Source organism: Gadus morhua, chromosome 20, assembly GCF_902167405.1.
Source record: "Gadus morhua chromosome 20, gadMor3.0, whole genome shotgun sequence".
Classification (NCBI taxonomy): Eukaryota; Metazoa; Chordata; class Actinopteri; order Gadiformes; family Gadidae; genus Gadus; species Gadus morhua.
This window is the reverse complement of record NC_044067.1, coordinates 5,261,619-5,402,455: the sequence shown is the minus strand read 5'-3', so window position 1 is coordinate 5,402,455 and position 140,837 is coordinate 5,261,619. Positions and strand designations below refer to the sequence as shown.

At 44.5% G+C, this 140,837-nt stretch overlaps 10 protein-coding genes and 1 long non-coding RNA gene across 23 annotated transcripts in view; 9 read left to right on the top strand and 2 right to left on the bottom strand.

Moving 5' to 3' along the window:
* Positions 1-3,549, top strand: part of LOC115533340 (histamine N-methyltransferase) — a 3,895-nt gene extending 346 nt beyond the window's left edge. The window contains exons 2-7 of the mRNA XM_030343826.1: positions 46-183; positions 669-721; positions 1,301-1,408; positions 1,580-1,710; positions 2,172-2,265; positions 2,697-3,549. Of these exons, the coding sequence (XP_030199686.1) occupies positions 47-183; positions 669-721; positions 1,301-1,408; positions 1,580-1,710; positions 2,172-2,265; positions 2,697-3,049 (876 nt within the window). The 5' untranslated portion in view covers position 46 and the 3' untranslated portion in view covers positions 3,050-3,549. The remainder of the gene's footprint in view (positions 1-45; positions 184-668; positions 722-1,300; positions 1,409-1,579; positions 1,711-2,171; positions 2,266-2,696) is intronic.
* A 27,132-nt stretch (positions 3,550-30,681) lies between these two features.
* Positions 30,682-44,558, top strand: spopla (speckle type BTB/POZ protein like a). 3 transcript variants are annotated; one of them, XM_030343720.1, is made up of 12 exons: positions 30,682-30,881; positions 32,052-32,133; positions 33,320-33,447; positions 35,400-35,521; positions 35,733-35,884; positions 36,022-36,149; positions 38,576-38,753; positions 40,230-40,285; positions 40,516-40,638; positions 41,176-41,318; positions 41,515-41,568; positions 42,450-44,558. In XM_030343720.1, the coding sequence occupies exons 3-12, from the start codon at positions 33,370-33,372 to the stop codon at positions 42,592-42,594; spliced, it is 1,179 nt and encodes a 392-aa protein (XP_030199580.1). In that variant the 5' UTR covers positions 30,682-30,881; positions 32,052-32,133; positions 33,320-33,369; the 3' UTR covers positions 42,595-44,558. The 3 variants fall into 3 exon arrangements, with proteins under 3 accessions (XP_030199580.1, XP_030199579.1, XP_030199581.1); XM_030343721.1 differs by lacking the exon at positions 30,682-30,881 and adding an exon at positions 31,004-31,127; XM_030343719.1 differs by lacking the exon at positions 32,052-32,133 and having other exon boundaries at positions 30,687-30,881.
* A 1,587-nt stretch (positions 44,559-46,145) lies between these two features.
* nxph2a (neurexophilin 2a) lies at positions 46,146-60,783 on the bottom strand. The gene is made up of 3 exons (XM_030344003.1): positions 60,311-60,783; positions 60,034-60,168; positions 46,146-48,522 (listed from the first exon to the last, which is right to left on the bottom strand). The coding sequence occupies exons 2-3, from the start codon at positions 60,076-60,078 to the stop codon at positions 47,776-47,778; spliced, it is 792 nt and encodes a 263-aa protein (XP_030199863.1). The 5' UTR covers positions 60,079-60,168; positions 60,311-60,783; the 3' UTR covers positions 46,146-47,775.
* Positions 60,784-63,078: 2,295 nt separating this feature from the next.
* On the top strand, positions 63,079-68,009 carry LOC115532976 (granzyme B). Its single transcript, XM_030343107.1, has 6 exons — positions 63,079-63,259; positions 63,762-63,906; positions 64,004-64,151; positions 64,794-65,054; positions 65,220-67,063; positions 67,536-68,009. Exons 1-5 carry the CDS (start codon positions 63,124-63,126, stop codon positions 65,376-65,378), a joined length of 849 nt encoding a protein of 282 aa, XP_030198967.1. The 5' UTR covers positions 63,079-63,123; the 3' UTR covers positions 65,379-67,063; positions 67,536-68,009.
* Positions 68,010-68,269: 260 nt separating this feature from the next.
* On the top strand, positions 68,270-73,657 carry LOC115532978 (mast cell protease 1A-like). The gene is made up of 5 exons (XM_030343110.1): positions 68,270-68,427; positions 70,495-70,642; positions 70,746-70,887; positions 71,530-71,790; positions 71,956-73,657. The coding sequence occupies exons 1-5, from the start codon at positions 68,382-68,384 to the stop codon at positions 72,112-72,114; spliced, it is 756 nt and encodes a 251-aa protein (XP_030198970.1). The 5' UTR covers positions 68,270-68,381; the 3' UTR covers positions 72,115-73,657.
* A 1,379-nt stretch (positions 73,658-75,036) lies between these two features.
* Positions 75,037-79,354, top strand: LOC115532977 (granzyme B(G,H)). 2 transcript variants are annotated; one of them, XM_030343109.1, is made up of 5 exons: positions 75,037-75,199; positions 77,267-77,411; positions 77,515-77,656; positions 78,291-78,551; positions 78,717-79,354. In XM_030343109.1, the coding sequence occupies exons 1-5, from the start codon at positions 75,154-75,156 to the stop codon at positions 78,873-78,875; spliced, it is 753 nt and encodes a 250-aa protein (XP_030198969.1). In that variant the 5' UTR covers positions 75,037-75,153; the 3' UTR covers positions 78,876-79,354. The 2 variants fall into 2 exon arrangements, with proteins under 2 accessions (XP_030198969.1, XP_030198968.1); XM_030343108.1 differs by having other exon boundaries at positions 75,044-75,199; positions 77,509-77,656.
* Positions 79,355-83,544: 4,190 nt separating this feature from the next.
* On the top strand, positions 83,545-88,698 carry LOC115532929 (UDP-glucuronosyltransferase). The gene is made up of 5 exons (XM_030343019.1): positions 83,545-84,566; positions 85,825-85,956; positions 86,265-86,352; positions 86,718-86,937; positions 87,601-88,698. The coding sequence occupies exons 1-5, from the start codon at positions 83,706-83,708 to the stop codon at positions 87,881-87,883; spliced, it is 1,584 nt and encodes a 527-aa protein (XP_030198879.1). The 5' UTR covers positions 83,545-83,705; the 3' UTR covers positions 87,884-88,698.
* A 513-nt stretch (positions 88,699-89,211) lies between these two features.
* Positions 89,212-99,513, top strand: LOC115532930 (UDP-glucuronosyltransferase-like). The gene is made up of 5 exons (XM_030343020.1): positions 89,212-90,293; positions 96,605-96,736; positions 97,047-97,134; positions 97,516-97,735; positions 98,411-99,513. The coding sequence occupies exons 1-5, from the start codon at positions 89,433-89,435 to the stop codon at positions 98,691-98,693; spliced, it is 1,584 nt and encodes a 527-aa protein (XP_030198880.1). The 5' UTR covers positions 89,212-89,432; the 3' UTR covers positions 98,694-99,513.
* A 2,649-nt stretch (positions 99,514-102,162) lies between these two features.
* Positions 102,163-104,239, top strand: LOC115533246 (uncharacterized). The gene is made up of 3 exons (XR_003974161.1): positions 102,163-102,345; positions 103,855-104,010; positions 104,117-104,239. It is a non-coding gene; the product is annotated as an uncharacterized LOC115533246 (long non-coding RNA).
* rabl3 (RAB, member of RAS oncogene family-like 3) lies at positions 102,682-105,821 on the bottom strand. 5 transcript variants are annotated; one of them, XR_003974160.1, is made up of 9 exons: positions 105,692-105,821; positions 105,373-105,464; positions 104,964-105,093; positions 104,673-104,802; positions 104,387-104,540; positions 104,085-104,237; positions 103,885-103,956; positions 103,583-103,621; positions 103,186-103,480 (listed from the first exon to the last, which is right to left on the bottom strand). XR_003974160.1 is itself a non-coding variant. In XM_030343649.1 (8 exons), the coding sequence occupies exons 1-8, from the start codon at positions 105,735-105,737 to the stop codon at positions 103,424-103,426; spliced, it is 720 nt and encodes a 239-aa protein (XP_030199509.1). In that variant the 5' UTR covers positions 105,738-105,821; the 3' UTR covers positions 102,682-103,423. The 5 variants fall into 5 exon arrangements, 4 of the variants coding, with proteins under 4 accessions (XP_030199509.1, XP_030199510.1, XP_030199511.1 ...); XM_030343649.1 differs by lacking the exon at positions 104,085-104,237 and having other exon boundaries at positions 102,682-103,480; XM_030343650.1 differs by lacking the exon at positions 104,085-104,237 and having other exon boundaries at positions 102,682-103,480; positions 104,387-104,537.
* gtf2e1 (general transcription factor IIE, polypeptide 1, alpha) lies at positions 105,794-123,716 on the top strand. Of its 6 annotated transcripts, none has more exons than XM_030343648.1 (6): positions 105,794-106,022; positions 106,430-106,816; positions 107,359-107,516; positions 118,291-118,492; positions 120,374-120,606; positions 122,759-123,716. In XM_030343648.1, the coding sequence occupies exons 2-6, from the start codon at positions 106,527-106,529 to the stop codon at positions 123,274-123,276; spliced, it is 1,401 nt and encodes a 466-aa protein (XP_030199508.1). In that variant the 5' UTR covers positions 105,794-106,022; positions 106,430-106,526; the 3' UTR covers positions 123,277-123,716. The 6 variants fall into 6 exon arrangements, with proteins under 6 accessions (XP_030199508.1, XP_030199503.1, XP_030199506.1 ...); XM_030343643.1 differs by having other exon boundaries at positions 106,288-106,816; XM_030343646.1 differs by having other exon boundaries at positions 105,794-106,117.
* The last annotated feature ends 17,121 nt before the right edge of the window (positions 123,717-140,837 follow it).

Here is a 140,837-nt window from a genome sequence, read left to right as displayed (position 1 = left end):
ACGTGTGTGTTGTGTGTTTTGACCAACTTGGCGGGCCGGCATCAGGATGAGCTCCACAGAAACCTCGGAGGCCGGCTATGCAGGGAGCTACCTGCAGCGCTTCCAGAACTACCTGAAGGTCTCTGGAGAGCAGGCGGCCGTGTGCAGCTGTGTGACCAAAGTGCTGCCGGAGGAATCCAAAAGGTACGCCCAAATCCAAATCTGTTTCCCTTTGGAGTTCTTTTTTGATTTTTTCCCCCCCCTTGTTTTTACATACATGGAGTTCTGCAAGTAAAGATCGGATTGCTGCGGTTCATTTCAATTCTACATTGAAAGAAGATAAGATATTATATAATAACAAAAATACATGAGGAAAATGAATCGACATGAGGTATTGCTTAGAGGTGTTGCATTTCATTTCAATATGAAATAACAAGAAAAGCAAAACATTGCAGACTATAAATAATACAAGGTATGTGTTCCTTGTCTTTCAACATAATCAGTGTTAGCACTATAGTCATTCTGTGGATGGAACTGCGTTGTAGGACTGCTCGGCATATAAGCCTAGTGCAACCTCTCCAAAGCAATGCGATTTACACAATACGTTTGGGTTAATCATTCCTGACTTCCATCTGTCTGTCCTCACTGAAGGACTAAACTAAAGCCTCTCTTCTCTTTGTTGTACTCAGAATCGGCTCTGGTAAAAGTCAGCTGGAAGTCCTTGGGCTTGGCAGCGGGGGAGGTGAGTGGCATCGTTTATTACACTCTCACACAGTGGCTCTGGATGTATGGACCTTTCATGGATGTAAAGTGATGTCTTAAGCTCTACACAAACAAAATGCATTATTACTCTAACTTGGTTTATAATATTAAGAGGCCCATGTTTTACCACCGGGTGTGTTTGTGCTTTACCATTACAAGCCCGGTACAAGTTGCCACAGTCAACTGGGTAGGCTGGTAGGCGGATCTATCGAGTACACATCTGGAAGGACACTCCTGCTGGCCGCAGGGCAGATTCGGAAACGCCTTGTAATGGTTAATCACGTTCACAAACTCGCTAGTGAGGACCATGAAAGATAACATTCTGGAACAAGCCCCATGTTTTTAGTTTATAGTAAGGATTCAACACATTGGATAAAAAACATGTGGGAGGAGGATACAATAGTGTGGTGTGTGTGTGTGTGTGCGTGCATGCGTGCGTGCGTGCGTGCGTGCGTGCGTGCGTGCGTGCGTACGTGGGTGCATTTGTTGATATAGAATTTTTAGGATGCTCGTAGCAACAATTTCGCCAGACGAAAACGTACTGAGCGCTGTGTTTCAGGGGAGATCGATGTCCACATCCTGAAGACACTACAGTCGGTGCTCCCCTCTCTTCCCATCAGCGCTGAGGTGGTTGAACCCAGTGCTGATCTCACCAAGAACTTCCAAGGTGCAGCCAACGAAACCAGTTTTACATTCAAATTGTTTTGCATCATTCATGGATTTTAACGAGATGTTCAATAATTGCTATTTAGCTAACTTATACCGTGATATGAAACGCACGTGTGCTATTTATTTGACGTACTATATTTTGGTTATTTACTATTTTTATGTCTTCTAGATCTATTGGCGAAGACTCCAAGTCTCACGGACGTCCCTTTTGAGTGGCATACCATGACCACTGTAGCGTACGAGAAGAAAGTCACCGCGAAGAAGGACAACAAGAAATTTGACCTCATACACATGATTCAGGTATGAACACTTTGTGGCACTCGACCCTGACCCAACCACACACACCACCAGGTACCCCCAATTCGCCTTCAGCGGGCTCCACAGACCACCGGGACACGTTGTTAATATCTGTTTGTTCCGAAGATGGAAGAAGTTTCCTGACATGTCAGGTCTCTCTCTGAGTCTGTCTGGTGATGGCTGGTTTATCCTGCGGGCATTGATGGCCCAATGCCCACAGGGGTGCAGCCCCACACAGAGTAGTACCTAGTAGTAGAATTAGGTCTATTTATTTCTATTAATGTGTAATTTTAAAATTACACATTAATCAGGAATATTGTTGATAACATTTTCAATTACTTTTACATTATCTATATTGTATATCGATTTTTTTTTTCAGTATTATTATTATTGCATATTCACAGCCAGCCAAACGAGTAAACCGATGGGGTTTGAGTGTTACATTTAAATCAAACCCTTTTCAGATGCTGTATTATGTGGACGACTACGCCGCCACCCTGAAGTTCTTCCACAGCCTGCTGAAGACCAACGGCAGGATTCTGATTATTCACGAAGCAGGTCAGTGACCTGCATATGAAACAAACCAATCATTGCAGACATCACTTCTTGAAAATGAATTCCTCTCCCCTTTCTCCCCCTGCCAAATTTGATTTGAGAGAAACAAGATCATCGGATTAACAATCTTGCTGTGGACGGGTATTAATATTCTTTTAGAAACTTAGTAGTCTCATGGTTTCAAAGCAATTTCCCCCAAAAGTTATGACTGCGGTGAAAAAGTTACCACGTAGGCCTATAGGCTTAATATTAATATGGATTACCGAAAAATGAATATTCAAATTGTTTTGCATCAGCAGGTCAGATAGGCGATAAAGTATTTCTTCCAGGTATCTGATGAAGAGTTTACAGCTCCCGAACCTTACCTACAGCACCTTCTACGTAATGACCAATGGTTATCCCAAGCTTGACAGTGGAACCCTTTGTTTCTCCAGCCAACGGTGGGTGGGACATCCTGTGGAAGACCTACCGGAAGACCCTCTGCACCAATAGCATCTCCGACTACCTCTCCGCCGGGGACGTCAAAGTGCACCTCGACAACTTGGGCCTCAAGTATGAAGAGTTTGTCGTGCCCCACGCCTATGACATCACAGACTGTTTCGACCTGAATAGTCAGCCGGGGGAACTCATGCTAGACTTCATGACGGAGCAAGAGCATTTTCACCGGTCCCTCACCCCGGAGATACGGAAAGGCATTCTGGACCTGCTCAGGAGCAAGTGCAGCACTGAGAAGGAGGGCAAGGTGATGTTTAACAGCAACTTGAGCTGCCTACTAGTGCACGCCTGAAGGCTGTTAGTTCAAACAAATACGAAATATAACCTTTGCCATGTTTGTTTGCATGAAGTTACCTAAATTGATTATCCCTGGAAAGTGGTTTCCGAAGTGGTTGGGATAACTTGCTGAATTTGCAGAGGCTATTTTGATGCACATTGAATTAGAGATTTCACTCTAGTATCTTACTTCCGTTTATCTAAAATAAACCTTTTTATCTGACTGATAAATCAACTGCCTTATCTGATATGTTTCCTTTGATGTCCAGTCTTCAGTTGCTTGGGTCTTAATAAGATGTATTTCCTTCACTAAGTAGCCTAGTAAATGCTTTGTTTGTCAATTCCACATCAGAATGTCTTCATGCTTATTTTGAATACTATGCGATGAGATGCTGTTGTTCTGTATATTCAATTCCATCACATCTCCCTCGCTGTTGTGTGCCTACCGTAAACCTGGCGGAGTATGATCAGGGACCATCAAACAAGTGCGCACCAATAAATACAATTCAACAGAAACATATTATTTTTAATGGCTCTCGTTAAATGTGGCCTACATAGCAGTAAAACTGGGCTTCTTTTAGAGATAATTTCCTGAGAGCAACGCTACGCTACTCCTTGTGGCGGCGAGAGCCTGTGTAATGTTACATAGTTCAGGTTCAGTTTCAATTTGATGTATAGTTATATACAAACGTTACTGTAATACAATCTGATTTCTTTCTATCAAATTGTCCTCGGTAGCCACAACACAGACATGATGGTGATGTTGTTGGTGTGTGTGTGTGTGTGTGTGTGTGTGTGTGTGTGTGTGTGTGTGTGTGTGTGTGTGTGTGTGTGTGTGTGTGTGTGTGTGTGTGTGAAAATAATTGTAATTGCTGTAGATCGCTATTAGACAATTATTTTTCCATAGTGGTTTTAGAAATCCTATGTTCTCAGAATAAGAAAAAACATTTGGGTGAAATAGTAGGCCTACAAATCATATTACTTAGTCTCGACCAAATTCTATAATGCCGACAAGACTTTATCTAACAAAATCTTCAGATGATTCTCTTAGCTTGTTCTTTTCATGGCCCCTTTTTTCATGTTTTGTTTATGCATGTGCGAGTTGAGCTGCACTCTTCTGGAAGCCTGGCCTCAATAGATTGGAGGGTTACTAAAAATGGTAAATTAAATTCGATAAAAAAAGTTGTCCCCATCCCCACAAGCCTACATAAAGCACTCATTCTAGTGCGCAATGATACAGCTCCATCTAGTGGCTTTATACCTAACTACAATTACCACTCTTGGAAGTAGGAGGTCGTTGCTTTGACGCGCTAAAGTTCAACACACTCAAAAATCCCTAGGTTCGACGGAAGCAGACCTAAACCCATTATATACTTTTAAATAAGTATCTACGTCTATAATATTCCATTCAGAGCAATATGCAATTTAAACATTAACCATTGAATCAGTGATTATATCTCGATCTGTAGTCCACTGTATATCTAATTTGTGTTAGAGTTGTGGTGAATACATAGCGCTGTCTTTCCTTTTATTGACCTTTTTCAACAGAGGCTTCATCCTAGGAAAAACACAGGTGTCCCTCGTAACACTAATTATGGGTCTTGTAGCTTTAGGTACCAAAATGAGAATTAGAATCAGCTCTATTGTCGTTGCAAGTTTTGGACGTATACGTGATCTCTGCATTCAACCCATCCCCAGGATGAGAAGGCCGTCCCAGTACAGTGCTACCCGGGGAACCACGCCAGGTAACGGGCACTGGCAGTGGTGTTAACCTAACGAGGTAACCTAACCACTCCAGGTAAAGGGCAGTGGTGTTAACCTAACCACTCCAGGTAAAGGTGGTGGTTAACCTTACCACTCCAGGTAAAGTTGGTGTGAACCTAACCACTCCAGGTGAAGGTGGTGTTAACCTAACCACCACAGGTAAAGGTGGTGTCAACCTAACCACCACAGGTAAAGGTGGTGTTAACCTAACCACTCCAGGTAAAGGGCAGTAGTGTTTAACTAACAGTTTTTCTTTTGGATGCGTGGTCCAACTTGGTGATGTCGGGGTGTAAATCTGACCCATACAGGATACAGTTAAAATAGGACCTTGATGGCATGGCCTGTGGCGTGTTCCTGAGGTCCGCATGATAGAGGAACATTGAGGGGCACGGTTTACCCTCCACTACTGCTCTGTGAACGAGACAAGGCTTATGGTGAGAGGAACGAAAAGAGGACATGGATTTCGGACGCAACTTTTATGGCAAATGTTTTCAGTCTGAAAAAAAGGAATTAAAACAGGCTGATCTCTATTATTGATCTATTTATTTAAAGTATACATTTAAAGTATACATGATATCTCTATTTTCAAATGTCTTTCTGCTGCTGTCGAGAGTTGAGAAAACATTGCCATAAAGTAGATTTAACCAGCATGTTTGGATTTCAACCTTGCTACAGTTTTTCTCAATCGTTTAAACACGTTTTATGAAACTATAGCTCAATTTTTCAAAACTCTAAACACAAACCTGAGAAGAGTCAATCATTTTGTCAAAACTACACAAATTCTTCTCAAAACTGTTTTTTTCCACCAAACAGTGAAAACAGCTATCAAAGGAATATCTCTTGGAGACCATTAATTAAAAACCGGTGTGATCAATTCAAAACACTTCCATCAAAATACTATTTACATATGTTTTGGGTTTATAAGGCCATGTTACATATTCCAATGTATAAAATTGTTTAGAAATAGCTTTCTCTTTAAAAGCCGCAATTAGGTGGTACGTATAGTTTAAAGACTGTTGCCATATTGTAATACAATACTGTGTATGTATCATAAATATTGCATTGAAACAATGGTATCACAATAGGATACAATGCATATTTGTCTATCCAATGAGCTCCAATGGGCTAAACTCACAATCCCAGCTTCCCAGAGTCATAATGTACACCTATAGTTGATGCTGCAACATTGTTCTGACAATACACCAATGTTACCTATTTTGGTAAATTACAGTACAGTAATTGCACTGATAAGTAAAATGAAAAACACTACAGTGAGACTGTCTTTCGGGGATGCACTGATTTCATCATTACAAGTACAAAAAGGTATAGCACATGTTTATATTTTTACTGTAATACAGTAAAATGTTCATCTGCACTGGATGAATAAAAAGCTTTTCGTAGGCCAACAAAAAATAAGATTATAAATGAGGTGAAAGAGATCTACATGTAAATCAGTATGTATCCCACCTCCAATCCTGATCAGGCCAAAGGACCATATCTACAACACAGTAGAGCTCACCGAATCCTCTTTAATGCTTTGACACAAGATTGAAGTGTTTTGCCAGTTGAGAAATTAGTTAGACTTATTGGTAATTAGTTGGTGTGTTTTGAAGGCCAGTGTGAGCCAGTGTGATCCAGGTGAACCAAGTGCGCTAAATGATGAGATTTGTGTTTAGAGATTAGCAATCTGGAGTCTTGTAGTTGATACATGAGCTTCAAGTTTTCAGAATTGTGTGCAAAGTTAAATTTTTTGTGTGTAGGCCTATACAATCGAGAAAAACTGTAAAAAGAAGTATACCACCCTTTAGTATCAGAGACTCCATGCAGATAATGGGGAAATGTGAAAGAACTAAATGTCCTCCGTTCTGAACTTTCATGTGATCGTTCACATGTAAAGTGGAACATTACAGTTTTGGGTCACATGGGCTTTGCAAGCCAATCATTTTACTTGTAGAATTTAATTGGTTAGGTTTTAATGCATGTTTGTCGAAGCACAAGTGTTGTCAATGTGTTTTAATCCTCCCTTGTTAATACCCATGGCACTCATATGGCCAGCCGTTAATTAGTGTTATGGGCGACACTTGTGTCTGTCTGTCCTATGACGAGGCCTTTGTGAGAAGGGTATGCTCCGTTTATAGTCAGCAGGGGGTGCTAAATGCTCGGGAGTTGAAAGGGTGTTCAGTCTGTAATAAAGCCACTCTCTCCGTTAGATGGAGCAGTGGTTTTATCAAAGCAAGCAAAACATTGCGTAAAACAGCAGCAAGGCAAGCAATGAGTTCTGCAACTTTGTAGTCTACTGAAACGGTAGGCAAATGTACCACTCTAAATCTTCGATCAATATTCTCAATCTTCCATCAACCGTTCTCAATCTACTCTCGATCTCCAATTTCTTTCTATGGAAATATATAAACAGCCCAAAAGGAGCACCCGGCAGCAGCCCACCAAACAACACAGGCATAAACGGCTTGTTTGCTGCTAAAGTGCTCTGGTCGCGCATGTACTAAATCATGTCCCAACCTATCTTGCCAATGTATTTCGGCTGCTAATTTACCTCATTAGCCTTAATAGATCAGTAATTGAAATTCATCAGAAATTCTTGTCAGTGTCCCCCCCACCCCCCCCCCCCCCACCCGCGCGCATCGGTTGGGGGGGGGGGGGGTTGCAGGTGCTCACTTGCTCAGTCTCCATATTCTTGTCAGTGCCCCCGCCCCGCCCCTGTTCAGCTCCCCCCCACCCACCTGCTCACTTGCTCAGCCTCCATTTACTAGTTGTGTTTGCAGACGCTCCGCCTCGCACCGCCAACTGACAGGCGCATTTGTCACCAAGATAATCAACTTTAGTTTCGAGAAGCAGTCCGCTGCCGAGATGCGCTCTTCAAGAATGATCAACTCCTGGTTCGGTCTGAAGGCCTATACCTCGTGGCTGAAGATGTATCCAATATCCAGCCTGCTCTTGAGATTAACTGAAGGAGTCGTCTTGTGTTTTTAAACCCTGACGTTAAAGGCTGACGTTCTTTTGGAAGGCCTGGAAATAGGTTGATTTATGTAGAGAATTAAATGAAATGGGTTGCTTCGATCTAATAAACCGGCAAGGGTTAATGTCTATCAAACGTCCAGTTTCCAGCAGTCCAATAGGGGGGATATTCGAAACGTTTGTTAAACCATTTGACCTTTATGATCATAACGTTGCTTACTTAAGCCCTTACACCTCACACTTTTCTACTTATTCCTACTTTCCTACTTGGTCTTTGGATTTCCTTTCTTGGTTAACAGTTAAGTTTGCTTTTTCAGGCCTATTGTGGTCACTGTTCTCGGAGTAGCATACAACTCAAAAAACTATCTGTATAAGAGCTTTTGTTTAATATTCAGAATAGCTATTAACCTCGATTTCATATAGAAAATAAAAAATAACCTATCAGCTAATTACAAGTGTGTTGCAGTTAATCACATGACCCATCCATCCACATTATCTCATTTCTATAATGCCCAGTTCTAGTGGATATATCCATAGCATATACAGGATACAGGAAGACCTCTCCTCCCTTCACAATCAGTCCCTGCGTTCACATCCCGGGCTTCTGTTACCCTTTAATCCTCTGAGTCGGGAGAGCTCCTGTCTGCAGCACCTATCACATCAGGCCGTATGGACCTATAGCCAAGACCCGAGCAGCACATAAACCAACCCTTTAAATACATAAGGCACGCTCGAATAGACAGAGCGGGCCTCAAGGCGATGAAATACGGCTCTGATAACCGGGCCGTAAATGCCTGGCCTGCGACCGGCCTGTTTTATTCGGGAGAATTAGCGCTCCGCACCTGCTGTTATATAGAGCCCCCGGCCCGGCCTGACACCGGCTTCATCTTGTTGACGGTGTCAATTAAAGGCAATAGAAGAAAACAAGATGGTGGAACGCTGCTGTGTCCAGATTCAAGGGTGGGTCATTCGTTCTGGCGTATATTAAATCTCTTGCTCTCGCTCTCTGTCTTGCCTCTCTGTCCCTCTTGCTCTCTCCAGCTGTACCCCACCCCTATCCCCAACCCCCAAATCCCTGTCTGCTTGAGTTTAGCTGGAGGCAAGGTCCAGGAGGTATCGTGGCTGGAAACGTAGAATAGAATCTATCTGGGGTGATTAGACTCCAATCAGAGAAGGGATGGATTTGGGCCCACCACTGTAATTAAGTGACGCTTTTGACCAGTGGCGTAACTATCGGTAAGCAGGGTATGCGGGTGCGTACGGGCCCGGGGCCAATCAGGCCCCCCCCCCCCCCCCCCCCCCCGTCAACAATCGTAACGGGGGGGGGGGCCCGCCTTGAACATCTGCATACGGGCCCGTCGTTGCCTTGTTACGCCACTGCTTTTGACCCTTGTCTTTTAAATGGAGTTTGACTTAAGTGAACCGCGAGCTTCTATTCTCCACCTGGGTAATTTCAATTGGTCAGTATTTTGAAGGAGGGGGGGATGCAATTCTTCAACCCCTCTTATGATGCGAGAGGTTCCTCACATATCTAAAATGTCCTTAACCTAAATACCCCCCTGCCCCTCTTTCAAACGATTCCTCTACAGCTGACGGCAAAACATTTTTTTGCTATTCAAACATTGTTTATAATTGACCTTATATCTACTTTTTATTGTCCTTTGGAGATCGAAAGTTGTGCATGGAAAAATGTGATAATATTGTGGAGGAGTGCCTTTATGCTAGCCCTTAGCCTTTCTCTTTCTAGCATATATAAGCCATCGCCGTCTGCCAGCAGAAAGGGACCAAGGGTAGGAACTAATGGCACTCAGTGATGTTTGGTGCCCGGGGACAACCACAGTTGTCTCCCAGAAATGTTTTCTTGCATGTTTATAGCTTTTGCTGTTTGCCGGTTTGGGATAGCCCTCGCCTCTTGTGCAAATGAAGGGTGAAACGGAAATGGATGCCTTCCGCCAAATAAATCAAATTAGGACGGTGTCAAAAGTCTCTCTTTAAATGTCCCCCAACAAATAGCTTTGCTAATACAACAACAAACTTGGAGGCGTTTCATTAAGAGGATGAGTGCCCAAATGTCAGATTTTGCCCTCCTGCGTCGCGGTGGCCACAGCCTGCTTTGAGAGGCATTCTAACAGCAGAGTACAGCGAAAAAGAGCTGCGATGATGACAGAGCAATTCCAGCCAAAGGTTATTACAATGGCAGGGTTTTTGTTGTTGGCATCTAATCCGCAGCTCGACCAAATGGAAGAAAAAAGACTGCACACCCAAATCTGCTTTTATTATTGTTCCATGGATTTATGAACTTGTATCAGGGCTTTTAGCTTTCATTAAAGTGTGTTTTATTCCTCGCGCGTGGGCATATGTCGAGTCTTAAACACACCACTCCCGTGGGGACGCCGCTCTTTATTGTGCGTTGGAAATGAAGTGGGGAACTTTGGTGCAGTATTTGAAGAGTGGATCCCCAGAGAGGAGGCTGTGTCTTAACGACCGTTGATAAGGATCCCCCCCCGCCCCCCTCCGCCCCCTGTATTTCATTTAGCCCCGAGTTCTGGGCTAAGGACGCTCTAATGAAATCCTGGGCGAAATTGTCCAATACAACTTGTTCTTTTTTTGTTTTACTGATACAAGGAGAAGCCCCCAAATACACATTATAATGGAATGTGCTGACACCTGTTTACTGCCCCAATGAGTTTGCAAAGGAAGACGTCTCGAGAAATCTTAGTAGTTGTGTCTTCTCATTTGAGAAATTTGTAAGAGAGATGGAGAATGGTGATATTGATTTTTGTGTGTGTGTGTGTGTGTGTGTGTGTGTGTGTGTGTGTGTGTGTGTGTGTGTGTGTGTGTGTGTGTGTGTGTGTGTGTGTGTGTGTGTGTGTGTGTGTGTGTGTGTGTGTGTGGAACACAGAGAGAGAGGCTTATATAAATGGGAACTCCAAATGTCTGTGGATGTTGCGGCCTCCCTGTGCAACAGTTAACGGAGCCTCGGTCTTCATTAAACATTCAAATCAATGGTCTTCCCTGCCCGTGAAAAAAAGAACTAATGATAAACAACTTCCTCTGCCCTCAGTACAACGTTTCTCCTGTTGGTGATCAGATATTTTAGCATGTAGCATTTTTCAGCTGGGTGCTCCCAACGTTCGATCTCGCCCGCGGATCAATATGGGTATTGATGAGGGTCAGACTTGAACCATTATGGCGACCAGGCCTAATTCGTCAGCAGAATGGATTTTCATTTGAAATGATTCATGTACAATCCGGAGGAGCAAGTCGCCCATTGTGAGTGTGTTTCACTCTGACACTCGTCCGCAGAGAGCGTATTCATCAGGGGGGGGGGGGCGCGGGCGCGTCGCGTCTTCACCCCCCGATACAACGCAGAGTAATGAAGCTCCTGTGCCAGGCTGTCACCCCAACACTGCTTTATAAAGGATGACACAATTATATTTTACCAGCTCCCCCAAAAAATGCTGACGAGTAGCGGTTCAATAAAATGCAATCTGGACCGAGTGGAGAAGAGGCCTGTTTGGCTTTAGAGACACAGAGTCATAGCTCACGCACAAGCGACCACGCCGCTGCCGCACATGGCCCCCAATTATACTAATGTCCTCCCCGACCCCCGTCCTTTCCTTCTCTTCGCTGCGACGATTGCCAACAAAACAGGAGGCCTTGACTGACATATTATCGGTTTCCGCTCCAATGTGACTTGTCTTTTGTGTTTTCCTTCTGTCTCCCCCCCCCCCCCCCCCCATCCCCAACATGCAAAAAGGCGTTCGTGATAATAAATAGTCGTTGGGGGTGTCTGTGAGTTTGATGCAAAAGAAATACTCTGTTTTACATTCCCCGCGCCATGGCTTTTCAGGAGGGCGTAAACAGACGTGACAGTTGACGCTGTGAACAAACAGGCAGGCTAATGCTGCATTAGGGCGCTAAACGCCGGCCCAAAGCATGACGGACGACGTGTCAGCCGACATTAGACGGAAGAGACGGCTCCCGGAAGCTGCAGATCTTTAGCCGGACGCGCGCCGGGGGGAGACGGGGGGAGACTTCACAGACGGGAACGCAGAATGGCCCCCGTCGCCGTTTGGCGCCTCCCCCGTCAAAAGATTTGTTCCCAGCAGCAGGACGCCGCACACAGACCTCCCCCCCCCCCTCCTCCCTATACGCACACGCACACGCACAAACATACACAAACACCCCGGCATACACGCATGCAAACACACAGACACCCCCCCGTACACACACACACATACACACGCACAAACACACACAGACAGCCCCCGTACACACGCATACACACGCACACAAGCACACGGACACCCCAACGTGCACACATACGCACACAGACACCCCCCTACTATAAACACATGCACACAAACGCACTAAACCGCCACCCCCCGAGAGAGAGACACATCTGGCTCTGGATAATCTCTCCTTAGTCTTCCTCTGTGTAACACACGCAAACGCTCAGCACCGTGTAATTCTCTGACTGCTCTTTCTCCCCCCTCTCCCTCTCCCTTTCTCTCGCTCTCCCTCCCTCTCTCCCCTGCATCCTCTGACATGGATAACTCCGTAATGGGAATAATGTCTTGCTCCCCCCCCCCACCCCCGATGTAGACCCCACTGTGGTCAGACTATTGGTCCGTACCGGGGAGAGAATCAAAGCGCTGAGATGGAGCAGTGTGGATAACAATTACAGTGCGTATAACTGTAATTAAAATAGTGGGGGGTGTCCGAACATGACCTTGTTGAAAGCCTTGAGTCAAACTAAACGCTGATGGTGTTCATCTTTAGTTTAGTCTTTATGGGCTCTCTGAATACACAGTCTTTGGATCATTTCTTTCCCTACCAAGCCAAGAAAATTGAAAATACTCTAACAAGTAAAGAAAAAGAAAAAATAAGCAATAAATTAAATAAAATTATGAAACGAGTAGACAGTTACAATTCAGTAATATATTGACAAACAATGAAACAACAAATGAAAAGAAGCGGTTTAACACTTTACCCGTTCGAAAAGGGTAAGGCATATCTGAATGGATTATTTAAAAATAGCCTATAGATATAGATCGATATATCTAGATCTATAGAAATTGATGTATTGATATGGATCTATGTAATCCGTCATGTGTGCGTTGAGAACGGGGTGAAACGGTGCTAAAGCGTGAAGCGCGGCGGAGGACGCCCCCCCCCGGAGTAGGGGCTCCGGCGGCGTGCAGCGCTTGCTATATGCTTCCCGAGCCGCTTATTTATTAACACGGGGATTGTCCGCCTCACTTGCTATCACTGAAGCCTGACAGCTGCAGCGCCCAGGTGATGCATGAGCCAATATGTGGGCCGACGTATCACATCAATATGAAAATCAGCTCGTGGCAGAAATAGCTGGCGGCCGTACATCCAGGGCTCCTAAAAGTGACTAATCTCAGGGTCATAGCCCCGCACGCTCACGACGCCTGGGGCTCCACAGCCAAGAGAGACTATTCAGAAATACTATCATGTTCAATTCCCAAAGCGAATGAATATGTTTCCTGTATCAGCAGGTGTGTAGTCGTCGGGAGGGTGTGTGTGTGTGTGTGTGTGTGTGTGTGTGTGTGTGTGTGTGTGTGTGTGTGTGTGTGTGTGTGTGTGTGTGTGTGTGTGTGTGTGTGTGTGTGTGTGTGTGTGTGTGTGTGGCGGATGACGATGTTGCCCAGAACCAAGCCAAGGCCAAATAGGATGGAGCGAGAATGAATCAGGGGAGAGAGAGATAGAGGGAGTGGGAGAGGGAGTGAAAGTGAGAGAGAGGATGTGATAGACAAAGAAAGCGACAGAGAGTGTAAGGTGACCTCAGTCTCAAAAGAGGCAGATTAAAAACCAACAAATGCAACGCTAGCGGCTCATATCGGAACTACAGAAACAAAAGGAGCATTGGACACAAAGTTGCATCACTTGAAGGTGGCGAAGGAAGGCGATTATGCGTTGAAGAAAGCAACAATAGTCCCATGGGACAACACGGCCCCTCACTCATTTGAATGACTTATTGAGTCAGAGTGCTGTGTTTCTCTCTTGGCATGCAGCATACCGATTGTTGTGTTGAGCACATGACATGCGTCAGAGAAACATAATTGCCTCCGCGGTTTTGTCCCAGGGGAATTCATGGCTTAATTATGTATTATGTTATGTATTCATGTTAAGCCATGACCTAAGTGACACACCAAAGCAATGCTCCACGACTCAACCTATCCATTCATTTAAAATGTAATTTCATATTTCATAGCACAATGACAATTTTATAGCACAATGACAATTGTTATCATGTTCATTTTTATATTCTGCTTATTTTTTGCTTATTTCTTTCAAATATGATTGCGTAATGCCCGGATTTTAACATAAATCTTTTCCAGACAGAATGACTTCAGTTATTCAAACTTGTCTTTCTGACTCCTACAGCCCTAATTGTTTTCTTGATCATGCAGCACTTTGTATAAAAAAATAAAAGGAACATAAAACCTTTTATTGTTATGTAATTATGAAGGACTCTGCAAATGCATACTTCCCAGTGGCTGCTATAATGGCCTCTCCATTCAGCTGCTGTCGTTGGTTCAAATTAGTTGACAATTTACACTGTGTAATAGGTGAACTGGCAGCTCCTCCCTGCTCCCTCAAGTGGCTTGATAATAACCAGGCTGCCTTAATTACAGACTTGGCTTCCAATTGCTGAAAAAGAAAAAAAGGAATGGCAGGAAAATGATTTTACTCATGAGGAAAGAGAAACAATGGGCTCTCCAAATCCTGAAACGGATTTATATCTCAAGGCTTGTGTGGTGAAGCTGCGGCCGTCTGAAACCAAGCATCGCTGAGTACTTTAATTAGCGCTCAATGACTTTACCGGAGTCCTTGACCTAGTTACCGCTCCTTATCAAAAACATGCCATGCTCCCAGTTAAAGATTACTTTTTAAACTTTGGCAAAAGGGAGGGGCGTTTTCGAAGTGTGGGGGGTTGGGAGCGGGGGAAAAAAACAAGCTAATGCTATTGCAGAAATACATGGAGGGACGCTCAGCCCAGGGCCATTTGGAAAGCAATAGCCCATTCCAAGATGTGGCATTGGGGCCGGCTTCCATGCCACGCTCACAACCCCATCTCTAGCCAGATGGCTCTGGAAGCACACATTTTTAATCTAAAAGCATGAACCTCTCTAGGCTGGAGGAAATCTTCTGCTCGGGATAGCCATTTTGGATTTATTTGCAGGGGAGTAGAGTCTGTTGCCAGGGGCCCACATTTGTTGGTAAGTATGAATGTTGACACTGAATGTCCACCAGGTAGTATCCCACCATCGTCCTGTGCTGCAATGTCTCCTGTTGTTGCCACCCCTTGTTTCAGCCGTGCTCGTAAAAATAAAATGAATCTAAAATGAAATTGAACATGGCAACATGAGATTTTTTTTAATGGCTTTGTAATTAGGAAGGAAAAATCAGATTTTTCTCTTTTTTTGCTCAAAACAAAAAAGCTTTCTGCTATTTGCTAGCTCGGCATGATCTCTGTCATGCCCCTGGAAATGTCCCACCATTATCGTTGTATAGAAGACGGTTGCCATAACAACACTGCACTCCAGGCAGGCCCGCCGAACAACATGTTCTCGTAGATGTAACGATATGACCTACAGCTTCTAATGCGAGTGAGACCCATAACCTACGAGGAGCAGTCGTGAACATGTTTTGGTTCTGCGTCGGGTTTTAGTGAGCGGACCAATCACAGCCCTTGCTGCTGCGTCGCCTCGACGCAAGGTTAAGGGCTGTTTATGGTTCCATGTTCAAGCAACGCAATGACCACGCAGACGCTTCAACGCAGTCGTGAACTTTTATGGTTCTGCATCGGGTTTTAGTAAGTGGACCAATCACAGCCCTTGCGGCTGCGTCACCTCGACGTTTAAAAAGTGAAAAAAAGGCGCAAATCAGGCCCTTGTGGAGGGTAGGGTCCGCAAGGACGTAAGGGGTCCATAACCCCCTTGCGTTGCGTGAACATGGGACCATAATCAGCCTTTTACAATATTTGGGAGGCGCATGTCAGGCCCTTGTGGTGGACGCAAGGACGGTCCGCAAGGACGTAATGGTTCCTTAGACCCCCTTGCGTTGCGTCGAGGTGGAACCATAATCAGATCAGATCATCAGACCATAATCAACCATAATCAGATGATGTGACGCCGAGCGGGGAAACAAACGCCGGCGCTGCGTCCCCCTGCAGGCCTACATGTTAATGATCTGTGGCAGGTCTCCCCGCCCGCTCCACCTGCACGGGTCCGTCTGCGGCGCTCTCTGGTGACGGTCCCCGCGGGGGCCCCGGGCCCGGTTCCGGTCCGCGGAGCCGCTGTGACTGGGTTACTAATGAATACAAAGGAGCGCAGGAAGTCTGAAGCTCCGACGGAACGGGCGGAGGAGAAGGAGGAGGCTCCCGCTCGCCATCCGCCTATCCCGCTGGTCGTGGCGTCAAATGAAGCGTGAACGTGGCGGCGACCCCCTCATGGCTAGGGGATGAGCGCGGGGATGGAACGCCAGTCGGGCCAGACGGACAATGATTGCTGTGATGTTTGAGAGTCATTCAGTGGAGCTCGTAAAGCCCACGGCTAGAGATTAGGTGAGGTCTGGGATCCTACCGTTTATGACGGACTCGGTGCGAACCGCTTATTTGTGCGTAGGTGTTTGTGTGTGTGTGGAAAACCTTAAAGAATGCAAAGATTCGAGAAAAAAACAGTCAGGTTACTGGGAGAAATCTAATACCGTCATGGTGATGTTATCTTCTTCCAAAGAGTAACAATCTCCTCCCTACGATAACTAATTTTTCACCATAGGCCTCCTCATAATGACCACATCATGTTTGAGGGCTTTGGCACCAATGTAAAGAAGATATTAACCAATATTTGGTCAACAGCCGGTCTGCATATCAGTTTATTTAAAAGACGTGCCTGTCTAGGGCGGCTGTTTGGTTATGAACCTAATGTGTTGAACCCAATCACATTCACGGATAGACAAATGATAGCGGCCTTGTGAGATTGCCATGTGCTTGCTCCTTCGTTAGCAGCTAAGTAACGCCCTTTAGTAAACGCCTTGTTTTAGTGATTTACAAGGGAAGGAAACTGAAACTCTGGGTCACCTCGATACATGATAATATATTGTCCGATAGCCTTGATGTTTTCACTCTAAATGCGCCCTATGTATCTTGGGCAGCTAGCTCTCATCGTATCCTCATGCTAGGCTTATCGACAGCAAACTGAGCTAAACCTATCCATGTCTGACCTTATACCAAAACCTTTAACCATGCTTACACAAATCAATGGTCATGATGGAACTTGCAGACCAAAGCAAGAGGAGGGTGCGACGATGTAAGTAAGTTATTGCTTTTGGTTTGTTTCACTGAGGGGTGTCGACAGTGGGAAAACCGCAACACAATGCTAGCTTTGACCCATAACATATCATATAGCTCTATCCCCAAGTGTATTTACATTACGAAACATTCCAATTCTCAAATCTTTTGTTAAATGGGGAAATTCCAAAAATCGCTGCACCATCGCAGCATTATTTTTTTTCCTTTTTCCTTTTAATAGCCGGACGGCGACATCCTGCAGCCAACGAAGCGCTGGCTCTGAGCGACGGCCCCACGTTTAGCCTCCTCTCCTTTTACTCGTTCCACATTATCCCCGCATGGCATCACTTTACGAAGAAACACCGGCCAGCCTCCCAGTCTTGACAAGGGGAATATGGATGAAAATAACGTCCCCTTGTCCATATCGCCCCGCCGCTGCATCATGAACGACGGAGCCCAGAGAGTTACGATCAGTCAAGTCGCGGCTCGTAATAAATAGCGAGCTTTGCACTTTTATCAGCCATACCGTGACCCTCAACACTGTGACCTCATCATTAATATCGGAAGGCCGGATGATAGATCAGGGCACGGTTCAGTAGAGCATCCCCGGGGCTAAAGCTGGCCTTGAATCGTTTATCACGCCGTCCATGCGGCGGCTTTATGGGGGTCCGGATGGGGAAGAGGACACTGCCTGGGCTGTCGCATGTGTTTAGAGCGTGAGAATAACGCCCACAGCCCACCACGTTCACGCTCTGGGAGATGTTACATAGGGGTTATTGGCTTGTTAACACGCAGCCTGGACGGTGTTGTGAAGGAAGCGGTGAAGGGACACTCCGTGTCTTTAAGCGTCAAGCTGATCAGAAGCTTTACAGACTGGCTTTGGTAATAAGGGTCAAGCTAATGTTCTGGATGCTTTTTCCTCCTTTATACTATTGAATATATAACATTAGGTTGTGTGCCCCTCAATATTGTTAAGATATCTTTTTCGTGTATGCCTTTTTGGACGCAGTCCATTAATGCAGACCAAACACAGCCATACCCGTTTCCGCTTCAAAGAGTGCATCCTGCAAAAAAACTGAATACAAAGAAATACAAAGAAAGTGTTGTCCAAGTAAGCCTCATCTCTCAGAGTTTGTTTTCCACTTCTTCTTTCAGCCGGGTGAGTCTCCCTCTCTCTCGCTCTCGCTCTCTCTCTCTCTCGCCCTATCTCTAGCTCTCTCGCTCGCGCGCACACGGACACGGACAGACATAGCTCAACTCCTACAGGTAGCAGCTGACATGACTATTAGTCTTTCTTTTGGTACTTGCAGGTGTCAGGCCTGCCGCTGCTCAGTTGTCAGGGCTGCTCGGCACGCTGTCTGAGGTGATTCATCTTGTTGCCAGGATCATTAACTTCTTTGTGAAAAGGACTGGCAGGAAGGAGAGTCAAAGCAGGTATCCGAGGGGTTTTATGTGCCCTGTCAGTAGCTATATACCTCCAGCTCTCCTCCTCTTCCTCCTCTTCATAATCTGATTGAAACTTCTCCCGTTTGGCTTTTTATTTTCCTTTAATTGTTGTGTTGCGTCTTGTCTTCTCACACCGGATGGAATTCAGCTATCAGATTATTAGTTTTTTAAGTTTAATTTGCGTCCTCTTTGAAAAGCGCGTCAATGGAAGACTTTGTTATCTCAATTGTTTTTGAACGGCTCTGTGAGTTAAATGGGAGTGGCACACTATTCATGGCCGCCTAACTGTTGTTATTGTGATTATAGGAGGGACTTTGTGGCCCTTATCAGTGATGCATCTACAGTTTCAAAAAACACTAAGTCAGGGAAATAATTGCTTCTGTTGAGAAGGATTTAGCAAGTGGGGGAGGGGTTTGTTCGTTGAACAAAAAATTCACCTAAAGCACAATTCTATTTAGTAATTTCCCATTAAACTAATGACTTTCACCATTCATTGCTTCATTTCCGTTATGATAGCAGTGTTATGTTCTGCAGTGGCGTGTGTGCTGATGTCTTTCTTTATTTAGCCTCAGCGAGGAACACAATCAATTTGCGGTGCAGCCCGCTAAATGAACCCTTTTCTGGTGCATTAGCATGATCAGCAAGCTGTTTGTTATAGGTGATGCTTGTGAAATCCTCGAAGGCACTGCCCAGCGTTATGTTGGATGTATCGTGACACCATGCACATCGATATCTATTGATATCTCTGGTGTGCCGTAGCACCGCTGTCACGTTAAAATTGTACCGGGGGCGAAAATTGTACCGGCCTACGTCATCAGTTGTTTACATCTTGACAACCTGCCGACAACATTCGGCTCATGTTTCCAAAAGACGAAATAACATAATACAGATAACGGATCGCTAGATAACACTATATTTGTATTGTATTTAATTGTTTAATCGAGGCGATCGCGTCAAATGACGTAGGAATGTACCAGAACCTTCCTACGTCATTTGACGCGATCGCCCGTTTCCCGGCAACAGACGATCGCGTCGTCTGTTGCTATTCGATTAAACAATTAAATACAATACAAATATAAAGTAAAAACAAGTTTTATCTAGCGATCCGTTATCTGTATTATGTTACTTCGTCTTTTGGAAACATGAGCTGAATGTTTTTTGCAACCTGCCCGGCAACAGACGATCGCGTCGTCTGTTGCCAGGCAGGTTGTCAAGATGTAAACAACTGATGACGTAGGCCGGTACAATTTTCGCCCCCGGTACAATTTTAACGTGACACCGCCCGTGTTCCCTAGCACGGATCATCCCAGAAACACGTTTATCCACGTGTTCCAGCCGTAAAGCCCTATTTTAACGCCGTCTTCTAAAAGGTAGGCCTACTGCTTCATGCTGAGAAAAACAACAAACTCCATCAAACTTTTCCGTAATAGCCAGTGAGTTGTGTTAACATTGTTTTTTCTTCTGGGAGAAAATGAAAGGCAGCTCACCTCGTGACCTTTTCTCCAAAGTCTACCTCCATGTGGTTGCCAGGTAACAACTTATTATCCAATATGGCACCCTTTTTTTAGATACATAGAAAGGAGAATGAGGTTCTTAATTGCAGCATTATTAAGTCACAGCAGGGATGTTTGAGAAACACTTGTCTGTGCTTTGGCCGTCAAGTCAAACAATATTATATTATAATATCTTTGAGACCACTCTTGTAACAACAATAATGTCCCTGAAGCATGAGTCATTTCAATACATATTGTGAGTAACGAACTTGATCCAACTAAAATCTAAGGTAAATAGGTAGAGACTGCATCTAATTTGAGCCTCACCTCTTCAAAGATTCTTAAAAAAAAGATATTGTTGTTAATCTTAATGGTTAGCTGCTCTTGGAAGCATGCAAGAACACTGCTTCCATTTATTTCTTCATTGCCTTTGCCGGAAATAATGCCCGTTGTCCCTGGAGGTAAACCGTCGTCAATCAAGGCGATTGCTTCTGAAATTGCTTGAGATAGGACTTGGTGAAGTGCATAGAATATGTGCATAGTACAGGATGTCAGCAATAGGTCAACCCTAACATGTCGTAATATCGAAATATATTACCTGAAAATGGAAATGAGATCTGCATATTATCAATATTTCCAGAACATTTATTGTTACATTATATAATTTATAAGTGCATAGTTAAATTTAACATAGACTTTTTTACTTCCTTCAATATCAAACTACATCTTCTTTAGGGAACGCTTTTCAGGTCGGAGTCTTTTACAAAGGGAACTTCTCAGAGCGTCTTGTTGAATAACTCGGCTCATAAACGGTACACGCCCATTTGTTTAGGATCATTGTTTACTCCGGTAGACGTCGCAGGCGATTGAGCGCGCTGCCAACCACTTCCCTGGAATGTACAGCTTTCCGCTAATGGGGAGGAGGGAGGAGAGAGAGAGAGAGAGAGAGAGAGAGAGAGAGAGAGAGAGAGAGAGAGAGCGGAGCGGGAGTGAGGTTGTGGAGGGCAGGGCGAGAGAGGGAACGAGGAAAAAGGGAAAAATCTGCTAATAGGAAAAGCGCTGAATACACAGGGAGTTTCATCTCCTTTGTCTCCACTTGATTAGTTTAACAGCTCCTTTGATCTTTTGCCGTGATTGAAGTGTTTTAGTGGAACACGGGAGGAGGGGGGAGGAGGTAGAGCTGCCACGGAGCCTCCGTCGTACAATCTGCCACCGAATGCCTAAGAGGCACAACGTCTTAATGTCAGGGCGAAATTAAAACACTTTTCCATTACTGGGCCCCTTGAATCTTAATTCATTCAGTCCACAGACTTTACAAAGTAGGTGACAAGGTCAGTAAATACTTATTGAATAAAGGGTATGTGTTGACCTTTTGAGAGCAGGTTAGATATTAATATCATTCCAGAAGATGTGTTTCTGGAGCGGGCGGGGATCGTGTTATTTCAGTACGTCGGAATGGAGTGAGGCGCTTTGCACAGTGGGGGTGCCAGACAGTGATTATCAATATTTCCTGGTAAGAACGATTTTTATACTGGAAAATGGAAAGAAAGAACTACTGCACACTGCGCTTCGGACTACGTAAAACAAAAACATCCAAACATGAACGAAGGCATACACACATGATTTGCAAACATACATACAAACACATATTTTTTCTACCAGCGACCAAAGTGAAGATACTTAGAATTAAGGGAACCACACACACTCTCGGACTTGCTCACTCACTCTCACACAACAACATACACAACTTTGCACCCACGCATCAACATGCACACAAAGGAACACTAATGACATGAATGCATGTCCAGACCGATACATCCACCAAACAAACGAAAGGTCCACAGTGACATATCTTCTACTTCTCATAACCCACAACAGAAGACGTCATTCCCAGGATGAACCTCTAGCCCGACAAGCCATCATTCATTCGTCTCGGCGTTGACCGTCAACTTCAACCTTCTCTTGGATCTTCAACACTGTTGTGAGGTCAAGGAACCCTTGAGGACAATCACACACTCTCACACACACAAGGAGCGCACCACACAAACAATTTGCTACCTGTAATGTTGTGTCAATACGTCCAGACACAAGACAGATGCTGTTGTTATTCGGTCATTTCAACGTTCTCGCAGACTCTCACACTAGTTGGGCAACCTCACAGATCCCTTTGCCCCCCTCGCCAGACTGGCGACTAATGGCCGCTGGAGCGTTCAGAGAAGACCAGCAGCAGATTTGTTACCGCCGCTGACATGTGGCCATGATGGATTCCCAGCAAACGGCAGATAGACCGTCTTAGAGGCTACCGATGTAGCTTACAGTTGTAAACACCTTGTGGTGCCTTTGTCTGTGAGTCAGTGGCTTTGTTGTGGTAGCATTAAAGTAATGAGAGAACACCAATGAAAGACACCATCTAATTTGTTTACTAAACCAATTGATAATCAGGAAGCCAAAAGCAAATTATCTAAGGGTATTAATTGATATATGTATATACACATACATTCCTACGCATTATCTTTGTGATCCATATTTGACCACATATACTGTGTGTATGTCTATTTCACAAGTTATTTGTGTTTTTTGAAGGTGTGTGTGCCCTTGAAACAGCATGTACACCGTGGAGGCAATGACATTACCGCCACCTTTGGACTATTTATCCTGTGCCCTGGGAGACAGGAAAGCCACTGTGTACCACCTTGACACAGACCAGACCGCTGGTTTAATAGGAGGTGTCATCACAACCTCGCTGTGTATATATATTTTTTTTCAATATCGATATCAGCATTCTCTCGGTCTCCTGTGGTTTACTGCAAATCCTCTGTGTTGCAGCCCCAGACAAGACCCCTCTTCAAAGGTGTTGGTGGAGGTGGTGGTGGTGGTGTTGGAGGTGGAGGTGGTGGTGGTGGTGGTAGGAGAGATGGATGAGTTTAGCATCAGGAGACTTTATCCTCTGATTCTCCTTAGACCCCCGTTCACTCCAATTACATGCGCTCCAAAGTGACTTTTCCCCGTCATCCGTCTGGGGATTTCCTTAGCCGTCAATTAACAGACGTCGCTTCCAATCTGCGCCGGCGTCCCAGACACTGGTCATTTCCCATTAGAGTCATTTCCCCAGGATGCTCTGGAGCGATAGACATCTCCACGGCTCAATAGGGGAGACGTGCGGGAGAGGAGACCCTGTAATTAAATAGGTGGCATTTACTCCCAGTCGGACCCCCTCTCACCAGATCTGAATCTGCAATTACTTTTCAGAGAGCAGCGGTGTCAGTGTGGTCTCTCCGGTCAGAATGACCAATCCCGGCTCCCCTTCCCTTCCTGCCGTCCCGCTGGCAGCTCGGACAAAGAATGCAATCGTTTTATCGTCCTTTTTTTTTTCCACTGAAGCAACACTTTGTTTGTTTAATCGCCTTATCCGGGATCTGGGCCGCCCCGAGTGGCTCCTACTGTAGGGGACGTAGGGGCACAGCGTGGATGGGGGTCAGGTCCACTTTGACCTCATTGTGGTGTTTCCACTGCGTAGGGGCTGTTGCTCGCTGTATCGAGGGGACACCGGGTGGCGATGGCCACCCTCGCTGGGGCTGTTCACCAACCACCTGCATGCTGCGCACTCCACTGCGTGCGGCATTTGCTGTGATGCACTCACACACGCATGCGAGCCAAATGGACATGCTCTGCAAGCGCTCGCGCACACACGCACACATTGCATACACACGTATTAACGCATACACAAATACACACACATATAGTAAACACAAACACACACACGCAGACATAAACACACAGACGCACACTTACACACACATACACACTCACACACACATCGACACACTTACACACACATATACAAATACATACACACATACACACACACACATAAAGACACAAATACACACACACACACACACACACACACACACACACACACACACACACACACACACACACACACCCATACACAGGAAAGCACACACACACCACTGACAAACACACAGACTCGCCCCTGAGCCTGGACCAGCCCATGCCTGACTTTGGAGATACTTCATCAAGTGCGTGAGGACCATTTGCACAGACGGCAATTAAAAGCTTTAGTGGTTCCTGCAGGCTGAGGGGTAGTTTGGGGGCCCCCAGTCGACCCAGGAGCCAGCACCTTATTGGACAGGGCTGGCTTTGTGCTGCAAAATGGCCTCGGTAATTTATACCAAATAGACTCTAGGTAGGGCTGGAGAGCCAAGAGGAACGCATCTGCATTAATCAATATGAAATTATCCTGGATGTAATTTGTGGAGGGTAGCCATGCACCTGCTTTAGGGCTGCGATGGGGGCGGGCTCGTGGGGGAGGTGGGGCAGGGAGGTGGGGCTGCTGGTGGGAGACAGTGGATAAATAAGTGACTGACTATTCCTGAAAATCGCACCGCCGGAACGAGACGCGATCGGCAATCAGATCTGATTGTCTGTCAGACCACGAGAAGAAGTGGGATGACGAAGGCTCGCAAACGCTAAGAGTAATGAACGATGAGACGCCTTTCTGAAAAGAATACACCGTGGACGATGTGGTGGTGGTGGTGGTGGTGGAGGTGGTGGTGGAGGTGGTGGAGGTGTCTGTGTTTCAGCGGTGGCTGATCCCGTCTTACAAATGGTCTTGTTTGGAGTGTTGTTGTTGGATTTAAATGGGCTCATCAAACAACCTTGAATCCACATTGATGGGGAAATCACAATGTATTCATTACACTCGTGGGTTTCAAAAGAGCATTGCTCAGAAGAATGCACATGTTTTACAGCGGGTTTCAGGGGGAGAATAAATCTATACGGATGGCGGTACCCGAGATAAGCTTGTCCTTTAAATGACCATATGTAAAGTTGCGAGATAGTGAAGATGTCCACGGGATTATCATGTTTGCATATCTGAAAATCAATCCACTTGTTCATTCACATGCACGGGCGAACAACGGTTATCCTTCCTAATCGGTTTTGCAATGTGTGTGTGTGTGTGTGTGTGTGTGTGTGTGTGTGTGTGTGTGTGTGTGTGTGTGTGTGTGTGTGTGTGTGTGTGTGTGTGTGTGTGTGTGTGTGTGTGTGTATACGTGTTTGCTTGTGAGACATAAAATGTATATACATTATGAGAGAGAGAGAAAAAAAGAAAAGAAGGTAAGGCACTTTGCAACTCTTCATGTGCAAAACAGTCTGGTTTTCTCTGTTCCTTTCCCCACCTCATCCTTCTTCCTGAACTCCTCAATCCCTCCCTCCCCCCCCCCCCCCCCCCCCCAAACCCCACCATATCCCCCCACACCACCCTATCTCCCACCCCCTAAACCCCCCTCCCAGTGTCCTTAGTGTCAGGTAAATAAAGAGCAAGGAGAGAAGAGGACATTCTCCAGTATGTGTCTGCCGCTGCTTTGGCAGCCGATGACCTTGCTGGTGCTCTATGGGCTGCTTTGCTCTCCATAGACCCCCCCAGCCCCCCAATTCCCCAACCCCCTTCTCTCTCTCCACATTTCAGACAGCCGCGCACTCTCTTTATCACTTCCCAGGATCAGCAATTGCTCACTGACCAGTCTGTTCAGTAATGCATCCACACCAGGCGCCTCTCCAGCGCGCCTGCTCTCCAGATACAATGGACGCGGGCTGAATACGCGATGCAGGGGGCTGCGATGTGTGCAGAGATTGGGCTTCGGAGTAGGTTTGTTTGGGCCGCTATTCAACAGAGATAGTTGTGTTTTTTTTCGTGGTGTTATTATTTTTTTTTTTCCAGATTTCTCCAAACCTGCAACTCCGGCATTTCCATTCATTACACAAATAGGTTATGTTCAAGATTCAAGATTCAAGATTCAAAAAGCTTTATTGTCTGTTGCCATACTAGAAAATTGTCTTTTGACTGAAGGCTTGGAGGTGTGTGTGTGTGTGTGTTTGTGTGTGTGTGTGTGTGTGTGTGTGTGTGTGTGTGTGTGTGTGTGTGTGTGTGTGTGTGTGTGTGTGTGTGTGTGTGTGTGTGTGTGTGTGTGTTATTTGTGTGAGTTCTTTGAGGAATGAGTGTTCCTCAAATGTATGTTTGAGTTTTATCTTTTTTTTCTTTTTTCGTGTGTGTGTGTGTTTCAGGCGACTCATACAGCGGTGTTGCCAATTATGACAGTTGAGTTCACTTCAGGATCAGCACCGGCGCGGTGGTGCGGGAATCGTGCTACACTCAAAGCACTGTCTTGAAGTGCAACTGTGTGGCTTAATTGGAATCCCCCCTCTTCTCTGGTAGTGAAGGGGAAAGAAAGTGTGGCCCGAGGCTCCGATGAAAAGACTTCCAAAACTCCCCTTTTTGTCGTGCCTGGAGAGGAAAGGGCTGGGGGGAGGGAGACACTGTCAGGGAGAGAGAGGGAGAGAGAGTGAGAGAGTGAGTGCGGTTGTTCTGGTAGTCTGTGTGCAGCGGGTGGGAGCGTTCAAAAGTCCCTCGAAGACAGACGGGTTATCTCCATCCTCCCACTCGTGTGAGGGTTTAGGATGCACACCTGCACGTCTCCCCCCCCCCCCCCCCCCCCTTCTTCCTTCCCATTGTAGCTAATCATTCCCCGTTCTGACATGACAGAGGGAATATTCACTGCTTACTTTTGACTGGGTAGTCGTATGCCTATATAAGGGGGGGGGGGGGGGACTGTTATTGTAATTGGTTGGAATATGGCTTGAGTGTCAGCGACTCCTCTCGTTCTTTCTGGCGGCAGCGTTCCTTTGTTGTTGTGACTAAACAGACAATCGCGACAGGCACGTGCGACGCACTATTGAAGTGTTGAAAGAGATTATATGATGTGATTTTATGATATGATCATTCCTCAGTCTATCATCATGATCAAATGGATATAGAGTGATCAAGTGCCTCTTTACTCAATCAATGCAATATCTAAGTGACTGATGGGGCATAATCTGGTGGAAATCTACCAGTCTCCTTGTGAACTGAAAAGCAATCTGTCAAGAAAGCCAGAGTTCATTTGACAGTTGTGTCATGAAACGTTTTTTTCTTCTCTGTATTTCCAGAGATGTGGCTCTATTAAAAACAATGACTGTTCGAATTCTCTCTTTACTCTATTGGAAATGAGCTTCGGAGAATTGTTGGAATAGTCTACTGAACACTCAGCTAATGGAGCATCTGCTCAGATTCTCCATGCTAAGTAATCAGTCTTGTCATTCTCCTGAAAGGGCTCTGAGATTGTTGGGATGGTGAGAATGGAAGCATTTCATTAGAATGATATAAACAAAGGGTGATTCGCTCTTGTTTGCATATAAACTCCACAGGCTTCCCTGCTGTCTCGTCAATAGCTGTTATGTATTTTAGTGTGATGAGAAAAGGTGCCATGCTGAAGCAGGAAAAAGGTGCAGCAGTATATTCATCACATGCAGAAATATGTATGAAAACAATACACTTGTTTATCTGAATGATAAAGTGTTTTAAAATGAATTTGGTACTGCAACTCAAGTTGTCAATAATTAAGATAGTAATATGACCGTAGTGCAGCACAGTATTTATTTTTTTATTTTTCATCTAAAGATGAGTACTTTTGCACCTTTTCAGGTTTTTTGCAAATTTTTTGGGGGATTCCAGGACTGGATGGCTGGGCAAAGATTTGGCTGAAGACCCTGTGAAAAGAAACATTCTTGGCCATCTTAGCTCATTTCCACAGCCATGTAACTCACCTATTCAACAGAGGGTGCCAGAATGATTTTACATCCAAATCGAATCAATGTAACTTCCTCCACAGCTGATGTATTTGCTACGTGTTTTATGGCAACTTTTCCAGCATAGCAGACTCATCTCAAGATTCTATAATATGAATATGTTTCCACTACCACCTGTTTTTCTATTACTGAAACTAGATTTTATTATTAATAACTTGGCACTCTGGTATCCAAATGATACTCTGGGACTTAATTCAAATAACAAGATGATGCTTTGACAACTAAACGTTGCCCATTTCAATAACACATGAATTTTATTAATAGTCATAATAATAAATGTAACCATTTGGTTATCATGGCACGCAAATGGAAAAGCTACTCTACCACATGATTCAACAATGGGTTTTCGGATGACATTTCTACCATACAGTCAACATAAAGGTTGAAACGATTCAAAGGATGGTTGGCATGGTTGATGGGAAATAATGGGTTCAGTTGGATGGCGCTCATTATACATGCAGCGCCGCATCAAAACCCTGTCAGTGGATTACGTGCATGTCGCCTCAAGTCTGGCAGCTCCTGTGTGCAACGTTCTGTCGAGGTTGGTGTACCCCTACTGATACACAGCCCTATCTTCCCGGTACAGAACCTACTGCCTCATTGCCGTACTGCTAGTTGACTCGAGGTAGTCTGTCCTGAGGCCACTGACGTTTGAGCTAGTATGTATGAGTTATTTGAAGAAAATTGTTTTTGAGAAAGACTCATACCTAACAATAAAGTGGGTCAGAAATACGCATTGGGTTGGTTGGAAAGCGTTGGAATTGTTAGAAACCGCTCCTTTCTGGGGGAGCTCTGAGGCAGATTGAATCGAGGTAGGGGACACACATGGGATTGCACACAGATTGAAACCCTGTTCTCAGAGAGAAGAGAAACAAATTTTCAATTTTGCATTTTAATTCATGACTCCGTGATTTAATACGTCCCCTCGTCTGCTGATTTGTCTCCTCCTACGACGTCCGTCCTTTAAGAATGATGATGGAGGACGCAGAGCAGTGATTTGGAGGGCTCTGGTCGATCACGAGGAATACGTTGATAGGAAGACTCAAGGATACATACAGAGTTAATGGAAGGGACTGTATAACATGAAACCTTAAAGAGATGTTCAGGAACCTTAGGTTTGCCTCATTGGATTCCTGCTGGCAATATATGAGGTGGAATAATCCTGAATGCACAATAGGCCCTGTTATGAGATTTGCAGACTACTTATCTTTTATTGAAGTGAGGCTTTGACAGGGTATTCACCAGAAGTATTGATTATTCAACTAACAAATGGGTCTCTTACTTCGTGCGAAGAGTTGCTCTATTACCATATATTTCATTAGTTCAAATCAAATTAGATACAATTGGAATTGGAGCCACTTTAAAGACATCCTTTGTTACATTTTATGAATTCTTACCCAACCAAGACAGTGAGCGGAGCGGTTGAGCACATGGGGAAGAAAAAAAGTAAATATAGTGTGTGACAGCGGTTTTTGCAGAGTTTCCCCATTGACATCTGTATGATTACAGTCTGATAAGGTCACTGGGGGATCAGCCAGCAACAGCAGCCTTATTCCCTCCAGTCATGGCGTATGTCTCCATCGTTCTTCATCACTCTTCATTATGCTTCGTGTTGGATAAAAGTCTGGCATCATACCCCACTCTGTCACTTCTGTCTTCTGAGAACTTCTATACCAGTATAAAGCAGCAGCAGACGAAGAAAGGCTGTCACAGCCATTGTTTTTACTTGATATTCATGCAGATAGACAATGGTATGCCATAAATTATAAAGAAGCTGGTATTAAGCATAAAAGCATCCATTCTCATTAGGGTACGTACGGTGCCACTCTTGGTGAAACTGAACAAGGGGGCTCCAAATTAATAGCAGTGATTATAATCATGTGAAATTGAACTGTGAGCGCTGTGTGTCTCGGCGCTGATTGGTGCAGTGAGGATGTCATTGTACATGCGCTACTGCGTCAACGAGTTTTAGACCGCTGAGAAGAATAGCAGATAAATGCAATTAATTGACTATTCTTGGGTGATGTTTTTTTTTTTTGTTGGTATGATTGACCATGGTTTGAGCTTGTTCATTTTGTGTCTTTTGTAGCCTACCTGTTAATGTGGCAGACCAAGATAAAAACTGTTATCAAAAGAGCTAAAAATACAACAAAAAAACACAGGCCGTTAAGTGAATGTAGACTGATTGCTGCATGTATTGCTCAAACTGCGGACAAGTGACCATTCATCTTCGACAGTAATTATATGTTATCAAAGATCTAGAGTTTCATTATAGAGTATTGTTTTTAAGCCTCCTGTTATGTTGCTGGTCAAATTGCGCAATTTAAAGTTTGAAAATCTAGGAAAAATATTTAAAATATCTTCTACAGAATAAAAAACTGCTGGCCATAATTAGTGTAAGGCCAGCGATTAGTGTATACAGGCCAGTGATCGGAACATGCCTATGCATCTTCCGATCACAGAGATAGTGCAATCGAAAGCAAAAGAAGGGTTAAGAGAATGGTTTACAAAAATAGTTCTCGGAGATTCCACATAAGAAACATCAGAGGTATCTGGCGTAGATTTATCTGTGGAGTAATATAGGCTATATATTTAGTTGCTCAGATGTTCATGAATTGTAACTGGACATATTAAGATCGCAGTAGACGCCTGTAAACGTAGAATACATTGAGGCTAAAAATAACTCAGAGACAGATATACAACTTCCAATACATGCAAGGTGTGAACCATCGGAATATTTCGTTGATCACGTTGTGGTTCCGTTATTTATTTATTTTTATTCCGAACTGGTCTAAACTGAATGAAGAATCAACATCGGTTAAAATAATAATTTTAAAAAAAAATATTCGCGGTAAAAAAAAGTAGCGACACATTATTATGTTTGGCAGAATCAGCTGATCGGTTGATAACAAAGCAGGAAGTTTATGTTAGCGCGCATGCGCTGAGTGTAAGGGCATTTTTTTTTGTGTGTGAGATCTCCAGCAGCCAGCTAGCTAGACTTAGCCCCTTTACTAAGACAAAGAAGGCTTGTGGCGAGACTGAGTGGAAACAGTTCAAAACAACGGACGATGACACAAGCCGCTGTGATGTGAAGCCACACGCTTTAGCTCACACATAAGGATGCATGATAATAAAAGGTGTGTTGTTAAAACGTCTTTTTTAAACTTTTCGCAATTGCTTTGGATACATTAGCTCCAGCTAGCCGCTAGTTAGCCGCCGCTAGCCTTGTTTTTCCACCTGTAAGCGGTGGCGTTTCGCTCCTCTCTGAGTGCTAATGTAAGCTAGCTGCCCATACCAGCTCGGGATGGAGAGCCCCCCATTTCTTCTCGATCGTGGTGTTCGCCTACATTCTCGTTTCGTCGTGTACACCAGGATCCATTAAGGTGTATTTTGTGTATTTGTATTTGAGGGCTGTGATTTCCCACGGAGCTGAAGGCTTTAACGTTCAGATGATCTGCGTTGATGGGGCTAGCATCTAGCTAGTACAAACGTTAGCTGCTTACCAGCTGGCAACGTTCTTTTAATTTAATAGAGTTGTTGTATGTAGACGTTTGACGTCTGCACTTGTCTTTGAAATGGCATACTTTTCGATAAAACGATATAAAGCAAAACTTGTCCGCACCTGGCTACTAGCGCTAGCATGCTAGCTAACGTCAGCTAGTCAACTTTGACTTTTCATTACATGTTTTCGTCCAGGCCTGTCAGGGTGTCACTACATGGACCAAACACGAGCCTATGAAGCCAATTACAAGCCTAGGCTGTAATGATCATTTGTTTTTTTTCTTTATTCGGTCGTTCACCAGTCATATCATAGCTGTCTTATATCATACCCACGACTGCATCTCCCAAGACATATCTAAAGCTAATGTCGCTATTAACATGCATAGCATAATAACGTGGGATTAGGATGGCCATATGTTTGACATGGGACTCCACCTGCAATCGGATTTGTTTTGTAATGTTTTGGAACGCAAGTGTCTGCTATGGTGATGATAGTAGCACTTGCTTGTGAACGTGGCAGGGAGAGATGCTAACCCAAATGGACATTTTGTAAGCGTTCATTAAGATTTCATTCTGGTCATCTGAGGTAACATCATTGTAAACCACAATTTACGAATGTCACAGCCTTATGGTAGTTGCTACGTTTAAAAGTATACTACTGTAAACAAGTAGGCCATACACAACATGGTATTTCCATAAGATGTTGACACTATTTATGAAGGACATCATCACATGTGTGGTTTGGAACTATGTTAAAATGTTTATGTAACGTTAAAGGTTTATTAAATATGTATTTTTTATTATAGAGTGGGATCTGGAGACAAGACCATGAAGCATCCAGCGATACCTTAGTTAAATCCAATCTTTGTACATTTCAAACACTCAGAGGTATGTTTCCAAATGTATTTGAATATACCAAAAGTAAATGGAAGTTTTCATAAAAGGCAAATATTTTTCTTGTAGAAACTAGAATCCACCTTTAACACGACTCTGACTACACACTGCAAATGTTAAATGCCTTGGGATCTGTTTACTTTTTGCCAATTGTTCTTCTCTACTTTTGGACGGTGCTGCTTTTGAAATTACTTGGCGGGCACTGTCCGTTGATTCCATCAACAGTGCTCATTTCCTTTCCCCATGACAGTGTCGATTTGGAAGTCTTGTATAGTGAACACAAGGCCCGGTTATGCACTTCCTCTCTTTTGTAAAAGGCCAAACTATACTCGTTTGGTTCATCTCCGTTTCACACATTTTCTGGGTCAACACATTCAAACGTGTCCCCAATAGTTTGTCACGTTTGCTAATTTTACGGTTTCAAACAGGGAAAGACACAATTTTACTTTACTCTGCTCTAGTGAGTGAAAGGATGGGTTGGTGTCTTTTGGTGAGTTTATAGGCAATTCATGTTTATAACTAGATGAGCCTTTTGGTCATTGCTCCTAGCTTATGATATTACCTTGAACATGTACAATAGGTTAATATTGTCCTGATAAAAACGGTGTACTACTGATTTTGTTCTGTAATCTGTAGACTGCAGTGCATGTCACTGCAGTACATGTCACATTTCAGTATCTGACAATACAGTTATACAGAAGTTATGTAGGCATTGCTTGTGAACCAGTTTAGCTCTGTGGGCATAGCTCATTGTGATAATCCCATTAACTCAAGAACAGTGTCATATTTAGAAGAGTTACCATGTAGAGCGCATCGTGACTCGTTTGAAACCATTCAAAGATCAATGGTGTGGGTGACTCCATTCTGCTGATAACAGATGCATCTCTTTAGTGTTTTGACTAGCTGTCAGGGGCTGTTCACTGATTGTCAAAGGACCTCTTAAACAGTTAACAATCGGCAAAGTGTGATCATGTGGACAGCATCAAAATACTTTTCAGTCAAATGAATCACATCCTGTTGCCGTAATGTACCTCTGGGAGCAAAGTGTGCCTTTGGAGCTCTGGCTTTGCTTTGAGAGTAAACCACTGTTGTTGAAACGGCCCTGTGCGTGTTAATTTACTTTGTTTGTGTGCGTTTGTTTGTGTAAATCAATAATGTCCAGGGTGTCTCTCCCTGCCAGGTAACGTGGCACAGGTCTTAAGGACGTCAGCAGCCTCCTCTAAGCTGGTGATGTCACGGGTTCCCACCCCCCCTCCGCCCGGGGAGATGTCCAGTGGCCCAGTGGCGGAGAGCTGGTGCTACACCCAGGTAAGCAACACTCCTCCACCGGGCTCACAAAACCTCATCACACGCCCCCGACGCCAGGCCCGCGCCTGGTCCTTGACATCTCTTCAAGCCTTTGAAACGAGATTGCGATACTAGAGAAGCTAAAGACTATAAAGGGCTGAGGGAGAATGGGTGACGGTGTTTAGTTGGCCGAGTAAATGTTTCCTGTCATTGTTAGGCAGCTGTCCTGATTCTTCTTCATGGGGATCAATTTCTGTATGGGCTTGGCTTTGTTTTGTTTTTAAACTAATTGAATTTGATGATGGTTCTATTTTTATTCTTGTTTCTTATGCAATTTTTCAGGGAACATTTGTTGTAATATACATACACATTACTTTACTTTCACTCCTACTTGCGATGGTGCTTCTGGTGTAGGCGTTTTCACAGGAAGCATCAAGTTTTCAACTGTTGTGAAGATTGTTGATGCTGATGCTAAGGGCTTATACACAAGTGTATTTGAAGCCTTTTTTTTGTAATTATATACAAACAGGAAGTGGGATTCAAACTTACGGTTTGAATCAGGGAGTAGTTATTTAAAGCGGTAGGTATTATCTATAAAGTGATGGTATTTTAAGATTTCTCTCAATTTTTTTTTCAATTGTTTCCAGCACAGTGAGTGGACTGTCGCAAGAGAATTCAAAATACAAGACTCGATCAAACCAACCCTGGGTACTGAGTAAACAGAAGTTTACTACTCAGAATTCACAGCTTATCTCATCTCTGTGAAACTACATATTTACTTTAGGCTTTAACCGGGACAATACATGAGGAATCTTATTTGGTGCTGCAGGATTCAATTTGATCATGCAAAAGTTACTAAACCTGATGTCAAGCTGTGTGTTGTAGCTTTAAATGTTAGGTTGCATTGATTTGGAAGAATCACGTTTGGTTAAAACTTATTTTTGCGGTTAGGCTAGTCTTCAATTCATGGTCTCCTAGCGTGACACACAGAAGACTTGGCGTGATTCAGACTGAATCCTCTGGAGACCTATCAAAGACTGGTTGAGTGATCACTCTGTTTACGTGTTACCATATGGGACCACGGTATAAACATCTGTTTGGCCAGAGCGTTTCCCCCCACAGAGCTCGCCAAGTGCACAAACCCACAGTAGTAGTCGTTCTCAGCCCCAGTCACGCCCCGCTCACCCTAACCAAAAGTATTTGTTCCTCAACACAACATTCACCACTTTTCCGTGACCACGCCTTAGTTGTCTGAGCATCTCCCCAAAGTCACAAGTATCAATAATATTACATCTGGCAGAGCAGGTTAGCATAGCAGGTTGTAACAGTAGAGCCTGAGGTTCGTCTGAATGAAGAATGCAGGGTTACTGGATCATCAGCACAAACGTAGTCTAGACTTGTGTTTTATCACTTTTTAAAGTTGGTGGCCTGGCCAAACCTGCATATTTCTTCCATTAAACGCACCACAGTTGGGTCTCTGCTGTACAAAAGACAAACAGATGTGGACAAAGCTTGTACTGTGTTTACATTTTAGTGCCTAGCTTGTTGATTGCTCTTCTCAAAACGGTTTATCACAATGTGATGAGGACTTAATTTGGCCCTGTTCAGCTGCCTGCTCAGTTAGCGCTCTTGTTTTAGCTCTCTGCTCGGTTTGGTCTTATAGCCCTCTGTTTAGTTAGCTCTTAAGTTAAGCCCCTGGCTCAGTTAGCTCCATTATTTAGCCCCCTCCTCAGTTAGCTCTAATGTTTCGCCTTCTGCTCAGTTAGCTGTCATGGTTAGCCCTTTGCGGCATGATACTTTATGTGTTGGCTCTGCTCGGTAAGCTCAGGTTTAGCCTTCTGCTCTGTTTGCTATCATGTGTAGCCCTCTTCTCAGTTAGAGCGCATGGTTAGCCCTCTGCTCAGCTAGCTCTCATATTTAGCCCTCTGTTCAGCTAACCTGGCTCTCAGTGATTCCCCTTCTTTCCTCCCCAGGTAAAAGTAGTGAAGTTTTCCTACATGTGGACCATCAACAACTTCAGCTTTTGCCGAGAAGAGATGGGCGAAGTGTTGAAGAGCTCAACGTTCTCCTCCGGCCCTAACGACAAGATGAAATGGTTGGTATCCCGGCTAAAGCAGCTCTCTGGAATCCATTCGGTTATCAGCCTCAATAATGATTCAGACTTAAGTCCCTCAAGGCTCCGCCGCAGCACTGGCTCTCACCCCATGCAGGCTTATCGTACCTGTGATTTGAAGCATTTATTCCTTTTTGTTGTTTGTTTTGGTCCGTAACCCTAAAAAAATACTTTTATCTCTTCTCTTCGACAGGTGTTTGCGAGTCAATCCCAAGGGACTGGACGACGAAAGCAAGGATTACCTGTCGTTGTATTTACTACTCGTGAGCTGTCCGAAAAGCGAAGTCAGGGCCAAGTTCAAGTTCTCCCTGCTCAACGCCAAGCGGGAGGAGACGAAGGCGATGGGTGAGCAGCGCCGCACGGTTCCATTGTTGCCCCCCCCGTTTTGGGTTTTTGTTTTTCTGCGTTTGACTCGCGGGGGAAATGCGCCTGCCCTCGGCGTGTGTGTGATTGGTGTTTTTTTTCCTTTGTCGCCGCCGCAGAAAGCCAAAGAGCGTACCGCTTTGTCCAGGGCAAGGACTGGGGCTTCAAGAAGTTCATTAGGAGGGACTTCCTGCTAGACGAGGCCAACGGACTCCTGCCGGATGACAAGCTCACATTGTTCTGCGAGGTAATTGTCGGGTTTCTACGTAGGATTTCCTTTATTCGGCCCGAGCTGAATGAGAATAATGGAGCCTATCTCCGCTTGATAATTGTTGCAGCCTTTTCTTGTTGCGAAGCACAAAACAAAAGTACTCATTTTAAAAAATTTGATTTTCCTCCACCTCCTGAACAAAATGTTCTGCTTTCTCCCCCCCTCCGCCAAATTGATGACTGTGAGGTAGAACATGGCTGTTAAGGCTTTGGTCGCGTTTCATGTGTAATTTGTCATGCACTACTAATGCTGCTTGGCTGTGTGATGTTTGTCTGTTTTGGTCTAGTACATTTTTATTAGCACTGAAATCGTGCGAATACTCCTGCAACAACCTTTTTTGTTGGAAAGGCAAACTCATCTTATTCATTTTCAAAGTGTCAATGTTATGGCCACATTCAATCATAGACACAGACAGACAGCTGTTGCTGTTTTTTTAAGTCATCAAAAAAGAATCCACTAAGAAACGCTGCAGTCGTTCGCTTCAGGGCAGAGAACCAATATGCTGAGGATATCTTAAATTCTTTCTTTTACTCTGAAGTTGCACAAACGGGAAGGTCAGTGTTCTTGCCGTGCCGACCTTCCCCACCGTGTCGGCTCCGAGGCGTCCGCAGCACTGCGCTCTCCCTGGGAGTGCAGAAAGTTCTCCCTGCTTGGCAGCACCGGTCCATTCGTAGCTCGTTGATCAGAGCTCATAACAAGAAAGGGAAAGCTACGAATTCCTCGGCTGCGCGGGTGACGTACATGTGACTGCGGTTAGCTTCCAGACGTTAATTGTCTGTTTTGTTAAAAGGAAGCGCATCAGTCTGAAACGTGGCTGGCTTTATATGAATAGATGATCTATCCTAGTCTTTTTTGATTTTGTTTCAAGTTTTACATTTGTCCAACGGTTGTCAGAACTTTCCCTGTGAGACGTTGCCACATGCAAAGCACTCCGAGCGATTTTTGTTATTCAAACTCCTCCGACGTGGCTCCACTTGCCAACTCTTCTCTATTATGACAAAACATTTCCACAGACTTCCCCGCGTCTGACCCACACCGCGGTGTGTCGGATGGTACGTTGACCTTACCACTTGTGCAAAGGACTGTAAAAAGCAGAGGAAAAATATTTGCTCAGCATTATTAGGAGCCTGACATTTCTATCAGTGGTGAAGGCTCTGCTTGAGACGGCAGTCGAATAGATTCTGTGTCTTTTGTGTTGTTAGTCTAGACACCAGCCTTGTTTGTTCTGTCTCTTAAGCAGACTACGGTTTAGAGGACCATTTGATCTGGGTTTAGTTGCGTTGGATAAATATATACTTGTTTAATATCAGCAATGTGACACCATTTACTGAATGTTTCTTCTGTTTTAATTGGGAAGTGCTCTAGGCATAACATGTTTCTGTTTAGATAGAGGTTACATTCTGTTATTTAGCCCGACTTGTTGTCTGAAAACACATTGGCATTACATTTCCAGTGTCGGCAGGATCCGATGTTGAGACGGAAGGCCTTTTAAATATCATTGTGTTGTAGCTTTTTGCTTCAGTGGAAATCTTTTGCTGAGCAAAGTTCACGCCACCCCCCCTCCCCCCGACATAATTTACCTTGCCACTAATAGCACTTATAACAAATAATTGGATCCAATGTGTCAAGAAGAATAACTGGTTGCTGAAATGTATCTTTTCAAGGGGCAGGATAAACGAGGTGCCCCCCTCATTAAGATTGAAATGACATTAATGCCCCGTAATGCCAGGACTTACTGACAGCCAACCTGAACACGGCTGTTGTAGGTTCCACATTTCCGGAGAAATAGGCAATTTCATAAACCAATTAGGTTGAAATTGGAGATCGATTGTCTCCTCAATGTTAATTGGGTATTTCAGCTAAAATGAATTAATCTGGGTTACAATTGGTTTTCACAATTAAGATCTGTTACATCCTGGTGTTCCCACCTAACCGATTGCCGTTTCGTAAAATTGAAAATTTGGACAATCTAGTACTCTACGCTCCCAGCGGGATAAAAACCGTCAGTTTTCCAATGACCTTTCTAACGCCTCGTGCCCACTGCACCGTCAATCAAAGGACGTCAGAAGGCGTGGCTAACGGATGGGGGAGCTTGCCAGGGTCGTCAGAGCCCGAGTAGCGTCACAGTGCTTAAATTTGCATACGCGATCTGATTGGATGACGGATCCGTCGCTGCCGAAAAAGTTGGAACATTTTTCAACTTTTTGACGGAGCCGAAGCCTCCAACGGAGTGCACGGATCCACAATGCATTGCGCGTCCGTCCCCATTCATAGTGAATGGGGATCAGTCAACGGATGGAGGCAGTGGGCGCGAGGCGCAACACAATTTCCTCACCTTATCTTGATTCTTTAGACAATAGTTTGACGTGTGCGTGTTGCCCTCCCTCCCCCCCCCCCCACAGGTGAGCGTGGTTCAGGACTCGGTCAACATCTCGGGCCAGTCCAACATGAACATGCTGAAGGTACCCGAGTGCCAGCTGTCTGACGACCTGGGCAACCTGTGGGAGTGCTCGCGCTTCACCGACTGCAGCCTCTACGTGGGGGGGCAGGAGTTCAAGGCCCACAAATCCATCCTGGCAGGCAAGACCCTCATCGATTCTCCTCCTCCTCACGCACCACCTCCTCCTCCACCTCCGTCTCATACTCCTCCTCCTCACACCCCATCTCCATCTTCTCCTCCGCCTCCATCTCACACTCCTCCTCCTGCTCACACCCCATCTCCATCTCCTCCTCCGCCTCCTCCTCCACCTCCGTCTCACACTCCTCCTCACACCCCACCTCCCTCACCAGCCCTCACGGCGAGCAGGGAAGGCGCAGGTGTTCCACGGACACCGATGTCAGATCTGCTGACACCACTTTATGTATATCTCTTTTTTCCACACATGCTGTTGATTTTGTGTTTGCAGACAGACAGATTAGTAATCAAGACGGCTTCCTTAGTATGGTGTTGAAGTTTAAATATTTGGTGCAGCGAATTACTGAAGTGCCATGCTGATTGAGTTGAAGAGCCATTGAGCCCAAAACGCTACGGGTCCGTTTCGGTTTGATCGGACGCAGATCGGACACCAAGCTTCCTGAAGTATACCCTTCGTCACGACGAATGAGCGAGGTGTTTGTGCGAGGTTGGATAGGACTAAGCCTCTCCGATAATTAGAGTATAAGGCTACGGAATGGTTTTGGAGGTGCGTTTTATTTGGATGTCTGCGCCGGAGTGGGGGTTAAGCTTCTCAGCATAACACCTATAGCGCATTCCATATACAACTTCGCTAATTTTACAAAAATTCAAATTCCAGCTGAAACGGTGAGTTCTCCGGCTCTTTGAGAAAACTTGCTATTCCAAAGGTCTTAAATAAAAGATGAAATCAATATCCGGCAAAAAAAAAAACATCTCCTTCATGGGATTGTATGATTTAAAGTCTAGGCAGACAATTCAAACCCAGACCCTTGGTGTTGGTGACGTAGAGAGGGAGATAAAGGGAAGACAAACGGTTGCATGACTCTGCGTAACGCGCGTCGTCCCAGCGGGGCCCGTGCTGTCCCCCTGTGGCAGCGTCCCGCCTCTCTGTCGGAGCGTGTTCAGCCCCTGATAAGCCCCCCCGCGGGGAGCCTCCCTGTCCCTGGGCGGGGGGGCAGCAGCAGAGGCCTCTGCCGCAGGCTTTAATCCCAGCTCCCGGGCCCTCTTCAGGGGCCCGAGCCCGGTTGGAGACCCCTCCATCAGGGGCCCTCCGTGTTAGACACGGTGGCAGCTGTTCGGGCCAGCAGGGCCCCAGGCGGATGGCAGATTAAGAGACAAATTAGGGACAGATTTGGAGGATTTAAGGAGCGTTTAATTAGAATTTGTCCTATTTCTCGGTGTTTGACATGAGGACATTTGATGTCACGAACGTGGGTTGTCGTTGGCGATGCCCTGATTGGTCTTTGCAGAGTACACGCTGTTTCAGGCATGGTCAACTCCTCATTCATTCATTTTCGGTATTGATCGATTGATTAATGTCCAAATTCCCTTTTTGATTGTTAATGGAAACGTACTTACTGTCGTTCATGTTTTCCTTACAGCGCGATCCCCGGTTTTCAATGCAATGTTTGAACATGAAATGGAAGAGAGTAAAAAGGTGAGGTGACATTAACTATTTTATATTTCTCTCGTGTTGCTTTCCTCGATTTATTGCAATTCACTATAACCGCTCGGCTGAGGCTGAATTTATTGTGCCGAAATCATATCGATTAGTACACTCTGAGCTTGTGCCTTTCCTCCCTCCCCCCCCCCCCCTACCTTCTTTTGGATTGGAACATTTCTTTGAGTTTTTTTTTTTCTAATCTAGTATTGACTGCTTCTCCCCAGAACCGTGTTGACATCAGCGACGTGGACCCTGACGTCTTCAAAGAGATGATGGGCTTCATCTACACTGGCAAAGCGCCCAACCTCGAGAAAATGGCCGATAACCTGCTCGCGGCGGCCGATAAAGTAAGCATGGCTCCCAGGCGCGATGCGGACCAGACCTTGATCGTGCACGTAGCTTATCGGACGTAGATGCTGCTTGTTTTATTCATTAAATCCCGGGCCGATTTCTTTGTTTTATATTCAGCAGGTGGCTTCTCTTGGTACCTCGTCATCCGGGCTAATGTTTTGCCGTCAAATAGCGCTTGATTTTGCGTGCGCATGACTCGGACTCGACACACTTAGCTGTTCACAGACGCTTAGCCGAAGGTGTTGCTTCTCAGGCCTTTGTTTCCATACATTACAGCACCACCACCACCCAAATAAACACTGCCTGATACGAAACAGAACAGCAGACTTCAAACATGCGGCACCCGCTGCATAGTTTTCCCCCCAAGTGGAGTTGTTTGCTTTGACTTTGTTATTTTTTTACTTCTTTAAAAGGAAACTCTGTCGCTGCAGTGTGGGTTTAAAATGTCAAACTGTACGGCACTCCGGTTCCTTGGCCCAGCCCTGACCTCAGAAATGTCCCCCTCTCCCCCCCCCCTCCACTCCTCTTCCCAGTACGCTCTGGAGCGTTTAAAGGTCATGTGCGAGGAGGCCCTGTGCAACAGCCTCTCGGTGGAGAACGTGGCGGACACCCTCATCCTGGCAGACCTGCACAGCGCTGAGCAGCTCAAAGCACAAGCCATAGATTTTATCAACAGGCAAGTGTCTCCTCCTCCTCTCCCCTTCCCCCTCCTCCCAAACCCCCCCCCCCCCCCCCCCCCCCCGCCCGCCCGCCCCCCCCCCCCTCCCCCCCAAAAAAAAGGAGGGGGCCAAAAAAAACTCCCTGTGATAAATTTCTGCTGCCATTTCTGTTTACCAGTCTTGAATGCTTACCTTTTTATCTCGCCGCCATAGGTGCAGTGTCCTGAGACAGCTGGGCTGTAAAGATGGGAAGAACTGGAATAGCAAGTATGTAATTAGCTGATAGAAGTGACACAAGATTAATAACGGGCCTCTTATCTCGGTTCCCCCAACCCGAATGCATTAGAATTCTCTCCCCTTTTCTCCCTGCGAGCTCCGGCACACTCTAGCGCGCCGCGCGCCGTCCACCCTATCTCCTGGATCGTCGCTTTATTAATAGACTCATACCTGGGGGAGGGGGGGCGGAGGGAGGGGGTAAACGGGGAATATTTTGAGAGCTATTCTGCCAGGAACGCGCTGTTTTAAATGAAAGTTTGATCTAGCATGTTGTGGCGGTAGGACACCTTGAGGTGGGCCCTCTCAGTGGGAGCTTAGCGGACGTGGTTCCTCATGCGACACACCAGTGAGCTGTTCATTTCATCAGATTTTGACGTCTGTGGTCATTGAGTGTCGGGGGGCCCGGTTCCTCGCGGGTGGGGGCCCGGTTCCTCGCGGGTGGGGGCCCGGTTCCTCGCGGGTGGGGGCCCGGTTCCTCGCGGGTGGGGGCCCGGTTCCTCGCGGGTGGGGGCCCGGTTCCTCGCGGGTGGGGGCCCGGTTCCTCGTCTTTGGGCCCGGTTCCTCGAACGGGAGTGCCCGGTTCCTCGTCGGTGGGGGCCCGGTTCCTCGTCGGTGGGGGCCCGGTTCCTCGTCGGTGGGGGCCCGGTTCCTCGTCGGTGGGGGCCCGGTTCCTCGTCGGTGGGGGCCCGGTTCCTCGTCGGGGAGTGCCCGGTTCCTCGTCTTTGGGGGCCCGGTTCCTCGTCTTTGGGGGCCCGGGTTCCTCATCGGGGGGGCCCGGTTCCTCGTCGGGGGCCCCGCGACGAGAACCGGGCCTCAGCCTAGCCCCCCAGCCCTGTTCTCCTCGCTGACGTCCTGCCGTCTGTCCCCTGCAGCCACGCCACGGACATCATGGAGACGGCGGGCTGGAAGTCCATGATCCAGTCCCACCCGCACCTCGTGGCAGAGGCCTTCCGCGCCCTGGCGTCCGCACAATGCCCCCCCTTCGGTCTGCCCCGGAAGCGCCTAAAACAGTCATGACCGACCCCGGCTCCCCCGGCAGCAGCACCACCACCACCACCCCCCCCCACCACCACACCCAGCCCCAGCCTGTGGCCCTGTAGGACTTTTTTTACTGGAGGAGTGACGCGCCGAGGACATGGCCGGGGACGGACTTGAGGTCAGAGCTCTGTTCCACCACACAACACCACAGTGGGGGGGCGGCGGCGGCGGCGGGGGGGCCACCCCCCCCACCCCGGCAACAAGAGTACAGTACGAGTGAAGTATCGGTTCGGCCGTGCGGACGGACGGACGGACGGTTGGACGGACGCGCACGTGACACGGAGGTGAGGGCGAGAGAGGGATGGGATTCGATCCGCAGCGGCGTTCCGTTGTCTCGTTCCGGCCGTTCCCGGCGGGAACCTCTCCGGTCCGGGAAAGAGAGGCGTGTTCTTCTGCTGTTATTTTTTTTTTTTTTTCTTCCTTTGTTTTTTTTTTTGATTTCCACTTACTTTCAAAATGGCCTTAATATATATCTGCCATTGCTCTGGAGCGCGTCTAGAGACCCTTTGTCTATTTTTCTCTGTGCCTGCCTTGTCCCCGTGACCAGGCCTCCTCCAGATTGCACTAGTTCCCATGGATATAGTCTTTTTTTCATATGAAGTTCTATACGCATCAAAGGGTTTGATGAAAATGGGAAGATATTATATATTTCTAATGTTTAGCCCGTTTTGAGACTAGACATTATCCACAAACAAAAGAAAACAACAACAACAAATGAAACGTCGTGAGCGAACGCTTTTCAGTGCAAGGTCAACTCTTTACACTTTTTAAAAAGATGAGTATGCCCCATATTGATGGCACCATTTCTATGTAAATGACAATTTGAACCATCTTCAGAAGACCAGTGTAAAAGACAGTATGTTCAGATGTGTATTTTTTTGGGGTGGGGGGGGGGGGGGGGGAGGGAGACCACAATAACAACCCAGTGTCCTAAAGACCCTGTGTTGACGTTTAATTTCTACGTATGGCAGTGATGTCAATACTCGGGGCCCCTGGTCTAATTTTTGTTTTTTCATTTTATTTAAAGAGTCAACACTCAAATCAAACCCCAGGACTCGCAACGAAGCTAGTGCGACGGTGGATTCTGATTGGCTCAAAGTGGTGCCGTGTGGTGTCACTTAACTTAAGGGACATCCCCCCCCCCGGGAGCAGTTTCAGCCAATCAGAGCAATGCTTTTGCTTGCAGTGAGCAGCAGGAGCAAGCTGGTTTTCACCTGTAGGTCTGAGGTTTGGTTTCCGGTGTTCTCTTTAAAACCATTGGACGAATATGGGGACTATTTACCCGTTCTATTTGACATATAATCCAGAAACATAGGTCTGTGAACTGCTATAGATAAAATTTTCCAGAGAATTTAGCTTTCCATAGTATTACCAACTTGCGAATATTATATACTCGATATATTGTGGTTAACAAAAAAAAATGGAGAGTCTAATGCATGGTCATGTGCTGTTGAAAAAAAAAAGGTGTTCTCGTACCGATTTATGGTTTTTGTTCCGTTTTTCTTAAAGCCAACATTTCTCTGCAACGATCGGAATAACTTGTGCAGAACGAAGAGGAGAATGGATAATGTGTGGGGGGGGGGGGGCAGGGTTGGGGGGGGAACCGTTGACTCCAACCTGCTTGGGTTTGTATAGGATGCTGAGCATCACTACTCTTGGAGCCTTGTACTTATGTGTGTGGACGGGAGGTGGGAGGGGGGGGGGGGGGGTGTTTATCTGGTTACCTGTTAATCCACCTTGTTTCCTTACAAAGTATGGTATGAACGGCGCTTTGGAAGATGTTGTAAATTAACAGAGTAGCATCCGTTTATGAATGGCGTTACTCACGGTCCAGTGTCACGATGTTGTTGGAACTTTTTTTTTTTTTTTGGAAGAGGAAAAAAACGTGAAGTTGTCTGCAAGAATGCCTGCATTAACCCATTAAAACTTTTTTTCCAGCAGTATGGATTGGCCCGTTTTCTTTTTAAATGTATATCCGGAACAACGGTTTTCAAATCCGGTTGTGTCATGTTCAGAGATGATGACGTCAGGCTTTATTTAGCCTTTCAGAGACCGCCGTGTCTTCACTGCAGTCGTTCACAAATGTCACAATGAGGATTAAATCATGACCCCCTTTTAATTTTTTGCGCTGTAGGTTCCGGTAAGAAAGCCAGAAAACGCCCTTTTCTAACCAAACTAGGTTAAGTTTCATGACATTTCATTCACATTGCATAATAAAGGACATTTACGCATGTGTTTTTTATTACAAGCGCATGATTAGCTGCGATTGTTTTTTAAATGTAGCTGAACATACCAACCTTTCAAAAAAGGTATGAAAAATGAAATCTACTTTAGTGAAATGTGATAGTGTTGACTCGCGCCTCTAAACAGACAGAGGTTTTAAACGGCATTACCGCTAATTGGGGCATTAGCAGAACTATTAAAAAACGCACACAGTGAGGTTTGTATTATTTCATGAATAGACTAATCAGAGAACGACCATGGCGCTCTCCTCGGAACAGAGACGTCTTCTGAAGGAGCTGCTTGGAGACGCCCATCTCGCACTCTCGCTCCACAGACCCACGGAATAACGCCCAGATATCATCTGCACTTAAGCACACCCCCTCCCTGACTGCGCCATTTATCTCTGCCTCCCCCCCCCCCCCCCCCCCCCCCGCTCCCTCTCCATGCTACCTACACACGAGCCCCGCGGTATCCAGCTATTTAGAGGCTCTACCGCTCAGAGCTCCATAGACGCACTCCTATCAGCCTCACTCTGGTCTCCATGGCTGGAGACCAGAGTAAGGCTGATATGGGTGCGTCTGTGGCTCTCCGACTGGTAGACCCACCTCCATCCCGCAAAGGCCATCCACGGTAGGAGGCTGGTTAACAAGGAATCGCAAAGCGATTAAACCCTAGCTTCTTCTTTCTGCAGTACACGTTTAAACCATTGGAGGGAATTGTTTGTTTTGAGTTGGTCTTTCATTGATGCTTGTTTGAAGAGATCCAACAAGACTATTCATTTCGTTTTTTTTCCTCCGCCAGAGCATCCGAATCCAAAATCTTTTCTGCTAGGTTTTGATCTACAAATTACAATAAGCATAGACCCTTTTAAAAGGGCCTATGCTTAATTACCATACACCATATTTTCATAATTCTTTCATTTAAAACAATGAAAAATATTTTATCTCAATCCACTAAAAAAAACAGACAAATTGACCATGCACATTAGAGCTTCTCCACCTATACCTGTAACAATATGTCCCCACTTCCCCTGTGTGTGTGTCCGTGTGTGTCTCTGAGGCGCCCTGCCTCTTCAGAGTGGATGCTTCACCCCTGATCAGATAAGAGTAATGGAAGGGACTGAAAGACCCCTGTCCCTGATGGTCACGGGGAAATTGATGTGCTCCCCGAGGTGCAGCTCCCGCATCATGCTTGTCTGAAGACACAGATTTATAGCCCATTAAAAAGCTCCACTGATATGTGGCTCCAGCGGCGTGCTTATCCTGTGGTGTGGAGAGGGTGTGTACCAGATATATGACATGGTGCCGTTGAAAGTTTAAATAAGGTTTTTAATGCCTTTAAAAACCTAAACTGATCTTTTACAAACAACTTCGATTTTTTACCAAAAGAAATGCCCTATTAAATATTCCAAAGTGACCATTTTTACTTACACTATACACACAGCAGTGGGTTACGCGTATTTTACAGAAGGAAAATAACTTTCAACAAATCACAAGTGGATAAATCTGCAAAGAAACTGTGTAGTCCCAAGGTTTACATAAAAACTCAATAAAGCACTCACTAAAAATATCAATGGACGACTTAAACTATCGCTTAACAAACACCAGAATTAAAGTAAACAGTTTTACAGATCGATATTATTTTCTCTGGGACAAATAAAACTAACATCTTTTAACTCTAATGTCATTTTTCAACACGCTTAGGATTTAGAGGGATCAAGATTGCATACGTCAAGGTAACATACGGCATTTTCACAAAAAGGGGGGGATAGAATTAAAACACCAACATAGATAAACAGAGATTCAGGTATTTCATCATACAGCTTTATGTGTATAATCTGACGGTAGCATTTACAGATGTAAGAACATACAACTTATAGGGCAAAAAGGTAAATTTCTTTACATCAATTATTGACGTGATTGATTGCAACCCATGGATACGGAAGGAAAAATTCGAAACCCAATATAACCAGTTTACATATTTTACGTTTCGTTCACAAGTATTGGCTGGTGCTGACGCGATACCTGTCCTATTTATGCAAGGTCCATAAATCATTCTGATTCTACTTTCTGAATGCATTATTTTTTTTCCTGCTTTCGCCTTTGCTCGCTTTTGGCATTGAGTAAATGAGAATGTGCGCTCTAATTAAAACCTATTAAAGACAAGTGATGTCAGGGCTGGTAGAAGGACCATGACAAAGTGCTGTTAATTATCTGCCAGTCTCACTAAATCCACCTGTCCTGCAATTATCGCTTTCATACACCTCTCCCGACACATTAATCCGCTGTTGGCTTTCCAAAAGGAGACGCACGTGCCTCAACACTGCATCCCTCAAATGCCAACGCTGCAATGTACGATTAGTTTTAGGGTACGCGTAATCTTTGGACGACTTTAGTAGCAAGCCAATCCAATTAGTCAAAAAAACAATGCAGTGTTCTAGATGATGTATTCTAATAGGCAATAATGTGTCTTATGTTGTTTTTAATTACCCAGTTCTCGGAATACTTTTGGTTTTATTTTATTTTTTTATTAGCACTGGAACCCAGTGAGAAATAGAAATTTGAAGTTAAACTGTACAAGGGAGAAAATGTGCTCTGATGAGTTAAAGACAATCGGATGCATTTGTTTATTTTTTTACTCCTCCAAAGTAAAAGCGGCGCTAATATCCGGGAGTCGGGCTCTGTTCTCTGAATCGGGGCCGTGCTTGCCTACGGCCTTCCCCAGTCGTAAACATCTGGACGGTATACTCATTACCAGTAGCCTTTTTTTAATATACAGAAAACGCATACGTGTGCTAGTGATGAAAAGCGGTTTCAGAATAAGTGGGTCATAGCGTGGTTGAGTGGCTCACACAGAATCCCAGATCAACCACAGGGAGGAGGGGAGGATGAACAGCTATTCGAATTCGACATTTAAATCTTCTCTTTTTAGGGCGGGTCACCCGGTGGAGGAGTAGGGCATGTCACTGTGGTAGTTGTAGTCGGGGCACACCTTCTGCACCAGTTTGTAGTCGACGCTGTAGAAGGCGATGTAGATGCAGATGACCTTGAAGGGCTTGGAGCAGAGCCAGGACACGTGGCTCTGCGTGTGCTCCTGGTAGCACACCTTGGACGAGTCGAAAGCGCACAGCGCAGTCTTCTTGTTTCGGTCCGTCTTCTCGTACTCGATGCGGCAGTTGAAGGACTTGGCGTCTTTGCCCTCGGTGGTGGACTGCCGGGCCACCTCGAACTCCACCACCTTGGAGGGCGGCACCAGGCTGACGGAGACGTTGCCCAGGCCCGTGGAGTTGTGGCGGAAGTACACGCTGAAGGTGCCGTTGCCGTGGTCCACGATCTTGCCGGTGATGAGCAGGTTGAGCTGCACCGTCTTGATGTTGGAGTGGAAGTCGCCCCAGCCAAACATCTTCTTGAACTTGCCCGTTTTCACCATGGGTCTACGCTTAGTTCTGGCCTGTGCCCCTGCCCCATCTGTCTGGTTAGATAACCAGTCCCAGAAGTCCTCCACGTTCTCCAGGTACGTCACCTCCCGGGTGTTGCTGCGGAGCCCCGGGAGCCCCTTGGCGAAGAGCCGCAGGGGGTTCAGGACCCGGGGGCTGGCCCCGCTGGGAGAGAACTTCTGTCCGTGGTCGCTCTCGTCCCATTCGATGAGCTCGGTCGCCGCCCCGCTCGCTTTCTCGCACGCAGCCTTTGCACAACAAACACAAACATAAAGTCAAGTTAGGACACGGGACATGTTCTGAGGTGAACATTTGTTGTTTAACCATATCCCTAATATCATTGCTGTAATGTTACACACACTTAACAACCATCATGAGCAAAATGTATGCAAATCCATATCATTATTTGGAATGTCCTGATGGATTCAGGGTAGATCCTCTAACGCTTTATGATTATAATTATTACACGCATTTGCCGCGACTTGTCGGGTCAAACGGGTGGTTATAAATCCTCGTGACTCCCCGGCCCCAACCGGTCTCCGAAGGGAAGGCCTATTCTTCACACTACTGTACTCCTCTGAACTCTGGCTTCCGAGGGGACGGCGACAAAAAGACCATGGCTCCCAAAGTGGTTGAGTTGTGAACTACTGCCAGGGCTAATCCAGACATGCCAATGAACCGCCATCCCTCCATGCACCTCAAAGCTCGTTTTAGCTTAAGGAGTAATTCCTGGTCCACTTCAGATAAAGCTTCAATAATTCATGGCAATGGGCTTAGCGAGTTTCATTAGTAATTAGTTGTGCTGGCTTTCCCCCGGGCCTAGTTTTAGGGATCACTGCAAGAAGCAGATGTGAGTGCGCTGAGCTGCGGCTGTTGGAAATCTCGCAGAGCTGCTGCACACTTCTTCCACACTAATTAGAATTTCGCTGTGAGCTTCACTCGGTGCAGCCCATATGCGCAGAGCTAACAAACTAGGTCTGTCGAGCACCATTTTCTCGGCGGCCCCCGTTGCATCACCTCCTGTGTTTTGTAAACTCTGCTTTTATTCTTGGGCCGAGCGAGAGCAATACCCTCCCCTGTTTGAGAACGGGACGATTCATGCAGCACATGAGTCTGTGCTTGATCCGTCGGAACGGATGGAGTTTTGCTGCAGTCGACGCGCTGCTACGCACAACGGCCCAGACACTAGCAGCAACATCTTGGTAAACTCTATCTAATGGCTGTGGCTCCCCGAGGGCCCCGGACATGTAATGTAAATATCGATGCTTCTTTCCCCACGGGCCGCGATCCGAGTCCATCTATCAGCGGCTGATGACTCGTAATTAAGACGAGGTCTGGCCGCTGAGCGAGGGAGCGCGCTAACAAGGCGCCGCTACTTAAGCTCGTCAAATCGTCGGCCGTTTACTCCACCAGCTCCAGCGCTGCCCTTTCCCCCTCGGACCCGACGCCGCTTGAGGCCGCCGTGTCCCGCCTGAGCCCGGACGCTAATTCGACGGGATGCTCTCGCCGTGTCAAATAACGGGGCACTGGGAATGGAGACAGTTTAGATGGACACACTCACTTGCTCACTCGCTTCCTCACTCACTCACTCACTCACTCACTCACTCACTCACTCACTCACTCCCACTGATTCATGCCACAATGCGGCATGAATTCAGAGAGGGGTGGCATGTTTGTATCTGCATCTAAACGATGTGTGGTTTGAGTCATGTAATGAGTTTTGGGGAGAATGGGTACCTATTATGTGAAACTTAGGAGATTGCTGTGAAAACAGCAGAGGATTCCCAGTGGTAATGCTACATCCATAAATAATAGAGAGTGATGACACCGGGAACTTAAATGCTTTTACACAGACACAGACAGACAGAGACACAGTCACAGTCTTCTAAGTCTAAACCAGTAGTTTACTTTCTCTCTCCACATACACATCACAACATTGTGTCTATTGGTTTCCGCTTGTGTCTGTGCGTTTGTGCTTGTGTGTGTGCGTGTCTGTCTGCATGCAAGTGTGTGCGGGTGTGTGTCAGTGAACGCAGGCAAGGTCTGCTGAAGGAGACGACACAGAAGCTTCATTAAGATTTCCTAATCAGAGCTTCCAGGCTAGAGGCGTTCCAGGGAAACTTGAAACGAGGCATTAGGAGAATAATAACCTGCGTCTTATGGAACTCAATGTTTTTCTCTGCGGTAGCAACCAACGCCGGCAAAACTCAGCCAACACAACAAGGGAACTTCACGCTATAGGATGCGCTCAGCGGCGGACATTTTTGCAAGTTCTGAACGCTCCTTACGGCTGCATGAGGGCAACGCCCTGACGAGGCAGCCTTGAAACTGGCAATTTGGCAAAGCTACAGGAGGGAACAATGCCAACCTACTTAGATGGGGATGGAGATGGAGCAGGTCATGGAGGGACATCTCCTTTCCATAGGATGTGTTCTCCGTTTGTCTGCAGCACTAGAAACGGGCGTAGTGGATCTGTGGTCGAGGGAACACGATAACCTCTTATCTACATACGATGGCGTTTCAGGTCCCGCCACGGTGACCGTACCACAGCGCTGCACAGCGTCTCAGCGGCAGGGCGGCGGCCGCGAGACACCGTCTTGATCTCCCATGTTCACATTTTGTTTATTTTTAAAAAACGGTTGGTCCAATCAGAGATCATGGGCGTGGGTTTCAGTAAAGCAGGCACCAGGGGCACTACAGTCTGAACAAAAACATTCGCGGCACCCAGGGAAAGTGCAGCAATCTACTTCAAAATCTATTTTCTTCAAAATGGACTGAATAAGTATGTCGAGCGATGAACATTAAGGGCAAAAAGCACTTCACTGAGAAGAATGTTTTGGCTTTACCTCGATGCACGCCGAAGAGATATAAAGAGTCACTTGAAAGTTACTTAATCTTATTGGCTTGGATTCTTCCAGCGTCGTTAGGCCGGTTTCATATTTGGAAATCAATCGCTGCCAAGCCAAGGCCAGACGGATATTAATCGCCAAGCAACAAACTCTGAAATCTCTGGCTCGTGGCGTGAGGCTAGCACGTCGGTGCTATGGTTTGTAGACCAGGTGCCTCCTCCAAAAGGCAGATCCAATAGCCCGTCCATCAGTTAGTGGTTGATAGCGGCACTCTCGCACGCTCTCTCTCGCTCTCTCTCGCTCTCTCTCGCTCTCTCTCTCCTGACAGTTGATCTGATTGGGCACAGACCGGCCCGGCCCGTTATCGGTAATGAGCATTATAGAGCTGACTGCCTGCTCGCCCCGTGGGTAGACATATCTTATAGAGGTCTGACGTAAAAGGTAATTGCCACAGTTGACCAGGACTAGCCTCTAGAAAGTTATTAAGCAGCCTCTGTGACATCTGGCGGCTGGATCATCTAGCAGAGATGCAGCCGATGAAGGAGGCAAACACATGCACACCCAAAACGAATGAGAGAACCACCATTTGCGATGACCGTCCGGGCGACACCGAGCCCGTCTGTGATGCGTTCCGGCCCCACGGGCAGAACCGCCAAACCCGGGATTAAATGGACTGTCTCCCTGCTTCTCTAAACTTGCAGCCGTCTCCGGCACCAAACCTCCGCCCTCCACAGCTTTATTTGGGTTTCTTCGCCCCCTGGCCTTTATCTTTTCTACATTAAAGGCGAGGCTTTCGTTGAGGTCGACATCAAAGCTGCACTATTAGTATGTATATTTGTTTTGTTTGTGTGCATGTTTGTACGCTGTCCGGCACTTAAGGTGGGGCTTTGGAGCGTTTAGACGACCGGTTTGAGACATCTTCCTCTCAATGCACAACACGGACAATTAAGTGGCTCAGCAGTGCATGCGGAGGTGCTCCCGGTACCCGGCCCCTCCCTGTAGATGTCTCTGTGGGAATGGACCTCACTGTGGGACCACCATTTATTTCTCCGCTAATTTTCTGCGTCCAAAGCCTCATTAACTTGATGCTTAAATCTGTAGTAAAAGATCTTGATGACCTGCTGTGTGTGTGTGTGTGTGTGTGTGTGTGTGTGTGTGTGTGTGTGTGTGTGTGTGTGTGTGTGTGTGTGTGTGTGTGTGTGTGTGTGTGTGTACACAGAATGCATGACCACTGACTGATTTAATCATTGACCATTAACAAATTCTCGGTCGTAACATTGCTATAATTGGATTGTGTACTTTTTTGGTTATTTAACAGCACACAATAGTCCAGTCTGTGGCTCGGTCTTGTTTTAGAAGCATCAAAACACACGCATACACTGTAGCGCGCGCGCGCACACACACGCGCGCACACTAACACACACACACACACACACACACATACTACACGCACACACACTCTTACACACTAACACACACTCGCTCACGCACACATTCTTACACTCTTAATAACACACACGCACATTATTTCACACTCCTACACACACACACACACACACACAGACACACATTCTTACACACTCTAACACACACTCTCTCACACGCACACGCACACAAACACACTAATTGGACCAGTATAATTTGTAATGATTGACAGAGGCGTGGTGTCTGGAGTGAGAGTGTGGGTCCCAGCCCCGTCCGTTCTCGTGGAAACAGATTGCTACTCTGATCGCCGTAGCAACCGCCCGCGCTCCGAGGCCATCACTCCTAATAAGAGGCCATAAGTGGCCTAGGGACAGTTGTTTGCAGCACACTGGATGAGCATGGGGGGGTTTAAGTGATGATGGCAACTATGCGGTAGTCTACCACTCTGGGGGGGGGCAATATATATTTTTCAAAGAACACATTTGTTCTACGACATAAGGCCGTCCTTATAACATGTATTGTAGACACTAATGCCCGTCCCTGGGGCTAATGGATGAGCACCAAAACCCCTTTTTATATATTTATTTGAAACTTTATATCGAAGCCTACGTGTAAAAATTGACAACAGCAGCGGGGTCCCTACAAAACAAGCAGCTCAACGTAATCGCAACTTAGCACCGCCCTCCACCCCCCCCCCCCCCCCCACACCACCACCACCAACACACCTCAGCCCCCCCAGGGGAAGGGGAGGGGGGCCTGGGAGCTGTGGCGGTGAGTCTTCAGGTAATCTGGGATACTTGTGTTATCTCAGCACCTGTCACGTTTGACAGCAGCAAAGCCCCCTCGAACACTTCACTTTTTTTGGGGGGGGCAGGTGTGGGCTTTCAACACATCATCACTTTCATAATCCCCTTACGATCCCGCCCCCATCGACACACACACACACACGCACACGCACACACACACACACACACACACACACACACACACACACACCGGATTGAAAATCGATGCGAAGCTTTGGACTTTGTGTAAATCGGGTTTCTACTGGACCAGAGTCAGACATAAGACAAGTCTCCCGCACAGTCACATCTCCATGCTTGTAATGGAATGGAAGTAAGCCGTTTTAATCCCAAGATGAACTTGATGATAATACAGTATCAGAATTAGGTTAAGACTTCTGTAATGTGTCACTGAAATTCTGATAGTGAACTTGACCTTTTGAATAATCACCCAAATCATAAAATTAGAGATGTTGTTAATGCACAATGCACGTGCACATGCATTGTCTTGTGCATGCCATGTCTGCTGCCTACTACACAATGCCATACTATACTAAGTGTGTGTACACACGAAGCAGGATTCGGGCTCCAGGGATACCCTATGTCTTGGACTCATCCACAAGTTGTTTCCGTGGCTGCAGTTATCACTTGGTTCCCATGGGCCACCAGCTTTTAACGTCGCTTTCAAACTAACATGAGTCATCCTAACACGGGGCATTAAATAAAAATGAAAGCCTTCATCGCCAAGCACCTGTCGCTTGTTTGACAAAAACCCCGCGTCTCTCGGCTAAATAGTTCCGCTGAATGAGCCGCCGCAAGCGTTGCCTCTTTGCAGATTTGAACCTGCAATGATTTCAGAGAAAGGGCTGTCTTTGAAAAAGTAACAAGTCAAAGGACAATTCATTGTGGACTTTTTTTCCTTTATATTCTTTCTCTTTCGCCCCCGTTCTATGGCGTCTGAAGGCTGGTACTTCAGAGGAACTATGCAGGGACAGAGGGGAGCTGAACGCATGGCGTTCAGGCTGCAAATGACAGGCTTAGAGAGAGAAGGGCTTCAAAGGCCAGGCTTGAGAAACAAAAAGACCGCAACACCAGGAAGCGTCATAAAGGTGATTGCCATGTGCATTCTTCAGCTGTCCCATCTCGCTGTATACATGAAAAAAAAAGAAGGTCAGTCCTATGAAGCCCTACACCGCCTGCGCAATGATGGACTTTTTAGGTCTGTTTTCTAGAACACGCCGTGGTAATTATTTCACGGTGTGCAGGAGAATATGAACTTGTTCAACGCGCCATTAAGTACCTTGATTATGTGCAATGGCTTCAGACGCAGTACTATCAATAATTTTGCATGTGTTGTCGTACGTGCGCACGCACACACGCGCAAACCATTGAGTTTTACGGCGGAGGGCTATCATAATGGATGGCTCAGAAACAAACAGACGAATGAAACTATGTTAACACAGCAGCAGTGAGGTGCCACTGGCTGTTAGGGATTCTCCTATCAGATGACACAGGGAGAAGCTGCGATATCAAAGAAACTCTCTAAAGAGGGTGTTACTCGGCCGTTACGATTCGACTGGAGAAAACAAAAAAAACAGAACAAAGGTTCTCCTTTTGCTCTTTTCTGCAGACCGGTGGGTGAGGTTGATGCCGGGGCCACAGAAAGGAGAAAGCAGGCTATAAAAGAGCTGCTACAAACGGCCCATGCAGCTCGGAGGCAGCGCACGCAGAGCGTATCCGATCCTGCTTTACCCCGTAATGACAAGGCTATAAGGTATAGCCCCCCACCACCACCACAACCGCCGCGGATCCGACGAGCCTGCCTCAGGCTCTTTGTAGTCCATAAAAATTCATAGCTGTGGATGTCGGGCGGGCGGGTGGATTTAAAACCCTATTGAACCGACCTAATGTTACCCGCAGCCGGCGTGGCGGACACGGTCGGCGATTGCAAGGTTGTACTCTCCCAGGGCTCCTCGGCACCGACCGTAAGTTACCCCGACGCTGGAGGAACAACGGCGCCCTGAACGGGGTATCGACAGACCGTCCGTTGTACAGACGACCGGGGTTACTGTCGTTGCTGCCCGTAGCTAAATACCCATTCATCCATCGGAGGCCTCTTTTCTCTTCATTTCTACCACTGAGGAGCATCGATGGATTTAATGCCAACGCGCATTACACACACACACACACGCACACACACTCCCCAACCACATTATGATTGATGATTGACACTGTGATTGGCTGGCAGCGATAACTCCTTAATAATGAGGAGTGGGGCGCACGCGGCCCCTCAAAGCCGCGTTCAAGGGGGCTTCTCCCGGGGAAACGCCGACCTTCGGTTGGGGGAGGCAGGTGTTCCAGCGGAGGACTGCAAATGTCACGGACGGTATTGTTTGTGAGGGATTACCCCCAGTCAAGCCTCGGGTGCCGGGGGGGACTGTGACCCTAATATGAAGCATGTATGTAAGCGCCGACCAAGTCATTCCCGAGCGCTGCTCCTCCATTCACAGGTCCGTAGACCTGTTCGCTCCAGCAAGTCACTTCTCATTGGTCGGCTGGGACTGGTATTCAAGGCATTTTCTTCTTACAATTTCTGCTCTCCACTTAAACTCTCGAGTGAACCCCCCCTTTTGAATGTATTTTTTTGTGGGGGTGTTTTGTACCCGTTTCTTTACAAGGCAAATCCGAGGGGAGGTTAATTTGAAGAGCAGGCTACGGCGTGTAGCCTGAATATAAACAGTTTGTGTATTTTTGTCACTCGTTTTGGTCTGAAGTCGAGAAGAAGAAAAAGGGGGGGTGAAGAGGGGGAGGGGGAGCGGGGGGGGGGCGACTGAGTGCATGGGGACAGGCAGTGTGTGTGTGTGTGTGTGTGTGTGTCCACTTCGTGTGTTTGTGTGTGTGTGTCCCCGTACTGTTTGTGTGTGTGTGTGTGTGTGTCTGTGTCTCCCTGTCCTGTGTGTGTGTGTCCCCGTACTTTGTGTGTGTGTCTGTCTCCCTGTCCTGTGTGTGTGTGTGTGTGTGTGTGTGTGTGTGTGTGTGTGCGGAGAGAGGGTGAGGGCTCTGTAAGAGACCAGGTTCTTATCACAGCCCAGCAGCTCCATAATTCGCCGCCGTGATAAAGTGGCGGAGCAGAAAACCTTACAAGGCTGGCACAATCCCAAGACGGATTAGGTTTTTCAGACATAAGCTTCCTGAAAAACTAATCAATCAGCCCGTGCGGTATTATCAGGAGTGTGAGATTAAAGAGCAGGGCCTAATCCGCCACTGTACATTTTATTACATTCTCCGCCGGTATAGTTTGCTTTCTTAAAACACATACACTAAATACGTAAATAAATAATGAAATCCAAACTAATTGAGCATGGGGTGAGGGGGGGGGGGGGGGGGGGGGAGAGAAGGTTAACGGGCCCTTAGAGAAGGATTTCATGCAGAAATGATGTTTCGCTGTGGGGGGAGTGTAGGGAGGAAGCTGTTGTCTTTGCCCAAGCTGTTCTTCTACACGCCGAAACCAAACAGGGCGGAAAATCCTGATTTGGACTTACATTTGATATATAATATCGCATATAAACCAAATAACTTTAAACCCTCATTTAAATATATAGATTAAGACATTTCCCCCCCTCAAACTTTGAATATGCTGATTCCCCCATGGACCACCTCGATAAATAAATAAATAAATATGCAGGCGGTTTGATTAACGTAGAAATGAACGGCTAAATCCTTTCTCGAGCAATGACTTGTAATCCCCTAAATCAGTGCTCGCGTCTGCGTTGCGGGGATGAACTTCAGCGGGCGCAGTGTGCCACGGGAGACGCTCGCAGACAGGAAGAGTTAGGCTTAGCCGGGACCGCTACGGTGTCACTTCGATGCGTCACGCCTAGCATAACGGCTACGGCGCAAAGGCTTTGAACTCTGCCGCCCGAACCCCCCCCCCCTTACCCACGTTCCCCCCTGTCCTGGTTGGATGCTAACCATGACTCAGAGGTAGGAGGTAGGTACTAGGTAGAGGCGCATCACATGCTGAATCCCGTTCTCTGAGATAACCCCAGGCCCCGTGAGGGGTTGTGTGTTGTTGTGAGGTAGTGTGTTGTACGGCAGTTAGCACAGAGGACCCCGGGCCGGGAAGAGTAGGAACACGAAAGGGATGAACCACAACAAGGGGAAGAAAGTTACGTGGAGATTTTGGACGAAGGAAATTTCGTCGAAGCGACACCGAATTTGACAAAGCAAAGCGACATCCGAAACGGGTCACGGAAACGGATACCACCCCCCCCCCCTCCCGGAAGTCTCTCTCCCTCTCACCATCCAAACCCATGTAACGGAAACTTCCGAAGCATGCTCGGAAGTCCCGCCTCTCGCTCCTGTCAATAACGTTCATTAGAAGCCCCCCCCCCATGTCCCAGGCGTCCCGCTGAGTGATGGGGAGGGAGGGAGGGAGGGGGAGAGAGAGAGAGAGAGAGAGAGAGAGAGAGACTCAAGTGGGTCTAAGTCCCCCCCCCATCCAAATTGTCCCGCTGTCACTCCGCACACGATGGCTGCGGCAGATGTCATGGGGGGGAGAGTGGATGCTCTGCGGGCCTCCCCTGACCCTCTTAGCGGTCCCTTGGGTGCACTGTAGACGGCTGGGCAACACTTTAGCTCGTTTGATTCACGCGTGGCGCAAGCATGCAGGCACGCGGGCCGGGGGCGAGGGCCTCCCGTCTGCCCCAACGCCGCCGCGTGCTAATGTGCGTTTTATGTGTGAGCGCGCCTGCCGGGGCTTTGGGGGGGGGGGGGGGGGGGGGGGGCGGCGGGGCGGCGGCGGCCATTTGTGTCTGGCTCCCAAATCAGTCAGAGTGGCTCGACGACGCCGGCTTCAAACGAGTCCCCGCTCAAACGGTCGGGACCACGCACGACCTCAGAGCTCAGGCGGTGAATAATAGTTGACCCAAGGAAGGTTCGCTCAAAAGTCAGGAAAAATGTAAGTATTTTCATAAACTATAGTTGATGAAAACAATGTTTTCTGGCATTGGAGTCTACCACGGTGTGTAAGAGATAGAATAAGGCAGAATAATGACAAGGGTCCCAATGTGTCCCCCAGTCAGACATCACTGAGCTCTGGGAGGGGGACTACTGGGGCGAGAGGGTGCCAGGAGAGAGGCCCAACCCCATTTCTACCCCTTACCCCTTCTCCTTACCCCTCCCTTGTTTTGAAGGGTAAGGGGTAAGGGTAGAAATGGGATTGGGCATAAGTCTCTCTCTCCCCTCCCTCCCTCCCTCTCTCTCCCCTCTCTCCCTCTCTCTCCCTCTCTCTCCCTCTCCCACGTGCTGCCTCTCCCTCTGGTCTAGCTCCCCCGGGCAGAGGGCCCGTTACGGAAGCTTCCGGAGGCCCCGGACGGCATTCCACCACATCTGTTCAGTTCGAGATGCAACTTTTAAACGAGGGGGAACCTTTGGAAAAAACGCTACAGATGTGACTCAGCTTCCTCAATCGCGGGCCGGTGGAAGAACACCTCTTAGAGGCTAGACCGCCTCTAACCAAGGAAGAGTACGATAATGTGACATGCAGAACCATTCGGTCCGTTTCCCCCAAACCCTCAATACCGTGATCTTTGGAGCCATATTTATGCGATCAAAACAGCATTAGGACAGGGAGGGCTTATGTCTTATGAGGTTGTGGAGGAGATTGTTGAGGAATAACAATCCCCTGTAAATACAGAATGATTTTCCAAGGATTAACGCAGACTAATCATTCAGCCGCAACGGGCCGTGGAGAAAGGTGTCCCAGCAATCTGTGGCAACAAGTTCTTCAGATTCAAGCTCCAATTCTTTATTTACCGTTGACTTTTGAGAACTAATATATTATAATGAAGACAGCAATGACAGCAGAAAACGTTGTATGGGTTTAGAATCAAGGGGATGAAAGAGTGCAATTTGTCCTAGGAACCGATTTCTTAAATGGGAAGGGTGCACAGTCCAGAAGGACTGAAAATATAAATGCTGTTCTTACGCATTATTCTGTCTGCATTGATATCCGTTATTAAAAATCACTTGAGAGGACGCAGGGAGCTTGACTAGAAATATTGCAAATATCAAAATTATGTATGGGATGAAATTTAATGTAAATTAACACATTTAGAGATTACAAGGCATAAGATAACATCACAGTAAAGAATTGTATGGAAAGTGTGTAATAATAAATGTATTCACTGTGATATAAATGTAATTAACTAGAACTAGAGTGATATAATGCACCTCCCACTAAGATGCTCCGGTGGAAAACCCTTTAAAAATAACGAAGTCAACTAGATTTACTAGATTACAATATAATGTCAGATGCCAAAATTAACAAAATATTTTTCAAATCGTTCAATCATAAATTATTAAAGTTCATAACAATTTCTACATTTGATCACATCTTTAGTAACACTATTGTTCGTTACGCAGACGGCAAAACATTAAACCATGGTATTTTGTTACCCTGCCCATCCAATTGATTCTTGTTCTTTCATTTATTTCTCCTTTTTTTCTCCTGACATTTGGACTACCTGCCTGACACATGCCAGAGCAAAATGTAATGCTGACCGTTTTGCAGGACAAATAGTGGTATTAAGAGTTCCCAGGGGCAAAAGAATGTCATTGATAAACCCTCTGTTGTTGTTGTTATTGCATTGTTTTGCCCTTAGCCATTTAAACATTTGTTACAAATGACGCGACGCCTCACCTGGTGCAGGAGACAAAGAAAGAAGATGGTTTGCAGCACTCTCATCCTCGATAACTTCTCGACCGGTTCAAGATGAGCGGCGCTTAAATCCACTGCAAGCTTTTGGGGAAACCAGACCCACGTGCTGAAGCATCGCTGGGATAATCACGGGAAAGGTAAAATCAATTAATGTACACAGTAATCCCAAACTGAAACTTTACTTAAGGAGGAGCACAGAAAAATGTGATGTTATTTTAAAAGGGGAAGCAGGCATTTCTTGCCAATAACTTTATCTTACCCTCTCATGTGGTAGAGCTCACTCAAGTCCAGGCGTTGATCTCGTCCCTTTCCATTCACTTTCGCGGAAGGATCCGTTTTTCAATCCTTAATTTTAAATAGTTTCCCCTGAGGAAGAAAAATCGACTTCTCTACGCAAATTGCCCCTTGCTCAATGGCTCTAATCGTTGTCTTGCAAGGGCTCCTTAGTTACGCGCAAGAACCAATCCGAAGTGGATTAAAATGATATCTGCCGTGTTCTTTCTTTTTATTCAATCCGGAGGAATGCCACACAACAAAGATGACTTTGCACTGATTTTCATAGTAGGCTGCTCGATGCTGCTCACAAATACCTCGAAATCCCAGCGACGAGGCTAAAGCGCTGCTCCCTGGCGTTCCGGTTCGACACTGGGATTGTCTTGAATGCGCATTTATCTGCTTCTGCGCCTTTGGACACGCCAACGTCTGCGCGCCAAAACTTCTCCCTTTCAGAATCAACTTCCCCCAGACCCCCCTCAGCGTCATGGTGTCGGAGCTTTGAAGTTTGTTTAAGAAGGGCTTCAACATACTTTAACCCTTCAAATGTTTCATTATGATAATGTGTCATAATTCTTGACACATTTAATTGACTTCACTTGTACTGTATGTAAGTCGAGGATAATGCACAATTTGCACCACATGGAACATTAAGCTGTTTTATTTAAACCATATCACTTAATTTCAATCACAGATAGCCAATAATTCATGTTCTATATCAGAATAGTTTTAACTGTATTGTCATTGCACAAGTAGGTCTACCAAAAAAGGCAGTTTAGCATCCAACCAGAAGTGCCATGGTGCATTAATGAAATTAGGTAGTCAATATAATATTAATATTCCATAACTTCAATAAGACTACAACACAGTAGTGATACAAAGCAGAGTCAATATAAGCTGTTTTATTGTTGTGGCCATAACTTCTAAAGTTAGGGCTGGGTTATGTTAACTTTATAACATTCTAAAAGTAAAACTAATACGACGTTTTAAAATTATGACAAATTCAATGCAGAATCCAAATCCAAAGAAATAGTTGGTTGCCCACATTATTATCATCATTTACCCTTCATTCCGCAGTTGACAATGGATATTAATTATGATCAACCAGACTAATTAAATATTGTAAAGTATACGTATTTCATGCAATCTATCGTACAGCACAGCCCCAATTTACAGTTTTCAACTATGGGCTGGTTCAAAGGTCAAGCATTGTGCTGCACCACAGTATTAATATCTATTGTGGACGATGCCGTGGCGGAAAACATATTACTTAAGCGATGGCGTCATCGTGTGTTCAACAATATGAACTGCAGTTGTAGAAATGCGACATTAGTTTGCATAGCACATTTCTTAAGCGTGTAAAGTGCTTCAAACGTGTTGACATTATATTATTTCAAAATGAAAAACCCTACAGGATCTTGTGGCGATTGAAAGACCTTTTTGGAAAACAAACTACATTTAAATCAAGTCCCCTGCGATCTCAATGCTACCTGTTTGTGTTTATTATTTTTCACGTTAATTGTTAGCTTCCGTATTGGCCAGCAAGGAGCCAATCAGCTTGCCCGTAATCAGCGGAAGGGTTTCAGTGGAAGCCGCGTTAAAGCGACAATACTCTCTTTTACAGGTATTGGGCATTATTTTATTGTGTGCGTTAATTATATAAACCTAAGTAATCCACCACTTAACCCTGAATATTGCTATTGATTCAGGGGCTTGTTTGGTAGTTTAAGCCTTGTTTGTTTTTCCATGGGCTATTTCGTCTGTGGGCTATGTAACTGCCATTGGCCAATTCTTGCCTAATGTAATTAACTGCTCATTACTAATTAACTAATTAGTAATGACTGCAATTAGTTCCAGTTCCAGTTTTTGAGGGTATTGTTCAAATGTATCAACCAGCTCAGAAGCATAGAATTTATTAACTGTCTAGTTTCTAGATCCTCCTACTTGAATTTCCTATCAGCAGTTATGATAATTAGCGAGTTGAAGCGACAATACTCGCATATGCTCGAATACTCATTTAAAATCCAGTAATCCAACATGTAATATACTCACAATATCTTCTCCAAAAGGAGAAATTGCTAGAAAGTAGGTCAAATGAATGACCTGGCGAAGTGAACCGGGAAAAGGAAGAGGCTGTGAAAGTGACATCACTAAATTGTTTTACCAACTGATTGACGTAGCGCTACCCCTGATTCAAGGGATTCATCTGCCTTGAAGTTCGTCCTGCTGCCCGGAAGGATAACATTTTGGAACTAGAAAATGCATTTCCTGCAGAAAATGCGGTGAGTGCTGTAGTACAAAGTGAGGTTGAAAATATTTTTTTATAAAGCCACATAGGTTAAGACATGAAGAACCGTTAAATGGCTTAAATCAAGTGAAGGGATTTGAACAAAAGTTTAAAAGTCTAAATGGAGTAAACAATGTAAACATGTACACCATTTAAGAAAAAGTGCCTGCTGTGTGTGTGTGTGTGTGTGTGTGTGTGTGTGTGTGTGTGTGTGTGTGTGTGTGTGTGTGTGTGTGTGTGTGTGTGTGTGTGTGTGTGTGTGTCTTTAAGGCCACTAGGTCCTGTACCACTTGCAATATCCATCTGTAAATCAGGGGTGGGGGGCCCCCCAACACAAATTCTGCTTAGGGCCCCATAAAGTCTTGTGCCGGCACTGCTTGAAGGAAGTTGCAAGTGAAGGGGTTATATCCGTTCCCGTGAAAGTCTCCAAACGAACATGCTGCAGCAGGTGTGACGTGTGATATTCGTCAACATGAAACAATCCACCCTCAAATATTTCCAGAGTTATATGCATGTCATGTTGTGGTTTTATTTTGAGGCGGCGCTTTGGTTGGCGGAGTCAAAGAATAGAAGAACAAGAAGTGTTATACTACATCACTGCCATGCTGTTTAAAATTCTGCTACTACTTTGCCTGGGCTGCTTTTCAGGTAGGATTTCAGCTTTTTGTTACCTTTCCTATTTTGTGCATATTTTTTTTTGTATATATCTACCGAGGTATATATTTACCGAGCTTCTCCATATCAAGACACCCAACCGTTCTCTCAGATCGTCTTCCTCCATCCAGCTCACCCTCCCTCCAGCTCGCCTGGTTACCATGGGGTCAAGAGCATTCAGTCGCTCAGCCCCCCACCTCTGGAACTCTCTGCCTCATGACATCCAACACTCAAGTTCCATTATCACCTTCAAAACTCACCTTAAAACGTATCTATTCACCCAAGCCTACTCCCTTTAATGGCGCGTTTCCACTGCAGGGTGCACTGCAGGGTGCACTTGAAACACATTTCAAGGAAAAAGGCATATTGAAACAAGATTATCTCTTTCTTGTACAGCCAATCTCTTTTACTAATTCTGGCTGCTCCCTTAGGGTCATTGATGCTATCTGATGCAACCAGCACTCTCCTAATAACCTTAATGTCTTTGTTGTAAAAGGTGCTTCTGGCAGTGGCATAGTGGAAGGTACTGAGTCCAAGCCGCACTCCAGGCCATACATGGTATCGTTGCAGCAGGAAGGACTACATCTCTGTGGGGGAGCACTTGTCCGGAAGGACTTTGTGCTCACCTCAGCACATTGCAAGTGAGCATAATATATTAAGTCAATATATTATAAAACATACTAAATGTTGTGAATGTTTTCCTGAAATAAGTAAGCTCTAACTACGTTCCCTATGAAGCGACAGCAAATTTGGTCTGACTGCTGTGCTCGGAGCCCACAACATTACAAAGGAGGAGAAAAGTCAACAAAGGATCCAAGTGGCTAGGTACCACGTGCATCCAAATTACAAGGATGGACTCTTTGGCTTCGACGTCATGCTTCTCAAGGTAATCTTGTGTCATATTGAACCGGGTTTTTAAACTTTAGGCCTGATATGCATGTGGGGTTGGAGGTCACTTCTGAGGTGGCCTATGTGCCATGATGGATACTTGATCATGCATTTTTTATCTATATTTACCCACATCCTGTACATACATGCATGCAGACTAAGATGTTTACACAGTGAATATTTCAGAACTGAATTGGCAGTTCAAGTTTGACCTTTTCATTTCCCATTCAAAACATTGTTATTTTCCAGAGAATAATTGTTGTTTTCCCTCATAAACCATGACATGCAGCTATATTAAGCACATATCGTCAACCAAAAAGTAAAACTTTCTGTTGCATTATTCAGCAGTATTCAGTAGTGATACCGATGACAGCAAGCAAACCATTTCAGTTAGATAAATTAGGAGGAGTTAACACATGAAATGGTAGTGACAGTGAGCACCAGGTGAGGGGGCTCCGAATAATCCACCCATGATCATCATAACCACATACAATTAATAAGAAATCGTATTTAATTGCCTCTGATGAATAAGACAAGAATGAAGGTCAACAATGGCCGAAAATGTAATACCTTTAAGCCTAAAGATCTATGACTTCGCACTATGGACCAAAGTGCTTATGCAGCCTCTCTATTTCTACAGTTAAAGACGAACAGCATACTGAATAAGTATGTTAAGCCCATTGGACTACCCAAAAAAGATAAAAGAATCCTTGCCAACATCAAGTGCTCTGTAGCTGGCTGGGGCATGCGTTTGCCCAGTACAGCAGCCTCGGATGTCCTGAGGGAGACCGCAGTGAAGACGCGATTCGTCCATGAGTGCCAGTATATTTGGCCTGGTTACTTCAACTCCAGCCAAATAATCTGCACCCATTCTTCAGGCAAGAAGGGGGGAATCTGTCAGGTAATATCGACCACAATAATCCTCTATGTTACACTGTATTTGGATAAAAAAATGTAATATACTTTTTATTTAGTTCCAGAAACACTTATTGGGAAGGAGGACCAGCAGGTTGTAATTTCTGTGATTATGTGATGTGAAGATATTGACATGGACATTTCCACCCAGGGTGATTCCGGTGGCCCATTGATATGCGGCAGAGATGCTCAGGGCATAGCTGCTTACACTTGGCCGGGTAAATGTGACGACCCAAAGTATCCACATATCTTCATGAAGATCCCATCCTTTGTGCAGTGGATTAAGGAGGTCATGAAAAAAAGGGACTAGGTCACCCACCTTAACCTTTTGTGAAATATCCCAGCATTACTTTTTGTTTCTGTAATTATTATAGTGGGAAAATTCAATTGTTCATTGACTTTCTTTTAATTTTACCACTTTTACTGAATTGTGTGGATTTGATGACCCCAAGGATCCACGTTTGTATGAGTAACAGCTACTTTATACCCTGTATTAAGGATTTGAACATGCATAAAAGGCACTAGGTTACCCATAGAAAGAGCAGTACAGTGTAACTGGACAGCCTAAAATGGCCACTAGGCTACTGATTGGACTACATTGATAACAAGCTACTGTGACTAGGAAGGACCTCACCTGGCTACTTCATGGGGTCTCTGAGGCCTTTGTGATCTCTGTCTGGAAACTCTTTCAGACGGTGCATATTAGGTTGATTATATATGAGGCCACATAAAAACAATACAAATTGAGTCATTCTACAATTGTCAAAAAAACACAATCAAATAAGACAATCTTTTTTTTGTCACTCATTGACTTGCTTTTCATTTAACCCGATGCAACAATTGGAAATAATGATTGCCTCTGCACACATGGTGATAGTTGCAGTTTCATATTTACAAGCAATGGAGTTTGGAAACCAGTGTTGTGGTGGACTACAACCTAAACTGTTCAACTTTCACTGCTAGACGAAAAACACCTGTACAGGAGGCTGTAGATGCACCGTGTCAGTCATAGTGTAAGCTTTTACGGTTGGAACGTTTCCTGTGAGTAAAACCCGTCATCTGCCAAAAAAACTAAGAGAGAGTTTAATCATCTTAATATAAAGAAGATAAGTCCATAATGTATCATTTGATGTAATATGATGTGGAGAAGGATGTCAAGAGGAAATCAACTTCTGTACACAAATTTCTGCACAAATAGTCATAAGTCTTGACACATTTAATTGACCTCACTTGCACTGTATGCAAATTGAGTGCACAATTTACACCACATTGAACATTAAGCTGTTTTACGTAACCGTAACACTTAATTTCAAACACAGCATATAATTCATGTTCTATATTAGAATAGATTAAACTGTATCGTCATGGCACAAGCAGTAGACTATATAATGCAGTTTAGCATCCAACCAGAAGTGCAACAGTTCATGATTAAACTTGGGTAGGTAGGCACTTATTATGGAATATTAATATTCCATAATAAGTGCAAAACACAGCATTGGTACAAAACAGAGTCAGGATATGCCGTATATTTCTGTGGCCATGACTTTTGATGTTGGGGTTATGGTTGGGTAATGGTGACTTTATAACATGCACTAAGTTAGAAGTAAAACAAAGAAAACGATTGTAAAATAATTACCAATTCAATGCAGAATCCAAATCCAATTGAATTGTAGGTTGCCCACATTATTATCACAGTCGCAGGTCAAGCATTATGCTGCACCACAGTAGTATTATATATTGTGGACGAAGCTGTGGTGGGAAACATATTACCTCAACGTCGAGGGCGTCATCGTGTGTTCAATGATATGAACTGCAGTTGTAGAAATGCCTTTTATTAAATATTTTTACGTTAATTATTTTCCTTTCCTTATTGGCAAGCAACGAGCCAATTAACTGGCACGTAATCAGCGGAGAGTCTCAGTGGAAGCCGAGTTCAAGCGAGAATACTCACTTGTACAAGTATGGGATATCTTAAATTGCGCGTTCATGAAAAACGTAAGTAATCCATCACTTAAATCCATAATCTGTGTGTGTGTGTGTGTGTGTGTGTGTGTGTGTGTGTGTGTGTGTGTGTGTGTGTGTGTGTGTGTGTGTGTGTGTGTGTGTGTGTGTGTGTGTGTGTGTGTGTCTGTGTGTGGAAAAGCAGGACCTAGCAAGTTGTCAGAAGAAAGAGTACACCCTCACATGAACCCACGCAAAACCTCTTTGAAAATGGTCAAAGATTTTGTGTCATAGTTAAGTTTTTTAAAGCACAAAAAAAGATAAACCAGCAAGAATTGGATGTGAATTGAGTTTTGGGGGAAACATTCAGACCCTACAGAGACTTTTGTGTTTTGTACTTCCTCACGAAAGTGATGGATGATGCCTATGTGTAGTTAGCAACCGTCCTAGTTAGGAACATACATTACCGTCCTAGTTAGGAACATACATTATTGTAATCGAATCCAGCTTTTTCTGTTTATTTCAGAATGAAAAACCCTACAGGATCCAAGACCTTTTTGGAAAACAAACTAAACTTAAATTAAGTCCCCTGCGATCTCAATCCTATCTGTTGGTGTTTATTATTTTCACGTTAATTGTTAGTTTCCGTATTGGCCAGCAAGGAGCCAATCAGCGAGTTCAGGCGAGAATACTCGCTTATGCTCGAATACTCTCTTATGATCCAGTAATCCAACACGCAATATACTCACAATATCTTCGCCAAAAGGAGAAGATAAATTGCTATACCAACTGATTGACGTAGCGCTACTCCTGATTCAAGGGATTAATCTGCAAATTCGGTCTTGAAGTTCGTCCTGCCGCCCGGAAGGATAACATATTGGAATGATTCAATAACGTGAAACATAACCCTTTGGTATTGTCATTGGTTTTGTGTCTCGGAGTATTTTACATTGCATGTTGCAAATTGTTAACTTATTAACATTAAATGCATTATCTGCTGGTTTGTTTTTGGATTACTCTTCAGTACACCACATTCACTAGGCCACTAGGTACTGTACCACTTGTAATATTCATCTGTAAATCAGCGGTGGGGAGCCCCCAATACAAATTCTGCTTAGGGCCCCATTAAGTCTTGTGCCGGCACTGCTTGAAAGAAGTTGCAAGGCAAGGTGTGATATCCTTTCTCGTATGAGTCTCAAAACGAACATGCTGCAGCTTAGGTGTGAGGTCAAAAGTTCAAAAGTTTTCAGAGTGATATGCATTGCAAGGTGTGTTTCCATCATTAGGAGGAGCGTTGGTCGGCAGACTCAAAGCGTAGAAGAACACAAACGCACACACACACACAAATTAAGTGTTATACTACATCACTGCCATGGTGTTCAGAATTCTGCTAATACTTTGCCTGGGCTGCCTCTCAGGTAGGATTTCAGCTTTTTGTTAACTTTCCTATTTTGTGTTTAATCGATTATTGGCAAGGCAAGGCAACTCTATTTACATAGCACTTTTCATACACAAGGCAGACTCAAAGTGCTTCACATATAAACATTGTCATACAATAAAATAAAATAATAGAAAAGAAAACATATACAAGAATTGAGTAAATTAGAAAATAAAGGCAAAGTTAAAAAAGCATTTTAGAAAGAAAAATAGAAAATAAAGGCAAAGTTAAAAAGGCATTTTAAAGCATTTTTTTGAAAGTGCAATGTATTTAAGATTTAGCAGAAAGCTTAAGCAAACATAAAAAGTCTTCAGTCTTGTTTTAAAAGTCGTCAGTTGGGGCAAGTCTTAAATCCTCAGGGAGTTTATTCCAGCTATTTGTTGCATAGTAACTAAATCCTGCTTTCCCATGTTTCGTGTTTACTCTGGGGATAATTAACAGATTGGTCTCAGAAGATCTTAGTGGTCTAGAAGGCTTATGTAGTTGAATCATATCAGTTAAATATGTTGGCCCTATATCAGGTAGGGATTTACAGGTTAGCAACATGATTTTAAAAACAATTCTCTGACCTACAGGAAGCCAATGTAGCGATTTAAGAATTGGTGTAATATGTTCAAATTTGTTGGTGTTTGTTAGAACTCTAGCAGCAGCATTCTGAACAAGCTGAAGTTTCCTTAGAGGTTTTTTTGGGAGACCTGTAAGGAGACCATTGCAGTAATCAAGCTTACTAGGGATAAAGGCATGTACAAGTTTTTGTAAGTCTTCGGTGGACATGAGACGGATGGAGGAGTGGTATTTGCCGACGGAGCCAAGATCTGATGGCTGACGGATCCGTTGCAGCCTGAAAAGTAAACATTTCTCAACTTCTGACGCCTCGTGCCCACTGCACTGTCCTTTGACGGATCCCCATTGACTTTGAATGGGGAAGGATGGCAATGCATTGTGGATCCGTCCGTTCCATTGGATCCATCGGCGCCATCAAAAAGTTGAAAATTGTCAACTTTTTTGGCAGCGACGGATCCGTCATCCAATCAGATCGCGTATGCAAATTTCTGCACTGTGACACTACTCGGGCTCTGACGACCCTGGAAAGCTTCCCCATCCGTCAGCCACGCCTTCCGACGTCCGTTGACGGACGGTGCAGTGGGCACGAGGCGTGAACGCAAGAGTCGGAGCCGACGGAACGGACGGACCTATGATGCACTTCGGGATCGCCCCATGCAAAGTCAATGAGATCCGTCAACAGACGGATGCAGTGGGCAAGGGGTGAAAGGGTACTGTCGGCGGTCGAAACGCGAGCCGTAACTGAGCTGCGCCGAACCGCACCTTCACTACTCCACCAAGCCGCACCGAACCGACCCACACCCTCCGGTGGAAATGCGCAACTTCGCACATCCATAAATATGACGTGCTGCATTTTCAGTTTTATAACTGATTGTCTTAATTTGTTTACAAGTTACGGATGGAGTCTGGGATGATATGGGGTACTTATTGTTTACTGTTTACATCTTAGATTACACAGTTCAGGCTGTTGCAGCTAGCTCAGGGGAGAGACTGTATGACACTCGGTGGTACAACCTGAGACATGCTCAATCAAAAAGAATTGCCTCCTGCATTTTTGTTTTTTCTTTTCCCTTCATTGTACCGAACTCGTACTGAACCGTGATGTCTGAACCGAGGCATGAACCGAACCGTGACTTCAGTGTACCGCTACACCCCTAATATATATAGGACACTAGGTACTGTAAAACTTGGAACATTCATCTGTAAATCAGCGGACTGGGGCCCTGAATAAAAATTCTGCTTAGGGCCCCATAAAGTCTTGTGTGGCACATAATATAACCAAATATTTTCTTCTATGTGCTTCAGCCTCCATTTGTCGCACTTCAAAGACATTTCAAGGACAAAGGCAGGATATTGAAACAAGTTTATCTCTTTCTTGTACAGCCAATCTCTTTTACTAATTCTGGCCGCTCCCTTAGGGTCATTGATGCTATCTGATGCAACCAGCACTCTCCTAATAACCTTAATGTCTTTGTTGTAAAAGGTGCTTCTGACAGTGGCATAGTGGAAGGTACTGAGTCCAAGCCGCACTCCAGACCATACATGGTATCGTTGCAGCAGCAGGAAGGAAAACATCACTGTGGGGGAGCACTTGTCCGGAAGGACTTTGTGCTCACCTCAGCACATTGCAAGTGAGCATAATATATTGAGTCAATATATTATAAAACATACTAAATGTTGTGAATGTATTCCTGAAATAAGTAAGCTCTAACTACGTTCCCTATGAACCGACAGCAAATTGGGTCTGACTGCTGTGCTCGGAGCCCACAACATTACAAAGGAGGAGAAAAGTCAACAAAGGATCCAAGTGGCTAGGTACCACGTGCATCCAAATTATAAGGATGGACTCTTTGGCTTCGACGTCATGCTTCTCAAGGTAATCTTGTGTCATATTGAACCGGGTTTTTAAACTTTAGGCCTGATATGCATGTGGGGTTGGAGGTCACTTCTGAGGTGGCCTATGTGCCATGATGGATACTTGATCATGCATTTTTTATCTATATTTACCCACATCCTGTACATACATGCATGCAGACTAAGTTGTTTATACAGTGAATATTTCAGACCTGAATTGGCCATTCAAGTTTGACCTTTTCATTTCCCATTCAAAACATTGTTTTTTTACCGAGAATAATTGTTGTTTTCCCTCATAAATCATGACATGCAGCTATATTAAGCACATATCTTCAACCAAAAAGTAAAACTTTCTGTTGCATTATTCAGCAGTATTCAGTAGTGATACCGATGACAGCAAGCAAACCATTTCAGTTAGATAAATTAGGAGGAGTTAACACATGAAATGGTAGTGACAGTGAGCACCAGGTGAGGGGGCTCCGAATAATCCACCCATGATCATCATAACCACATACAATTAATAAGAAATCGTATTTAATTGCCTCTGATGAATAAGACAAGAATGAAGGTCAACAATGGCCGAAAATGTAATACCTTTAAGCCTAAAGATCTATGACTTCGCACTATGGACCAAAGTGCTTATGCAGCCTCTCTATTTCTACAGTTAAAGACGAACAGCATACTGAATAAGTATGTTAAGCCCATTGGACTACCCAAAAAAGATAAAAGAATCCTTGCCAACATCAAGTGCTCTGTAGCTGGCTGGGGCATGCGTTTGCCCAGTACAGCAGCCTCGGATGTCCTGAGGGAGACCGCAGTGAAGACGCGATTCGTCCATGAGTGCCAGTATATTTGGCCTGGTTACTTCAACTCCAGCCAAATAATCTGCACCCATTCTTCAGGCAAGAAGGGGGGAATCTGTCAGGTAATATCGTCCACAATAATCCTCTATGTTACACTGTATTTGGATAAAAAAATGTAATATACTTTTTATTTAGTTCCAGAAACACTTATTGGGAAGTAGGACCAGCAGGTTGTAATTTCTGTGATTATGTGATGTGAAGATATTGACATGGACATTTCCACCCAGGGTGATTCCGGTGGCCCATTGATATGCGGCAGAGATGCTCAGGGCATAGCTGCTTACACTTGGCCGGGTAAATGTGACGACCCAAAGTATCCACATATCTTCATGAAGATCCCATCCTTTGTGCAGTGGATTAAGGAGGTCATGAAAAAAAGGGACTAGGTCACCCACCTTAACCTTTTGTGAAATATCCCAGCATTACTTTTTGTTTCTGTAATTATTATAGTGGGAAAATTCAATTGTTCATTGACTTTCTTTTAATTTTACCACTTTTACTGAATTGTGTGGATTTGATGACCCCAAGGATCCACGTTTGCATGAGTAACAGCTACTTTATACCCTGTATTAAGGATTTGAACATGCATAAAAGGCACTAGGTTACCCATAGAAAGAGCAGTACAGTGTAACTGGACAGCCTAAAATGGCCACTAGGCTACTGATTGGACTACATTGATAACAAGCTACTGTGACTAGGAAGGACCTCACCTGGCTACTTCATGGGGTCTCTGAGGCCTTTGTGATCTCTGTCTGGAAACTCTTTCAGACGGTGCATATTAGGTTGATTATATATGAGGCCACATAAAAACAATACAAATTGAGTCATTCTACAATTGTCATAAAAACACAATCAAATAAGACAATCTTTTTTTTGTCACTCATTGACTTGCTTTTCATTTAACCCGATGCAACAATTGGAAATAATGATTGCCTCTGCACACATGGTGATAGTTGCAGTTTCATATTTACAAGCAATGGAGTTTGGAAACCAGTGTTGTGGTGGACTACAACCTAAACTGTTCAACTTTCACTGCTAGACGAAAAACACCTGTACAGGAGGCTGTAGATGCACCGTGTCAGTCATAGTGTAAGCTTTTACGGTTGGAACGTTTCCTGTGAGTAAAACCCGTCATCTGCCAAAAAAACTAAGAGAGAGTTTAATCATCTTAATATAAAGAAGATAAGTCCATAATGTATCATTTGATGTAATATGATGTGGAGAAGGATGTCAAGAGGAAATCAACTTCTGTACACAAATTTCTGCACAAATAGTCATAAGTCTTGACACATTTAATTGACCTCACTTGCACTGTATGCAAATTGAGTGCACAATTTACACCACATTGAACATTAAGCTGTTTTACGTAACCGTAACACTTAATTTCAAACACAGCATATAATTCATGTTCTATATTAGAATAGATTAAACTGTATCGTCATGGCACAAGCAGTAGACTATATAATGCAGTTTAGCATCCAACCAGAAGTGCAACAGTTCATGATTAAACTTGGGTAGGTAGGCACTTATTATGGAATATTAATATTCCATAATAAGTGCAAAACACAGCATTGGTACAAAACAGAGTCAGGATATGCCGTATATTTCTGTGGCCATGACTTTTGATGTTGGGGTTATGGTTGGGTAATGGTGACTTTATAACATGCACTAAGTTAGAAGTAAAACAAAGAAAACGATTGTAAAATAATTACCAATTCAATGCAGAATCCAAATCCAATTGAATTGTAGGTTGCCCACATTATTATCACAGTCGCAGGTCAAGCATTATGCTGCACCACAGTAGTATTATATATTGTGGACGAAGCTGTGGTGGGAAACATATTACCTCAACGTCGAGGGCGTCATCGTGTGTTCAATGATATGAACTGCAGTTGTAGAAATGCCTTTTATTAAATATTTTTACGTTAATTATTTTCCTTTCCTTATTGGCAAGCAACGAGCCAATTAACTGGCACGTAATCAGCGGAGAGTCTCAGTGGAAGCCGAGTTCAAGCGAGAATACTCACTTGTACAAGTATGGGATATCTTAAATTGCACGTTCATGAAAAACGTAAGTAATCCATCACTTAAATCCATAATCTGTGTGTGTGTGTGTGTGTGTGTGTGTGTGTGTGTGTGTGTGTGTGTGTGTGTGTGTGTGTGTGTGTGTGTGTGTGTGTGTGTGTGTGTGTGTGTGTGTGTGTGTGTGTGTGTGTCTGTGTGTGGAAAAGCAGGACCTAGCAAGTTGTCAGAAGAAAGAGTACACCCTCACATGAACCCACGCAAAACCTCTTTGAAAATGGTCAAAGATTTTGTGTCATAGTTAAGTTTTTTAAAGCACAAAAAAAGATAAACCAGCAAGAATTGGATGTGAATTGAGTTTTGGGGGAAACATTCGGACCCTACAGAGACTTTTGTGTTTTGTACTTCCTCACGAAAGTGATGGATGATGCCTATGTGTAGTTAGCAACCGTCCTAGTTAGGAACATACATTACCGTCCTAGTTAGGAACATACATTATTGTAATCGAATCCAGCTTTTTCTGTTTATTTCAGAATGAAAAACCCTACAGGATCCAAGACCTTTTTGGAAAACAAACTAAACTTAAATTAAGTCCCCTGCGATCTCAATCCTATCTGTTGGTGTTTATTATTTTCACGTTAATTGTTAGTTTCCGTATTGGCCAGCAAGGAGCCAATCAGCGAGTTCAGGCGAGAATACTCGCTTATGCTCGAATACTCTCTTATGATCCAGTAATCCAACACGCAATATACTCACAATATCTTCGCCAAAAGGAGAAGATAAATTGCTATACCAACTGATTGACGTAGCGCTACTCCTGATTCAAGGGATTAATCTGCAAATTCGGTCTTGAAGTTCGTCCTGCCGCCCGGAAGGATAACATATTGGAATGATTCAATAACGTGAAACATAACCCTTTGGTATTGTCATTGGTTTTGTGTCTCGGAGTATTTTACATTGCATGTTGCAAATTGTTAACTTATTAACATTAAATGCATTATCTGCTGGTTTGTTTTTGGATTACTCTTCAGTACACCACATTCACTAGGCCACTAGGTACTGTACCACTTGTAATATTCATCTGTAAATCAGCGGTGGGGAGCCCCCAATACAAATTCTGCTTAGGGCCCCATTAAGTCTTGTGCCGGCACTGCTTGAAAGAAGTTGCAAGGCAAGGTGTGATATCCTTTCTCGTATGAGTCTCAAAACGAACATGCTGCAGCTTAGGTGTGAGGTGTGATATTCGTCAACATGAAACAATACGCCCTCAAAAGTTTTCAGAGTGATATGCATTGCAAGGTGTGTTTCCATCATTAGGAGGAGCGTTGGTCGGCAGACTCAAAGCGTAGAAGAACACAAACGCACACACACACACAAATTAAGTGTTATACTACATCACTGCCATGGTGTTCAGAATTCTGCTAATACTTTGCCTGGGCTGCCTCTCAGGTAGGATTTCAGCTTTTTGTTAACTTTCCTATTTTGTGTTTAATCGATTATTGGCAAGGCAACTCTATTTACATAGCACTTTTCATACACAAGGCAGACTCAAAGTGCTTCACATATAAACATTGTCATACAATAAAATAAAATAAAATAATAGAAAAGAAAACATATACAAGAATTGAGTAAATTAGAAAATAAAGGCAAAGTTAAAAAAGCATTTTAGAAAGAAAAATAGAAAATAAAGGCAAAGTTAAAAAGGCATTTTAAAGCATTTTTTTGAAAGTGCAATGTATTTAAGATTTAGCAGAAAGCTAAAGCAAACATAAAAAGTCTTCAGTCTTGTTTTAAAAGTCGTCAGTTGGGGCAAGTCTTAAATCCTCAGGGAGTTTATTCCAGCTATTTGTTGCATAGTAACTAAATCCTGCTTTCCCATGTTTCGTGTTTACTCTGGGGATAATTAACAGATTGGTCTCAGAAGATCTTAGTGGTCTAGAAGGCTTATGTAGTTGAATCATATCAGTTAAATATGTTGGCCCTATATCAGGCAGGGATTTACAGGTTAGCAACATGATTTTAAAAACAATTCTCTGACCTACAGGAAGCCAATGTAGCGATTTAAGAATTGGTGTAATATGTTCAAATTTGTTGGTGTTTGTTAGAACTCTAGCAGCAGCATTCTGAACAAGCTGAAGTTTCCTTAGAGGTTTTTTTGGGAGACCTGTAAGGAGACCATTGCAGTAATCAAGCTTACTAGGGATAAAGGCATGTACAAGTTTTTGTAAGTCTTCGGTGGACATGAGACGGATGGAGGAGTGGTATTTGCCGACGGAGCCAAGATCTGATGGCTGACGGATCCGTTGCAGCCTGAAAAGTAAACATTTCTCAACTTCTGACGCCTCGTGCCCACTGCACTGTCCTTTGACGGATCCCCATTGACTTTGAATGGGGAAGGATGGCAATGCATTGTGGATCCGTCCGTTCCATTGGATCCATCGGCGCCATCAAAAAGTTGAAAATTGTCAACTTTTTTGGCAGCGACGGATCCGTCATCCAATCAGATCGCGTATGCAAATTTCTGCACTGTGACACTACTCGGGCTCTGACGACCCTGGAAAGCTTCCCCATCCGTCAGCCACGCCTTCCGACGTCCGTTGACGGACGGTGCAGTGGGCACGAGGCGTGAACGCAAGAGTCGGAGCCGACGGAACGGACGGACCTATGATGCACTTCGGGATCGCCCCATGCAAAGTCAATGAGATCCGTCAACAGACGGATGCAGTGGGCAAGGGGTGAAAGGGTACTGTCGGCGGTCGAAACGCGAGCCGTAACTGAGCTGCGCCGAACCGCACCTTCACTACTCCACCAAGCCGCACCGAACCGACCCACACCCTCCGGTGGAAATGCGCAACTTCGCACATCCATAAATATGACGTGCTGCATTTTCAGTTTTATAACTGATTGTCTTAATTTGTTTACAAGTTACGGATGGAGTCTGGGATGATATGGGGTACTTATTGTTTACTGTTTACATCTTAGATTACACAGTTCAGGCTGTTGCAGCTAGCTCAGGGGAGAGACTGTATGACACTCGGTGGTACAACCTGAGACATGCTCAATCAAAAAGAATTGCCTCCTGCATTTTTGTTTTTTCTTTTCCCTTCATTGTACCGAACTCGTACTGAACCGTGATGTCTGAACCGAGGCATGAACCGAACCGTGACTTCAGTGTACCGCTACACCCCTAATATATATAGGACACTAGGTACTGTAAAACTTGGAACATTCATCTGTAAATCAGCGGACTGGGGCCCTGAATAAAAATTCTGCTTAGGGCCCCATAAAGTCTTGTGTGGCACATAATATAACCAAATATTTTCTTCTATGTGCTTCAGCCTCCATTTGTCGCACTTCAAAGACATTTCAAGGACAAAGGCAGGATATTGAAACAAGTTTATCTCTTTCTTGTACAGCCAATCTCTTTTACTAATTCTGGCCGCTCCCTTAGGGTCATTGATGCTATCTGATGCAACCAGCACTCTCCTAATAACCTTAATGTCTTTGTTGTAAAAGGTGCTTCTGACAGTGGCATAGTGGAAGGTACTGAGTCCAAGCCGCACTCCAGACCATACATGGTATCGTTGGAGCAGGAAGGACAACATCACTGTGGGGGAGCACTTGTCCGGAAGGACTTTGTGCTCACCTCAGCACATTGCAAGTGAGCATAATATATTGAGTCAATATATTATAAAACATACTAAATGTTGTGAATGTATTCCTGAAATAAGTAAGCTCTAACTACGTTCCCTATGAAGCAACAGCAAATTGGGTCTGACTGCTGTGCTCGGAGCCCACAACATTAAAAAGGAGGAGAAAAGTCAACAAAGGATCCAAGTGGCTAGGTACCACGTGCATCCAAATTATAAGGATGGACTCTTTGGCTTCGACGTCATGCTTCTCAAGGTAATCTTGTGTCATATTGAACCGGGTTTTTAAACTTTAGGCCTGATATGCATGTGGGGTTGGAGGTCACTTCTGAGGTGGCCTATGTGCCATGATGGATACTTGATCATGCATTTTTTATCTATATTTACCCACATCCTGTACATACATGCATGCAGACTAAGTTGTTTATACAGTGAATATTTCAGACCTGAATTGGCCATTCAAGTTTGACCTTTTCATTTCCCATTCAAAACATTGTTTTTTTACCGAGAATAATTGTTGTTTTCCCTCATAAATCATGACATGCAGCTATATTAAGCACATATCTTCAACCAAAAAGTAAAACTTTCTGTTGCATTATTCTGCAGTATTCAGTAGAGATACCGATGACAACAAGCAAACCATTTCAGTTAGATAAATTAGGAGGAGTTAACACATGAAATGGTAGTGACAGTGAGCACCAGGTGAGGGGGCTCCGAATAATCCACCCATGATCATCATAACCACATACAATTAATAAGAAATCGTATTTAATTGCCTCTGATAAATAAGACAAGAATGAATGTCAACAATGGCCGAAAATGTAATACCTATCTATGACTTCGCACTATGGACCGCACTAAGTGCTTATGCAGCCTCTCTATTTCTACAGTTAAAGACAAACAGCATACTGAATAAGTATGTTAAGCCCATTGGACTACCCAAAAAAGATAAAAGAATCCTTGCCAACATCAAGTGCTCTGTAGCTGGCTGGGGCATGCGTTTCCCCAGTACAGCAGCCTCGGATGTCCTGAGGGAGACCGCAGTGAAGACGCGATTCGTCAATGAGTGCAAGAATATTTGGCTTGATTCCTTCAACTCCAGCCAAATGATATGCACCCATTCTTCAGGCAAGAAGGGGGGAATCTGTCAGGTAATATCGTCCACAATAATCCTCTATGTTACACTGTATTTGGATAAAAAAAATTAATATACTTTTTATTTAGTTCCAGAAACACTTATTGGGAAGGAGGACCAGCAGGTTGTAATTTCTGTGATTATGTGATGTGAAGATATTGACATGGACATTTCCACACAGGGTGATTCCGGTGGCCCATTGATATGCGGAAGAGATGCTCAGGGCATAGCTGCTTACACTCATCGGGTTAAATGTGACGACCCCACGTATCCACATGTCTTCATGAAGATCCCATCCTTTGTGCAGTGGATTAAGGAGGTGATGAAAAAGAGGGACTAGGTCACCCACCTTAACCTTTTGAGAAATATCCCAGCATTACTTTTTGTTTCCGTAATTATTATAGTGGGAAAATTCAATTGTTCATTGACTTTCTTTTAATTTTACCACTTTTACTGAATTGTGTGGATTTGATGACCCCAAGTATCCACGTTTGTATGAGTAACAGCTACTTTATACCCTGTATTAAGGATTTGAACATTCATAAAAGGCACTAGGTTACCCATAGAAAGAGCAGTACAGTTTAACTGGACAGCCTAAAATGGCCACTAGGCTACTGATTGGTCTACATTGATAACAAGCTACTGTGACTAGGAAGGACCTCACCTGACTACTTCATGGGGTCTCTGAGGCCTTTGTGATCTCTGTGTGGAAACTCTTTCAGACGGTGCATATTAGGTTGATTATATATGAGGCCAAATAAAAACAATACAAATTGAGTCATTCTACAATTGTAATAAAAACACAATCAAATAAGACAATCTTTTTTTGTCACTCATTGACTTGCTTTTCATTTAACCCACTGCAACAACAGGAAATAATGAGTGCCTCTGTACACCATTGTGATAGTTGCAGTTTCATATTAACAAGCAATGGAGTTTGGAAACCAGTGTTGTGGTGGACTACAACCTAAACTGTTCAACTTTCACTGCTAGACGAAAAACACCTGTACAGGAGGCTGTAGATGCACCGTGTCAGTCATAGTGTAAGCTTTTACGGTTGGAACGTTTCCTGTGAGTAAAACCCGTCATCTGCCAAAAAAACAAAGAGAGTTTAATCATCTTAATATAAAGAAGATAAGTCCATAATGTATCATTTGATGTAATATGATGTGGAGAAGGATGTCAAGAGGAAATCAACTTCTGTACACAAATTTCTGCACAAATAGTCATAAGTCTTGACACATTTAATTGACCTCACTTGCACTGTATGCAAATTGAGTGCACAATTTACGCCACATAGAACATTAGGCTGTTTTACGTAACCGTAACACTTAATTTAAAACAAAGCCTATAATTCATGTTCTGTATTAGAATAGATTAAACTGTATTGTCATTGCACAAGCAGTAGAATACTAGATTATGCAGTTTAGCATCCAACCAGAAGTGCCACAGTGCATGTTTAAAATTAGGTAGGTAGGCACTTATTATGGGATATTAATGTTCCATAATCAGTGCAATAATTGGCTTGAGTACACAGCATTGGTACAAAACAGAGTCTAAGCCGTATATTTGTTTGGCCATAACTTTTAATGTTAGGGGGTGTGGTTGGGTGGTGACTTTATAACATTTACTATGTTTCTAAAAGTAAAACAAAGGCAACGATTGTAAAATAATTACCAATTCCATGCAGAATCCAAATCCAATCGAATTGTAGGTTGCCCACATTATTATCACAGTCGCAGGTCAAGCATTATGCTGCACCACAGTAGTATTATATATTGTGGACGAAGCTGTGTTGGGAAACATATAACCTGAACGCCATCGTGTGTTCAATAATATGAACTGCAGTTGTAGAAATGCCTTTTATTTTATTTATTTGACGTTAATTATTTTCCTTTCCTTATTGGCCCGCCTCGAGCCAATTAACTGGCACGTAATCAGTGGAGGGTTTCAGTGGAAGCCGAGTTCAAGTGAGAATACTCACTAATACATATTATCTTATATTGCGCGTTCATGAAAAACGTAAATAGGCCTAATCCATCACTTAAATCCATAATCTGTGTGTGTGTGTGTGTGTGTGTGTGTGTGTGTGTGTGTGTGTGTGTGTGTGTGTGTGTGTGTGTGTGTGTGTGTGTGTGTGTGTGTGTGTGTGTGTGTGTGTGTGTGTGTGTGTCTTTGTGCTAAAGCAGGACCTGGCAAGTTGTCAGAAGAAAGAGTACACCCCCACATGAATCCACGCAAAAGTTTTTTAAAGCACAAAAAAAGATACACCAGCAAATGTGAATTGAGTTTTCGGGGAAACAGTCAGAGACTTTTGGGTTGTGTATTTCCTCACAAAAGTGATGGATGATGCAGTTAGCAACCGTCCTAGTGCATACATTAAAGGGACACTGTGTAATATTTTAAGTCATTTATTGCCTCAAATCAACGTATTCATTGATATATAAGTCCTCATTGGTGTAAAATTATCTCTGCCAAAAATCGCACTTATCCTCCTGAGCTAAGAATAATTAATATGTAGTTACATAGGAGGGGTAAGCTTCATGGAGGCTTCCATGTTCCTCCGGTCTATGAACTGCCGAGAGGGAGAGGGACAAAAAGCACTACGTGGTACAGGAAATGCAAACGCGTTTTAACTCTGAGCCAGCGTGAATGATGACTGAAATAATTCACTATCTTGCTCGAAGAGTAATTACTCATACATCATTAGCTTACACTAATGATTCAATGCAGTTTGAAATGTGTTTGAAATAACGAGCCTCCTCACTCGAATGACTTGATGAGGTAGTATTGGATGTCATGACACACCTTCTTGGCACATACTGCCCACCGTAGTTTTTGAACAAGCGAGCACTATTAGTTTGAATGCAATATACAATTGTACCACTAGATGGGAGTATTTTTTACACAGTGTCCCTTTAATGTAATTGAATACAGCTTTTTCTGTTTACTCCTGAAAAACCTCTTATAATGTTCATGTAATGAGAGTAGATGATGACTCGTTTCCCTTTCCAACTTCCTTCTCTGTTTTCCCCTCTGTCACCCCACTCCCCATACCCAAACGCATTGATGGAAGGAGAGTAGCCTATAGAAAACATTTTTGTTAGTCCGCTGTGACCTCGACACCTTTCTTTCACATTCGGCTTTTGAAAGTCACTCCAAAAGCACAATCGGCTTTTGAAAGCCACTCTACACTTGGAGGGCAGATCAACGGGGTTGTTGGGGGCCTGGTTCTTCTTTTATTCTTCTAAATTATTCCAGAGTCGCCACTCATTTGTAGAAAAATCTTGAAGTGTGGAAATATAGGACTGAATTAAGCATCATATTTCCGTGATCAATTCTATTCCATTTCTATTGGTAGAAATGTAAGTAAAATATATTTGATATTTACTGAGGGCAATTTGGAGGATCACAAAAATACTGCTGAGAATTTATATGAATAAAGTGAATTATGGTATGGAAACTATGGTATGGGACATACAAACTATACGGTACGGTATATGGGATGGAAAGTAATTAAAACTAAATCTATTCATTTGTAGCATGACTTGATAACTCAAAATGGCTTCTCTATGGATTTCAAAAGAATCCTTGATAATCAGCCGATGATTAAGCACTCACCATTGAGGAAGGACTCTCACATATCTTTTGATTTACAAGTTTGACCGTACCTCAAAGATCCCCATCGTCAGTGGGGGGTGGCAAAACATGCATATGCGGTATGTTATTGAGTTGATGGACTGCTGAAGTTGACCATTGGATAATGACATCCATAGGTCTTGGAGAGACTTGGAGACGTACGGCATAACGTACCCCACGGTTCAGTGTTTTTTGTTCAGTTAGGAGTTTTAGGTGATAAACCACCAAGGGTTGGATGTGAAGTGAGTTTTGGGAGAAGTCATTCAGACCCTACAGAGACTTTTGTGTTATGTAGGTCCATCTCCACAAGTCAGAGCATGTTTTAGCTGAATTCTTTCCAGCTATTTCGGAGGGAATTTCCGACACCTCTCAGGATAGGGTTATCCCTTTAAGATCTACCTTTGAGTAAATCAGAGAGAACGCCTCCTGTGTTATAGTGCATGGTCACCTATAATCTCTCCCTCCCGATCATCTGTCTCTTAACTGTGTGTTCACACCAAAAGATGTAACCCCTACTGAACCTGAGGTGTTGATCAAACAAACTCATCCTGTTCCCATCTGCCAGACCTCTGTCTCATTGTTATTGAGGTATTTATCAGGAAGCATTTTGGGGGGTTTGGATTACCATTAAATGGCTTTCTTTGATACAGTCCAACACCTTCTTTTTTTTTTTATTGTTTTAATTTGAACACCAAAGGCATTGTTTTGACAAAGGTCAGAGTTTAAGAAAAGTATATATTAATCTTGCGTGAAATTGTTAAGGCAGAAGGCTAATGCTAACACTGTATGTTTGTCTTCTCTTTTTCTTTTCATGTTTTGTATTGGAAGGTTATCAACTTGCCAAACTTCTGAAAACTCCAGCTGAATGAACTATCCTTGTACGAAAAAACAGCTGTGAACTTTTTTTTTTTTTTTTTTAGAAGAACTCGACAGGCGTAAGGCAGAATTACTTCCCTCCAAAATGCAATGCCATTTTTACGTCACTTTCTCACGCATAGGCTATCATATAAGAATTATATTTTAAATCTTAAATCTAAATCGGCCCCTCAATCTAAACTTTTATCTAAATTGAAATCTTAGCCTAAATAAATCAAAATCTTAAATCGAAATGCCAATTCGTCTATGAATCGAAATCTTTATATATAAATCGAAAAACCTAAATCTAAATACTTAATCAAACTGGTAAATCAAAATCCTGAAAAAAAAGCTCGAGCTTAACATGGAACAAGTGAAGTGTTTTGAGCAGCAAAAGTTTACAAACGGCACTCCATATAATAATGATAAAAAATGTAGGAAAAAAACATCTATCAATTATTGTCCCTCTAAATGGCACTGCGAGCAACTTTTATTTGTTGATGAGCCTCCAGATTTGGCCAAACAAGTAGAAACACGGTCAAAACCTTCAACAACCTGGTCGCTTCCTTTCTGGCTCCTCCCAATTTTCCTCTCTGCATTATTTTTTATTGTATATAAACAACACCCACCAGCAGATGTTGGAAGCAGTTAGAGTGTCCCCTTACAGAGAGGAGGCATGGCCGGCGGGGTAAGGAGTGCAAAGCTGGGGTTTCTAGCATGGCTGTGTTTCTCCACACTGGGAGCAACCCTTGGGGCGAAAGTACTGGTGGTGCCCGTGGATGGGAGCCACTGGCTCAGCATGAAACTCCTGGTGAAGGAGCTTATCGTCCGGGGCCACGACGTGGTTCTCCTGGAGCCCGAGACCACTGCGTTGGGCAAGGGATTGGTCGGCTGCAGGAATGAGATCTACCCGGTTTCCTACACGAAGGAGGAATTGGGAAATGTTTTAAAACAACTCCAAGAGAACGTCTTCATCAAGCTGCCCAAGATCACCGACGCGTATGTCAATGTGCAGAGATTGATCGACTACACCTCCATCCACGTGAAGGGGTGCGAGAATCTGCTGTACAACCAGGAGGTGATGGGCCGTCTGCGCCTGGAGGGATTCGACGTCGTGCTCACGGACCCGTTCCTGCCTTGCGGCTCTATCCTAGCCGAGACTCTTTCCGTCCCAGTCGTGTATTTTCTGCGTGGACTCCCGTGTGGTTTGGACGAGATTGGCACGCAGTGTCCCTCGCCTCCTTCCTACGTCCCGCGCTTCTATTCCGGTCACTCGGACACCATGACCTTTCCTCAGAGGGTTAAAAACATGGTCATGTATGGGATTGAGTCTGTGAGCTGCCGCATCATGTATGCCAGCTTTGATGAGCTGGCCAGCAGGTATTTGGAAAAGGACATCAGCTATAAGGACCTCGTCCGCCGCGGTGCCATCTGGCTGCTCCGATATGACTTTGCTTTCCTCTTTCCAAAACCCATGATGCCCAACATGGTTCTTATTGGAGGCATCAACTGCGCGAAGCCATCTCCTCTGTCAGCGGTGAGTGAAATATATTAAGCAATAAATAGAAGTATATTTGGTTATAATAGAAATTTGGTATTTCTACTATAAATGAATAGGCTACTTTATTAAATCACCACTTAACTGAAGAATACACGGTTGCGGTGTTTCTATATTGATATATATGGAATATGCATGAACAGTGTAAAACTGCACACTTTGCTCCAGTTTGCACACGCATGCGGATTTAAACATCGGTCTGCATATTATCATTGAGTTCCACTTTGTGTAGCGTTATGCAATGCAGCACGTAGGCCTACTTTTCACCATGGGTATTAATATATATTGGACTTTGACCAATTAGGCCTCTATGTACTCAACCGTTCGGAGGTTGAGTTAACGGTACCTAATAACCTAAACTGAAAATCCATACAGTAGTTTAAAGTTTAACTTTCATCAACCTTTTTATTAGAACAGGCTGTGCAAGTAAGCCTATGGTTGCATAATAACCTACTACACAACATGTACAAGTATTTAGTGTGGAGCAGGAAAAAAACACGAGAGCTTTTATTTGCTGATGGAGTTTGCGCGATAACACTGATTTAACTGGACATCATCATGGCGGAACGTTCCAGAGTGAAATCTGAGGCAAGGAGGCCCGCCCCTCTAGCTAGGGACTTTGGACATTGTTTGTTTGGATAAGCATTCTTCCTGCACTGAAAACAATGGTTGTAGGCCTTAACCTCTGCACTTTGGGTATAGTAGCTGATGTGTCCTAATATAACAATTAATGTTTACTAGTCCCTTGTTATTTCCATCTTTGTACTATAACTGCTTGAAGATAAGCCTTGTGAAGAGACAAAATTGATAACGCTTTTGTTAACAAGACATGAATGTTGTAACTAAAACTTGTAGAAACCTTCAATTATTTATCAAAGTATAAGTCTTTGATTGTATGTGTGTATGTGTGTAATGTATAGGGGAACACATTTGACCATTAGAAAGTAAATCTATTTCTATTCCTAAAAGTGAATTATTTTTATAGCTTACATCTGTTTTGCGTTGGACAAGAGAGCACCTGAGTTGTTTTCTGGTCTTTTACCCAGGTCGCAAAGTTATGACATCACAATAACATAATTGGGCAGTTAGTTGGAATGATGGTTCTGGAACAACATTAGTTACGATGTTAGAGGAACAACCCCAACATGGCAACATCATATTGCGCGACTAAAATTATGTTTATTAATTGAGAATATGCGTGTCCTTCCTTAACCATACTCTTATTTTTTTCTAACAGCACTTGGAGGAGTTTGTAGATGGATCCGGTGATGACGGTTTCATTGTTTTCACGCTAGGCTCCATGGTGGACAAAATGCCTGCAGATATGACAATAGCATTCTTAGATGCCTTCAAGAAAATTCCTCAACGGGTAAGATAAGGAGCTGAGAACAGCTGTGCTATGAACTCCCCCCCCCCCCTTGGTTTTCTGTTTCAGTGAAGGCCCACAGATTACCTCAGAGATCCTTTTTCCTAAAAAAAACTAACCATGATACTAAAATGTACACTCCCAAATTAAAGCACTTTGTTTGTATCAGCACCAGCTTTTTGTGTTTGTATGTTTGATAGCGTGGGGTCAACAAATCTACCTTTGTTTTTCTCAATCAACATGTGTTGTATCTGAGAATCGGTGAAGGATTGGTGGGTTTAATGATGAACTGGTGTTGCTTTATGTTTTAGGTGGTTTGGAGGCATACTGGTATTTTACCAGAAGACGTGCCAGAGAATGTAAAAATAATGAAGTGGCTACCTCAAAATGATCTCCTAGGTACATACATATTTCATTTGAATATTTAGAAATCGTATTATTATATTTGCAATACTTACTGATATAGGTGTATAGATTTGCTTTAAAGTGCAGGATAGTAGGCGAAATAGATAAGTCTGAGCTGTTATAAATGTTGGTATGTTGACATTAAAAAAAAAAAAAAAAAAAAAAAAATACGTCCATAAGCACAATAGCCTCGGCTCTTTTCAGGGAGACGACACATTTTTAAATACAGGTATTTTATAATCTTGCAACTGCTGTTTTGTTTAAATAAACCAATTGAAGCTGCCCCTCTTTGGTATTTGAAGTGGGCTTCATAGCGTTGTTACCTGACTGCCCTCTTCCCCCTCTCCTGTTCCACGCAGCTCATCCCAAGGCTAAACTCTTCCTCACTCATGGAGGCTCACATGGCATCTATGAGGGCATCTGCCACGGCGTTCCCATGGTGATGATGCCATTGTTTGGGGACCAGCCGGACAACGTTGATTACATGGTGGCCCGTGGAGTGGCAGTCGTGATCGACGTGTTTGACGTTACCACCGAAAAAGTGCTGGAGGCCATTAACAAAGTCGTCAATGATACAAGGTACGGGAGACTATTAAATCCTTCCTGTTTTCTGATAGTAAGAGGTAAGAAACATAGAAAAGATAAGGGGGGGGGGGGGGGGGGGGGGTATCATAAATAGATGATCTCCAAAAAAAGAGTTTATAAGGGAAGGATGGGTCAAACCTTTCCTCACAAATCAGATTGTAGTGCAACGGTATTTTGTATTAGTATTTGACATTTGAAAATATAAGAAACTAAAACAGAACAAACATAATCCTGCTGCCCAACTCAGCCCATTTCCTTGCTTGCAATCATAAATAGTTAACATCACTTTTCTTGATACATTTCTGCAAATATGTATCATAATATTTATTATAAAACAAAAAATGAATGAATGAATAAGCTGAACATGGCACGCAATCTATGAAGTGCATAGAAGGGATAGAGTCTGTGAATCAAAAATTACAACATGTAGTTAGTTCAAAAAGGCTTCCCAAACCTTGCAAAAGAATACCCTTCGGAAAGCTTCATGCGCTCCGTTACGAATATCTCCGTAACGAAACAAGAACAAGACGTGACTCAGCCCCTTTTAGTTTTGGAACTATTTCCCTTTTAGCAAAACAATATTTATTTTGGTTTCACTATTTGAAGGATTCAACTGCCTTTCAACCGTCCCCTCTCCCCCAACCGTCCCTCCTCTAGCTACAAAGAGAAGATGGTGAATCTCATGTCAGTGCATCAGGACCATGCCGTAAAGCCCCTGGACCTGGCCGTGTTCTGGACCGAGTTCGTCGTAAGACACCAGGGCGCCGATCACCTTCGGCCCGCAGCCCACAACCTCAACTGGATTCAGTATCATAGCCTGGACACTCTCTGCTTACTGGCTGCTATTGTCATGACTATCGCCTTCCTCGGGCTCAAATGTTGCTGTTTCTGCGGCCGCAAGTGTTGCGTGCGAGTGGCAAAGAAGAAGAAGGTGTTGTAGATCTTTAGATTTATTGTCTCCTTTGTGAGAGACAGTATTAGATAAACAAGATGTACTTTTAAAGGACAATACAGATCTGGGTGATCAAACCATCATAACCGTCTACCTGAGTGTACAAAGAATGTTTGTAACAACTTTTTCCCTACTTTAATATTTACATATCATTGTAAGTATAATTCCCATATGGCCTGGAGTGAACTGAACAAAGGGGTTAGACTCAGTAACTTCTGGTCACAGCTGCCGATCAAACTGTATTGTAATATGTCATATTTAATAATTAATTACATCAGTAAATGCAGTTATAAGCATTAACTAAAAATGTACTGAAAAATGATTTACAGTTAACTAATCAATTACTAATTTACACATAATTTAATAAGGTAAGGGTTAGCCCCCTTATTGGTAAATTAATGGTAAATTATTGTATCCTGATTGTAAATTACTTTTTTACAGAATGTACAGATTCTGCTGAACATTTTTGTGGGAAAGCGCCTGTTAGAAATGCAAAACTAGTTCTTGTTTTGGAATCAATGTGCGGTGGCCAGTATGGAGTTTGTTGATTCGCCATACATGTTCTTCGTAAAATGTCTTATACCAAGGAGCCAGCATGCTACATTGCTATTAACATTTGTGGCAGGCAGGCACATTCCGGCGAATTAGGCTAAAGTGATATAGAGAAATTATATTGGTATCGGATGTAAGCGTTAAACTCACATTTTATGTGAGTACTCTCGATTTTATAATAACATTTTTATAAAATCGACTTCCAAAATGTTACGTGTTGGTCTGAAGTTATTAAATGATCACAGGACACATGCTTTGCAGCAATTTTGTCAATGGTTTTGAATAATTAGGTTTGTTATTTGCGCTTTCGGAAGCGAGTAACTTCCACAACCCGTTCATATTATGGAGGTAGATTTGTGTCTTTATTATGCAATCAAAAATAATAGGTTTGAGAGCAAAACTTTCCACACTGCAATCAAAAAATAGATTTGAGAGCAAAACTATCGACACTGCAATCAAAAAATGTTTTATTGCAAGATAAATAAATGTGATACAAAAAATATTAATGGGAATCCAAAAGTTTTGTTTGCAAACCCAAAAGTTTTGTTTGCAAATCCAAAAGTTTTGTTTGCGAATCCAAAAGTTTTGTTTGCGAATCAAAAAGCTTTGTTTGCGAATCCTAAAGTTTTGCTTGCGAATCCAAAAGCTTTGCTTGCTGTTGAGCTGAATCTCGTGGGCGGGACCTACGCCGAAAGATGTAAGACACGTCTCTATTGGCCAGTCTCGATCGGAGTGACAGCTTGGCAACATCCACAGTTAGTAACGAGAGAGGCCATATAAATGGCACTGCGAGCAACTTTTATTTGTTGATGAGCCTCCAGATTTGGCCAAACAAGTAGAAACACGGTCAAAACCTTCAACAACCTGGTCGCTTCCTTTCTGGCTCCTCCCAATTTTCCTCTCTGCATTCTTTTTTATTGTATATAAACAACACCCACCAGCAGATGTTGGAGGCAGTTAGAGTGTCCCCTTACAGAGAGGAGGCATGGCCGTCGGGGTAAGGAGTGCAAAGCTGGGGTTTCTAGCATGGCTGTGTTTCTCCACACTGGGAGCAACCCTTGGGGCGAAAGTACTGGTGGTGCCCGTGGATGGGAGCCAATGGCTCAGCATGAAACTCCTGGTGAAGGAGCTTATCGTCCGGGGCCACGACGTGGTTCTCCTGGAGCCCGAGACCACCGCGTTGGGCAAGGGATTGGTCGGCTGCAGGAATGAGATCTACCCGGTTTCCTACACGAAGGAGGAATTGGTAAATGTTTTAAAACAACTCCAAGAGAACGTCTTCATCAAGCTGCCCAAGATCACCGACGCGTATGTCAATGTGCAGAGATTGATCGACTACACCTCCATCCACGTGAAGGGGTGCGAGAATCTGCTGTACAACCAGGAAGTGATGGGCCGTCTGCGCCTGGAGGGATTCGACGTCGTGCTCACGGACCCGTTCCTGCCTTGCGGCTCTATCCTAGCCGAGACTCTTTCCGTCCCAGTCGTGTATTTTCTGCGTGGACTCCCGTGTGGTTTGGACGAGATTGGCACGCAGTGTCCCTCGCCTCCTTCCTACGTCCCGCGCTTCTACTCCGGTCACTCGGACACCATGACCTTTCCTCAGAGGGTTAAAAACATGGTCATGTATGGGATTGAGTCTGTGAGCTGCCGCATCATGTATGCCAGCTTTGATGAGCTGGCCAGCAGGTATTTGGAAAAGGACATCAGCTATAAGGACCTCGTCCGCCACGGTGCCATCTGGCTGCTCCGATATGACTTTGCTTTCCTCTTTCCAAAACCCATGATGCCCAACATGGTTCTTATTGGAGGCATCAACTGCGCGAAGCCATCTCCTCTGTCAGCGGTGAGTGAAATATATTAAGCAATAAATAGAAGTATATTTGGTTATAGTAGAAATTTGGTATTTCTACTATAAATCAGTGATGTTGATAGGTTTTCAATGTAGTGAGTCCCCGGGACCCACAGGTGGCGAGTTGGGTGGGTCCCTGAGAAATTCAATGGGTCCCGACTCCCCAGTTTAAAAAATGTGTTTCTTTTTTATTAGGGGTCCAAGCCAACAGGTTGGATCCCTATTGTTTTTGTAAGGATTATTATTCCTATTATTATTATTATTATTATTCTTACCTCCCTAAAAGTGGGACCACAGCCCAAACCGTAAATGGTGCCGACACGCGAATTGCATGACTAGATCCAGATCTCTTCGGACTACGCAGACGACAAAATCCAGACACGCCGAACACTAGGTGGCGCTATACCAAGGGAAAACGCGTTTGGGGCTATAACTCCCACACCGAATCTCCCACATTGAAAAACTTGTACGCACATATTCACTGGAGTCTGCTGCATCTTTTGACATAGGCCACGCCCATTTGCGTCTAAATTTTTTTTTCGCAAAATCGCGAAAACCGCAAAACTGTTTTTTCCCAACTCCGCCCACATTTCTTGACCAATCGACACCAAACTTTGCACACGACATCTTCAGACGCACACGCAAAGGAATCGTGAGACAGTTTTTTGATCCGACCTTCGACAACGAAACGTTAGTGTTTTGAGTATTGGTTTATGAGCTAAATTAGACGTGGAAAATCAAAAATCCAAAGAAATCCAAAATTAGACATCGGAACGAGTCCGGAATTTTTCGCCATTAGGGGGCGCAATAAACGAGGAAGTTGTATATCTTTTAATTGGCCCAAGGAATGTTCTTCAAACCCGAGGGAAACCATCAAGGGGCAATCCCGAGTCTATATAGAAAATATGGCCAAGAAATATTAATGTGGGCGGGAGTTATTTGAAAAAGGAAAATTGTCTTTGGAAAATTTCGCCACAGGGCGGCGCCAAAAAACGACGACATTGTCTATCTCCTATTTGGCCAATGGAATGTTCTGAAAACGCGTTTCAGGCTATAACTCCCACACCGAAGCTCCCACAGTCAAAACCTTTAGATCCACATGTTGTTCACGGTAGCGTTTTGAATACTTGCTTCGCGTTGTGCCGGCGAAACGCACATTCCTTGTCGCGTTGTGCCGGCGAAATGCACACTTCTTGGACCCCTGCATAACTGCTTGCAGTTCTAGTTATTATTCTATTTCTTAAATTAAATTAATAGTGTTAAACTCCTTGATGGTGGTGTGATATGGTTAGAGCTGGAGTACTCAACCGTTCATGTTTAACACTAGAAACGCCGGGCCATTTTTACTTACTCCTAGCGCCGCAAGAGAGGTCAAATGACCCCCAAGTCATTTTAATGAGAGGCAGTGCATTTGCACATAATGATCACTAGGTGGCGCCAATAAGCTATTACCGCGCGAGCGCCACGTGTGTGTGTGTGTGTGTGTGTGTGTGTGTGTGTGTGTGTGTGTGTGTGTGTGTGTGTGTGTGTGTGTGTGTGTGTGTGTGTGTGTGTGTGTGTGTGTGTGTGTGTGTGTGTGTGTGTGTGTGTGTGTGTGTGTGTGTGTGTGTGTGTGTGTGTGTGTGTGTGTGTGTGTGTCACAAGCCTAGTCCTCACGATTTTGTCATAAATGTACATATATTCAATCAGAAGGATTGCAAAAAAATCCTGTTTGATTTGCTCATTCGACACGAATGAGCACAGCATCGAGCAGTGGAAACGTGGGTTTATTTACTATGAAGTTCGTATTTTTAATTGTTGAAATGAAATCAACGAGCTAGTTGTTTTGGTAGCGGCTAAATTAGCATTTCGCGATACTTTGTACAGGGGATCACGTCTGCGCCGAGTAGATGCGCAGAGGGTTGAAACAACGCTTGTCCGATCTGCTCACAAGAAGGTTTCTTTGGCCAGTTACTGTGATTAAACACGAGTTGTTTAATGTTCACAATGTATCGTTTTTCATGGGGAAAATGAGATGCGTCCCCGGGACGCATGGATAGTGAGTTTAGTGCGTCCTTTCAGATTTTAATGCGTCAGGGACGCAGGACGCGTACCTAGCAACATCACGAATAGGCTACTTTATTAAATCACCACTTAACTGAAGAATACACGGTTGCGGTGTTTCTATATTGATATATATGGAATGTGCATGAACAGTGTAAAACTGCACACTTTGCTCCAGTTTGCACATGAATGCGGATTTAAACATCGGTCTGCATATTATCATTGAGTTCCACTTTGTGTAGCGTTATGCAATGCAGCACGTAGGCCTACTTTTCACCATGGGTATTAATATATATTGGACTTTGACCAATTAGGCCTCTATGTACTCAACCGTTCGGAGGTTGAGTTAACGGTACCTAATAACCTAAACTGAAAATCCATACAGTAGTTTAAAGTTTAACTTTCATCAACCTTTTTATTAGAACAGGCTGTGCAAGTAAGCCTATGGTTGCATAATAACCTACTACACAACATGTACAAGTATTTAGTGTGGAGCAGGAAAAAAACACGAGAGCTTTTATTTGCTGATGGAGTTTGCGCGATAACACTGATTTAACTGGACATCATCATGGCGGAACGTTCCAGAGTGAAATCTGAGGCAAGGAGGCCCGCCCCTCTAGCTAGGGACTTTGGACATTGTTTGTTTGGATAAGCATTCTGCCTGCACTGAAAACAATGGTTGTAGGCCTTAACCTCTGCACTTTGGGTATAATAGCTGATGTGTCCTAATATAACAATTAATGTTTACTAGTCCCTTGTTATTTCCATCTTTGTACTATAACTGCTTGAAGATAAGCCTTGTGAAGAGACAAAATTGATAACGCTTTTGTTAACAAGACATGAATGTTGTAACTAAAACTTGTAGAAACCTTCAATTATTTATCAAAGTATAAGTCTTTGATTGTATGTGTGTATGTGTGTAATGTATAGGGGAACACATTTGACCATTAGAAAGTAAATCTATTTCTATTCCTAAAAGTGAATTATTTTTATAGCTTACATCTGTTTTGCGTTGGACAAGAGAGCACCTGAGTTGTTTTCTGGGGTCTCATTTATAAAACTGTGCGTGGGATCGTTACTAAAAATGTGCGTACGCCCAGAAGCCAAGTTTTGCGTGCGCCAAAAAATATTCGGATTTATAAAACACTGCGTACGCACACCTGTACGCTATCTTTGCTTTATAAATCACATACTGACTATAATTGTGCGCAGCTGAATCAGCTTCACGTTCCGCCCTCTACACGCCCCTTTTTAACCATAAATGGTCAATGCAAATGACCTCATGAATGCGATCTGCATATAAAACAGACTCAGATGCCGGTATTATGTCTTGTTGGAAACAATGGCAGAAGTACTGAGAAAATCAAAAAAGCGATATTTCACGGAGGTTGAAGTGGAGACACTTGTGGGTGAGATGGAGGCCCGAAAGGTAGTTTTGTTCGGCGGTCACGGGATTGGAATCGCCAACAACAAAAAGCAGAGTGAGTGGCAACATGTTGCTGCAGCAGTGAACTCTGTCAGTAGCACGGAGCGCACAGTCCCAGAATTAAAAAAGAAGTGGTCGGACATAGAGTTACATATTTTTATGTAGCCTACCAATAAATCGTTATGGTCCCTAAATACCCTCTCCCTCCGAATCCTGCATGGTCCGCCAGAAGTGCCATATGGTGCAGCATTACCACGGCGCTCACCTCTGTATTTATAGGATTACGGTAATAAGACTGACGAGAACGCCTTGGATAATCAGTTTGTAATTACCCCTGTAAAATGTTCTTGATGCCTGTTTTTAATGCCTGATTTGTCATGAAAAGCATCAAGAGTAACGGACAACGATTGTGATGAGTGTGGCTTGGTTTTTCACACTTGGGATTTAATTGACATTTGATCATGTGTTCACAGTGTCACATAAAAATATTATGTTATTGACACATGTTGGACAGATGCTTCATTCCATGCAGTCGCGCCGTCAGTGGACAGTAGGCTATGGAGTGACGGGATTAAATATAGAGAATTTATTTTTATTTATATTCTAAGGAGATATTTCTGGAGTTATAACTGAGAAATAACGCAGTGGACTTAAATTATTCTGATTAGGATTTAACGCATGATACGGGTTGAAATTAAATTGATGAAGGGCGATGATAAAACATAATCGTTCTTCTCACTCTGCAATTCTTCGGTCTGACTTCAGTTCACCACCACACCGTCTGTGTCGCCAATTCTCCTTTTCCTCCAAACCATGCGTACGCATGGGTCAGAGTTTGCTTAGGGCTGCGCACATTTTCCCGTCAAGTTGGTTTTTTATAGATCACAACCTTGGCGTGAAAAGTCACGTACGCCAATTTCAGCCCCGTTTTGTGCGTACGCAACGGTTATAAATGAGACCCCTGGGGCCTCATGTACTAAGGTTGCGTACGCACAAAAACGTGGCGTACGTCCTTTTCCACGCTCACGTTCAGATGTACAAAACGTGAAATGATCGTAAAAATGTGCGGTCCCCACGTCAGCTCCAGAGCTGTCGTACGCACGTTTCTACAGCTATTGTTCCTTTGGCGACACTTAGAGGTGACGCTGGGAAACTGGGAAAAAAGGTGAAAACCATGACTCATCAGAGTGATTTGCACATCAGAGACACACTAATGAACGATTAACACACCTTGCAATTATATGGGTGGCTATAAAAGCATGCGGAATGGATGAAGAAAATTGTTTTAAAAATGGCTGCGTTAGCGTTGTTAGAGGACATCGCAAATGGTCAAATCCGAAGGGAACGTATATTTAGGGAACGCGAGGACTTACTCGCAAATGATGATGATTGGCTCATGAGCCGATTTCGTTTCCCCAGGCCAGTATTACTGGAGCTGTGCGCAGAGCTGCGGCCGGCCCTAGAGCGCCACACAGCCAGGAGCCAGGGGTTGTCCGTGCCCACACAGGTGCTGACCACGCTGGGGTTCCTGGCAACAGGGGCCTTCCAGCGGGAGCTGGCCGATCGGTCAGGAGTGTGCCAGTCCACCCTGAGCCGAGCCATGCCAGCTGTGTGGGACGGAATCATCATATGAGATTAATATGAGTCCAGACCGGCCTCATATGCATTAATGCATTAATATGAGACAATTAATGCATTCAAAGCCGAGCCACGCCGCCTTGCCCTGTGAATTCAGTTGCAGCGCAAATATAGCAGCAAATACGTTACATTCTTAACCCAGCAGCGGTGTTGTTCAGATACTGATTAAATGGGTTTGTTAACCATGCGTAATAGTATGGCTCCATGAGTATGCGCACACGTTCTATGTGTTCTTCATCTCTGGGCACTGCGTCCCTTTATGTTTTGCAGCGGTTGCATTTGTTCTCTGTTAAAATACATGGTTAATGTATTATTTTGGAGTTAATAAATTTGAAAAAAAAAAACAGGAACACCACTAGTTTCTGGCTACGCCACTGGTGTCACCGATCAAAGCGGCCACTCTCAAATCGAAGGGGGAGAGTTCCCCCACTCCCGTCCCCCCTCCTGTTGCGGTCACGCTTCGGCGGTGGGCAGAAACCCTCTGCTTCACCTCCACCTTGAGGTCTGACCACTTTTTTTAATTTCAGAGTGTGTGCGCTGCTGAGACCCCACTGCATTGACGGCCTCGCAAACACGCTCCCACTCATTTCTCTTTTGTTTTGCATTTATCCCTGTTGACAGGGTTCCAATAGCATATGCTTGCGCATTTCTACCTCGTGGAGCAAAATCTCGAGCTCGGACTCCGTGAAGTTGCGTTTTTTAACTCTGTTCATGGTGCCAGGTGATCGGATTAAGAGGTGAATCTCAGGTCCAGAGGCCTATTTAAATGAAATTGCATATTTAAATGAGGGCGTGGACAGGGAGGAGTTTGGCACCTCGGCATATGCGCTCAATTCCACGTTGATTGAGATGTACAAAAGAAACGTGCTTGGATCCATGCGTTCGCACACTTTGATACATCTGAATTTATTTGTGCGTAAGACAGTTTCTGGGTTTTGGCGTACGCCAAGTTTCAGTATGAAATCCACGCAAGTCTTAGTACATGAGGCCCCTGGTCTTTTACCCAGGTCGCAAAGTTATGACATCACAATAACATAATTGGGCAGTTAGTTGGAATGATGGTTCTGGAACAACATTAGTTACGATGTTAGAGGAACAACCCCAACATGGCAACATCATATTGCGCGACTAAAATTATGTTTATTAATTGAGAATATGCGTGTCCTTCCTTAACCATACTCTTATTTTTTTCTAACAGCACTTGGAGGAGTTTGTAGATGGATCCGGTGATGACGGTTTCATTGTTTTCACGCTAGGCTCCATGGTGGACAAAATGCCTGCAGATATGACAATAGCATTCTTAGATGCCTTCAAGAAAATTCCTCAACGGGTAAGATAAGGAGCTGAGAACAGCTGTGCTATGAACTCCCCCCCCCCCCCCTTGGTTTTCTGTTTCAGTGAAGGCCCACAGATTACCTCAGAGATCCTTTTTCCTAAAAAAAACTAACCATGATACTAAAATGTACACTCCCAAATTAAAGCACTTTGTTTGTATCAGCACCAGCTTTTTGTGTTTGTATGTTTGATAGCGTGGGGTCAACAAATCTACCTTTGTTTTTCTCAATCAACATGTGTTGTATCTGAGAATCGGTGAAGGATTGGTGGGTTTAATGATGAACTGGTGTTGCTTTATGTTTTAGGTGGTTTGGAGGCATACTGGTATTTTACCAGAAGACGTGCCAGAGAATGTAAAAATAATGAAGTGGCTACCTCAAAATGATCTCCTAGGTACATACATATTTCATTTGAATATTTAGAAATCGTATTATTATATTTGCAATACTTACTGATATAGGTGTATAGATTTGCTTTAAAGTGCAGGATAGTAGGCGAAATAGATAAGTCTGAGCTGTTATAAATGTTGGTATGTTGACATTAGCAATAAGTAAAAAAAAAAAAAAAAGAAGAAATACCCAAAATACATCCATAAGCACAATAGCCTCGGCTCTTTTCAGGGAGACGAAACATTTTTAATACAGGTATTTTATAATCTTGCAACTGCTGTTTTGTTTAAATAAACCAATTGAAGCTGCCCCTCTTTGGTATTTGAAGTGGGCTTCATAGCGTTGTTACCTGACTGCCCTCTTCCCCCTCTCCTGTTCCACGCAGCTCATCCCAAGGCTAAACTCTTCCTCACTCATGGAGGCTCACATGGCATCTATGAGGGCATCTGCCACGGCGTTCCCATGGTGATGATGCCATTGTTTGGGGACCAGCCGGACAACGTTGATTACATGGTGGCCCGTGGAGTGGCAGTCGTGATCGACGTGTTTGACGTTACCACCGAAAAAGTGCTGGAGGCCATTAACAAAGTCGTCAATGATACAAGGTACGGGAGACTATTAAATCCTTCCTGTTTTCTGATAGTAAGAGGTAAGAAACATAGAAAAGATAAGGGGGGGGGGGGGGGGGGGGGGGGGGGGTGGTGGTATCATAAATAGATGATCTCCAAAAAAAGAGTTTATAAGGGAAGGATGGGTCAAACCTTTCCTCACAAATCAGATTGTAGTGCAACGGTATTTTGTATTAGTATTTGACATTTGAAAATATAAGAAACTAAAACAGAACAAACATAATCCTGCTGCCCAACTCAGCCCATTTCCTTGCTTGCAATCATAAATAGTTAACATCACTTTTCTTGATACATTTCTGCAAATATGTATCATAATATTTATTATAAAACAAAAAATGAATGAATGAATAAGCTGAACATGGCACGCAATCTATGAAGTGCATAGAAGGGATAGAGTCTGTGAATCAAAAATTACAACATGTAGTTAGTTCAAAAAGGCTTCCCAAACCTTGCAAAAGAATACCCTTCGGAAAGCTTCATGCGCTCCGTTACGAATATCTCCGTAACGAAACAAGAACAAGACGTGACTCAGCCCCTTTTAGTTTTGGAACTATTTCCCTTTTAGCAAAACAATATTTATTTTGGTTTCACTATTTGAAGGATTCAACTGCCTTTCAACTGTCCCCTCTCCCCCAACCCCCCCTCCTCTAGCTACAAAGAGAAGATGGTGAATCTCATGTCAGTGCATCAGGACCATGCCGTAAAGCCCCTGGACCTGGCCGTGTTCTGGACCGAGTTCGTCGTAAGACACCAGGGCGCCGATCACCTTCGGCCCGCAGCCCACAACCTCAACTGGATTCAGTATCATAGCCTGGACACTCTCTGCTTACTGGCTGCTATTGTCATGACTATCGCCTTCCTCGGGCTCAAATGTTGCTGTTTCTGCGGCCGCAAGTGTTGCGTGCGAGTGGCAAAGAAGAAGAAGGTGTTGTAGATCTCTAGATTTATTGTCTCCTTTGTGAGAGACAGTATTAGATAAACAAGATGTACTTTTAAAGGACAATACAGATCTGGTTGATCAAACCATCATCATAACCGTCTACCTGAGTGTACAAAGAATGTTGGTAACAACTTTTTCCCTACTTTAATATTTACATATCATTGTAAGTATAATTCCCATATGGCCTGGAGTGAACTGAACAAAGGGGTTAGACTCAGTAACTTCTGGTCACAGCTGCCGATCAAACTGTATTGTAATATGTCATATTTAATAATTAATTACATCAGTAAATGCAGTTATAAGCATTAACTAAAAATGTACTGAAAAATGATTTACAGTTAACTAATCGATTACTAATTTACACATAATTTAATAAGGTAAGGGTTAGCCACCTTATTGGTAAATTAATGGTAAATTATTGTATCCTGATTGTAAATTACTTTTTTACAGAATGTACAGATTCTGCTGAACATTTTTGTGGGAAAGCGCCTGTTAGAAATGCAAAACTAGTTCTTGTTTTGGAATCAATGTGCGGTGGCCAGTATGGAGTTTGTTGATTCGCCATACATGTACTTCGTAAAATGTCTTATACCAAGGAGCCAGCATGCTACATTGCTATTAACATTTGTGGCAGGCAGGCACATTCCGGCGAATTAGGCTAAAGTGATATAGAGAAATTATATTGGTAACGGATGTAAGCGTTAAACTCACATTTTATGTGAGTACTCTCGATTTTATAATAGCATTTTTATAAAATCGACTTCCAAAATGTTACGTGTTGGTCTGAAGTTATTAAATGATCACAGGACACATGCTTTGCAGCAATTTTGTCAATGGTTTTGAATAATTAGGTTTGTTATTTGCGCTTTCGGAAGCGAGTAACTGTTCCACAACCCGTTCATTGTACCGACAATACCTCAACCGCATCATATGGCTATGGTATATTAAGATTACTCAAGAACAAATCGTTTTTGATCTGGAAATGAACTACATGGCAGAAAAAATAGGTGAAAAGTTGACTAATCACAGTCTTCTTTTTGGCTGGAATCAATTGCTGGTCTGAATTGTATTCCTACTAAGGGATGGGCCAACATTCCTTTCCCTAACACATATGACCTGGCTACTTCGTGGGCTCTGTGAGACCTTGTTTATGAAGGGCATCATAGGACTTTAATAACCCTACAAATGTGTCAAGAGTGATAATTCTCTTGGCAAATTTGATTGACTTAACTTGTACTGTACAAGTCGAGGGCAGTGCACAATTTACAACACATGGAACATTAAGCTGTTTTATGTAACGGTATCACTTAATTTCAAACCCCGATAGTCAATAATTCATGTTCTATATTAGTATAGATTTAACTTTATTGTCATTGCACAAGTAGAAGACTGATAGAGAAGGCAGTTTGGCATCCAACCAGTAGTGCCACAGTGCATGAATGTAATCAGATAGTTAGCATAATGTTAATATTACATAATAAGTTTGATAAGGGACTGGATTACAACACAGCAGTATTACAAAGCTGAGTCAATGTGGGCCGTTGTATTGTTGTGGCCATTACTTCTAATGTAAGGATTCGGTCATGGTGACTTTATAATATAATAATAATAACAATTGATCAGTTTTTTATAGCGCTTTTCTAAGTACTCAAAGACGCTTTACAAATAAGAAAGGAATACATACAGACAGTACAGACAATCAAACAAAAGGAAAAAAATATGAAGACATATGTCCTATGTTTTGTAAAAACTAAAACGACGATTGTAATATAATTACCAATTAAATGCAGAATCCAAATCCATATGAATTGTAGGTTGCTCACATTATTATCACAATCCCTTCATTCCGCAGTTGAAACTGGCAGATCGAATTGAAAAAAATATTTGTATTTTATACAATGTATAGTACAGCACAGACCTTATTTGCACCCATGGGCTGCATCAAAGGTCAAGCATTGTGGTGCACCAAAGTAGCAATAACTATTGTGGACGAAGCCACGGCGGGAAAATAAAAACATTTGTCTTTAGCGAGGACGCCATCGTGTGTTCAACGATGCAGTTGTGGAAACCCGACATTATTTTGCCAAGCTCAGTTCTGGGCCCCGTTTCCCGAAAGCGTCGTTAGCCTAAGTGGATCGTGAAGTGCGTCGAAAGGGCATCGTAGAGTTTTCACCGCGTTTCCCAAAAGCATCGTTGGTCACGAACGTCTTGAAAACGCTCGTAGCTAACGAGTACTCCAGGGGTGCTCGTAGGTACTCGTAGGACGCTAAGAGCATCGTCAGCTATAGCCTCAGTGGCGTCACCATCGGACATTCCGTATATTGGATGCGTTTTATTAAAACGCATTGCGCCTTTATGTTCTTAGTTTGGTAATTAATAAAGATTATTAATTAATTTATTAATAAAGATGTTAAAATGGCCAAAATAAAACGGGACAGTCCAGAAAATGTTTGCGCAGGCAGGGCACTCAAAATGTGTGAGAGAAAGTGGGGGGATTTGTGCAGACTTACATAGGCTACTCATAAAACGTAGCATAAAATAATGTAAAAAAAAAAAAAATTAAACAAATTAAAAAAAATAACGAAATTAAAGAAATTAAAAGAAATAAAAAAAAATATAAAAAACAAGCAAAGAAGCAGGCAAAAGGCTGGGATATTGTGGGGATTGGTCAAGTTGACGGGAATGTTTAGTGACATGAGGGAGGGTGGAGGGGGTTAAAAAAAAGTCTCAATCACTATTCGACGCGCATGAAAACCAGCCGCGTAGTTATGAGGGAGGCCGTCCTCACACCGATCTTCCTCATCGTCATCGTCCTCAACGTCCTCCGGTTCAAGCAATGCCACCCCAGCCTTAGCTGCAATGTTGTGCAACATAGCCGTCACACATATCACGGCGCATGACTTGGCCGGCGAAAACTGACTTGTGAAGGCATCTAAAGCGCAACTTCCACCTCCCGATCGTGCGCTCAACGATGCACCGGGCCAGACGGTGGGCTTCGTTGTATTCCTCATCATGGACGTCTCCCGGGTTATTCACAGGTGTGAAGAGGAATTATTTCAGGGGGGGAAATGCCGTGAAACGCACAGTGCATTCAGGATTAGGACTGATATATGTCGGTTTAAGCCTAATCAATTGTGTTTTAATGTCTTTAGCATTCATATAATTGCAGTCTATTTTTTTTGTAGGCTACTCTGCTGTTGTCCTTGATGGGGATATATTTTAACCCTTTTTAACACAATTTTCCTGCGACATTCCTGCGTCTCCCCCTCCTACGGAGCCCATTTCAGCACCGTGTCAGTAGACAGTTACAATCCTACGACGTCGTGAGTGCAGCGGATGCGCGTTCACGTTAAGAGGAGTTTCGGGAAACGCTCCAAAGAAATTGACGATGGATCGCAAGATCCATCGGGAGAATGATCGTACGAGCGAAGATCCATCGTTATCGGGAAACGGGGCCCTGGAGCGCGTTAAGTGTTTCAAACGTGTTGACATTATAATATTTCAAAATGAGTAACCGTACAGTATCTCACAGTATCACGTTAATTGTTATCGTTTCCGTATTGGCCAGCAAGGAGTCAATCAGCTGACCCTAATCAGCGGAGAGTTTCAGTGGAAGCCGGGTTCAAGCGAGAATACTCGGGTACAGGTATGGTGCATTATCATATTGTGTGCGTTCATGATATTAACTCAGGCATACAACAATGATTTGCTTGAATATCGCTATTGATCAAAGGCCAGTTTGGTCGTTTCAGCCTTGTTTGTTTATCCGTGGGCTACTGCTATGTCAAGCTGCCGTTGGCCAATTGTTGCTTTAAGTAAATAACTAACTGTCAGCTGTCAGCACCATGGAGCTCAGCACTGGTTCGACACTGTAATTGTCTTGAATGCGCATTTATCTGCTTCTGCGCCTTTGGACGCGCAGACGTCCGCGCGCCAAAACATCCAACATTTAGAATAAACTTCTCACAGACCCCACTCAGCGTCATGGTGTAACATTAATCTTTAATGCAAAAAGTATCACTTCATTTCGAGGTTAAATGTGACACAGCCCATGTGTATCCACAAGTCTTCATGAAGATCCCATCCTTTATGCAGTGGATTAAGAGGGTGATGAAAAAAGGGACTAGGTCATCCACCTTAACCTTTTGAACAGTATCCCTGCATTTCTTTTTAATTATTGCTAGCGTGTAAATTCAATTGTTCATTGACTTGCTTTTCATTTTACCCCTTTTACTGTGGATTTGACGACCCCAAGTGTCCACGTTTTCATGAGTAACTGCTCCTTTACACTAGGCACCCTAGGTTAGAAATAGCAGTACAGTATAACTGGACAGCCTAAAACGACCACTGCTGATTGGTCTACATTGGTAACAATATACTGTGACTACTATGACCTGGCTACTTCATGAGGTCTCTGAGGCCTTGTGTTGGTGACCCCTGTGTGGAAACACCTTTGAGTCATCATACATTGGTGATATAAACACAATCAAATTAGACAATCTTTATTGAAAACATCAGTCATTAACTTGCTATTCATTTTACCAACTATGAACTCTATACACCATTGTGATAGTTTCAGTTATATATTTACAAGCAATGGAGTTTGGACACCAGTTTGTGGTTGCACATTCATGTGTTCTGGTGGACCAAGCTAAACCTTTCAACTTTCACCGCTAGACGAAAACCCCCTGAACAGTCTGCCGGGAGGCTGTAGAAGTGCCATGTCAGTCATAGTGCAGGCTTTTAAAGTTAAAACGTTTCCGGTCTGTAAAACCTGCCATCTGCAAAAAAAAACAAAGAGATCATAAAAAGATTAGTCCATAATGTATCATTTTATTGGATATGTTGTGCAGAAGGAAGTTGAGGGCATTAACCAAACGTACCTGACTCGGGTCTCTTGTAAAGTATCTCTTCTCAACCACCTGGTAAAGAGTAAGTTAATAGTCATTAACTTAGTGTTGAGCCACAGTCTACAACATTTGACACAATGTAGAATGAATGTGAAAGTAAAGTAAACAGTATTGGTCCATCTTATGAAAGCCATAGAGCTGGTCACAGTAGTGTACAAACGGAATGATAAAAATATGGGTTTGATCAAAGATTTAGCATTTATTACCAATTACCTGATTTTAATGCGACAACCTTAATTTTTCAGTAGCAGGATGAATAAGGGAGGAACTCTCACCTTGTCGAAGAACCGGCTTAGCTTGACAGCGTTGGACGTGCCAGCAGCAAGGTACCGCGGGTTGGTGCAGTCCTGAGAGAGGAGAAGATCTCACTTTAGGGTGAACTACAAACTACAATGGAACTAGTAAGTCACAATCCCCCAGAAAATTGTATTTCTATGCTATGTTATAAACCTTAACCCTAAATGTAATTACTTACTTTTCCATTTGTACTTTATGTTCCAATCCAAGGGACCTTTTGGAGCTGAGTCAATGTGTCAATGTTCCCTTTCTACCCAACAATCATTGCTGTAAAATCCAGAAAACCTCTGTTCCAGTCCCACTTTAGGACTCTCATCTACCCATTATCAAGCTGTAAGTTAAAAACATTACTCAAAACTCAAAGCAATGACGTATGGGTGTATTCACACTCGGAATCACCAAAAAGTGATGAACAGAAGACAATGAAGTGAACCAACAGCTGTAGCAGCCCTCTTGTTTCAGGTCATGAGGGTGACCTACCAGGTTGATCTCTTCTGCGTTGAAGTCCTCAGACAAGAAGGCGGTCCGGTTCAAGACGTCGCTGCGCTTGTTCTCCGGGATCTGGTCAAACTTGGTGCCGATCAGCAGCAGAGGCACTGGGTTCTCAGCAAACTGCTCGCGGTCATAATCACTGCTGATGTTGGTGGGAGTGCACAGGAATCAAAGTTTAAGTATCTGCTGTTTTTTGAAGTACTGTACTGTCTGTTGCTCTGAACCTTAGCCCAGCTATGCACTGGTACTTTATCTTCGGTTTAATTTGTGTTACCCGTTAGAGACGATGACCCCTGTAGGTGAGGAGTCCTTGTTAAGGGCCTCCAGTGACCATCGGTAGAGGTTCTGGGAGGATTTCTTGTTGGTCAAGTCGTGTACTAAAATAATACCTGAGGGAAAACATACTAAAGCCTTTATATAGTGCTAGGAAGAAATCATGAAATTGGATATTATACAGATTTTTATTATTATTCTCCTTAGTAGTACGAATGTCACTAGCATGAATTATATTTTGATCAGTGATATATATTTTTAATAACACATTAATAACGGACATTTCCTTTACCATTAACTGAATTGTAGAAGACTGCTCGGGTGCTCTTGATACTGCTAACACAGCCCACCGAGCCTCCCACATCCCAAAGCTCAATGTAGTAGGTTTTCTCTTCTGGGGTCCCCTCTTTGTAGTCATGAATCTGGAAACGAATAGAAAAGGTCTCCACTACGTATGCATAACTGTTTGTACTCAGTGAGAAGGCAATTGTAAGGCATATAGATGTATTATACATTTTCATCAACAACCGAGACAGCTGTGTCACACAGTTCGTGGATCTGTTAGGTTACGTTGATAACGCCACTCGGAAATCGACAATTAACTGAGAGTTTACGGGCAATACGCGTTTGCAAACTCGTCTTGGGATGTCAGGCTTGTAATCTACAGTATATTGGTATCACTGACATTAGCCAAGTCTTACCCGAACGTCCAGGGAGCAGCCTACAGTCCAGGACGGGTTTCCTAAAACCTGGTTCTGACATAGGAGATGAACCAGTGAAGATTTCCCACAACCTGCAACAGAGATACGTTTGTTAACTGCCGAACAACGAGATAGAAGGCAATTACAAATTGCACGAACGAGAATGACATGTTGTCAACATGGTATTGATGCTAATGCTTGCTAGAAACTGGACATTGCACCCATCAACTATCCCGACATCTCAAACACATAGTCAAACTAAGGCGTATTTGCCATCGCAATCATCGCCAAAACCTTATAAGAGCTTAAAAATACTAACCCGAGTCACCCAACACTAATACTTTGACTCGATCAAGAGATGCCATGTTTGACAATCATGGATGTATAAAGTGAAACACCAGCTCCCGGAAGAGCCCCCGATAATCCCGCCTTCCAAATATAAGCCTTAGATTCCATTGGTTCTAAACAACTACTTCCGTAGAGGCGGGTCCAGTACACTCTTCTCCGGTTGGTCGTTGAAGCTCAAAGTGACACGGTAGCCAATCGCAAACGAGAACCTCTTTTGTTTACGCCGGTTATTTCCTGGTTTACTTCCAGCCGCACCAGCCAGTAGCATCACGTTGTTAGCCACATGAGTCCCCATGTCCACGGTATGTGCGGTCCTCTACTCATTTATCAACATAACGGAACATGTTCCGCTTTTATAAACTTACCAGCTTTACTCCCTGATCATCTGAGCTACTCGGTGGGTCTACCAGATCACTTTTATGGCTCATTGACGTCATTTAGCAAGTTAGCACGATGCATTTCTTGAGGTAACGTTTTAGCATCGTTATTGTTATGTTCCAATCGTCCCAGTGACTAAATAACGTTTGTTGCTTGTGACAATATCGTGGTCCCTGTTTTGTGTTTCAGAGGTGTGATCTACATGATGCATGATCAGGATTTCTGCTCACTATTGAATCTCTAAAGAGTTCTCCCACATGGATTCCTCGTGCAGATAAACATCATTCCAATCCTTGTCAGATCTTAATTAATCCTTTCTAACTATCGGTAGGTCACAGTTTGATCCCATATATACTGACCAGGAAAGGTCCACACAGCCACAGTACCACTTATCAACAGCAGATAGTCGGGCCGCCACAGAGTAGAAGATGACTGAACCAGAGTTATTGACCGAAGTCCCCGCGGCTCTGAAGCGCCTGGCCAAGCAGGTGGTGCGGGGTTTCTACGGGATGGATCATGCACTCGCCTTGGACGTCCTGATCCGCAACCCCTGTGTGCGGGAGGAGGACATGCTGGAGCTGCTCAAGTTCGACCGCAAGCAGCTGCGCTCGGTGCTCAACACGTTGAAGGGCGACAAGTTTGTCAAGTGCAGAATGAGGGTGGAGACGGCCCCGGACGGCAAAACAACGCGCCACAACTACTATTTCATCAACTACAGGTTTTATTTTTTGTACCATGAAAGAGGCATGCATTCTCATAACTAAACTGTTGTTGTGATGTCCCTGCTTTTAATATCGTTAACCATACGATACTATCTCCTTCCATCTACTATCTCCACAATTGGTTCCCAACCCTTGGCTTTAGGTGTACCACTAAATTGACATCAAGACCTTTTGCCAGACCACCTCCTAGGCAAACGATTATAAATGGTTAATAATACATGCAATAGCTGAATAAATGGTGTCTGTCTGTCTGCCTGTCTGTCTGTCTGTCTGTATAAGCCATCATACTTTATTTATGGAACAATAATATAATATATTTATATATTTTTTTTCTATTATGCGTGTCTTTTTCAAGAATAAAATCCCACGCACCCCATGAAAAACACTGATCTAGAGTTTCTACATTTATCACGCCTCAGAGGATGTGGGAATCCCTCAGGTTTCCCATCCTCAAACACTTTCGGCTGTAGTCCCCTTTCGGGGCTGACTGTAATCGGCATAGCATCAACCGTTCTACTGCTCATCTATTTCCTTCCAGACTGCTGGTCAACGTGGTCAAGTACAAGTTGGACCACATCCGGCGCCGCATCGAGACGGACGAACGGGACTCCACCAACCGCGCCTCCTTCCGCTGCCCCTGCTGCTTCTCCGTCTTCACGGACCTGGAGGCCAACCAGCTGTTTGACCCCATGACAGGTAAACAAGGGCCGTGTGGCGGCGGCTAGCGTGGGGCTTAGGGCCGCGAATAGCTGGGTTTGATCCCCGTATCCACAGTGGTTCCTGGAGACATCCTGGAGGAACCTGCAGCCTATTGGCCTTTTTCTGAATTCATTGTGGGAATGATGAAAGCATCTGGTTAACTACTCTATAGTAACAACGGGGTTGGAAGGGGCGTAGGGAATGGCGTACTGCAATTCTCTTAACTGATTGATAGTCGCTTGGTTCACGCCATAACCTTTGCACAAAATGTATCTTTCCCATTACTTGTGCTCACTTCAAAACATCATGAATGACTTCACTGACTTAAGTCCCATCAATTTTATGATGCCTGCATCATTACATTTAGAATGTTATATTTAGCATGTGCGGAATATGTATTGAAATTCCTTTCATTTCAAACGTAAAATGCATACAGTAACCACTTGCACTGTAATTGATGTATAGCACATATATTACGCAACTTACCCGCAACTTGCTGTGATTATTGAGGAGTCATGAAGGAAATCAAAACTGCCCACTGGCCTGCTGTCCTCCTTCCTTCCCATCATTTGTGTCACATCAGGCTTCTTACCACTAGATGGCAGTCAGTGCTCAAGATTAATGTCAGCACGTACACAGACTTAACCCGTGGCAGCTAAAACACGCATGACTGGCACAAACATCTGTGCTAGGTGCAGGTCATGTTTATGGGAATAGCTTTCGCTACAATCACAGTTGTCTCTTGTCCACTCACCTCCATGTCATGTCGAGACCCTTTTAAATGATTAATGGCAAGAATAGTTCATAAAAAGTTAAAAGCTGCTCCAAGATTTCAGAGTAGTAAAGAGAGAGCAGAGAAGAGGAAGATTCTGAAAAACACAACCCCCCCCCCCCCCCCCCCCCCCCCCCCCCCCCTCTCCTCTGTGTCTCCACCACGGGAAAGTGTTGCATGCACTCAACTATAATGGAACTATGATTGATTTCCTGACCCAATCAGGAAACCGATGCCCTGATTGATCGAAAATTAGCTGGGAGTAGTGACAGAGGCAGGACAGATATTAAAACAGAGCATTTCACTCGTTTATCGCTGAATAATGGCTGTGGCGTTACTTAATTTACACATACTTGCTTATAGCATACTTAAAAAGCTGCAATCACTACTTTTTCATAAGGTGCATGAAGAAATTAAGTTGAGCCACTGTGTGGTTCTCTGTGGGGGTCTTGGCAATTCAGCACAGTTAGAAGTTTGCCCTGGGCTATTCATTTCTATATTTTGCTGCCAGTGAAACCTGTTCATAACCCGATCCACCCCGCAACCACACCTGATAACCATTTCAATAAGAATACACCGGGCAGCAGTAGTATGAGCACAGAGCAGGTGCTAGGCATCCCCTCTATGCCCTGAGTCATTCCCTGCCATGTATAATTCATTCTGCCTGAGGTTCACTCCTCTTTCGCCTCCTCTCCTTCTCCCCCGGACTTCGTCCGTCCTCCCACATCAACAACAGCCGAGGCCAGCTGTAACAGGCAGAGGTTCTGCCTGGGCTGCCCAGGTGCTGTTGCAAACGTGATGGACTATGGGAATGTACCGTGATGAACTGCAAATAATACATAAGCTCTGAGGTATAGTGCACTGGTGAGGCAGCACACAAACACCTTCATGCATCTATGTATGCGGCGCCGATGGGCCGTGTCTGTTTGAGCTTGCGCTGCGGTCGACGCTGCTGCTTGGCAGTGGGCTGCCTGGTATTGGTTTTTTAAATAAGAGATGGTTCACCTCAGTGAGTCCAGCCTGATTTAGACATAGGTTAGATGAGAAGAATTCTAAACGCAGCAATTTTCACAATTAATTTCTACACTTATACGCTAATTGTAGCGTATAAGTCAACATACGCTACAATCAATCTGACCATTAATTGTGGGTTACGTCAGTGAAGATCAATGCAGTCAAAACGGTCTACGTCATCATATATTTATTTTGGTGTTGTATCCATTCTCGTGACGGTGATTGATATATTTAGCCGCCACTTGCCTGCGTGCGAAACCCAATGGTGCCTAAGCCCGTTCGGCGTGACTCACTCTCTTGACAGAAGATCTTTTTGTGAGACAGACCTGGGCAGTTCATCCCCACCGGGCTCAAGGTTTGCGTCAGTCTGTTTGCGGAGGGCTTAGTCACGTCACCACGGCCTGCTGGCTCCGAGCGGCTGTATCCAGGGCATGATGTGACGCACGACCGTCCCGGAAGCCGGGGGCGTCCAGCGAGGCTGCACTTGATCCGGAGATCACCTCCTTGCTTCTGAACACTTTCTTCTTATGGTCCGTTTGAACTAACGTTCGAAGGTCCTGCACCGACAAACGCCACCACCCAACTATAGCATTTCGGCAGAAGTTGGCCGACACTGATTCGACATGTACACCAACAAGAAGCATTCATACGCAACGACACTAACGAGTACGGCACCCTGGCCCGATTGGCCCTATGTGGTGGCTTTTCGGGCCAGTGTGCAAGCCCCATAACATATGCTCTCTTTTCTCCACGCTTTGTGAAAGGCGATTACCAAAGGTTTGTTTGATTGTTTACCTGCATTGCGACCGGGGGGTAATATTCCAAATCGCAAAATATGTGTCGGCCAACAAAGTGCACCTGGTCTGTTGATCACCCCCCCCCTCCTGCATACGCTTGGCAGGAAACTAAATATTAACGGCGAGGGTGGCTGGCGTTGATATCCACAGTAACGGAGTAATGAGCCGCGCGATGAGTCATTCTGAAGCTGCATGCAGACTGGGGGGGGGGGGGGGGGGGGGGGGAGCGAGGGCGCCGTCGGCCATCAGAGGGCCCGTTGACCAGCTCAATTACGCCGGCAACTGGGAGACCCGAGTCAACACGGGTCAAAGCTGTGCCCTACCTTCGTTTTGCCGCGTTCGGCGTCTCTCTTTGTCCCTCCTGTTGGTTTTAAAGGTGACATATTATACCACCAGGTGTGAGTGTGATTAGCCGTTACACGCCGTTTTTAAGACCTGCCTCTTCTGACATCACAAGTCCACCTAGATGTGTGACGGATAGACGAGCAACGTTTGCTCTAGTCCACTGGGGAGGCTGGTAGACTGATCTATCCGTCACACATCTAGGTGGATACGCCCACTTGTGATGTCAGAAGAGGCAGATTATCAAGTCGGCTTGTAACGGCTAATCACACTCACACCTGGTGGTTTAATATGGGACCCTTAATATCCTCTGCCTGCCCTTCACTCGCTCCTCTGCTTTAATCCCCAGAGTCATTCTGGTTGATTCGCTCGGCCCTAGGGATGCACCGAAATGAAAATTCTTGGCCGAAACCGAAACCGAATATACTGAAATCATCCCTACTCGGTTAGGTGCATTTCTCTCCACCTCGTTCCTTGGTCTCCCTCTCTTGTTTACCGCTCACATTCTTGCCCTGTCTTCAGAGGTGTTGGCACCTGTCCAGCCTGCACTGCTGCAGAGTAGACTTCACACAACAAGCTGCCGGCTATCTGTTACAGATTCAGGGCACATAGCACACAGACATAAACCAACTCCAACTCTTGGGTGTTGAACCTGTGGTTTACCTTTTTCATTGGTTTATTTATTTTTTCCATCCCCGAAACAAAAGTCAGGTGTTCGTTTTGTCGCGGTAAAGCCATAGAACTATTTGTTGGTTTTGCAGGTGAGTCTTGTCTGGGATCAGACATGGTTTTCTGAGCAACACTGGGAAAAATAGCCTTCCTGTAGCCTTTTGGTGTCCCTAGTGCCTCATTTAAATTTGCATTTCTTTACTGGGATTCTGAACCTGAATAAACTTACAATAAATCTTTACTAAATATAATAATTGTTTATCCCTGTTCCAGCAGCGAAGCATCATTAAATAAAGAAATGGCCTTCATACAATCAAGGTACTTTGATTGTATTTTTTAGAGGCTGTTCAAATTCAATTCAATTATTTTTGTACAGCCCTTAATCACCATTACAGTCTCAAAGGGCTCAATAGGCCAAATATTTATGACACCCCCCTGACCCAAGCCTTCAAATCCTAGGATGTTTAGTAGTAAAAATCACAGTGCCTCTGTGTATGTTATCGCTGCTAATAATTAAAATCAGCAAAAGAGGAAGCCACGTTTTTAAACAGACTAAACAGATTATGAGGCATCGGAGGAAGTGGTATCATTATTGCTCCATGTTTTGTTGGGATTGCCTTTTGCTATCCCTCTGATGCTTATCTTGCCTCCCCATAGCTTTAGACCGGGTGCTCTGGATTTCTTCTGTCAAGGTGATGCGCCATGTTTGTCCTCGTCCACAAACTCGTGCCGGCTTCAGCTGTTGCTAGGATACCAAGTGTCAGGAATCAGTACTAGTAGAGACATGGGGGGGGGGGGGGGGGTATGCAAATCTCATTGATAACATTAACAAAAGGTAAAGGTAAAGCCTTTCAAAGTGCTCACCGAACGGACGCCCATCTACACACCACTTTACCGTGATTTCTCTCGGGCACCTTATGTGGTCCACATGGTTTCTGCTCCTTCAATGGATTTATTAGGTATATCATTTTTGTTTTCATTTAATCATTAATCATTTCTTGATTATCCATGCAATTTTGGATATTACACGTCTCAAAAAGTGTGTTTCACTTCACCCGTCTCATCCGTCTGTTTTCATCTGTATCAGTGGCGGTAATGATGTTGCATGCATTCCTAATCATCCAAGCTAGTGAAGTTTACTTTAGAGAAAGAAGATTGTAATGTAAAACCAGCTGGAGGTTTGCATGAATGAATAATAATGCTATGGTTGCCCATTGTGGCGTTCTGTTAGTTCCTAGTATAAAGAACCGTCAGAAAATCACAAGGTTGCAACACTGGGTGAATTCTCCTCATCTTCCCAGGGCTTCCATAGTCTCAGTACTGGGGATTGGGGCTGTAACTTGCCTTAGACTGGCTCAAATGCTTCCGCTCCTCCAGCCTTCAAACTCTCTTCAGATTTAGGTGAACAAATCCGGTATGTACCGCAACACCTCCTCCTTCAAAGGTTTACCTTCTCAAGGTTGTGTTGGGAGGGGGATGGAGCTAGGGTTTCCTAGCTAGTCATATACTTAAAGATATTCATCGTTACAAGTAGGTGAGAAGTATCTTCAAATTGTGAAAACAGTTCTAGCAGGTGTCGATAATGGGTAGGCAGGTTCAGCCTGCAGCAGAAAGATTGAACAAATGGAACAGTATATCTCTGGTCATTGTAGCTTTCTGTTGGCCTGTACTCAACTGTAATGACCAAGGCTTCTTAATGCAAGCCTTGGCAGCGCCACAGTTGTGAAGGTATCGATGCTGCCAAAACAAATGACTTCACGCAGTTCCGTTGCGCATGCACACGCACGCACTCCACACTATTGAGTGAGCACTATTGATTGTTTTTTTGTTTTTGTTTTACGTCAATTAGGTTAGTGTCTGTGTAATTTGGAAGAGTGTAGCTCACCAAGGCTAAGCTTTGGGGAGATTTCCAGGCCTTCTGTGATGTTGTTTCCAGTACATACCAGTCTTTGATTTGTGCTTGTTTTCAAAGCATCAAAGCCTTGGACATCCTTTTACTAGGTAGTTTGCTGCAAACTTCAGATGGAGGGCAAGAATTGAAATGGAGAACGTCAAGCAGCACAACATTTGAGTAAATTTCCTTTTTTTAATAAACTGATTGATTCCACTACACAAACTACTGTCTCTCAGAGACACACACACACACACACACACACACACACACACACACACACACACACACACACACACACACACACACACACACACACACACACACACACACACACACACACACACACACACACTAAGTGAACGGCCCACCATATTTGGTAATCTTGCACCAGGTCATGTGAATTAGTAGGCATAAATCCATCACTTCGGGACAGACATTGCTAACCGATGTAGCTGCATAAGAGAACAGCAAACTCATCCTAGTAAGGACAATGGAAGAAAAGCTAAATAATTTTGTGACTGTATAAAAAACACAGGGCACAGTGCAGCTCAAAGTGACGCTATCAATAAGAGCCCAAAGAAATGTGTAAAATCGAATTGCAGGTGGCCCACAATTACAAATGCGGAGACACCTTACGTTCAGCACAATGGGCAAACTAGGAAGGTGTTTTCCCGCTGTGCAATTCATATCCATCACTCAGTGTAGCGCTAGTCATGACCGGGGATCCAATGGACAATCGAGTAGCGGTAGACTATAGCGAAAGAGCTTCACTGATTCACAGGGCTGCCCAGCCTCTCTGATGAGAGCTGAGCACTAATTGCAATGTGCTGTGTTGTGTCATCTCCTCTCCACGACAAAAGCCAGTAGCAAAAGGTAACAACACTGGATGTCTCCATCCGTCTGCCCTCTTTCATTTTGTGGTCGCCCATGAGTGGTGGTCTGGGCTTGTTAAAGGCAGAGGAAATACAAGTGATGCGCCAGCTCTGTTATCTTTCATCCCTCCCTGTCGCTCTTCCACCTCCCTTGCACACGAACAGTGCCTTAACTTCCCCCAGGCCAGCAAGTATAGACAGTCACCCCAGTGTCTTTAACCGGACACCCCCTCCGGAAGCAGGTATGGGCTTTTGCTTTGCATTCATTGTCTTCTTTAGTATTCTTTCTTCTTTTCCAGCTTTTTCTTTTCCTTCTTTCCCACAGGGCTGTAGCCCCCCACGTCCCGTGGTTGGCTGCCGTTGGGCCCCAGGTAGAGCGCCTTCACCGCGGACGCTGAAGGAGCTCTACCTGGGGCCCAACGGCTCCCTCACTGCTCAGCAACACCTCCCTGGATGAGCTCGCTCGTACCATTTCCACGCCGCAGGGCTTGAGAGGCGGCAAGCCGATTGGCCGCTCATCGTCTTCAGCGTAAGACCCGGTTTCAGGCGCTGTCCCTTGTTTTTATAGTCGGAAGAAGGCGGGAGGACATTTTGAGGGCCGTAAGCGGCGCCGTGTGTGTTCGGGAGACATAATGAACAAAGCTTCAGGTGGCTGTGTGTGTGTGCTGGCACGCCGTACGGTTCTTGTTATGCAACCCCCTCTTTTTTTGCAATGTTCAAAGGTTTTGGGATTAATATAAAGATGACCCGGAGCAACATGTTCCTATTTGACGTGCAATTGTTTTGGGTTATTTTGTAAGAGGAGCGTGTATCTGTGTGTTGCCTCACCCATGCTTGGTTGTGTGGGTCCTGGAGCTTGGGAAAGTAAAGTCCCAAGTAAAGTTTTTTACTGGCTTCTACTGTCATGAATATTTGGCCTGCTAAGCCCTTTGAGACTGTAATGGTGATTAAGGGGGCTATACAAATAAAATTGAATTGAATTGAATTCAGCGTAATGTTTGTCCTGGATTTGGGGATTTTCCAAGTCCTAGTTTTTCAATCCGACTAGTTTGATCTTGCATTCTTTATGCTGCAGTCAGATTTGTTTGATAATTTCATAAATGTATCTAGATATGATGAATCCTTTGAACAAAGGCTTGTCGATTCCCCGCGTTGCCACAAAGGCCTTTGTTTGATGGGTAACAAGACACTCTGAACTGCATGATTAAACTCGCAGCAATGAAAACAAATTGCCGTCAAAATGCTTTGGCTTTTAAACTGGAAGCCAATCTAGAACGTTTTGCTCAATTGCCTGTTGTTGGGCGGCAGTCTTTTTTCTCGGCAGGATGAGTGTTCGCAGATCCTCGATCCATTTCGCAAAGTGAATTCAGTGGCTCACGGTGCTATAATGTGTGTTCTGATAATGTGTGTGTGTGTGTTTGCTTGTGTGTGTGTGTGTGTGTTTGATTGTATGTGTGCACGTGTGCAAAATTGCAGCCTTCATGCCCAGAGACGTCCTCATTGACAGGCAAAATAACCGCATTTATCTCGCTTTTTTCTCTGTTGCTCTCTCTCTCTCACGCTGTCAGATCACCTCTTAGTCCCAGCCGCCTGTCACAAAGACAACAGCACCAGACAGCCCGGCCACCTGACTCGACTGATGTGTTAATTGTTGCTCACAGGCTGCCTTGGCGCTGACCGCCTGCCAGTGCAGCCTTTGCATTCCACTGCATTTCAAGTATCTTAGGAAACAAAGACCAGTCGGTTTGTCTCTGCTGCTGCAAGCATAGTAGTGGTGGATCTTTTCTGGGCAGAGTGCCGACTGCAGAGCTGCTGTTTGTTGAAGGATACAGACGCACGCGTTGTGATAAACTACTGTCATACGTTGTATCTTCACATCATGTTATGGCAGGTGTCCCAGCTCAGGTAGTATGTGTTTCCCGAGGAGCATATGGTTCTTCATCCGGGAGAGGTTTCTAGAAGGATTCTATACGTCACCAGACTTTATGACCATAATTCATTGAGATTTGTGACTGTTTTTGCAGCAAATAATCGTTTATTATGTGCGCCTATCCCTGCAGTTTCTTTTCCTCTCTCTCTCACTCTCCAAACTTGCGTGCACACACTATGACGCGCCGCGCAGACACAAACCCAAACCCGTGCGCGCACACAAACCCACACACACCCACTGATTGCACCCACACACTGACTGCACACATCCTATGGCCCTGCTTGTAGGAGTCCAGGTAGGTGTGTGGTTGTGGGCAAGGTGTAGAGATGGAAAGAAACCCATACATGATGGCCATCTTGTGCTGATTGGGAATCAGCACTCTGTAATCATACATTTCTTTCTACGAAGAAAATTATTTCTGCCGTTTTTCAATAATAATCTACATCTATCAGTTGATAGATGTAGTTCATGAAGATGTGAGTAATTAATTTCCTGTTACTAATTGGATTTTACTTGGTAAATAAGAAGTTGATAGATGTAGGCAGATTTGTTGATAGTTATGGTTGATGGATGTGGTTGATTTGGATACAATTCCATTCAAAAAGCTTTATGGTACGACCATTGTTGTGAACAGTATTACTGATGCATTATTGATCTTTATTTTTTATACCTGATGGAAGTATGTTTTCTTTCCCTACGAGTTTTCTACTTTGTTAATGCATAATAATTAAAAAATATTTAAAAATGTATATCTTTTTTTTTTATATATATATACATTGGTAGTCAAGGCGGAGCCCTATTGTTGTTAAGGCGGCCGCCTTAACCATACAGTGCTGAGGGAAACACTGGTTATGTTGATACTAAATGCTAATAGCTCAGGGTTATCCAACCCCTCTTTATGCACACTGTTTTGGTCCGTACATGTTGGCTGCCCCTCGTAAGCAGATGGTTTCAGTCCAAACTGACCAGAATGGTTTTCTCTGTGAATAGTGCCACCCTGCATAATTTACGAGTGATGTCCATGCAATCCCCAGTTGCTCTAGCTCTCTCGTTCTCTCTCGCACTCCCCCTCGCTCTCTCGTTCTCTCTCGCTCTCCCCCTCGCTCTCTCGTTCTCTCTCCCTCTCTCATTCTCTCTCTTCCTCTCTAATTCTCTCTCGCTCTCTCGTTCTCTCTCTTGCTCTCTCTCTCTGGTTCCCACGTCTTTGTCTCTTGCTCTTCCCTCTCTTTCTGTCCTCCATCGTTTCTTTCTTCTTTTATCACCTCCGTGAACTCCTACCTGGGTGTATCCAGAGGTATTGGCCCACTCCTGTCCTTTTCCCTTCAGATCTGGTTGTGCTACTGCATGCCCAACAGCATGTCTTGTCTTCCCCTCCATTTCCTCCCCCTCCCTTAGTCAACCTGCACTAGCACTTGATGTCATGCCTTTCTGTGTGACCGTTTTGGACAGTTCCTTCCTCTTCCACTAATACGCACCAGCTGCAAAACCTACTGAATTGGCCGCTTTACTTACTTGTCATTAGTATTATGGGATATCAAAGAAACCTCCTATCTTCTTTCAGGTGCAAAAGATTGAATCGATAGATTGAATCGATAGTCTAGTCTCATAATCGATAGAGTTTTCATTCTTTTTTTTATAAATCATATCGAAATGTAAAACGCAAAAATGGGATTCCATAGTTGCATGTCTGCATTGATCTCTTCTTTAAAAAAGCTGTTTATAGTCTATCATGCCACCGGTGTCGATTCAAAGCAGGAGTGCCCATTCTGCTCTTTCATCTTTGCAGTTTTGCAGTGAGGTTTGGTCAGATGAATATAATGACATCCATGAATAGGGTGGAATGCAAAACCGTACGATTTTCTTCTCAGCCCAGTGAATGCTGGATCTATTTTGTATTTTTTGGGCCAATTGAAACAGTTTCTGAATGTAAACCTCTCTCTGTCCCTCTCTCTCTGACCATGTCTCTCTCTGTCCCTCTCTGTCTGAGTCTGTGTGTTTCTGTCTCTGTCTCTTTCTCTGTCTCTCTCACTGTCTGACTAACTCCTTCTGTGTCCCTCTCTGTCTCTTTTGGTCTCTCTCTGACTCTCTCTCTCTATCTGTTTCTCTCTCTCGGTTTCTCTCCCTCTCTGTTTCTGTCTGTCTGTCTGTCTGTCTGTCTGTCTGTCTGTCTGTCTGTCTGTCTGTCTGTCTGTCTGTCTGTCTGTCTGTCTGTCTCTTTTGGTCTCTCTCTCTCTGTTTCTCTCTCTCTCTCTCTCTCTCTCGGTTTCTCTCTCTCTCTCGGTTTCTCTCTCTCTCTCTCTCTCTCTCTCGGTTTCTCTCTCTCACTGTCTCTTTTGTTCTCTCTCTCTGACTCTTGACTCTCCCTCTCTCTCGGTTTCTCTCTCTCTGACTCTTGACTCTTGCCCTCTCCCTGTCTCGTTTTGTCTCGTTTTGTCTCTGTCTCTGACTCTCTGTCTGTGTCTCCCTTCTCGGCTCCTTCAGGGACCTTCCACTGCACCTTCTGCCAGACGGAGGTGGAGGAGGACGAGTCGGCCGTGCCCAAGAAGGACGCCCGGACGCAGGTGGCCCGCTTCAACGAGCAGATCGAGCCCATCTACGTGCTGTTGCGCGAGACGGAGAACGTAAACCTGTCCCAAGACCTGCTGGAGCCCGAGCCCTCGGAGATCCCCGCCCTCAAGCAGAGGTGAGAGAGGGAGGGAGGACGGGAGGGAGGGAGAGAGAGGGAGATGTGTTCATTTATTTCTGTGTGTGTGTGTGTGGTGAATGACTTCCTGTATTGTGCAATCATCCAATCAAAGTGGAAAGGGTCCACTTGCAGCTAATGGGAGATCCACTTGAAGGAACAGGGGTTCACCCTGGAAAGTCAATTCACACCTGGTTTATCTTCTTTAATTGCATTGCAGGGCTGAGATTGTGTTCGTGCCAAGCAGTTAATTACACAACTGTCTGTGTTCACGCAGGCCGTGTACAGGGAATGGATATCGGGGTCTTGCAAAACTTCTATTTTTAGAGTAGCTTAACATCGACTTCAAATGATCCCCTTTCTACGAGTAACTTTCTATGAATTGCTTGCGAGAAAACTAAAGGGATTTCTTTGTAGCAAAGTCTAAATCAGCAGTTGTCCTAACCGCCTTGCAATGTGCAGATTTAATTCCTGGTGGTTCGATGCAGGATCCTTCATGAGAATATCTAGCCCTTAATATATTTGCATACGTTTGACATGAGCTCCGAGGTAGAAGCCCTGCACTTAATTCTCGGTCCTGCATGTTTAACCATGATTTAATAACGGATCACAGTTAAACATGAGCCGTTCCTTTTTGGAATCGGCTCCGTTTTCTCAGAGCCTTAATCCCTCTCCTCGCATTAATCTTGAGCTCAGGAGGCCGAGCGGGTTGGCTGGTGACCGCAAGGTTGCTAGTTCGATCCCCGGCTCCTCTTAGCTCCTAGAGCAGTCATACTCAAGTAGCGTCCCGCGGGCCTTTTGTGGCCCGCGGGGTGTCTATTAATGGCCCTCGAGCTGTTTTGAAAAGTTTTTTTAATTATTAAAAAAAAAAAAAAAAAAAATCGTGCTGGGCGCTCTTATTTTGAAACCGCGCGCCGCGATCTCAATACGAGGCTGGGGGTTGCAACGATAAACAGATAGCACTCCAGCCCACAGACCGCTCCAGCCCTCCCAAACTCGAGGCAGACAGTCCATCTCAGCAGCAGTCAAGGCCGATTTAGGGTCGTTTTAGACGCAGAGACGTAAGCACGTAATTTACACAAGGGACTTGTTTTAGACAAGTTTTGATTTACGGTTCCTGTAAGGTTCCTTAAGGATTGCGCGTGTTGCAAGGGGATTCTCCGCCAGAACAGTAGGGAGAGCAATGAACGAATCTGTGGGCGTGGAAGTGGAAATCGCTGGCTTGTTTATATTTATAATTATCATAATTCGTTCTTGTGTTTTCTTCTTCTCCTTCTTCAAAATTCTTCATTCGCTTCTGTCACGGCCTTTTAAAAATGGCGCTATTATGCTGTAAAACCGGAAATGTGAGACTCCTGAAAGGATGTGGTTAGCTGGCCAATCACAGTCTTTGCGAGCTGCGTAGAGCCATAGTGTTTCAGTCGCATAGTCAGGAATTTTGGCCGACGCACTTAAGCACGTAAGGGGGGATATTTTACCGCGCAAGGGGGGGTTATGTATCTTACGTGCTTACGTGTTACGTCTAAAACAGAGCATATATCGTCCTCAGTCACACGTATACCGACCGGCCCCTTGAGTGACTGAAAACATTTTTTGTGGCCCCTCATCATTTCTACTTGAGTACCCCTGTCCTAGAGTGTCGAGGTGTCCCTGAGCAAGGCACCCTAACCCTAACTGTTCCCGACGATTTGTGTGAATGTGTGCATGGATGGGTGTATAATTTGTATAAATGCGCTATATAAATGCACTCCATTTACTCTATATTTGTCTCCCAGCCCTCTGTTTCTTCCCGCTGGCCCGACCAGTGACGACCGACCTATCTACTCCGACCTTAACCCCTTTTGACCCTCTCTCCCCCCCCCCCCCCCCCCCCCCGTCCAGCCGCGACCGCGCCGCCGCGCTCCTGGGCGCCTCGGGGCCCCAGCGCGAGGCCTGGACCAGCAAGGGCCCGTCGTACGGCGACATGTACACCCAGAACGTGGTCATCAGCATGGAGGAGCAGGAGGACCAGCGCCGGCAGGCCAGCGAGGGCAAGCCCGTCAAGGAGAGGCCCGTGTGGCTGACCCAGAGCACCGTGCAGGGAGCCTACAGCGAGCCGGACGCCGCCAAGAACCGTGAGCCACGCTTCCTGTCTTTTTGTTGGTCTTTGGTTCGTTTCTTGAACTGCGGAGTCAAAGTCGGCTTTATCGTCAATTCCAAAAATACGCGCGAGACAAGACATTGCGTTTGTCTCTGACACAGAAAAGGATCAAATTCTGTCAAATTAAATAAGTAATATTTACAATCAATTAATTCTAAATAGTGCAAACTAATTCTGAATAGTGTAAAGGTAGGCAAAAACAAAACGGTACAATAAATTCAGGGGCAAAGGGGAGGGGGTTTGGAGTTTGATTGCAGGCTGTGACCTCATGGAAATGTCCCAGTGATGCGTCAGGGCATTTCCAGCCTTGTATTATGAACTCCAAAGGAGATTGACTTGATTTGGATATTGAGACAAAGTGGTTATGTGTTGCACAGGGAAACAGGATGAAAGATTTCTGGGTAATTAATAACTTGATTACTTACTTTTCGCAAAGCCTAACAAGGACCCACATGCAAGCTTATCCCAGAACCCCCCATACCTTTTTTTATAAACGCGATACACCAATATTGGGCCAATAGCCCAGGTAATGCTCGATATCGCAACTAGATATCCCTCTCAGTGCGATTACTGGATTCCTTCTGTATATGTACTTCACATAATTCGAAAAGGAAAGATATGTGTTGGGTTTCTCATCAAAATGATAATTTTGTTATGGTTAGCCGCCCCTTTGGGATACGTTGTGCCACCGGTTGCCAAACAATGCGTCGGGGTCAGGGGTCAAGCGGGTTATCATCCACCCCCTCTAGAGCCTACAGCTACACATCGTGTTTCTTTACCTAGGGGCAGGCCCGCATCGGGCCAGGCCAGACTCCCCACGAGTCGTAATTGTCAAATTGAAGCAATCAGAGACTTGATTAGTCCTTGGCTCGGCAAGGATTTTGCTCATTAATAAAACCCTGCCTTGGGAAATGGCTTTGAATTATGCCCTTCCGAGAGGCCTGCGTCAGGGCGGTGGGCGTCTGTTTTCGTAACGACCTGGGAGACCTTTCAGAATCCGGAAATGGAGATGTTATCGGAGGGAGGCCTGCTTTTAAATGAGGTTTTAACAGTCTGTCACACACGGAGGTTCTGCTCTGCGAGCACCACATTTGGCAGAGTTTGGGGGTTTGCGAAGCAGAAGGCCTATGATTGTTTATTTTTGCACGACATGCTAGAAAGAGATTCTCTAAGAAACAGTCGCTGGGATAATATGCATCGAAAAATATTTCAGCCCAACATGTCTACATTTTAAGGAATTTGTGTTTTTATATTTCTAGCCCAATATGTTTATTGTAGAAACAATTCTGTTTTATTTTTCTAACCCAGTATGTCAATATTACAGACCATAAGTTTTCTATAATTCTAGCCCAATATGTCTATATTATAGAACATTAATGTTTTTTATGTATTAAGATTGAACCCGCGGATGTATCAAAAATATTAAGCCATGAATTTCATTAAAAGGCATTAGAAAGACCTAAATATAATTTCATAGGTCTAAATTATTTTCTTTTTGAAAGTCCTGAGAGGAAACCAATGAACCTCAAATATGTATATATATTTGAGGTGAAATAGATATTAATTTCCCTCCAGCAGCATGCACCAGCTGTGTTGACCACTGCCCTGGCGTGATACTAACGCGTGCAGGATACTTCTAGAGTGAGAGAGGCTGCACCCCTAAGATAAAGTGACAGAAGTAGAAAAACAAACGCACCATTCAAATAAATGTGTGCACTTATTTAACATCCAGGTCGAGGACTGTCATATGCTTATAAGCCGTTGTGCCGTGAAATCTGTATTAAACAGTTTTCTACTTGTTACCCAGATGGCATTAAGAAGTCTTAAATTAACTTGGAAAACTGCACACACACACTAATTAAAAAGTTTCAAGAAACTTGTATTGCCCCCACCAACACAAAGTCACATTGAAACATGCGTGTGTGTGTGTGTGTGTGTGTGTTATTGGCCATTATAACAACAATGTAGTCTAAATGTTAATGTTAAGCTCTTATCAGTTCGACAGTAGTTAGAAGCTACCAATGGGGCAGGTTGATGGTGCCCAGGTGCATCGTGGTCCCACGCTAAGTGAAACCATTATGCTCGCCATGCATTTCTACATAACCGATAAACCTTTCCTCCTACAGCCGGAGAAATCGCAGGCAGCCAGGACGGCGCCGGGGCCCACGGATTGGACCAATCGGACGAGAACGAGGAAGTGATGCGCGCCCTCCTCATCCACGAGAAGCGGGGCGCGGCCGGCGCCGGCGGAGGCGGAGCGTCCAGCGGGGCGAGCGCCGCGGCCGCCGCCCGCACCCTGGCCACCGCCGGCGGCAGCGACTCGGACAGTGACACCAGCGAGTCGGACGACGACAAGCCCGCGGCCCCTCCCCTCGTGGCGGCGGCGGCGGCGGCGGCTCGACGTGCCGGCGGTGGCGGCGGCGGCGGCGGGGGGGCGTCCAAGAGGCAGCACCAGGAGATGGACGACGACGACGACGACGAGTTCGAGGAGGTGGGCGACGAGCCCACGGTGATGGTGGGCGGGAAGTCGTTCTCCTACCGGGAGGTCAGCCAGCGGCCCCAGCTGGTGGAGCAGATGAGCGCGCAGGAGAAGGAGGCCTACATCGAGATGGGGCAGAACCTCTTCCAGGACATGTACTTCTGAGGAAGACGCACAAACGCTCGCTCACGCGCACGCGCACAAACGGCTGCGTAAGAGGATGGGCTTGGGGCGGGACGGGAGAGGCGTAGCGATCGGGTTTCGTTGCCTGCCTTCCTCTAGGTCGTCCATGCTTTAAGTATTGTGTCCCCGGAGTATTCCCTCAAGTCGACACTCTCGACTTGGAGGACTTGACTTGGGAATCGGCAGGCTGCCTTTTTTTTTTTTACTGAGTGCCAATTTATACTTTTGGTTTGTTTTCGTGGGGCTTCTGGTATTTGTACATGCTTCGGTCCCCGGCTTGAATCTCAAGCCTGAGTACCACAATATGGTCCCGACGTTTTTTTAGAAGCCTTCCAAAATCTGAAGTGTAATTGCTGAAGATATGCAGAATCATGATGGTTATGTTTGACTTGAGCAGATGAATAAACAAGATGGGGAACAGATGTTTGTGTGTGGGTTCCTATGTGTGCATTTTATGAGAACTCAAATTACATTCTACTGGATAAATCGGCATTGCTTTCTAAATAAATATATAAGAACACTGTATGCAATACCATCTTACAATGTGCACAATTTCCTCCACAATTTACATCTACTTATGAACCACAGGTAGGATTTCAAGGTTCAGCCAAAGTTCTTCCCTGTATTTGCAGTAAACTATTCCTAACAAAAAATAATAATCTGGTAACTGCTGAAGACCTCTGGCCTGTGGGGGAACTACATCTGTACTTGAAGTTTCCCCATCTGATACAAACTTGCCTCTCAAGGGGGGAAAGTAAGGGGGAATGATTAAAGGTGCAGCATTTGGAAGAGATCCAATCTTGCCCTGATCCATTCTAATCTCTTCCCCTTATATAAACCTGTTCCCTCGCTGCCTGTCAACCACATCAAGCCATGCATCCAGTGAGGCATATGAACCACCTTATCCAGCGGGGGGCGCATTCTTTTTGTATACGGCTTACCCGCCGGCGTTGCGCGGCCCCGCGGGTCGACTCACCACATGGCGTTGGCTTTGATGTTACCACAGAAACCCGCGGCACAGGGTCACCTGTCGCTATGGTTAGTGACCTCCTCCTCAAAGCCAGGCCTTTAGCGCTCCGCGGCAGCTGACATTTACGGAGAATGGCTCCCCCACCACCGCCCTCCCGCATTTTCTCTCTTTGTATGTAAGTAATATAACAGCAAAAAGCTGTCAGTACGGGGTTTCATACTCGAGCCCAGGCATGTTCTTACCGGTTTACCGTTTCTAGGAATTCACTTTTAGTGGAACAACTAGGCTACAACAGGATACCGGTGTAAAATCCACTCGCTTAAACGAGTGAAACCAGATCCATCATGAGCCACGTTGTATTGGGCTTACGGCCCTAATACTCAGATGATGCCCTTCACATATCGAGGTCGATTAACCAAACGCTCTATTTGTTCCCACCACAGGGCATAACAAACACCATTCACTAATTGAAGCCAAAGGGAAACATCAGTCACAACATGTGTTGCGAGAGGTTGTGAGTGTTTAGGATTAGTAACAAGAAATCAAGAACAAAACACAGCAGACGCACATGATGAACCTCTGCTCTAACACTAATCTCGTTAGGTGATGATGAAATATCTAAATCGGCCATGACGTGAGCTATCTCTTATGTGTGGAAGTGTTCTGTGTATTTAATAATCCCATGACCCTTCTTCTAATAAAATCTGACAGTTAATATGAGGCCATTCTTAGGCTTGTATACAGATTTGTTTATTGGCGTTTTTTTCATATTTAATCCAAAGATAATTGCGTAGATAACTCAATTTCACCAATCTTAAGGAGATACGGTGAGATTCTGCTGCCGCAGACTACTGTCATATTTCATTATTGAGATGCAGCCATTTGTAACTTGATTTCTTCTAATGCAATCTATGTTTGGGCCTAATGAGTAAAACCGGGCTGTCACTTCATATTATTAGAGATGTCTAAAGTGTAGTTTGGATAAAATAATGTTCGATCGTTTGGCCAAAGTCATCCATCGTTTAGTCCCGGATGAGGCCTTGGATGTACACAGCAAACCACATGGGGTCATTTTCCCAAAGTCGTGGATTCATCAACTGGCACTGTTGCTAAATGAAATGCCATATTATACTGTCCAAAGATAATATACGTGAAAAACAAACACCGAAGGCAGCTATTTACAAAAAAACGCAGCTGAGTAGCCTACCTTTTCAGATACCTTGATCCAGTTTTGAAGTCAGTATTTTGGTACTTAAGCAACCACAAGCTACAAGTCAAACCATGGTGGTTTAGTGGGATCTGTCCTGGCCTTATTGAGCATGTACGATGAGCAGATTCATTTCATGGGCTCAGACGTGTGTGTGTGTGTGTGTGTGTGTGTGTGTGTGTGTGTGTGTGTGTGTGTGTGTGTGTGTGTGTGTGTGTGTGTGTGTGTGTGTGTGTGTGTGTGTGTGTGTGTTGGGGGGGGGGGGGGGTGTTCCCTGGCTCCCCACCTCCCCACCTGCCTACAAAGGCAGAGGATGGCCCCCCGTGAGGCCAAACCAGCTAAAGGTCACCGTGGTAACAGGTCCAGAGCTCATTACAACCCCCATCGGCCCCACCTCTGCGCTATTGATCCCAGAAGAGTAGGCCTGAGTTGGGGAGTGGGGGGCGCGTCGGCTGTGGACTGGGGGGTGGCTGGTGGCTGTGGTGGTGGTGGGGCAGGGAGGAAGGCTGCTGTGACAGAGTTGCACCAGAATCTGTAGGGGGCCCCCTCAGATGTGGCTCACTGCGATGCATTATGGGAGATCAAGGCTGGTTAGGTGGTGTTAATTGTGTATGCGGTAGTGGTGATGGATGAGTGTTGTTTATGTGCGTACTGCAGTTCATGATCAGTTTGTGATCCCTTTTCTAATGGATATTGTTTATTGATTGAGACCTTTCGTAGTCTGGGAACCAGACTAATCTGAGAGCTCAGATTGTATTTCTCTAGCTGATGGTCCGGCCCACTTTGGCTCAGGCCACCCTAACCCTGGTCGAGCCAATCACAACCGTTGATCTACTTTTTGGCGGGTTTGATACGACGATGAGCAGAACGCTGCAGTCAACAACCAAGATGGCTGCCAATGATGTTGAATTATTTGTTGACTCTGCTATCGCAACAATATTAAACTAAACAGAGGGTACATTGTGCAAACCAACAACTGTGCTTTAGGGTTTTGTCGATAAGTTTCCCGTAATTCCAACAAGATTTGGTCAAAGTTGAGTTTAAACTCGGAACGCGCAAAGTAACATGTTTCATTGCTTTGATTGGTTAAAGGCCTCTTGATAACGCCGTTTGGGACTCGCAAAATGGTGGTCATGCTAGGATTCTTTTGCTTCTTTGCTAAAACACACACGAGTATAACGTAATACAATGGTACAGAAACCCATCAGATTGGTGTAGTGTAGTAACATGGGTTAAAAGCCTACGCATAACATTGAAGTGTGTGTGAGTGTGTGTGTGTGTGTGTGTGTGTGTTTACGAGCGCGGGCACAGAGAGATTACACCCGAGATGGATTGATTGGCGGGTGCTTCATCACACGTTATCCGCAGACAGCTGGAAGATTAACGATCCACCCCGCCGCTTGCTGCTGTCACCCTCTTGACACTCCCTTCCCATTGGCTGAAAAAACCCTTAAAAAAAAAAAAGAAAGGAACCACTTCATAAAGGTATGAGGCTGAGCAGCTGCTAGCCAAGCCCCAAGCAGAGAAGAGCAGGGCATCGTCTGAAACCTTTTGTTGCTTTGTTTCACCATTATATATTTGTTTTCACATGGATGTCACGCACGTGCGCTGTAGCAGAGGATGGTGTCTCTAGGCGGAGTGTGGGACGTTCTCAGACTGAATCAGCGTAGCATAGCGTGCCGCTGATGGCATCTGACATGCAGTCAGAGTGACGGTTTTCATACCCCAGTAGCTAAACACAAAGACGCCCGCTTTGAAGTGGAACACGGTGACATTTGGAGGGAATGATTGGGAGCCCGGTACCGATACCATTAATTTATATCGGATCACTTCTTTTTTTTGTGTTCGTCTTGCTTGGGATTTCTGCTGCTTGTTTTGCATCCCTCTGAGTGGGGCCTCCGATACGCTCACCCGTCCTGTCAATCAAAACCACAAAGGGTTTGAAAAAGAGAAAAATTGCCCGGAGAAGCAGAACGCAAAAGCACCCGGCCACCATTCCGACTCCCTCTCTCCCTACCCTCCTCTCTACCCCTGTCCTGAGAGCCTCTACCTCTTTGTTCAGATGTTTAGGAGGCACCCGCATGAGGTACAAGCTCTGTGAATCCAACCTATCTATTTCAATTAATTTCTTTACTCTCTTGCTGCCTTCGTCCCCAAGTTTCCCCGTCTTCAAAAGAAGCGTTTTATTTTTGCCCTTACATTATGTAAGATTTAAACAGGGTTGCGCACCTCTTACGATACTCCTCGTTACCTGGGGTATGATGATTGACTGCCAATCACGTGTCAGGTGGTTTCAAAGGCTGACCTTCAGCAGCCTCCCAGCCTCTTCCCCACGCAAAGCAGTGATTGATTTATTTCATCAGAGAGATAAACGGAGAGAGAGGGAGAGCGTCGCAGGGAACAGAGAAGCTGCGGTTTAGAGAGGAGACTTGCTATTTAAGAACAAACATGGACGTTGAAGAAATAACTAGAGCTATATCCCGAGCCCTTCCCCCTCCAAAGGAAGGAACATGAAAAACCACAACAAACATCCATCCTTATTTAGAAGCTATTAACCTTATTCGAGGGAGCAGACTCACATCCACTCCAAACAGAAAAGCCATTTATTCAACTTTATTTATTCATAGGGGTCTTGAAGGAATGACGCTTCTGCTTGGTTGAGTCGACGGGTTTGTTGACACACTTTGACCAAAAGAAGATGCAGAGAATAGAATAAATCTCTTCGTGTTCACCAAACCACCGTATCCTTCGGAGTACGTCAGGATCTTCCTCGTGTCGATAATGTAGCCTGGGCCTAAAAAAAAAAAAGTTTTGTTCCTGTTGGTCGTCAGTTGAGGTCATGGGTAGGTAGGGAATTTATTTTATTTTTTTATTTTATTTTTTCCAGCGGCAGCGAATGATAGGTAGGTTGTTTTCATTTAAAAACGAGAAAATTTGCTCATCCTTGTACAGAATGAAGAGGTGCTGTACCAAAACGTAATTATAGTTTGCATCCAAAAAATATTATTTTTATTTTTTTTATTTTTTTTTTATAAAGCTCATAAAATAATTTGGGTCGCACATAAATTGACAGGGTCGGTCGGAAACCGGAACCAAACAAAAAATTTTTTTAGGCCAGGTCATGATCATTCAATCAACGGATACACTCCTTCAAATTGTGTTTCTTGCATGAGCGGTTGAACGTAAAGCTCAGGGCTTGTGAGTGTTTGTGTGTTGCGTTATGTAGCCTCACGTGTGTCATCGTGTCCTTGTACGTCTTGTCTCATCACAGGTTTGCATGTCTGGATTTCTCTAGAGTTTCGCTGGTGTAACAAACCCCATCCTTCCGTGTGCGTGCGTGGATCTACGTGCAGGATTCATTCAATAACCACACATTTTACCGGACTGAAATAGAACCCGGCCGATGCTGGATTTTACGGGCCGATACTGGTATTGTGGAGCGAAAGATAACCGATATCGATATATCGGCCGATAATTAAACTATAGACATATCAGGGTTTATTCTATATGTCATGTCATATTCTGGTGGTGGAGTAGCTCCTTGGGATTGGCTGCCTGCACACCCTCCAGCAATGCTTCGGGTCACATCATACAACATCATATTGAAACCAAGAGCTAAAGGACCTACTTACCTGTAGAATGGGGAGGAGCTACTAACCCTCACACAGAACTTGATGTAAAGCTGTAAGTGTCGGGAGCGCTAACGTAGATGTGCCCTGTTTTAGAGGGTATTACGTGAATAAATCGACACCATTTCTAAAATGCAATATCGGCAAACATACTATACACTGATTTCAATTTATGAAGGTCCGATAAAATCGGCCAATCGATCTATCGGTCTAGGCTGAATCTGGTTCTATTAAACTGGTTAATGTTTGGGTGGAACTGAAGCCATTCCTATAGAGTTGAGCGTTGAAGCTCAACCTAGTGTTGACACTGAGCTCAACTTTCAGACGCTTGTCGCTGACCTCCTTGAAGCACAGCCATCCGATTCAAACCAACCGTTTTTCATCATTTTCTAAAAATAAATACATGATTCCATTGTTTCATGAGTTAAAAACACTGAACTCCCATCTGTTAGCATGGCTATGTTCCTACGTCAAACCTAGCGTCCAAAGCTAGGTGTTGCCCACTATCGTGTGTTGCCCGCTTTAGGCTCAAAAAAAGTAATACTTTTTTTGGGTCAAATTAATTACTAGCAGCCTTATCGACTTTCCAACCGATTCTAGGTCTTGCACTATCGTGTCCATCATAATGTCTTTAGTAAAGCCACAACGTGTGGTACGTTAAAGTCCGGCTCCGTGGGGCTTTCCTCTTGTAATGGCCCATGTGCAGCGAGGGCACTCCATACCATGACCCTGTCAGCCCCTGACAGCATCACAGCAGCGAAGATGGCTCTGGCCAGCTTAGCTGTAGTATTCCTTTCATGAAACAACGCAATTGGCCTCATTGAGCTCAAACGCTCGTCTTCATGTTAGCTCGGTTCTCCACGGAGGTATGTGAGGCTCCAGCAAGGCGGACGGGCGATCAGTCCAGCCCTGGGCGGAGTCCTTCTTAGACGGGCCTGGAGGCGCTGTCCATGGTGCTGAACTGCGATGCAAACGCTCACAATATCCTAACCTGTGTGTGTGTGTGTGTGTGTGTGTGTGTGTGTGTGTGTGTGTGTGTGTGTGTGTGTGTGTGTGTGTGTGTGTGTGTGTGTGTGTGTGTGTGTGTGTGTGTGTGTGTGTGTGTTCACCTGCCAACCTCAACTCCTCCTCTACCCCGTTGCAAAAATGCACAACAACCCGTGGCCCTCCAGTGTGTGAGGAGTCCTCGGTATAGAGACTCAGTTTGGCCCCCCACCAATGGATAACAGATGCTGCTGCCTGATGCCTTTATTGCCTTTCAATTGATTTCTTGTGCCTCTACATTATTTGATTTCTTTTTATTATCTATTTTTCCAAAAAGTAAAACAATAAAAGTTGACCATGTAATTACTACCGAGGAGACAGGAAGTTATTATTTTTAATTATGTTTCTCTCCTTGGTATTAGCTTGGCAACACTGTATTTTAGTATGGCTAATGAAGGTTGACTGTTTAATCAATGCGGAAATGACGGTGAGTCATGCATGTTCAGACACATGACTCATGAAATTAGGACTCTGATGCGCTTCGAGAATTTGTTATATGGGCTATTGTGAAAAAGTTTCCTCGACGCACAATGTTGTTGGTAAAAAAATTTTTTTTACTTAGAAACGATACCACAACAGTCGAGTCACTTGCACAACTCAAGCCTCCCCCGGTCTAGAACTTTGGCCCTCTTAAGGAGCACCAGCATGGGTGTGGCGTATTACAGGGCTAACAGCCGGACAGGAACATGTGAATCTCTTAAAACATGTTAACACAGTGAAGATGCCGTTCACATCTTCACAGTTATACAAAAACAATTGAGTTTAGTTTTTTTTTTTTACTTTAACAAGTAAAAAAAAATTGGTTCTTTGTATCAATTTCAGGAGGAGAGAGAGAGAGAGAGAGAGAGAGAGAGAGAGAGAGAGAGAGAGAGAGAGAGAGAGAGAGAGAGAGAGAGAGAGAGAGAGAGAGAGAGAGAGAGAGAGAGAGAGAGAGAGAGAGAGAGAGAGAGAGAGAGAGAGAGAGAGAGAGAGAGAGAGAGACTCTCTTAGGTGGCAGGGTCAACAATCACAATGAAACTTTAAACACAAACATTCATGTTTAAGAAATTCATCTTGTCATCTGGAGGAAACAACCTGTCATTCTCTGATGTTGAGAAATGTGTTTACGCATGCTTTTCATGGACTTTGCATCCGTAAGTGCTCGTGTTAACTGCCGTGAATAAATAGAGCGAGGACCTTTTGCTGCCTCAGATCTTTTTTCGCTCTCCATTAGTTTATAGCCCGAGCTTAAAAGAATAGTCTGCGTTGTGTATGCAGAACCTTGGCGTCATGTGACTGCCAGGAGCGACCTCCGTGATGTTTTCCTTGCTGTGACAGCTGCAAGGCCCCTCAAGAGTGAGAATTTGAAGGGTTGGCCCCTGGAGTGATGACCTGTTCCTTTTAGGTCGATTTGATCTCCCCTTCAGAGGAACTTTAGGTCTTTCCCCTGATTGGCTGACACACTGCTTGTTGTCCCCCCCTTGCTTTCGTACTTTATACCAACCGAAGAACATCCCTCCTCCACTCTCCTGGTGTTATGGGGAGCAATCATCACCTGACAACACAAAACCTGATAACCTTTCGGACATCAAGAGGAATGCATAACAAACAGCTACAAGAAGACTCGAAGTGAAACCATTGACCTTCTGAACAACGAATCAGGAAGAACATCAGACGCAACATTCAACCAAACAACCCTTTTATTCTCTCGGATTCCATCGTTGGCGGAAGAACCACTTTTAAAATCAGAAGGAAATGACAGGGCAATGACCACGCAGTGACTATTTCAACATCTCTCGGATAATAAGCTGCGCGCGTGTGTGTGTGTGTGTGTGTGTGTGTGTGTGTGTGTGTGTGTGTGTGTGTGTGTGTGTGTGTGTGTGTGTGTGTGTGTGTGTGTGTGTGTGTGTGTGTGTGTGTGTGTGTGTGTGTGTGTGTGTGCCTTGTTTCCCCCTGTGGGAGCTGGTCCGTGCCAGCAGAGCGTGGTGACGGTCTCCGACAGGTCTGTGACATTTGGCTCATATCGGGCGCCCTGACCTGTAAAGCATCAGGCGGTTTCTGCTTTAACTCACGCACTGAACCCAACTGGGAAAACAGAGCTGGTGGTTTGTTGCTGCCCGCCCCCCCCCCGCGCTGGGTTTGAGGGACGGGCGGGATAATGACCGCTGGTGGTCAGACTCCCCCCCCCCCCCACCCCTGTTGCATTCAAACCACTTGGTCCTCTCCTCTTAGAAGGGCATGATGTCACACGGCTGAGTGGCCCCTATTGTTCAAAGTGCACCTCGCTCCAACAGTGGTACAAAGATAAAAGACAGAGACAGATTAGGATAGCCATCACGCGGGTGTCACCAGACACCCGCGTTTGGAATGAAAGGAATAATAAGAGGCTTAAGATGCTGCAGCACAATATTCCTGTTTTCGAGAAAGGAGTCATTGTTGTTGTACATAGGAGCTAGGTGTGTGTGTGTGTCTGTGTCTGTGTCTGTGTGTGTGTGTGTGTGTGTGTTCACCAGCCAACCTCAACTCCTCCTCTACCCTGGTCTTTCTCTTCTTCTCCTGGATTAATTGTTTTCCGTCGTTTCTCCGTCTCCATCTTACCGGGCCCTCCCCTCTGGGCCTACTGAGAGGTTTTCCTCTTTACCCCCCCCCCCCCCCGCCCTCCTGCCCTCCCCAGCTCCAGGCCCCAGTGAACACAGGAGGCCATGACGATCCCACGAGAGGGCGGGCTGATTGACGTCAGCCCGGCGCTAACTGGAGCGTCTAACCCAGGGACTATGGTGTCCGGTCACGTGAAACACACACTTATCACTCTGTTCACACCAACTCCCTCGCAGGGCTTAAAGCTTCATAGCCAATGCTTGACACGTGTGTGAGGGCCTTGATCGGAGGGTGTACACAACGAACACGTACTAGCACACACCGGCGCCGGCTAGACGCACGGCGTGGCCCAACTAGGCCTCACACCACTGTTCTATTCCCTATGCGCACCGCCTGCCCCTGAAAAAGCGCTTTTTTAAAGCAGTTTGGTACATCCCGGCTTGATGCAAGGTGCTGTACACATGGAGATTGTTGATGCACTGGATGAATAATTCCACGATGCAAAAAAGAACCGAGCAATGAAAGTAGATAAAGTGTGTAAAGTGACTAAACCGTAAACAAAGTGCCCGACATTACATAAAGTAGCTATGAATTAATGTGACTATCATTGTAAGCACAAACAGAGGATCATGGGCATCAGGGCTATATATGTAGTCGTAAAACAACTGGTATAACGTTAAGGTAGCCTATACCGACTAAGTTTGTTGAGCTGCTTCTTTCAAAACGTATCACGACGGTGCTGCAGCGCGCCGCTTCCTATTGGTGGTAGGGGCGGCTTTTGACGCGTGGGAAATGCGCACCGCTGGTGTGTGGCCGGCTTCACGGTTCTCTCATTGGACTCACATTCTTGTCAATGTGAGTTTTTTTGTGGTTGTATGTGTAAGTTTGTTGTATGTGTGTTGTAGTCATCTTTGCAGGGTTTTACGACATGAGAAGTGGTATCAATACTTGTATGAAACAATATTATATAATGTAATGTAGAAAGAATCGATTTTCCTTGCCAAAACATTAATTTATTACTAAATAAATTATTACTAAATGGTTCCCTGCATTACTATTATGTGTTGCTTTTCCGCTGAAAAGTAAAGTCAATTATCCCAGTGTCGTTAAGGGCAAATGGTTGACTCATTCAATATTAAATGTTAAGGCCAGTGAAGTTTTATGAAGTTTATGAAGCTTAATTGTGCGCTGTCAGCAATGATGTCCTCATGTGACTATATATCTAACATTTTTAGATGCATCTCAAAGGACAAAAAAAGAAAAGGCCAAATTAAAAACAGAATGAAAAAGGGTTCTTAAGAAGCCTGGGTTTTATATGTTTCACATCAAACTGCATTCCAATCAAGAGAATCCTGCAGATGATTGCTGCAGGCAAAGGGAAATCCAGTTGAATCCAAATGAGGCGTGTGGTCGACAGTGTGAGCTACTGCAGGGTTGGTTTTTGACTTAACATGGTTTACTTGTTTCTCTCTATCTTTACAGAATGCAGAATAGATATTGTTCCTAATAGCCAACGTAGCAAAAAAAATAAAAAAAGGGTTGAACACTGTTAAAATCCTATGCCTTATGGATCTGTCTTTTAAAAGAATCAGCCTAGCTCTGCTCTACTTTCACTTTAATTTGCCTTTTTGGCTGTCAACCCTCCTAACCTTCAATAATCTCTGCCATTAAAATGGTTTATCCAACACACAAATTTTCCAAAACAATCAGTACCCTGAGTACATGTTATCATTAAGGGGTCCATTTGGGAATCAAATCCCTAACCATAGAAGTCTCAATACCGTGTTCTACCACATTGAACTTCAAAATACAAAATCTCTGTTTTAAGCTACAGAGTAGAGCTAGCTAGCCAGCTGGATAGTGAAACAGCTAGCCCGCTGACTAGCTAAATGGCTAGCCTGCTGGTTAGTTAAATCCAGGTGGATGCTAGCCCACTGGCTAGTAAAAAAACAAATCCGATGGCTAGTTAAGTGGCTAGCACGCTGGCTATTTAAGCGGCAAGCTCTCTGGCTAATTAAACAGCTAGCCCGCTGGCTAGTTAGACGGCTAGCCCACTGGCTAGTTAAACGGTTAGTCCGCTGGCTAGGTAAAAGACTAGCCCGCTTGCTAGCAAAACGGCTAACTCGCTGGCTAGTTAAACGGCTAGCTAGTTGTGCAGTCCAGTCGGGCTCCAGGCCGGCTTGACTTTTGATGGGAGGGAGGGAGGTGCTGGTGGTAATGGGGAGTTGATGGTGGTGACTGTGGACCGGCAGGAGACAGATTCCTTCCACCAGGTCCGCCATATGGCTCCTTCATGAGACCCCTGGGAGCCGCAGCCAGCTTGTCTCCTGCTAGTTTTAGTGCCGGCTGACAGGAGGACGGGAAGCCGCGGATCCTTCCACCGCCATTCCGAAGGCGAGCAACACACGCATGCATGCGTTCACATACCCAGCCATGGAAACACACACACACACACACACACACACACACACACACACACACACACACACACACACACACACACACACACACACACACACACACACACACACACAGGTGTGTGTGTGTATAGGTAGGTTGAATTGACATGACTTCTACGGTTGATGTTCTCCTGCCAGGTATTTGAAATTAATGGTTGAATATGAAAATCCTTATATTATAATATGGAGCATAAGGCAAGGACATTATTGTCATGACTCATATCACAAGTCTTTTATACCAAAGGCTTTCATTCCTTTTCTCCCTCTCTTTAGTGGAGGGCTGGCTTCCACTTCCATGTCCCTAGGATGATCCACTGGCATTACAGGGTGTGAGCAGAAGCTTTGCACGAATCCTTAATGCAAAAGAACGTTGTCGTTGCTCATTCTCGCACCGTGCTGATTAAAATGGCTTTTACCCCGGCCCCGTGAAGATTGGAATGGTGGGTGAATATTTGGTGCTGTCTACACCAATACCTAGCCAGGTGGATGCCTCCTCTACCTTTAAGTGGTCAGTGTAATGTTGACGTTGTGAAGGCCTTTCTGTTTCAGTGTAGTTTCTTGTTCCGTATGGATTCCATGCGTATCTTCACAGGGTGTGTGTGTGTGTGTGTGTGTGTGTGTGTGTGTGTGTGTGTGTGTGTGTGTGTGTGTGTGTGTGTGTGTGTGTGTGTGTGTGTGTGTGTGTGTGTGTGTGTGTGTGTGTGTGTGTGTGTTTGAAGGTCAGAGCTGATGAAGCTACACACTTAAAAGCCAGCAAATCACTCAGTGGTTGTGCTGTACGTTACTGATTAGGTCCGGATGATAAATAATCTACTCCCAGCTGCATTTGTTTTTAATATATAGGCCTTAGAAGGCACCTTCCAGAAATGCCACCTGATTGTATCAGCAACAACACATGAAGCTCAAATCAAAGTCATGCATTGTTATATAGTATTTACATGGATTGGGTACATAGCCTGTAAAATATTATATATTATATATGGTATCATAACCATATATAAGCTATGCATATATATTAAATATATGTATAGCTTCCATGACGTCCCTCATTGGTTTATCACAGATTTCACGTTATGGGCACAACCATTTATTTTGTTGAATCGTTTTAACAAATTGTTCAATGAGTTGATATAAACATACATTAATTTGCAGATTGTGGTTGGCATGACATTGTAAAGAAAATATGACATCGTATAAAAGCCCAATGAAGCTGTGCCTGGCACAAAGGGAAGAGGTGTGCATTAAGTCAGGCGCTGCCCCCCATTGATCATCTGTCATAACCGCTCCATGGTCTCCCAGGCTCCCCTGACATCCTGCTGTGATTGCGGGCGGTATCACATATATTATTTTAGATAAATTAAATTAGACCTTTAATATTTGGGGTTAGTGAGAGTATTTGATATACCGGGTTGCAAAGTGTCTGATTTGGAGGCATCTGAAAAAGTGAGACTTTGGTAAACCACAAAATAAAGAGAGTTGTGCAGATAATCCATCCAGCCATCAACATATAGATCAGAAATGGATTTAATTCCCTTTGAGGACCAAGCCTGAAGGTAGTCGGAAAGAGACGGTGGGAAGTTCTGATCCTCTTGATAGGAGAGTGCACTGACGTTGTCTTCGAGTTGAAACCTACGGAAGCCACCTCAACCGCAAAGCAACCAGCGTTGTGGGTGACCCAAGCCCCCCCCTCACACAGCCTCCACAGCCTCCTGCCATCTGGGCGACGGTACCACAGCCTCCGGGCCAGCTCCTCCAGACTCAACTCCCTCCCCTCCCTCCCTCCCTTCCCCTCTGCCCCCCCGAACTCTGGACTTTGAAACCCTCTCTCATTTGCCCCCAAGAACTTGTATTGCACATTTCAATCTATTTACTCTATTTACTAAAGTTTACCGTTGTACTATTCTGAATTATTTTGCACTATTTCAAATGTATTTATTGTAAATATTCCTTATTTTATTTCACCTAATGTTCTCCCTTTTCCCCTTATAACAACGTGGGTCGGAGACACCCACAATTTCGTTTCCTCTGTTTGTGTGGCACATATTTTGGAATTATCAATAGAGCTGACTTTGACTTTGACTTTGAAAAAAACCTTTTGAAAAGAATTGCCTCCTAAACTGAGAACAGCTGGGCAGGCAGGTCTCCTCCAAACCAGTGCAACATTGCTTAATATCACATGCCCAATAAGAATGGGTGCAGTTAGGTCATGCGGGCCATGCCAGCAAGTCTTTTGGGTCTTTTAAGGACACTTCTTTTGATTCTATGTGATTTACAATTCTAGATGAATGATGATACACTCCTTTCTTAGAAGTTAAAGAAAGACTTTTTAATCAGTCAATCTTTTAATCAGTAATCATGGGGATGTTTGGAAAAATAGAATTTTAATGAGATTAATTCAGTCGGCTAAGGAGATTTTTGCAACCAGCGGCAGAAACAATCCATGTTTGGAACATTGTGGGCGCTAATTGAATTTCTGCCTGGCACTATAGTCTACAGTCACCATTCATATTCAGTCCTTAATAACTTTTTAATTATAATAACACTCAAATGGGATATCCCAAAATAAACAAAATGGTGATGAGCTGAGCTCCTGAGCGCCCGAAGGAAATGGTTATTTGCTTTGGGCTGCTGTACAGCCGGTATGTAAACAGGCTGGCGAGGTCTGTCGGAGATGGGGTCATGTGACACCAGGTCAGGATCGTGCCATCCTTTTTATGATCGCTAATATCCATGTTCCTGGAAAGCAATCAGGAAGTTTATTGGTACTGTGGTAAAATGCAGCCACGTGGAGCTCCGAACACAGTTACTTCGCCCGACACACAAAAAAAAGAGTCTGCGGATGGCCATAATACGCGGTGACTTACTGAACAAATCATTTTGGCACAAAATAAAACGACCAAAAATGATTTTACTGATTTAAAAAACGACTTCATTGCCTCTGCAAAGAAATTGTCTGTTACATCCTACAGCTGGGTACCTGCGTCCATGGCAACAGTCTTTTAATCATAGAATCAATTCCTCTATTCAGAAATAACAGACTGGAGAATGCTGTCGTCGACCAATCAGAATCAAGTATTCGACAAATTCATGTAATATACACATCTAATGAAAGGTGTGCATTTTATTCTACTCTACTCTGTTCAGGGTTCAATCACATGGGTGGCGAACAGGAGTCTTACAGGGTCCATGTCTCCACTGGGCTGTTGGCTTGTTGCTCAGCAACAAGAAGAGAAACACTCGAGTGCCTGTCCAAACATGTGTGTGTGTGTGTGTGTGTGTGTGTGTGTGTGTGTGTGTGTGTGTGTGTGTGTGTGTGTGTGTGTGTGTGTGTGTGTGTGTGTGTGTGTGTGTGTGTGTGTGTGTGTGTGTGTGCCCACGCATGAGTAAGTAAACACCTGTGTTAGGCATTTTTTACAAAAGGGCATTTTAAGGGAATAGTGATTTCCAGTCAGCAAAGTTTGTATATTTGTCCATGTGCTTTGGGGCGTATGTGTGCTTTGAGGCGTGTTTGTGTGTTTGTGATTGAGTGCATGCGTTTGTGGGTGTGCATGCAGGTTTTGGAAAGCATGGGCATTCTAAAAAATCAGTGTGTGTTTGGTTGTCTGTGTGAGTGCTTGAGTGCAGCCTGAAGAGCATCGGTCCTCGTCACCAATTGAGTTGTAAGCCTCCAGCTTCTGTCGATGGTCCGCCAAGACCGACCCCAACCCACAAGCCCCATTATCCAAGCTTTTAACCCTCATTGTCTTTTCCACAACACAATGTGATACCGAGGTAATGTCATAATGTTACCGCATGGCCGTACCAAAAATTCAGTTTTGGAACGCACACCATTTTCTGGGGTTTTAGCCCAATGGATGTAGATGCTATCACACCTCCTTAACCAGGTTATGGGCAGAGATGGCCAGCTCCACCAGAGAACATGGAGAATAGTGCAGATGCTCTCAGCAATGCTACGACTTAGACAAAATGAGAACGTTTAGCCACTTTTCTTAACCCAGTGTGAAATTGCTAAAATGAGAATATTTTGTCAATATTTAATGGGTATAATGATTTTTCTCTTCCAGGAAACAATTATTTTTCGGGCCATATGATGTTATCTCATGTAATGTTTAATCACCCAATCATTTGGCATAATGATACCACAATTGTTGCCGTGACCTCTGATCGTCGTGTGTGTGTGTGTGTGTGTGTGTGTGTGTGTGTGTGTGTTATTGACAACAACAACTGCGTCACAGTTCTCCTCAAGTGATTTCCCAGTAGGTCTGCAAGGGATATCTTTAGAACAACAATCACAAAGATGTTCTACCACATTGTGCAAAGAGGGCAACACCCACATTGACCCGGTGAATAATGATGTCACTAAATAACTAATGCCCGCTAGTCCAACCCCCCCACGGCCCGACGAATCGAAATCCCATCCCGCACCCTAACCACGCTACAACGCCTGCATGGCAGGTTTACCAGGACAAACAGTGGAGGATGTTCTGTTCCTCGAAAGGCAGGAACAAAATAAAGAGCACAAAGTTAAGAGAGAACCCCATTAGCTAAGGCTGCTGCATCCCCGCGATTCACTCCTTCACTATCGTGCTAGGGTCAGGTTGGCCTGTCCTTTGTTACCTTGACCCTGAACCCAATGTGGGACCGAGGCGAGAGAGAGCAAGAGGGAGAACGATGCAGAGCAAGAGGGACGAAGAGAGTGAGGGAGAGATGAGTTGATCTGATCTGCATGTACCTACAGGCACCTGTTAAGACTGTGTAGTCCTACTCCAGTTTGATACGAGGATGTGTACAGGGGGTGTTTGTGAGATACAGAGCACAAACGTTCATGTGGCGAGTCTGCAGAGTGTAATTGAATGAAGGCTTAATTGCTGGCCCCTTTGGTCAAAGGAGCTAAATTAAGTTAATTCTTATTTTGTCTTCCACTGGTGAAAGAAGGTTTTCATTTGCTCTTTCTTTTGGCTCAGTCAATGGTCGGTGTGTACAACACAACCTACCTTCATCAATGCTTCAATAGGAAGTCCCGTAACATTATCATAGTAGGTTAATTTAATACGTGCCACTCCCCGTCGCAAAGGATAAAGTCATCTGTGAATAAATCTGATTTCACATTTGACAAAATCATATTTTTTAATCTTTCATGCTGCCTCTATGCCAAGGCCAAACATTTGATACAATCATTGTCAATGTCTTTTTTAACTGAGGTTAACTTATTTCTTATCTCTTCACAAACTAAAGTTCCACAGAATTTATATAAACAATTGTATGCAAATATCAAATAGACCGTACCATCCTTTGAGTCTCGAGTCTTTCAGCAGGCTCGCTACTGAGTCTTGCAGCAGGCTAGCTAGTGAGTCTTACAGCAGGCTAGCTAGTGAGTCTTATAGCAGGCTAGCTAGTGAGTCTTATAGCAGGCTAGCTATCAAGTCTTATAGCAGGCTAGCTATCGAGTCTTATAGCAGGCTAGCTATCGAGTCTTATAGCAGGCTAGCTATCGAGTCTTATAGCAGGCTAGCTAGTGAGTCTTATAGCAGGCTAGCTAGTGAGTCTTATAGCAGGCTAGCTAGTGAGTATTATAGCAGGCTAGCTAGTGAGTCTTATAGCAGGCTATCTAGTGAGTCTTGCAGCAGGCTAGCTAGTGAGTCTTGCAGCAGGCTAGC

Excerpts from the sequence above, each read along its gene's own strand:
- spopla (XM_030343719.1), top strand. Across the intron at positions 35,522-35,732 it reads CCTAACGACAAGATGAAATG|GTGTTTGCGAGTCAATCCCA; the intron begins GTTGGTATCCCG and ends TCTCTTCGACAG. Across the intron at positions 36,150-38,575 it reads AGCTCACATTGTTCTGCGAG|GTGAGCGTGGTTCAGGACTC; the intron begins GTAATTGTCGGG and ends CCCCCCCCACAG.
- nxph2a (XM_030344003.1), bottom strand. The coding sequence starts at position 60,078 with ATGAGAGTGCTGCAAACCATCTTCTTTCTTTGTCTCCTGCACCAG. Across the intron at positions 48,523-60,033 it reads TTCTTTGTCTCCTGCACCAG|GCTGCGTGCGAGAAAGCGAG; the intron begins GTGAGGCGTCGC and ends TGTTGTGCAAAG.
- LOC115532976 (XM_030343107.1), top strand. The coding sequence starts at position 63,124 with ATGTCATGTTGTGGTTTTATTTTGAGGCGGCGCTTTGGTTGGCGGAGT. Across the intron at positions 63,260-63,761 it reads TTGCCTGGGCTGCTTTTCAG|GTGCTTCTGGCAGTGGCATA; the intron begins GTAGGATTTCAG and ends TTGTTGTAAAAG. Across the intron at positions 65,055-65,219 it reads AGAAGGGGGGAATCTGTCAG|GGTGATTCCGGTGGCCCATT; the intron begins GTAATATCGACC and ends ATTTCCACCCAG.
- LOC115532978 (XM_030343110.1), top strand. The coding sequence starts at position 68,382 with ATGGTGTTCAGAATTCTGCTAATACTTTGCCTGGGCTGCCTCTCAG. Across the intron at positions 68,428-70,494 it reads TTGCCTGGGCTGCCTCTCAG|GTGCTTCTGACAGTGGCATA; the intron begins GTAGGATTTCAG and ends TTGTTGTAAAAG. Across the intron at positions 70,888-71,529 it reads TCGACGTCATGCTTCTCAAG|TTAAAGACGAACAGCATACT; the intron begins GTAATCTTGTGT and ends CTATTTCTACAG.
- LOC115532977 (XM_030343108.1), top strand. The coding sequence starts at position 75,154 with ATGGTGTTCAGAATTCTGCTAATACTTTGCCTGGGCTGCCTCTCAG. Across the intron at positions 77,657-78,290 it reads TCGACGTCATGCTTCTCAAG|TTAAAGACAAACAGCATACT; the intron begins GTAATCTTGTGT and ends CTATTTCTACAG. Across the intron at positions 78,552-78,716 it reads AGAAGGGGGGAATCTGTCAG|GGTGATTCCGGTGGCCCATT; the intron begins GTAATATCGTCC and ends ATTTCCACACAG.
- LOC115532929 (XM_030343019.1), top strand. The coding sequence starts at position 83,706 with ATGGCCGGCGGGGTAAGGAGTGCAAAGCTGGGGTTTCTAGCATGGCTG. Across the intron at positions 86,353-86,717 it reads ACCTCAAAATGATCTCCTAG|CTCATCCCAAGGCTAAACTC; the intron begins GTACATACATAT and ends TGTTCCACGCAG. Across the intron at positions 86,938-87,600 it reads AAAGTCGTCAATGATACAAG|CTACAAAGAGAAGATGGTGA; the intron begins GTACGGGAGACT and ends TCCCTCCTCTAG.
- LOC115532930 (XM_030343020.1), top strand. The coding sequence starts at position 89,433 with ATGGCCGTCGGGGTAAGGAGTGCAAAGCTGGGGTTTCTAGCATGGCTG. Across the intron at positions 97,135-97,515 it reads ACCTCAAAATGATCTCCTAG|CTCATCCCAAGGCTAAACTC; the intron begins GTACATACATAT and ends TGTTCCACGCAG. Across the intron at positions 97,736-98,410 it reads AAAGTCGTCAATGATACAAG|CTACAAAGAGAAGATGGTGA; the intron begins GTACGGGAGACT and ends CCCCTCCTCTAG.
- rabl3 (XM_030343649.1), bottom strand. The coding sequence starts at position 105,737 with ATGGCATCTCTTGATCGAGTCAAAGTATTAGTGTTGGGTGACTCGG. Across the intron at positions 103,957-104,386 it reads ACGCAGAAGAGATCAACCTG|GACTGCACCAACCCGCGGTA; the intron begins GTAGGTCACCCT and ends CTCCTCTCTCAG. Across the intron at positions 103,622-103,884 it reads TAAGCCGGTTCTTCGACAAG|GTGGTTGAGAAGAGATACTT; the intron begins GTGAGAGTTCCT and ends ACTCTTTACCAG.
- gtf2e1 (XM_030343648.1), top strand. The coding sequence starts at position 106,527 with ATGACTGAACCAGAGTTATTGACCGAAGTCCCCGCGGCTCTGAAGCGC. Across the intron at positions 106,817-107,358 it reads TACTATTTCATCAACTACAG|ACTGCTGGTCAACGTGGTCA; the intron begins GTTTTATTTTTT and ends ATTTCCTTCCAG. Across the intron at positions 120,607-122,758 it reads GCCGGACGCCGCCAAGAACC|CCGGAGAAATCGCAGGCAGC; the intron begins GTGAGCCACGCT and ends TTCCTCCTACAG.